The sequence below is a fragment of the Tauraco erythrolophus genome, chromosome 1, assembly GCF_009769465.1.
Source record: "Tauraco erythrolophus isolate bTauEry1 chromosome 1, bTauEry1.pri, whole genome shotgun sequence".
Classification (NCBI taxonomy): Eukaryota; Metazoa; Chordata; class Aves; order Musophagiformes; family Musophagidae; genus Tauraco; species Tauraco erythrolophus.
Window position 1 is genome coordinate 7,672,429 of NC_141465.1, and position 126,240 is coordinate 7,798,668.

General features: G+C 41.2%; 4 protein-coding genes across 5 annotated transcripts; 3 read left to right on the forward strand and 1 right to left on the reverse strand.

Annotated features, from left to right (window-relative positions):
* The first annotated feature begins 16,001 nt into the window (after nt 1-16,001).
* CCDC80 (coiled-coil domain containing 80) lies at nt 16,002-34,533 on the forward strand. The gene is given in 8 exon segments (XM_086621564.1): nt 16,002-17,427; nt 17,430-17,896; nt 21,882-22,038; nt 25,571-25,707; nt 26,322-26,470; nt 29,677-29,780; nt 31,385-31,465; nt 34,187-34,533. Coding segments are annotated over 8 exon segments (2,868 nt in total).
* A 5,139-nt stretch (nt 34,534-39,672) lies between these two features.
* Nucleotides 39,673-52,071, reverse strand: SLC35A5 (solute carrier family 35 member A5). The gene is made up of 7 exons (XM_086621670.1): nt 52,032-52,071; nt 50,510-50,662; nt 49,599-49,697; nt 47,771-47,904; nt 44,051-44,118; nt 41,904-42,699; nt 39,673-40,736 (listed from the first exon to the last, which is right to left on the reverse strand). The coding sequence occupies exons 2-7, from the start codon at nt 50,637-50,639 to the stop codon at nt 40,668-40,670; spliced, it is 1,296 nt and encodes a 431-aa protein (XP_086477796.1). The 5' UTR covers nt 50,640-50,662; nt 52,032-52,071; the 3' UTR covers nt 39,673-40,667.
* A 224-nt stretch (nt 52,072-52,295) lies between these two features.
* Nucleotides 52,296-76,518, forward strand: ATG3 (autophagy related 3). Of its 2 annotated transcripts, XM_086616952.1 has the most exons (12): nt 52,296-52,396; nt 55,500-55,541; nt 58,497-58,546; nt 59,765-59,835; nt 61,628-61,735; nt 63,703-63,752; nt 65,780-65,861; nt 66,374-66,408; nt 67,181-67,336; nt 68,008-68,135; nt 74,466-74,534; nt 76,203-76,517. In XM_086616952.1, the coding sequence occupies exons 1-12, from the start codon at nt 52,325-52,327 to the stop codon at nt 76,282-76,284; spliced, it is 945 nt and encodes a 314-aa protein (XP_086473078.1). In that variant the 5' UTR covers nt 52,296-52,324; the 3' UTR covers nt 76,285-76,517. The 2 variants fall into 2 exon arrangements, with proteins under 2 accessions (XP_086473078.1, XP_086473087.1); XM_086616961.1 differs by lacking the exons at nt 65,780-65,861; nt 66,374-66,408 and having other exon boundaries at nt 76,203-76,518.
* A 7,601-nt stretch (nt 76,519-84,119) lies between these two features.
* F5 (coagulation factor V) lies at nt 84,120-120,282 on the forward strand. The gene is made up of 25 exons (XM_009981112.2): nt 84,120-84,280; nt 87,358-87,449; nt 88,818-88,940; nt 90,178-90,390; nt 93,432-93,575; nt 94,536-94,757; nt 95,496-95,661; nt 97,073-97,250; nt 98,297-98,399; nt 98,785-98,996; nt 99,728-99,878; nt 100,283-100,495; nt 102,617-104,555; nt 106,471-106,636; nt 107,836-108,072; nt 108,567-108,774; nt 109,826-110,005; nt 111,666-111,782; nt 112,226-112,297; nt 113,386-113,480; nt 116,885-117,040; nt 117,875-118,019; nt 118,177-118,325; nt 119,099-119,281; nt 120,073-120,282. Exons 1-25 carry the CDS (start codon nt 84,120-84,122, stop codon nt 120,259-120,261), a joined length of 5,814 nt encoding a protein of 1,937 aa, XP_009979414.2. The 3' UTR covers nt 120,262-120,282.
* Nucleotides 120,283-126,240: the final 5,958 nt, after the last annotated feature.

The window sequence follows — 126,240 nt, forward strand, 5'->3', positions numbered from 1 at the left end:
AGTACCTGCTTCCTTCAGCTTGAATCTGTGCAGTGGCTGCTCACAAGTAGCTACTACATTTTGCTCCCTCCCCTGAACAGTTCTGCTCATGTTGATATTTTGGGGCATTTTTTTTATGGTTAGCTTTGTTCTCTCTCTGTCTTTGAAATAAGCTGGAATCACACAGTCCTCAAACCACCCTGCCTTTAATTAGAGAATCACTATGTCTGAATAGCTATCTGTGGCCACCAAGGCTGCATGTTGTAACATACTATACCTACAAATTCCTTCTTCCTTTGTCATTTTGGGGGACTACAGAAAATTCCTCTCTCATATCATCTGTGATCTCAGAGCTCCATAGACATTGCCAGCACCCGTCCCAGTATCTTATATATATCACAGCATTCTCTGGGGAAAGTGTTCCCTCAAACATCTGTCTGCACAAGGTTCAGAAACCAAGGAAAACATAACAAGCTGTTGCTGTCCAGAGGACACCAGCCATGCAGCATGCCATGCCTGCTCTGTAGGATGACACCTGGATGTTTTTGCTCCAGAGGAAGGCTGTGGGTGCAGGGTCTCCATTTACATCTAGAATCATACACTGCAGTACACAGCCCTTGTCCTCACCCCTGACTCTCATCTTTCTCTCGATCTGTATAATCTCCATAAGCATCAATGCAGACTCCAAGCTGTGGCTCAGTATAGGCATTTTTATGCCTAATATGATCCTGCGTCCCCAGTATGATCTTTGAGAGTCTGCATTTGACTGAAAAAGCAGGACTGAGTTTTACATAAGAAAAATATAATGAATTATTAGCAACTTGGACACCTGTTTAGAGATGCATCACAGGGCCTGGCTTTCCAAAAGTACTAGATTCCCAGTTTTACCAGTCAAACATCTTTGATAATGTTTCCTGTACAGTAAAGGAATGAGGAAAACACACCTAAGGCTTTTCTGCAGTTTGCAGACTCGGTCCAAACAAATGTGAGCTCTTTCTGAAGTCAATTGCTTAGGTCAGCTCTCCAACATGCTCTTTCTCCTCTTTATTATAAGAACTTCTAATCTGCTAACAGCTGGGACTCAAAGTCTGGACTTGGAGGGCCAGGGCTTCTCACATCTGGACTGTCATTGCCATCTCAGACACGTCATGCTGACAGTGGGTGCTGCAGGCAGCAATTTAAGATGTGGCCACTGCAGATGTGGAACTGAAATGGGCAAGAAAAGCAATTTACTGACTGGTCATGTACAAACACCCTCAAAGGCGGCTGTTTACATTCATATCTTCTCAAATAAAGAAGCTGCTTACTTTTCTGATTTAAAATCAAGACAATGGAGACTTTATTATCACAAAAGTAGAAGCAGCAATGCAGTCATTCATAAGCAAGTTTAACTCTCAATCTCCCAGCCAGGGAAGGGGAGAGAGAAAGGGAGAACATGGTCATATACCACAGAAGAAAGGGACAGCTGCCAACACATTCAGAAACAACGGCACATGTGGAGAGTTAGAACAGTAGCGCACATAGAGCTGCTTTTAAAAACAGAGGGAAAACCTTCCCAGCCATGGCCAAGGTGGAAGGGAAGTGCTGAGAAGGGAAGGTTTAGTGATGAGCTGCAATTTATATCCTCCCATCCTGCCATCAACTGCCAGTCCATCAGCCAGTGTGCTTATGCTGTGGTAGGCAAGGCCTTGCTTTGCCTGGGTGAGGCTAGAAGTTGCCACCTAGCTTCAAAGCCTGCCCTCTGCTCTCCCGCTGCTTGTGATCTTGGATCTTCATTCTTTTTTGTTTTCTTTTCTATGCACAGCTGCCTGCCAGGCTTGCTAAATTCTAAAACCTTCCCTGACATCAGGGCTCCAGAGTCATTGCTCTCCATGCAATATGCTCAGTAAGTGGGAGCAGGACATTTTGGGGTTTTTCAACAGACAAACCCACAGCTAACGCTGTAGCATTCTATGGGACGGAAAAAACTGCATGAATGGGAATCCTATCTTTTGTGGCTAAGGACAGGAAAGGCAGAAATACACAGATGAGGTGATGAGAGGCCCGCTAGTAGCAGCAACAGAAAAAATACATTTTATGAAATGAATCATACATTCCAGGGTTCAAAATACGCAGTGTCCTAAGGCTGGCTGCTTTTAACAAGACATTGTGGGCATTTAAAGGCCGTACATTTTAGAATTAAAATGATAGAACTTGTGTCGTACCCGTAGGAAGCTTTTTGAGGTAATACACAAGAATGCAGGATCATCCAAATGTTTGTTCATGCACTTTTTACCCCTTCTGCATAGCCCATTGTTTCATTGACTAGAAGAGCTGGTAAGAGATAAAGCCACCTTCAGGACAGCAGGTCTGAGTCCATGCCCTGTGCAGACATAAAGGGAAGGGAACTGACGTTGTGGAAGTCTATTCCAATAGGAGTGACAGATCAAGCCATTGAAATTCCCCTACCTTTGTTTCTGTATTTGCAAATTGTGACTAACATAAGGCTGTCGTGAGGCATAGGCTGTATTTCAAAAGTGCCTTGCAGAGGCCTGGATGCTGCTAAATGTCAGCCTCCAGTTCTAGGATCTCAAACAGGAAATAATAGATATAGACAACATTATCCTCTAATGTTGAAATGTTTGAAACAGGAAAAAAAAGGGCATTGCCATAACAGCTCCTTTGTGAATGGCGCGACAGGGACTGAAGCCTGTATTTATCTGAGTCTGTGCGGATCCACATATGAACACTGGCCTGAGATGGCTCAGTGAATGTACTAAGTGAAGGCACCATGGTATTGTTCTGCATTGTCCCACTTGATTCTAATAAAAACACTTAGCAATGCCCAGCCACATGTATTTTCTGACCGGCTAGATAGTGTGTTATTGCACTTGCTTCCTGGAATAACAGAAAGGGAACTTACCTCCTATGGAAATCTGTGGCCACAGATTTTATGACTAAAAGAAATCCGTGGCCAGAGATTTTATGACTGAAATAGGCTTATTGAACAAATAGGGCTTCTAGTTATTGCTGCATTGTACCCTCATAGCTTCTGTTCAAACTATAGGCTGCCTTCTAGAGGGCACCCAGTATTTAGCACTGGGTGATGGACAATTCCTCTGGTTTGCATTCGTTTTTTTTTCCCACAAACACACGGAGCAAAAAGTTTTTAAGTACCGTTTTTCCCCCTATGAGCGAGTTTGGCCAGTGCTGGGTGCTGCTGAGAGAAGAGCATATCCCTTAATCACACAGTCCTCCAGCTGTAGAGCCAGCTAGAGAGCGGGATGAGGGAAGAGACGTCTGTTTCAGATTAAGGGATTGTTCCAAAACTTTCCGTTCGATGCAAAAAACACACTACCAAATCTTTGCCACTGTGAAACAGCCAGAACCCCTCAGAAGGGATGGGATGGGAAGAATACAGTAGATGCAAAGTAACTACTTGTTATGACCCGTCCAAGCACAGCGAAGGGAGAACCAGAGTAAGAATGGTCATTAGAAAGGGTGAGAATTAAGTTATAAGCTTGCTGCACGATAATAAGGGCTTCACCGTTCCTCAGAATTATTACATTTTTCAAACATAAGGTTTTCATTAATACTTTTTTTTTTAAGTAGAGGAAAAAAGTATCAGTTTCAACAATAATTCAATACTTTCCAAAATATTAAAGTTTTGAAAAAGCAGGGGAAAAAATTATTTGTAACTTTCTAGACAGCTAAATATGTAGAAGAGGTGTTATTGGCTTTTCTGTGACTCTGTTATCACTCTTTTCCCCTGTCCTCACAGATTTCTAAATCTTGGAAGCTTACTATGTAGCAGGTTCATCAAATGGGGAAACTCATCAGGAACTTCTGAGCAAGGCTTCCATTTTAATAGGCCTCTGGTTGAGGGAAGGATATTAAATTCACTCTAAAAGAAGAGCACCGGTATAATTTACACGCTATGTTTATTTGGGGGTTATTTGTCCATGAAACATAAATGGAAGTCTTTTTTATTTATATGAAAAGCAGAGGGAAATTTGAATACATGAGGCCTCACACCTGAAGCCAAGGTAGGTCTCTGAGTGACAACTCAACTTCAATACTTCTGGGGAACAGTTTATTGCTTCATTTTTTCTTTAGAGTACACGAATATCTCAGATCCTATGGATCAAATGCTCCTTTTAGAGCTGTTGGCCCAACTGTCACTGCTGTTGAATGTAAACATTTCTTTTCCTTGCAAAACCACTGGCTATTCCATTCAGTGCAACGAAATCCGACAAAAGCAAGTTCGTACGGGTTGGAGGCATCCGTATGTGTCACTAGATGGCGGTGCAAAACAGTGATGGTATAGTTTAGTGACAAATCACAAGGTCGTGTACCAGGCTGCTGTGTTATCACGGAATGCCCTGGAGAACTTGTTTACGTGTACATGGACACTAAAACAGGCTTGGGTACCGGTTTTGTCTCTTCTAAGCTTGTTTAAACTCAGATGTGAATTGACTGAAAGAATCAACACATAGAAATCATCAGTTTTCTTTCTCTACAACAGTCCCTACATGTAGTGACACACTCATTCGTACCAAGCTAATCCAGTGAAACCAGGGACAGAGGCAAAGTTAGGGCTGTTTCCATACTGGATAAGGCCCTGACTTGGAAAATCTGCCAAGCACATCTCTAATGTCAGGAAGATGACTTGTTCACTGCCTTCCCTTAAAGCCCGTGGCATAGCTGATTTTCTAAAAATGATACGAGGAGGTGCTATGTCTAGTATTATTAAGTGCAGCTTATCGAACCTTAACAGTTTAAACAGTAAAAGCTAGAAGTTAGCTTGTCACACTGCTGGGAGCTCTGGGAGTCAAGCTGGTATCCCACCTCCCACTTTACCTGGACCTGGGCTGTCAGCCAAGTTTAGCTCTGATTACAACTGCACTGCCACTTGCCTTCCAGGTCTGCCTTCCGTTGTGGCTGCGTAGCTGCCCTGGCGGTGTTAGAACTGGCAGACACAAGAGGGGAGGACAATTCAGCCATGCCTTCACAGATTACCAAACGAGTTTGCTGATGATGTGTGAGTCCAGCAGAGCCTAGCTCCTCACTGAGAGCTGTGCCTGTCCTGCAGGGCCAGGAGGCTCATGTTTACACAGGGTCAAGTCACACTTGAAGCTCAGGTAGGCACTTCCTATTTTCCTTCTTTCTGCACAGGACACGTGTATGTATACAATTCTGTCTCAAACTGGAATCCCAGAATGAGATGGAGCAGATGCAAAAGGCCAATACAGTCATCCAAGAGCTATTCCCCTGCCAACAAGATATCCTCTAGTGCTCTGCCCAGTCCAGATTTAAGTGATTTGAGCACCATGAGCTCTTGCCATCTCCCTTGGGATGTTACTTGCTAAGTTTTAATATATCTCCTCCTTAGCCTCAAAAGTCTCACCCTAGACTCGCCTTTGTCCAATGATCCCATTGCCTCAACTTTCCCAGTAAAAAATCTCCTGCTCTCTGATTCTCATGTCACAGCCTGGTGGCTTGTTGCTTGCCCAAGCTTCATGTGTCTACTTCTTTCACTGTCTCCTCATAAGTCAGTCTCTCAGTCTCTCAATCACTTGTGGTGTCTTCCTAGAGAATTAAATCTCTCGCTCTATAAATAGCTCTGGTTGCTGTTCCAGTCTGTTGCTGATCTTTCCATTACCAAAGCTTCTTGACATTTTATAGCCCACCGTCTGCTGTGCATGATGGCATGCAGATGTTAGTCATACAGATGTCAGACATTTTGGCTACCAGTACAGCAATAAAGAAATATTATCTAACACAAAAACTTGAGAACTTGTCTTAAATGAACTAAGTAATGAAAGGTTAGTTCTGTACTGTGTTCTCTTTGCTTCTTGCTGTTGATGAATAAAATCTCATTTTGCCACTCGTATTTGGGAAAAAAAAAACATTCATTCTTCTTCTTCATACTGTTCCTCAAAAAATCCTTAAAACCTCTACTTTGCTAAGATGCCCCCACACCACTGCCAACGAGTTAATTGACATAAATTTGACCACTGGTGGGCTACCACAATGGCCTGGCACTCCTGCCTCCATTCTCTCATTGTCTCTTGAGCTCGCACACCACCTATTCATCTATTGTCTTCAACAGAGACTATCATCTCCCTGAAGAAGAGATTTGCTTGATGTTCCAGATTTTTGATTGCAGGTACAATAGCATCCTGGCCATAGCCAGGCTACTAATAGCCACCATGGATGAAAGCATAAAACTCTACTGATTGGGTTGCTTCTCTGTTGTTTGTCTTTTTTTTTTTTTCCTCTGGGATGGGTAGCAACTAGTAACATAAATGAAAAATCAGAGAATAGAGTGTGTGGAAAAGGAACAAAATAGATTTGGTATCTGTCATCCGCTTTCTATCCTGCGGAGATGTGATAGATCTCAAATGGTTTCGCAGAGCACAGATATGCAGCCTCATGCTTCTGCAGATTTGAAAATCTCCAGATTTTCACTATGGGAGGTGAAGCGAGTTGGCTACTTTACAAGCATCTGCATCATGTGGCCACTTAACGTTAGCCACTTCTGCAAGAAAGGACACTAGAGAACTAGAGGGTCCAAACACGGTGGCATTTCCAACAGCAGTAGATGTGTATCAGTGTAAACTAGACTGCCTTACTCCAACAATGTGACTTTCTAAGATATCTGCAAGAAGTAAGATCTAAATTGTGTTTTATCCATGCCTACATCACTGTACATTACTTGATACTTAAGACAATATCTTCTTGGTAGATAGTGGTTTTCTGTTCCTTGCTCTCCATTTTGAACGCATGGACACACATATACACTCACAAAGTTTTGTGTTTGACTGAACGGTGTCTGCTATATGTTGATTCTCCCAGTGCTGACATACATGTGTAAAGCAGCTTTAACAGTTCTGGTCATCTGTGTGTTAAATTTCCATTGCTACTGGAAAAATCCCAGGTCACCTCCCCTCAGTGGAAGCAGGAGCTTGCTATAGTAATTATGGAAAGAATAACAACATCCAGACATGAAAACTTGGACCAATTATTTCACCTGGGATCTCTTTCACAACATATTGCTTTCTTATTTTTTTCTCTCTCCTCTTTAATTTTTGGAAGGCTGTGATCTCCCTTAAGTTTTCAGCTTAACTGTAACCTATAAAATATGAGCAAAATCCAGGAGTCTTCACTGGAGACAAGAACTTGCCATTGATTTTCAAGGCAGCTGGGTTCATATATCAGGAACACATGTGGGTTTACATACAAGGCTGCCATTAACATGAAGATAAGAAAGCAAAACCGGCAATGGAAATATCAGTCCTCACTGTAGAAATCTGTTATACAGATTTCCCTCTTTTGTTTTATTCTTTTTGGAGATCATGAATTGTCAGGGGAGATTTAATCATTAATATACTCTCTAAGATGAGGTGATGGGAATAAATGCACTCCTTTTGGTCTTCCAGGTCTCTCAGCACAGGCCTCCTGCCACTGTTTCTCCTGTGACTCCAGCCATTCTTTGGAAAGAAACGTTGACAACATTGGACTGCTCTATCCCATGTATTTAGATGGAAGCTGCCTGGACTGGGAAGTCATTCTCTAGTCACACAGTATGTACAGAGGTTACAAACTCAATGGTAAGAACTTATTGCCCTATAGGAAATGCCCTATATACCTATAAGCCCTATAGTACTTCTAGTACACCCACACTGAAGTGCTCCACAAGCAGCCCCCAACAATGATCTGTTGAAGAAGGGCAGTGACAGTGACAGTGACCAGTTTGTCTCTGGATGTTTAAAATAGTAATGCAATACACATGGTGCCTGTATATCGTAAGGGGATCGGATCCAAAAAATAAACCTTGAAATACTATCTAACGTATAGCCTATCAGATGTGTCATTTCAGATGTGAGCCTCCACAGGGGTATAATCCAAGAACAGCAGCAATATATTAATAAAACATGCTTCAACCCCATTTTTTTCTGGCAGATAGTACTTTTGCACTGTAGCCCAATATATATAATGAAATCCAGATCTCACTAGTTGCTGGAATGTCCTTTGTCAGTAACTGTGAAAAATGTTTCTCACCCTGCAGTGAAAAATTGAGCTGTGGAATTTATATGCATAAGTTCTTCCACCCTTAAAAAGTATTTTTTATCCTGAATGAAAATACCGACACTGATTGTGCGTGGCAGAGACCAATCCCTACCTCTGTATATCCTAATCCCTTCTGCACCAAATTTGTTTAAGTGAATTTATTGCCTGTGAAGTAGGCTGCCTCAGCAACTTCAAACCCCCAGATTTTCTATTCTTGTTTGATTAAAAAACCAATTCCAGTACTACCAAAGAGGAGAGAGATGCATATGTACATCTCCTCAATGTGAGACAATGTATCAGAGACAACGATCCTTTTATTATTCTTTGCTTTTTCTGCTTGGGAAACTGTTAGAATTCAACTGCATTGCTAGTTTTTCGGCCTGGTAGAAACTTACCCACACGGCACCAGTTCAGGTTTGATTGTGACCTGAGCTGAGGCTGGGTTACAGACCTTAAAAAAACAAACAACAAAACCCCTAGTATCAAGCCCTTTGGACCAATGTCATGGCTCAAGACTTCTCACATCATTTTGCACCCTCCTCTTGTGTTTTTTTAGTTGAAAACACCAGAGTAGTCAACTGTTCTATTGCCAGCTGCTGACCATTCACCATCATCTCATGAATTACTGTTTGAGAACTAGCTGCCTACATCATTTTGCCCCCTATTCTGCTTCCAGAAGCACAGCAGGAAGGTCACTGGATTCTCCTCCCCCATGGCCTGGTGGAATGATAAGACTAACCAAATTAGCCATTCGCCCCCTCCTCTCCCAGGTGAGTAGGTTCTGCCTACAGAAGGGAAAAGAAATTCTGCAAGGAAACATGAAGAACTGTATTCGCCAGCCAAACAGCATGTTCAGGAGGCTGGCACAGGCCTTCCCAAAGCAAATGGAACCCCATAAAGGAAGTTGTGGGATCTTCATCCTACTCTAAATGATTCCACAGATTTTGACTCTTGTTTCTAAATACTTGAGTTTAAGCAGATATTGCCATTTATTCTGTCTCCCTAGTGTGCCTCTGCAAGGCTGGTAGTAGACACTTGGTGCTGAAAACTAGTTCAAGGGAAGAACTTAAGAGCCCTGGGCTTCCACTACTTCTACTTCCTTTTCCCCATTTTTATGACCTCACCTACAGTTCCCCCGGCCTGTGAGCACCAGACAGTCAGAGCACCCACCACAATGTGTGCCCCCTCCTCTGCCACTCACCAAGGGAAAGATTCCACAAGCATCTGGCAGAGAAGATCTACTTCAGCCCAAAGGAATGAGGGATAGCCACAGGCTACCACAGAGCAAGACACAGGAGCGCCTGTTCACATGGAGGAAAGAGAAAAAGAGTGACTCCACTGAAGATTAATACTGTAACGTGCCTGATATAGCATATAAATAAAGACAAGGGCCATGAAAGCCTGCAAGTGAGCATGAACAACCTGACAAGAAGCATAGTACATTGATCTGCACTTTACAATATTTCCAGCTGTCACTTTCAGGCTTGAACTGTCTTCAGTCCGACCTGAAGCAGAGGGACATAATCATTAAATTCTCATTCTACTTCAGTCTTTTGCCTTGCCTTCCCTCCATAGAGCCATATGAGCACCAAAGTGAGGTGAAACTTCAGCGTGTGCTTAAGTGCTTTTCTGACTCAGAACCATCAGAGGATTTGAATCCTCTCCATTGACTAGTAATGAATGTCAGGGCAAGAACGTGTGCAGCCGTGTAAACTCGTAATTTTTTGTATTCATCCCCAAAGCATTCTGACACGTAATCACTGAGAGTAATCACTGAGCACAGCCCTGTTTTGGAAGGCTCTTTTATTGCTGAACCGTAGCACAGTCTGGTTTTAAACATGATCCTCCTCCACTCCTACCCCTTCAATTTTATAATCAAAACAAGTCTTAAAAAAAACCCCAACAACCAAACCAAAAACAACAACAAAAAAAAAAAACAAGAAGAAAAAAAAACAAACAGTATTTTTATTCAAATTACAGAGTGCAAGAAAAAGATTTGTAAGCCAGAATATTTTGGGACAGATAATAAGGCCCACAAGTATGTAAGGAACGACCCCCTCTGAATCGTTGGGTTCTGTTTTCCAGCAGAATCTCATCGAAGTTCCTCTACTAGTGCACAGGAGAGCTGAGTCTTCCCTGTTAAGTGAGCTGGTTATATTGCAGGACAATTTCTACTTGCTCTCCTTGCAAGTGTGCAAAGCCATAAGTGATTGCATTTGGACAAAAACAGTTGTCAAAGAGATCAGACTTGGGAGTTCTGCGTTAAGAATCCAAGTCTTAGTACCTGTGCAAAGAGAGAAGTTGCATAAGCACCACCTCCCACCTGCTTAAACCTGCTTTGTACTACAAAGGGAGTCTGCGAGAGCCAGGAGGGAATTCCCTCTCTGTTCAGAAGGGCTCGCATCAACTGGCTGTTCCCAGACAAAGGAAGGGAGAAGGACAAAGAAAGCATGCCAGAGAAAGCAGGTGGCATGGATCAGTGTTCAGACCTCTGCCAGCATAAAGTCCTCTTGTGCAGAGGTGCAAAGAGTGAGGTGAGAATTCAGGCCCCAGCAACTGGTGAGTTCTTTGCCTTGGCCAAATTAATTTAGCCCTGTAGGCATGTGATTTGGGAGAGGTAATTAATGGCACTTCATGGGACAATCTTGAACATCAGCATCACGAGATGCCAGTAGTGGAGCTTCTCTATGGGGTTATATTGCTGTAAGAGGGGATGTTGGCCCCACTCATTGATGATTTAGCTAATGAAGTCTTCTTTGCCTAATAATTTCAAGAACTATTCCTGCGACTGACTGTCTGTAACTATTCTGAGACAATTTCTGTGGTTTTCTGAACGCTACACCTCAGCAGCTGTACCATGGAGAAACGGCAATGGCTTTATCACTCCCACCAGCTTGTGAGTAGGCAACACTGTTCGCAAGGCCGGCAGATGGGCAATCTTTGTATTCATTTGCTCTCATGTGGAGCACTTTCATCTTAGCTACATAACACCAGTTGCATCAGTCAGTTTGGGGCAGAACTTGTGTCAGTCCTGGCCAGATGTTTTGTTCTCTCTGGCCGATGTTTCCATCTCAGATGTCAACCAGATGTAGAAAAAAGAAATGAATCTATGTGAGAGCCTTCCTCTCACCAGGAAGCTCTGTAAACCGGACAAGGAGAGATGCTAAACTCAAGGTCAGCTCGACCACAGGCCAACAGTAACATCCAGGCATCAGAACTTCACTGCATCTCAGATATAGCCTGAATCCTGTCAGTATCTAGGAAGCTTAGCCTCAGTTTAAAACCTTTAAAGTTCGTAACAGTTATTTTAAAGCTTGAAGTGTCACACTGCATCACCAGTTTCTAAGCAACATTCCTGAGGACTCCACAGAAAAATGTATTTTTAAAAAGCATAGACTCAAATGGCGCCAACCTATTTATCAAAAGCGCCTTTCTATTAAGGAGGTTGATCTGACTAACTGGGCACTGCTCTTTTTATTATGGGTCACTGCTTTTGCAAGCCTCCCTGTACCGGCTCCTTTTCCTGCTCACGTACAGGGGGCTGCAGCACAGTGCCCCTTGTTTACACTATTAGTTGTTATTTCCCCAGCTGCTGGCTGGGTTATGACCCCAGTCAGATCACTAATAATAGCATCCTCCCCTCTCGGGAAAGCGAGGAGCCAGCGAGGTTCAAGAAACCTGTCCCTTCTTAGAGCATCAACAATGTCTGGCTTCACAGGATTCAGGCTCTGGTGCTCTCTGCTCTAATAAACCCCCACCGGCATCGGCAGGGGAACCTACACCTGCCTATCTGGCTCCCAGCTCCCCAGCACTGTACAAAGCAGCTGATGCCAGTTTTCCCAGCCCCTTGCCTCCTTTCACCTTCCTTGTCATCAGTTTCTTCCCCACTCTCTGAAGGACTGCCTGGAAGCCAAAAAGAAAAGTCTTCCCACTTGCACCTCTGGCTGTCTCCTTCGTGCTGCTACCTTATTTCTGCAGGTTTTGTAGGACCGAAATAGGAAGTAGCTGACTTTCCATTTAATTCCTCAGCAGCTGAAATACTGTAGTTGTGCACACACCCCTTGACACGCTTGATATCTATGTTTTTAAGTCTGATAACTAAAGCAGAATATAGAAAGACTCATAGTACTATCATCCTTAAACAGAATCATATTTGCCCTTTGTGGACATAGCATTATGTTTCAGTTCCTTATTCAAACTACTCTGAGGGCTACAGGGCTTGTACGTTGCATTTCATCTTTCTCAGATTGCTTATGTCAGTCCAGTGGGCTGGAGAATTCACTTCCACAAGCCTCCAAAGAGCTGCACTCTTCAGGGGTGGGTGTCGTTTTGATCTCAAATTTCCCATACAGATGTTTCCGTAGGGATCTCATTCCACCCTTTTGCCATGACTTCCAGCCCAGTTAAAAAGGTCTCTTAAAAGCTTAATTTGAAGACTAAGCAGCAGAAAACCACCACATTCTTGGCAAAATTATCCCAGGGGTTAACTGAGATTATTATTTAAAAATTGCAAGTAATCGCAATTACTTCAAGTCTGCATTTGTGAGGATCTAATTCCTAATAACTGGATATCCTTCTGCCTTACTCTGCTGGATTAAAAAGTGTTTAACTTTCAGAAGTCTCTTTCCTGTGTATGCATGAGAAGATCATGACCAAGGTGTGGCTGTGCCTTCCACATAGCTATTTTCCCACCACCATTTCAATGGGATCATATCCAAACGTCAGGTCACTTTTTGAACCCTTTACGATCCTTTGAAAAGCTTGATGCACATGGCAATAACTACCTTATTGATGCTACATATGGCTTCCTAACTTCTCATTGACATGCTGGCAGGCTTTCCTCCTTGCCGCAATAACAACCAAAAGCTTATTTCCAGTGGCTTCTGTACTGCGACTTCTGAGTCCCTTAAAGATAGCTGCTTTTAGGACAATGTTCTTTATCTTATGCATGTTTTGTGCCTTTTTCTTGTTGTATGACCTTGCATTTTCTCTTTAAAATATATATTCACTTTACCCAGAAGTCCCAGTTGGCCTGTATAAACTACTTATTTCCTAAGAAGTTCTGATGTCATATATTTCCAGCAGTCATTGCAAGTTTATTCTTCACCTCAGATAAAGATACTCAGAAGCATCAGCCTCGGAAATAATCCCTGTGGCTCCATGTCTTCTTGTGTGCTAGTCTCTCCCTACAGCTGCCTTACAATCCATCATCTTCATTGATCTGCCACCCTTTGACACATTTAAGACAGATTCTGTAGCATGCTTCTTTTTTAATCAGTTGAGAGAGCATACAAAGTCCTCACAGAAATTCTTTAGTGTATCTATAATTGGATAGAATAGACAGCAGAGATAACAAGGAAATCTGTTTCTTTCCTTTGTTCTCATGTACTGAGTGTGTTTTTCTTGGCTTCATTAGATCTATGCAGATAAATGATGTTTTGCTTCTGTGAGGTTTCAAACTATCACCAACAATAAGAAAATTGAGGTAATTTAGTATTTTTTAAAAAATGAATGTACCCCAAGTTAAATGCTTGGCTTCAGCTTTGTAGGGTCGCTTCTTTTTTAAAAACTTCGTAATAAAACTGAAGGAAACATTTAAATGAGAATATAAATTTGAATTATATTTTCTTTAAAAGGTCCCATTGCACAGTGCAAAGTTTAGAGACTTTTGTTTTTCTCATCAAGATTAATAAACCAGCAGACCTGCCACTAATTTAAGTGGAAAATGTTATCTACCCTTGCTCCGCAGGGCTCCAGTTTTGTGGTCCTTGTGAACGGTATAATCCCCCTTACTTCCCAGCTGATTTGGATATGATATTCTAGGAGGAGCTGTGCATTTTTGCACTCACGTTCATGTGAGCGCAGGCATTGAGCATCTTCCCCTACCTCCAGGGCAAACCACTGGCCACAGAATGCAAACTGTGGACACATATCAGCAACATCACTACTAATGTTTATCAGTGCACTGGAGAACTTGAAGCAAAAATGAAGCAAATAAGGAAAGAGAGAAAGAAAATAAAGTTTTTTATCCTTGACACACTAATTTCCCCCACTCCCCGAGATAACTGAGGTCAAATCCAGTATGTTACCATGGAAATGCAACAGCATTTCTGTAAATAAGTGAAATCTTGGAAAACACTAAAGGTAGTATTAAGGTTTTAGATGTTTTTAGGTGTTACCCACCAACTACAATTAAGTGGTGTTTACACTGAAGGTGCATGACACACTGAAGCCAGTGTGAATCGGCTAAAGACCAGGTGCTGGCAGCGTAGCTGTGTCAGTTTACGTCAGCTCAATAGAATGGTGTCATTACACCATGAAGGGAGAGCAAAGGACATGACCCTGTCTTTACCATGTCTCTCTAGGTATTTTTGCACCTTTTCTCCTTTTTTTTTTTTTTTTTACTGCTAATGCACATTCATGGGACACACATGCAGCTCTAATTTTAATATAATAATAAAGTAAACATCTTGATCTCTTTAAAAACTACAAATTAACAAACAGCCATGCCCATATGATGTTTGCAGAAGAGACTATACCAACATACATGAGGGTCTGAAAGAGAAATTGGTTGGAAAGCAAAGAGAAATTGGATTTCTCTGGAGAACTCTCGGAAAGCAAACAAACAAGGAAAAGGGCAACAGGAGGCAGAAATAATGGGGTTAAAAACCAGAAACTCTCAAACACCAGAGCTGTTATTGACACCGACAGGAAAATGCACTTCTCACAGGACTATTTTTTACCCAGACAGTGTCTGTTTAATGGGAGGAAAGAGAAAGCCGAGGTCGGGGAGTGCCAGGGACGCGTAAAGGAAAGAGTTAAGGCTGGAGTCACTCTCTCTGAAGTGCTCCGTGATGCTGTGCAGTGTTTCAGCCCCCAGAGCCTTCCTCCTCCTCCTCCCTCCCTGTGTCGGAGTGGGGAGGAGGCGGGTTCTGCTGAGCTGTTAAATCCTGAGTGAAGTTTCCCCATTTCCAGTGGCCACCGTTGTCTGAGGCTGGGTCGGAGCTGGAATGGGGTTACCCCGACGTTCCTGGACCGCGGCCAGCCAAGAAGGGAGAGAGAAGAAAAGCTGAGTTCTTTCACAGTTTGCTTTTGGTGAAGTGTGGAGAAAGGGGAAAGGGAAGTGTCCTTTTTGATTTTTTTTTTTCAGCATCACATCGCCGTGTTTTCTTCAGCCTGGAAAATATATTACTGCTGGTGCTTTCGTCTCCGGGAACAAAGGACCTAAACGGGACTGAGGAAGCAAGAAGTGGGAAGGAGGCTCGGGAAGTTTAAAAGAGAGAGACTCGGAGCAGCTGGGATTTCCCTATTCTCAAATGAAATCCCTGCCTGTGCAGGTAACTGGTAGAGCAAAAAGCCAGACCTGCAGGTAAATGGAGAAGCAGAGATTCCAAAGGAAATTTCCACTAATCTCATCCCGCTTGTCAAGAAGGTGAAGAAGTAAGTTAAAAGACACACAGTGAGACGGACAGGCTCTGGGACCTGTTGGGCTGCCTAAAGATAAATCACTGGGCAGCAGCAAAGCTGTATGGCACTGGTCTCCTTTTAAAGGAAAAAGACGCGAAACCTCGTCGCTGGAAGGGGAACTTCCCTGCAAGTGTAAGTCTCAAGTCAAATTCTTGGCTTTCTGCTCTGCATACCGGACCCTTTCTCTGTGAATGTTTGCATGTGTGTATGTGAGAGAGAGAAGGGAGAGAAGGATGCAGACCACAGTGTCCTTTTGGATAGACAGAGTCATGTTACAGACGGATGATCTCATTTTTGCATAAAACGATCCATTTTGTGCTTTTCCAAAAATAACTGTAAACTGTACAAAGCCACCAGGGCAGAACTGAGGTGTAATCAGCGCTTTGAAATCACAAAAACTAGCCAGCCTGTGCTCTGCTTTTTTCATCACCATGTAAAATATCATCATACTGTTAACATCTAACTTTTTCTCTTTCTCCTCCTCCCTGCAAGCAGATTGCACAATGAATTGGAGGCTAGCTCTCAGCTTGGCCCTGCTGTGGGCAGCGTGGCTAGTGTGCGGCTCTGAGAAGACAGGGAGGCTACCAGAGAGAGGGAGCCAGGGGGTTAGGAAAGTGCCCCTGGCTTACAGGGCTCCAAGCAGCCTCCTGAGAAGGTCTGGAGCATCCCTGAGGAATTCGAGCCCGAATCCCCAACACCCCATCGCCAAGAGGGATCCTTCAGCACCTCCAAAGGCACCTGCCAATCTCCTGCAAGGGGAAGCGCGTTCCCAGGCCAGGGGCATGGGGACCAGAATGAGGCGGATACAGAGACTCACAGCTGCAGCCAAATACTCCAAGTCCGAGATGATTAAGGACGAAGGGATACCCTCTGCCTCACAGTCACGAGCAGTACGTTTCCCTTCGGGATCAAGTTCTCCCAATGTCCTGGCCAGCTTTGCTGGGAAAAATCGAGTGTGGGTTATTTCTGCCCCCCATGCTTCTGAGGGCTATTACCGGCTCATGATGAGCCTGCTGAAAAACGATGTTTACTGTGAACTGGCTGAGAGGCACATCCAGCAGATTGTGTTGTTCCATGAAGAAGGAGAAGAAGGGGGAAAAGTCAGAAGGATAACCAATGAAGGAAAAATCCTGGAGCAGCCACTCGATCCTGCCCTCATACCTAAGCTCATGAGCTTTCTGAAACTGGAGAAAGGGAAATTTGGCATGGTGCTGTTGAAGAAAACTCTGCAAGTGGAGGAAAGGTATCCTTATCCAGTCAGGCTAGAGGCCATGTACGAAGTTATTGATCAGAGCCCCATCAGAAAAATTGAGAAGATGAGGCAGAAGGGCTTCATCCAGACTTGCAAAGCAGCTGGGGTGGAGGGACAAGTGGTTGAGGAAGGCAATAACGGGGGCAGCACCCAGCCTACCCCTGGTGGTGGACATGTCCAGGTATCAGCAAGGAAGGAGGAGCCAAGGAAGAGCAATAATCAGCCAACAAGGACCAAAACAGTGAGGAAACCAATGACAACTACAGTGGCCACTCCTCTGCCTACAGTAAGGACCACTACCCTCCCTCCCACCACCACAACCACCCGTGCCACCACCCGCGCAGTGACAACAGCAAGCCGTTCTACGACAACAACTACACCCCTTCCTACCACGCAGAGGACCTGGACTACAAAGTCGCATTCCACCACAGAGTACCACAGGCTGCCAGTAGCCCCAGATGCCACCACGCCACGAGTCACAGCCTCTGAGGATTTCTACTCTCCTGTGTGGAAGGCAAACCGCAGAGAACGGCAGCGCAGCCACCCGGAGAAACACTCAGCGGCCACCCGGAAACCAAGCAAATCTGCCCGCTATGACAGTTTCACAGAAGCCCCAACAGCTCCCTCAGTGCACTTTACAAAGGCAAATGTGGGTAGATTTAAAGATAACCGAACAGACAGAAAGACTATAACCACAGGGACCTGAATGTCACACCAGGGCAACACAAACCAACTAAGACTAAACCACCAAAAAAGAAGGCCCAAGAAAAGATACTGAGCAATGAATATGAAGACAAATATGACCAGAGCAAGCCTGCTAGTTCCCATTTAGAGGAAGAGATTGCAGCAGGAAATATTTCCCCAAAGAAAGGAAAAGAATCAAAGAAGCATGAGCGAATGGATAAACCTGAGAAGAAAAAGAAGAAGGACAGATCTGACAAGCTGCAGAAGAGTGAAAAGCAGTCCAAGAAGGACAAAGCTGAGAAAAAGAGCAAGCAGGACAAAGACCGTAGCAAGAAGAACAAGAAGGGGAGCAGGACTGAGAATGAGGATTTCCCCAAGCCTAACAAGAAGCCTTTCCTACAGCCTCCCAGGAAATTGGTGACCGAGCTCCTGGAATATTTTGAAGGCAAAAGGCGGCTCATTGTAAGTAACTCTTTCATCTGCATCTTATTACATAAATGAAGTCATGTCTCCCTCCTAGTAGGAATATGCAGAACAGAAAGTTTACGGTGGTTTTGTGTTATTCTTTTTTGGTGCAAAGTAAAATTTCTAGACCCAAACAATCATTTCCAACAGGGAAGGTTTCACAGCCTCATGCTGGAACTCTTACATGCAGTATGAACATCAGCCAGCCAGGAATTAGGCTAAAACCTCTTCCCAGTCACTTCCATGAGCCACCATATAGCCACCAGATTATTCTGTTTCCAGTGGATATGTAGATGTCAGGATCTGTATAGTTATGATTGATAATATGAAGTTCCAGCGTGGATTACATCCTTTCATTGCTTTGGGGTACTTGCCAATGTTACCACATTTCGATGCTCAGCATGTCCTGCCAGCTGGCACACCTATTGCATATTGGTGCTGGTGTCCTAAAACTGGAAGCAAGCCAGGTGTCTTGGCAGTACTAGCACATGTCTGGCTGAGGATACGCACAAAGGCGTATGATCAGATGCCCTGAGGTAGGACTGTTACATTTGCTATTCTTTCTGATGGGAATTTGGCATTCAAATCTCCTGGACGTCTTCAGAGATCCCGTGCAAACCTTACTTTGTTTTGTTTTTTTCCCCTGCTGTTTTTATGAAACTATAACACTATGGTAAGTTTTCAAGTCTGAGAAACTCAGCATGGTCTGGACTTACTTGTCCCAGGGTTTAATAGTGTTGTATGTTTTTCCAACTACTTATCTAAAAAAACACTTCACCTGGGACAGGAAACAGTTCTAGTTGTAGTACAAATGTTTTTTCTGGCAGATGGCACATATCCTGAAAGGCACACTTTGAAAATCAGTTCTTTAAAAAATATTATTGTGGGAGCTGGTTTCTTGCAATTATTCCACTGCAAGCTGGCCTGTTTCACAGTTATTGTCCAACTGTCAGTGTCACAAACATAGCTTTGACTTTCATGCCCCGTATTCCAGTACAAATAGCTAAGATGCCAAACTAAGATTTCAACCATTGGAATTTAATTAATCGTTCTGCTGATGATTCACAGACCTGAGCATAAGCCAACTTTCTTCTCCCCCTCCCCGTTCTTCCAGCTGTAGGGGCTGTGCAGAGCTAGCAGACTTGCATTCCCTAGCATGATGGAAATGGAGAAGAGCCACATAGTTGAGAATTTTGAACTTGATTGAATTTAGCAAATAACGTCTAATAGTTACTTGTTAAGTAATAGTTAGCCAAATCAAATGCTCAGAGAAAGAAACTGCACAGAAGTTTGGGATCTTTGAAACTTGGTCATATATCTCAGTGTCGTGGCTTCCAAAATATATGCAGCATCAGAACAAATACATTTGAAAAAAGAGCCAAAAGCAGAGCTCACAGATGCCAGGCTGCTAATTCACTACACCAACACAGTCCTGGCAATTTAAAGGCTGGTCTGAAGTTGGAACCTTCTGATACTAGGCCACCTCTCAGCTGCATCTCCAAGAAGAAAGTTGCGCAATCTCAGGTTGTCAGGCCAAAAGTCACTGAAGACAAATGATTATGACACGCTGCACTTCACTTTTCCAGTATCTAATACCACTCAGCCGGCTTGCTCTGAAGTTTCTTGGAGAATAGGCTTAATCTGGTCAGTAGTAAAAGCAGTGCCTGGTCTCTACTATCTCTTTGCCACGCATGGCACATGGAACACAAAGAACTTCTCAAGCTTCTCTGAATCCACACACATGCCTATTTGGACCCCTTCCTGTCAAACTCTTCAGCTCCCTTAGGGTCTGTCCTTCCAGATGAACTCTGCCATTCATGAGCCTTCAAACTCCCTCTCTAGAGAATTTGCCCACACTGCTGGAGAAGTGGCTCCACCTGAGTTATTCCCCAGTGCTTTGCTATACTTTCGTCTTTCAGCCGCTTTAATAGACTGGCTCCCCAAGAACATTGTTCCAGTTCTCTCCCAAAAGTTTTTTGAGAAAGATGTGGGTTTTAAAGTCCCAGACATCATTAAGGATTTCAGATTTCAGTGTGAATTTCAAACATCCAGAATTATGAAGGCTATTCTGAATTAAGTTCCATTAATGACAAATATAGGACCCAGCTGCAGAGACCAAAACAATGTACAGGTTTCGAGGCCCACAGCCCCACCTCTCTCTAGTGGGGCTCTTACTGCAGTCTTACTAACGTTGAGAAGTCTTAGCTCAGTGAGTTTGGGTTGTTTATTCTTCTGCGGTGATGAAACGCAGACTGACGGTTATGTATAACACTCCATTTATACTCACATGCACATACACGCACACGCAAATGCAGATAGATACGGTGCATACACTGCCTGGCTTAAAACAGCCCGAGCACAAAGCTTTGATTCAAAGTTTGCTTTGCCTCTTCAATGTTTCCTGCTTTGTTCTGTAAGGCTTGATGAAGTAGATCAAATTCAGACTTGACTGTGCGTTCCTGCTTACGGCCTCCGAAACTAGGAGGACAATACAAACCAATGGTCTGGTTTGGATCTCGCTCCTCAAATCCTTGTCATGATTCTTTTTCATTTGAAGCATTTCTCTGCAAGTTAAAAGCATGTTACATGTTACGGCCCAGAAATCAAATTCTCTTTGAGTCTCATTCACCTTCATGTCCCAGTGCTGTAGTCGTGCCAGGGGGCGTTTGCATAAATGAGACTCAGATCTTATAAGCACAGAAATGCCTCTTAGATTTCAGTACATGGATGAACTGCATTTATAAGGAGCATATCATAAAAATTAGCCTCCAGGCCCTACAAACTTAAGAAGGCAGCTAGAAGATGATTGCACCTGTTATAGACTAAAGCCTAAGTTTGCAACTGAAGGATTCTGTCCATGGCAGGGGGGCTGGAACTAGATGATCTTTAAGGTCCCTTCCAACCCAAACCACTCTATGATTTTATGATTACTGACGACCTTAAACCATAAAATTTGGATCCAGATTTCAACTCCTTTTGTGTTTGGGGGACTGGTGGCAGGTGCTTGACTGCAGTTCACTGCTGCCAGTTAGAACAATTACATTGCTAGAGTTGCGGCATTCCTCTCCACCTTCTGCTGGAAACTGCTGCACAGGGGCACTGCACGTTGTCACACACACACACACATTCCCTGGGATACTTGCATCTCAGTCACTGATGAAAGATCTAAGTTGTGTGCTTTAAACTTTTAAAGAGTTAAATCTCTGCAATTGCTAGGAGGCTTTGAAATAAGTACTATAAACTGTAGAGCTTTTTGTACTTTCGTTGTAATTGTTCCTCCTTTTGCTCTTCCCCCCATAGACCTACCTTTTCAAAAAAAAAAACCAACCACAAAACAGGACCTTCAGTCCCGTAAGACATCAAAGTGGCTTAGAATGAATAAAAGCTAAATTAGCAATTTTCAGATGAGGTCACAGTGGCCTTAGCAAGTCTTCAAGGTCTTCTTATACGGCTATCGGTTTCATAAGCATTCATGTAGCCCTAGTTGTAGTCACCCCTGGACAGCCAAAATAGCCACCGGGACCCCTGCCTAGACCACAGGACGAGGCCAGAGCAGCTGCCATGTTCCCAGGGCTCCCACTGTGAGTGAGTAGAGGGAATCCTAGATTTGGCACCACTGAAGGTTGTGAGGGAGATCTGGTGCGATTGGCAGGGCAAGGGATAATAGAAGAGTACATGGTTTTCTCTAAAATTCAGTCCCATTTCTTCTACCAGCACTATGGAGAGGCAATGGAGGAGCTGGTGCCATCAGCTGGCCATGCTTCCTAAGGTTTTCCTGTGGCTGGTTGAACACCTTTGGGTCAGGCCTGGGCCTAAAGGTACACTCCAAACACAAATAAATAAAATAAAGCTACGAAGCTGTCAACAGCTCTATGGAAAAGAAAGCCCAGTTTGCAGACAGTGACTAGTTCTCCTTCAGTAAAACATTCATCTGCTTCATTCCTTATACTAAACAAGTTCTTTTGTCTCTGCCATCAACCAGCTGATCACGACACCCAAGGCGGACAACGCCATGTATGTACAGCAGCGAGACGAATATCTGGAAAGCTTCTGCAAGATGGCAACGAGGAAGATTTCAGTCATTACAATTTTTGGCACCATGAACAACAGCAGCATGAAAATTGACCACTTTCAGCTAGGTTCTTTTTTTTTAATAATTTCTTTCCATCTCGTGGGCACAATACTGACAGGAAAGGGAGAAATCTCCCCAGTTTGGGTCAAGATCTAAGGAAGATCGTTTGTTGTAGTCCAGTTGCACTTTTGAACCCATTCCTCCTCCTTCCATGCCAACTACACCCATTTGTATTTACTTAAGTGTCTCTGGAATTTTCCATGTTTAGGCTTTCAGTATTGTAACTTGAGCACCTTCAGCTTTCTTTGTGGGAATTCTTAAAGCCAGTAAAATGGTGAAAAGTCAGAAAAATGTGATAAAGGCATAAGACAGAAAGAGGAAATGAGGCTCGGCTCTATTGATACCTTGAATACCAGCCTCGCTGTCTAACCAAACAGCTGCCCTAATACAATTCCCCCCACCCTTGTTTTTTGCAGGCCATCAGCCATGGGTGGCTAGGTACTGGCTAACACGATTTAAACTCTGCTTGAAGAAACTGGATGTTGTCATGAAGGAGAGGACATTGGGGGAAAGAAATATTGAAGAGAACTGTTTGAGATTGTATTCAAAACTTGGCCCAAGTTAATCCTATTTTGCAGTTCAACATCATTATCTCCCCACTCTGCCATATAACATTTTCTGATGCCTTTGCACTCCTCACGGTCATGGAAAAAGCCTCATTTTTCAGGGGCACGAGTGGCTAAATCCAGGACAAAGAGAAGCATGCTAGCTAGACTCCTTGCTGCAAGTTCCCCTCCTTCCCAGGATCAGCTATTCTAGGCTTAAGAGCTGATTTTGATATGTTCAAGAAGTGAGTATTCTCCTGCACAGTAAGGGGAGGTCCAGGCACGTTTTCCCCTCTGTACTGGTAGACAGATATTAATTTAGAAGATTTCAACCATGGCCTTTAGGTATGGACAACCTTAGAAATTTCCATCAGCATACCTGATATTAAAAGGTTTACCATTCGAAATCCTATTGCCTCTCTTTACCTGTAAAGCAAGATACCCATCAGTGTGACTGTTTATTGCTGGCTATTGTAAAGAGGTTCATCCCTCTGAAGCCAGAGATTTTGGAGGCACTATGAATCAGACTATGGAGGACTTGAAAAGTAGCTCATTCAGCCATATTTAGTAGCCCTTTCTTTACATACAGAGTTCCCATATAGACAGGTGACACTGGGCATTCACCTCGCGTAGGCAGCTTTGAAAGAACTGGTGTCAGTGTTCAGGTCCTGGGGAAGCACCCACCAAAGCCAGTGAGAACCTTTCCTTTCATAACAGTAGGGTTTGGACAAAGACTTCAGGTCCCAGTCCAGCAAAGCACTTAAGCTTAGGTGTCTCTTGAATCATGTAAACAATCTCATTGCTGCCTGCATCTAAACGTTAACACCACCATGAATGCTTCACTGGACGAAGGCAAAGAAGTAGTATAAAAGCTAGTTTTGCTTAAAGGTCCACCGCATCTTTCCTCTGGAAGTTCATCTGGTTTTACCAGACCTCGGGAAGAGATGTGTGTTGGAACAGAAAGCTCAGGACCACACCAGCTACAGGGTATTTCAGGTCTGGCATACAACTGGCCAGATGATCACAGATTTATGTTTGGCTTCCAGCCGTGCCTCTACTACTCTCAGAGGGAGAGGACTTAGTAGGGGACCAGGAGCCTTGTGTCCCTGAATGACACAAATCCTGCCAGACTGTCCATTTGTGCACCTCCTTGTCAAATCTGGAGTGGTACAGGATTTTCCACATCAGGCCAAGGTTACACAAGGTCACTTTTCATGTACCCAGACCCATCTGCCTGTCAGTGGACTGTTTAGGATTATATTTAGCTCGAGTCTGGCTAATAAACAGACATTCACTCCGACACAGACCATACTCTTTCAGACTGTTCCAGACTTAACCTACACCCAAACTTACCCCAAACCACATAAGTGTATATAACAGCTGAATTCTCACAGGAGGAATTAACTTGTTGAAGAAAAGCAGGAGACTTAGAAGGGTGTAAGTTAAACATGAAGTTCACCTTACATTTTTGCCCAAAACACCAAATCCTGAGCTTTTAAAAAGTTTAAATAATACAAAAGTCTTTCTGTTCTACCCCCTACCCCCTTCTCCTCTACCTTTCCTGCTTGCATGGCCTCTTCATGGCTGTCAGCACCAGAGGCAGCAAAAGCTCCTAAGAAACATTTTGTTCATTCTATTTATGCTGCAGTGAGAAGCCTTAGCATCCAGCATGATGAGGTCTACTTGTAGTGCTGCATCTTGAGACCGAGATACAAATGACAACAACAGAAAAGTCCACAGAAAAGACTTTTCACTTGAAATTTCAAACGCATTTAGAAGTAATGAATGAAAGAGAACTCATTAACACTGTTTGGCCAAGATCAGCTCATACTGAAACCAAAGAGCATCTCCCAGTTTCCCACTGTTTGACTTCAGGCAGGTCACTCAAGCCATGACTGGGATCTCTAAGTGAGGATATGACTATTTATATTCATAGTGGTGTCATAGGGCATAAGCAAGTAACATTTGCAGAGAGCTTGTTAGCGCTTAGGTGGCGTTTCACTCTGTGTGTGATGTACCCTGTCTTCAGCTTTCCAGGCCCACAGTTGCATACGGAGGCCTGTCCAGCATTGCTTCAGGTGTATAGTGCTGTGCTGGATGCTACAGCTGAGGCTGAGCTGATGACACGGAGGCTTTCAGGACTTAGCCCTTATACACCTTGGCTCCAAGGGAAGTAAGGAACCTCAGTACCTCCACAGGCTTGTCTCCTACATGCTTCAAATCTCTGTCTGCAGAGGTCTTTTTCTCCTCAAGTGTTTCTGAATGTTTCCTTAGGGTAGAGCAGTGAGGAGGTACAAATCATTCTCAAAACTAAGTTTTTCCTGTCAGGGTACTAGAATGGGAAATGAACATCAGCAAGAAGATGGAGCAGGAGTGCCACAGCAGGGTATATAGAAAGAGCTGATATGCTGGGACTGCAGTATTGAAGACACCTTAAACTGTTTCTGGCTTCTTATAGTCACTAAACCTCCCCTGTAATATTTTAAGACTGGAAAGGTTAACTCTAGTGTCCTGGCCAATCTCAAGCTGTTCTAGCTGTATTTTACTGGCCCAAATTCCCTTTTCTTTCATTTGGAAACAGTGCTTTCCAGCTCTTGTCCTAAATTGTTGAACAGTTTCTATTTTCTGTTCCAGAAGTGGCTGCATTTCAAGAGCTGGTAAAATGATTAGTACATGCATATACATGTATAAGCATACTAAAAAAATCTAAAAGATCTTTCCAGGAAAGAGTGGGCAACCAAGATTTTTCAAAAGCAAGGAGAAGTGTTGAATAGTGCATGAGCTCTAGGACAGACTGATTTTCAAAACTACTGGGATTGAAAACTGGACAGTTAAAAGCCACAGTGCCATACTGACGTTTTTTAACATCTTGCCTATGCAGCGGGAAGAGGGCTTCTGGGAAATGAATTCCTCCCTTTCTTTCAAGGTGAAATTAAAGGCAGAGTACTGTGTGATTCCATGACTATTTTTATTTCTCCTTTATCTCACATTAAGATAATGAAAAGCCCATGAAAGTGATAGAAGATGAAGATCTTGTGGACCAGCAGCTCATCAGTGAGTTGAGGAAAGAGTATGGGATGACCTACAATGACTTCTTCATGGTGCTGACGGACACTGACATGAAGGTCAAGGTGAGGGTTTCGACTCTTTGAAAGAAAAGGCATTGGAAAACTATGAAAAAAATCAAAAATTTTAGGAAATTACACAACAGGCATGCATGTGAGGCACATAAGAGACTGATGCAGGACTGGGCCATTGCTGGAGGACAAGAAAACGGACAGTAGGACAAACTTTCAGGAATTACATAGCTATCTTCATTTTCTGCTGTTTGGAGATTTCGAGAATTGTGAGTTCCTGCTGGGATGCTCAGCTGACACCATAGGAACAGGACACCCCACTGGCAGGGGTTTTAATGTAGTACCTGGCATTCTAAAACACACAGTTTGACCACTCAACGGGATGACAGCACATTGCATATGGGCAATGCTCTAGTTAAATGACCTTACAAAAGAATATAATGACAATTTGTTGCCTGCAATGGCCTGGCCTTCCCACATTGGGCAAATACTGAAAACATGCCACTTCCAAAGAGCAGTCTGACTGCAAAAGCAGTAATATTCTCCATGGTTTCTAATCTGGTAAATAGGAACGCTTGAATCTCTGTATGTCCTAGAGTGCTGTGATACCTGCAGAAAGACTGCTAATATGTGCATCCTTTTATCCATCTGTTCTTTTTTCTTAACAGCAATACTATGAAGTACCCATAGCAATGAAGTCTGTGTTTGATTTGATCGACACCTTCCAGTCACGAATTAAAGACATGGAAAGACAGAAAAAAGAGGGCATTGTGTGCAAAGAAGATAAGAAGCAATCCCTTGAGAGCTTCTTATCCAGGTACTACCTTCTGCTCTTATCTACTGCTAGTTCTAATAATTATTGTCTTACTGGAAAAACACCCATCCAACTATTTCTGTGATTTTTTTAATATAGATTTCTCAGTATTTACAGTGTTAAGCAAGTACAGAGTTGTAGCCATAGCTGCATGCCGTCTTGTACAGAGCACTGGAAGTCAGGATGCATGTTGTGTTTCCTGACTGCACATGCTTTGGACACTACGTTTCTGTACTGCAGTACTCCCATCATAACATGGACATAATAACCCTGATTTGCATTAGAAGAGCAAATAAGGATTAATTCACAGATGTTAGCTCAGTGTTTTGAATATATGAAGCACAGTGTTTATGTGTTTCAGCCATCAACCATCACAATCTCATTAATCCCACTCTAATCCCTTCTATGTAGCTCGAATCAGTAATTAATTCTCTGTAACTTCCTTCTTATCCTGCCTGAGATAACAGTTGGTCTTTACCAGTATTAGTCATGCATATTACTAAAGGTCTTGCAGATGTCTCTTGCAAAATATTTGAGAGACCTTCTGCAGACAGACAGTTTCGGTTTTGCAATCTCTATAGAGATTATAGAGACTGCCATGTTACGGCTCTACCTGCGAGACCTACATTCCAGGCAATAAACATGTCTGGACTGTGGGAATTCAGATCCACAGAAGAGCTGTGCAGCTATAGCCCTCTCTGTTACAGAACAATTTACATGAATTTAAGGCTACCCCATCACTCTAGGCTTTACCTGTTACTACTGCACTCTCCTCACCTACTATCAGAATCCATGGAAATACACTGTTAAATGCCAGATGGCTATAAAAATAACTGGAGCAGCATGAGGGATTATGACTGGAGAGGGAAAGGAGCAACAGGTAAATGAGTAGGTTGTTGATTTGTAAACATTTTAAAATTCGATGGCCACTTCAACAGAAAGAGAACCTTTAACAAGATCCACCCCACCCACCTCACCACCTCCTGTTTAGGTCTCAGTAATTCATCCTCAAGACCACCAAGAAGAACCACAGTTTGGAAACGGCTGACCAACACAAGAAAGAGCTTGTATGCTGGAAAGTGACAGGTCTCAAGTCCTTCTTTGCTTGCAAACAGCCCTAGTGATAAACATACCTTAGAAAAACAGTCAGGAAAAGTGCAGAATGTTGCATCTATAAAGAGAACCACCGCTGCGCAGAATGCATTTGTTGTCTGTGAAACAAGCATCAGGCTTTAAATATCGGGTGGACATCACTAGCCATGTTAACTGGTCAGATTCCCAGTAAGATTTATTCCAGCTTTGTCCAGGATTATCTTCCCAGCTGAACAAGAGTCCTGGCATCATCTCCCTGGTGGGTGTTGCTCATTGGGGAGGTCGGTTATAATAATGCAAATATTGTTCTTAACAAGCCTGGCTGGCATGAAAGGAGACCATGAGAGCCATGGCTGGCTTGAGTACTGCTTAAAAGGCACATATATCAGGAGAAGATCCTTCAGTTTGGTGGGGTGGTCCCCCTGGAACACCAGGACACTGGCTGTGCTGCTCTCTGGGTTCACGAAGAAGAATAGGGTGCAAAATAGGTAGAAGAGGAAGAAAGGATGCACACAGCGAAGGGTCTGGCAGATTTGTCAGGACAGGAGTACTGGCCTGTGGCTTCTGATGTCAGAAATAAGGCATAAACCTGTACATTAGCGATGGTGAACAAGCAGCTGTGACAAGCCCACCAGGTACAGGGACTGCCAGAAGCAGGGGGATAAATAGCTTGAGTGGCTTCCAACACTCCAGCTCTGCGCATCTCCAAAGGAGGTACTCAAAACAGAAAGGAATTAGAGTATCTTAAAGCAGCTCAGATAAGATTCGATCCTGATTTATGCCCTAGACAAAATATGACCAATGTTTACATTCTCAGTCATTATTCATAGGTAGCCAGGTGCTTTTACTATATAAAGTATCACAAAGATTATTTTTTCGCCATTTTCCAAACAACAATATGAAATTTCTCCCCTTTCCTTCACATCACATATGAGATTCTTAATGCTTCTCATTCCTATTCACATACCTGTATAGACACACCCATGTCTCTGCTGTTTCTCCTGGGGAAGACGAAAATTAGAGAGCTTTGCTTTTCAAGGATTTACTTTTTTAATTCTAAAAATACATGCAGTATCAGTCAGTCAACGAGACAAATGCATCACCATCCCTTGTTCCTTCAGCAACTTCTCTGTGGCTTTGAGCAAGTCCCACCATATTTTTTCTGCCTTTCTCAAGTGGAACAGAACTGACCCATTAGATTAGCCTTTGAGATCTTCACATGGTGCTGCAGAAAGGCAGGCGACTATTACAACAGAGTAACATCTGCATCCATTTAAAAGATCATTTCCTGCTATAAAAATATTCCTGCAGCTTTGTAAACTCCTTTAAATCTGATTTATTTAGGTTTAATGGAGAAGTATCTTTATTCAAAAAAGGGCTTGTTTGGAGAGTATTAGAAACCCCTAAGAATTTTTAAAGGTTTCAAGTGTCCTTATGGCATTGCCTTTCTTTGGGAGGACAACGGAAGATGCTCCTTGTGCTAGCATTTGGTTAGATGGGGCATCCTCTATGAAAGAAAAATCAAGGATTTATCTTATTGCCCCATGCATGCCTCTTATAACAACAGGCTCACACAGCCACACACATACGAACAAGCTCAGATCTAAAGCCATGCTAAAAGGTATTTTGAGCAAGTGTGGTACAGAAGAAAAAGAGGTCAGTGAGTATTTATACAGCAGTGTAAGTATGTCTGAAATGAAGATACACCCTAATTCTCAGACAGCCCTTGGACTGCAAAATAACTGTGCAGTTCCAGCAGTGGTGAATGACGTAAAAGCTAAATGTCTAGTGAGGAATTCTACAGGAATCTTTCTTTCCCTTGAATATATGCTTCTCAGCATTGTTGTAACTACTGAAGGGGCTTTGAGCAAAGATTGTAAGCTTTGCAGTGTTTCTTTGGTGAAGCAGCAAAACTCCAGATGTTTCTTTGAGAGTTTTTGAGTTATAAAATTCAAAACTCTTCCAGTGATAGACAGAACTGGGAAGATCTCACATCCAGCTGTTACTTAGAAGTTGAGAGAGGTATGACATATCTCAGCCTGCAGAAAACAAAAATGCTGAGAGGACTCGAGCCACATGTCAAGACCATGCCATGTCACACTCTCTTCTCTTTCCAGGTTCCGATGGAGAAGGCGGCTTGTGGTGATCTCTGCTCCCAGTGACGAGGACTGGGCTTATTCCCAGCAGCTTGCTGCTCTCAGTGGACAAGCCTGCAATTTTGGTGAGTCAAAAGAAATTATACTCTTGCTCCCCAAAACCACATCCTTCCTGGTGATGTGATGGATTCCTTTGCTCAAGTCTGAACCTAGACAGCCTGAGGAACCTGACAACTGAAAAGTTTGCTGTAGCTACTCTAAATACAAATGGAAAATACTGTGCTAATCAGGTAGCACAGCACGTCCTTACAGCTAAGACAGCTAAACAAAGTGTTCCCTGGAATCATGCGTGTGAGGCATAAAAAGTTAGCTCTCCAAAGCTTCCCTTCAGGCTTGTACTTCAGGAGATCAATAGCATTTTCTTTTTCTTACTGCACAAATTAATGACGTAACTGCAATGCTTTGGGAAGGGCAGATCCTCTAACACCCAGCTCAGAACCGGGACAGATATCAAGGAGAGAGATGGACACGCATAGTTGTTTTTTTTTTCTTTTTCTTCCTGCTTCATTGCCAAAACCTGTAAAAATATTAACGGAAGCCACTTTAACCCGGTAAGGACCTTCCCAGCCTCCTAACTAGGTACTTAAGATCCAGCTACATAGTCAGTGGAGAGAGATGGGCTCCTCCAGGAGGCAATTAAGAGTAAGACCCAGAAACACTCCTCTGTCTTTCCATTATGAAAGACTTACTCTTAAACTTAGGTTCCTAGGAATGCAAGTACCAAACAGAGCCTAGGCTTGACTCCTACAACGGAATGAAACAGGTCCTGTTCAAAAGCCACTATTTCAATACATCTCAGTCATGCCTGCAGAGCTGCACAGTATCACTGCTACACCGTCTGTTTATTCAGTAATCACCTGGCTTTCATTCAGAGCATCAGCATCATCTCATTTGGGAACTACCAAAGTAAACCGTGACATGGACAACTGTAAAATGCTTTCTGAAAAACAGGATGCAACCAAAACAGTTAATTCTCTCCAGCCTTTGTTAGGGACAGCTTGAAGGAGATCCAGGGAGTTCCTAAAGCACTTGTCCTCAATGGGTGTTTTAACTAAGTGATACGTTTCCAAGCATCTTACCTCCAAGTTGTAAAAACTGTTACATCAGAGATTTTGCAGATTGTACAGACTAATGCGACATGAACAGTTTCTACAGCCCGTAAGGTCTTTTCTCATAGCAGAAGCAACAGTTCAAGCCTCTGCCCAGAACAAATGAGACGAGTGAATGCCCACTTAGGACAGGAGTTTAACTACAAATTGCCTCAAAAAAATTCACTGCTGTGTGTATGACAAGCAAAGCTTTACTGGTGAACTAAACAGTGCAGAGACATTCTGAATTTTGGGAAGGGCCTCTGTAATTTACTGGTGTGCTTGATGCTTGTATCCCTATGCTACAGAACCACACCAAATGCCACTGTCCTTGGGACACTGGCAACAGCTTTTATGCAACTGATAAAATGTTTATTCAACACACTAGTTTATCCCCATGCTTGGGACAGGTGATATGACGGGCAGAGACTCCAAGGAAATCAGTAACTCTTCTTCCTACAGGGCTGCTGAGATTGGCCCCTAATGTAGCATACACAGACCTGGCTGATTAAACTGAAATTGGCCTGAGAACGAGCACAACGAACTGGTCTGACCCAAAACCTGCTTAATTCCCTCCACAGGTCTGCGCCATATAACTATCCTCAAATTGCTAGGACTTGGAGAAGATATTGGTGGTGTCTTAGAGTTGTATCCAATTAATGGTAAGTGACTGTTTCCAGTTTCTTCAGTACTACCCATGAAGGGCATTACGCAGTGCTGAGTGTTTCTTTGCTGTAATTTCTTTAAAGGGAAGGGTATGACTGTGTTTTCTCTTTTGTTTTGTTTCTTTTAAGAAACAAGAAGACACAAAAGCAAGCCATAAGTTTTCTTGGTGTTCCTGTGCTAAATATTAATATAGTTTCTTCAGGACAGAAAAGCCCAAATATCATCTGGAAGTTATCTCACATCTTTATTTCCCACATAACATACAGTCTCAAGTACACTCCTCTGCCTGCCTTGCTGTCAAAGAGAGAGAGATGTCTGTGCTCAAGAATTTGCAGGGCAAAACACAGACCCAGCAGCTTCTCTTATATGGGTCTCTCATTCGTCTTCATAGAATGGTTCGGGCTGGAAAGGACCTTTTACAGATCATTTAGTCAAATCCCCTACCATGGGCAGAGACATCTTTTGCTAGATCAGGTTGCTCAAAGCTCCATCCAACCTGACCTTGAACACTTCCATTGATGAGGCATCCACAATTTCTCTGTGCAACCTGTTCCAGTGTCTCACCACACGCATCCTAAAAACGCTCTTCCTTATACCCAATCTAAATCTACCCTCTTCTGGTTTAAAACCATCACCCTTTGTCCTGTCTCTCTGGGCCCTGGTAAAAAGGCTTTATGTTTCTTATAAGCCTCCTTTAAGTATTCCATTTGCATCCCAGCAGGCTACTTCAGGTAGCTATTCCTAGGAGATCTCACTGCCAGGGTACATTTCAAATGCTACAGATTCCTCTACTACCTAATCCCAACTACTGTCTCCATCAGTGGAGGGACAAAAACAGGAAGGAGTTTATTTATCCCATTGCCATTCCATCAGATCTGTACATGAAAGCATCTTAGTCCTTCTACCACATACGGACATAAGTTCATGCCTAAGAAAGAACATGAACAGAGGAAGCAGATGCCATACTTCTGTCAACACTCTTGCAGCCTCCACTCACTTTTCATTGTCTTGGGTATAGTTCCTATCATACCTCTTTTCAATTTACTTGTCTAATCTCCCTTTGAATTCGCATTAACTTCTGGCAAGTGTCCTCCTGTAAGAACCTCTACAGATCTGCAAGGTACCTTTTATTTGTCCTGAACATGGCCCCTAGAGCTCTGTTTGATACCCTGTATCTTTTGTGAAGGGAAAAAAGGTAAACATTTAACCCCATCCATCCCTACAGTGCCACTGACGATCCTGTAGACCTCCCTCAACTCATTTTACAGACTGCAGTCTTGGCCGTTTCTCATACAGAGTTTATTCCAAACCTATGATTAACTTTAGTGCCTTTCCAACTTTTTTTTCCCCAGTTTTACCATATTTTTTTGAGGTAAGAAAACCAGAATAGCATGCAGGGTTCAAGATGCACACAAATAATACGTTTCCATAGTGGCATAATAATACTGTTTCGGTTTTTATTATTTTCCTCATGGTTTATAACATCTGCTTTTGCTTTTGACCATCAGTGAGCATTGAACTAGCCTTTCATGAAACTCTCCTTCATAGTCCTAAGATCTCATTGCCAAGTGGTAATGGTCAGACTTCATCATTTCTTATGTGGAGTTAGAAAAATTTTCACCCTATGCATCATTTTACTTCAATCTGAATAGAGTTTCTTCCATTATTTTATTAACCAGTCACACAGCCTTACAAGTGTCTTCTGCAATGCTTCACCATCATCCTCTGCCCTTACTACTCTGAGTATCTCCACACCTTCAGTACACTTCCTCACCTCCGTTCTCATAACTGATGTGCATTATTTACAAACACATTGAACAGCACCAGTCCCAGCACAACCAACCATTGAACTTCACTGGTGACCTCCCTCCACACTAGGAACTGATCATTCACTCCCATCTTGTTTCTGCCTTTCAACCGAGCTATCAAAGATCCTTTTGAAGCCTTCTGGAAATTCACATAGCCTGTATCAGCCAGACCACCCTTAGCCACTTGCTACATCCTTTAGAGAACCTCAACAAATTTGCAAAGCATGATGCCACTTTGTAGGACTTCTGTTGCCAAGCCAACAATGTATATGCTAGGGAGAGGCAGGTGTGTGTGTGTGGTGTGTCCACTGATCCTAGTTGTCTTATACTTTCTACTCATTTATCCAGCACAGACTTCACACTTACAAGCCTGAAGTTCACCAGAGTTGCGCTGGAACATACATTTAAAAGTGGACATGACATCTACCACATCCCATATATCCCATTCTGACAGTTCAAGAGTGAGGCTCTATGCTGCCTTTAGTGACCCAGCAAATTCGTCCTGCAATTCTTCACGCTGTCACACTTCAATTACAGTGATTTCTTTCACTGTGACTGTTTTTCACATATGCCTTCTGCATTATATCAACCAGTGGACCCACGCTGCATAGAAGCCAAAGATGTGCGTGTGCATTGGGTGACAGAAAGGTGTGCCACACTCTGGTAGCTTCAGCCTAGAGAACAAAGACAAGTTTACTAAACCAAACAAAACTGCTAAAAATACCTCTTTCATTCACAGTGGAGTAGTTCCATTTTGGAACAAGGAAATCCTGAGCTTGTAAATTACAAGAATCTCACTGTGCCAACTGCTGGGCAGCATCCTATCTCATGTTGCTAACTCGCTTACTTACAAACCACCATTGTTGCCTAACCAGAATATCAATGCTGTTTTATATGATCACTTTCTAGGAAGCTCTACTGTAGACAGAGAAGATATCCCAGCTAATTTGGTGAAAGACATTCGAAATTATTTCCAAATCAGCCCAGAATATTTCTCCATGCTCCTAGTTGGAAAAGATGGAAACGTCAAATCCTGGTATCCTTCTCCAATGTGGTCTATGGCGATTGTGTATGATCTGATCGATTCTATGCAGCTCCGGCGACAGGAAATGACAATTCAGCAATCGCTTGGCATGCAATGCCCAGATGATGAGTATGGTGGGTACGGTTACCATAGCTATCACCAGGGATACCAGGAAGGTTACCAAGATGACTACCGTCACCACGGAAGTTACCACCATGGATATCCGTACTGAAAAGAGCAACTTAACCTCCAACTGCCCTGTGTCTGTCTTCTAATAGCTATCCAGGCAATAGGTGGCCAGTTGCAGAAAGTCTTCCCATGTGACCTAGATATCCATGCCTCCTCCTTCCACTGTTCAATCAAGGGACTTTGGTCATTTGCCTTCTCAAAAACACAGAAGCCTTTACAGTGAAGCAATTCAAACCAGTAGTATTGAAGCTTTAAACAATAAAGACTCCTTTATATTTTTCAACCTTTATAAACAAAGGCCATCAGCAGGTGCTGTTTGTATTAAAACCAAACAAAACAATCCCACAGCCCCAGTCCATGGACACTACTGTAGGGCAGGACACAAACTGTCTGACAAATATTGCAATGCTCTTTTTAGTATTTTTTTCTAAGGAGAAAAAAATAAGTATATTTATTGGAAAGTGGGAATTTTGCACTGTGCTCATGAAGACAAGCAAAGAATCACACTCCAGGACTTTCCCAGAAAACGAAAATTTAAGAAAGAAGTATGGGGCAGGCTCTTTAACAATAATAGCAATAATAATAATAAAGTCTTTTGAAGTACCTTGTCTAAAAAGACAGCATCCCTTCTACAGTGCATTAACATGTAATTAGCTAACTTCATCAATGAAAATAAGAATGTACAGCTATGGCAAGATTTGTTCCAATATAATACAATGTAAAGTTATTAACTACAAAGCTTACTGCATAGCCATTTATTCTTTTAATTGAGGTCCCTGTTCTCTTAAGTCCTGATAGTTAAATCCAAGTTAATGAGAGCTAAGTGGAAACATCAACCATAGTTAGCATTTTTCTGAAATACTGAAAACTGAAAAGCATTATTTTCATCAGAAAAAAAGGAAAAAATTCTCACATATATTTTAAATGAGTTGTAACTAGCTCTCTATAATAATGTTTTTAATTAAACTATTGCTCTAAATTTTAAATTTCCTTCTACCTCTTCTTCTCATAATCTCTCCCATAAAAAAAAAATCTAGACTAAACATTCATAAAACTATTTGGAAATAATTTGATCTGCTACTAAACCAGATCTATTTCTGCCATGCTTTCTGAAATCGTTTTCTTATCCCTTCTCACTGGTGTCTTTGGGCATTGGATCTGTTGCACCACCTTGCTCCTACTGAAATCAGTGGCAGGAACTTCATGCATAGCTATTCTTTTAACAACATTTGAGTTACATTTCTAAAGATTAAAGACCCAGTAGAAAGATTCAGGAATATCCTGAAGTGAAGGTATCATGCAAGCCTTCATAGTGGCACAGTGGTCACTTCTAATGTTGAAAACGTGCCTGACCAGTTACATTTCTTTTTATAATCTGTGACATGGGTACACGTGCCATGTACAGGTGTATGCAATAGGGCACTCTTAGGTTTTGCCAAAACTTACTAGGTTTTGCCATGACAGCAGTAGCACAGGAATAGGAACTGGGTAAAGGAACCAGTTCACCCCAAACCAAATGCTTCCTTTAGAAACTTCTTCACAAAAGGTCAGACGTTGTTTGCCCTTCTGAGTGTCGGAAAGGCAGACAGCTGTGGAGAGGTCACAGGGCCCGGCCAGCTCTTCCTTAGCTTTACAAACCTGCTCACCCTCCGGGGCAGGCCACCCTTGACACCATAAGGTCTAGTCAACACAGCGTACAGCTCCTGACTTCGATCTCTCAAGTGACCAGAACTAAGTGGGGAGAGGTAGGAATTTGACAGAACCATTTTGAGAGGACTGCTGCCTGCAAAAAGCTTCCAAGCTCTCCCTTATCTATAGCACTTCCACAGCTGAAAGCAGTGCACAGAGAAATTCAAAAAAACCAAAGAGGAGCTATAAAAAAAGTATCGCAGAACTGAAAAGTTTCTAGAAGAAAACGAGAGGTCCCATAGCGCAGTTTTAGAAAACAAGTGCTTATTGCATCAGTGTATTAAGGTCAGTTGCCTAATGTTCTTTGTCTAAAGCAAAAGCAAAGGAAAGTATGGCAGATGTCTAACAGCCACATGTGCTCATTTCAACTTTTCTACAATCTTGTTTTTCATGTAAAGTCTTTAAATGAAAGCCCTTTTAACTCACATTACAAATCACGGTAACTAAACGTCCTGTGCTGAGCAGGAGACAGTTAACTTACAAAAGAGAGTGCAACACCTGATCACCTGATCCAAATTCCTTTTTTTTTTTTCCTCCTTCCCCCTCCTCCCCCCCTCTGCCCCCCCCCCTCCTCCAAAGTTAAGTTGTGCAAGTACCAAACTCAGCCTAGGCATTCTGTGGGAGTTGTATTAAAAAGACAACTCCAAACAAGTTGTCCACTTATAAGGGGGGTTGGGATGGGCTCTTAACCAAAACTACACATTCAAATATTCATTGAATTTGAGGAAGACTCAGTATTATTTTACATTCTGGTGCTAACTCCTGCCTTCATTACAAACTGGCTCCAAGTTACCAGAAACTTTTAGCAATTATTTAAAATCCTGATTTTGCAACCTACCTCTCCCTATGGAAAACTAAAAGCAAAGCCTGAAGGAACACCAAGCCAAAAAATCCTTTCAACAACAACATATAGCTACCTTGAAGACTTTAAGCATTCAGGAGCTACCATACTCTGAATTAGGATTTCATTTTGCAAAACACAAATCAAATCTGGATCTGTCTCTGCAGCATCACTCTGACCACACACTTACTGAGATTAAGGTCCTATTTCTACAGCCCTTAGTGGGAAGATTCCACAAGAGAAAAAAAAAACCTTTTTTCTTATACATATTCATGGATTTGATTCAGCTCCAAGATGGCTGTTTTCATCCACAGTCTGTCTTTTGAGCACCAGGCTCAGATGCTACATCCACAATGTAGCTGAAATTAACCAAAATACTGCTTTAATTGGCTTTTTACAAACAAGAGAAATATGAACACATCTCCTCCTGTGAAGTTTTCTGAAGTACTTCTTCAAACCTGGAAGGAGGAACATAACATACTCAGCAGCACTTAAGTTCAAACGTCTGTGAATCTGGGCTTTAAATCACAGCTTAGAAAGAGCTCTTTGCCCAATGCATTCAGTGAAGACTCTGTGTCAAACCAACGCTGCTCTCTAAAAATCTCCTCGTAAATTTCCCTATTGTCATTTGAGGAGGAAAACAGTAAGCTTTCCAATGTATAGTAGGTCAACAAGAATACAGTGAAAATACTGAATCAAATGGGATTCATATGATCTATTTGAAATGTGTCACTCCATAGAATAGCTCCCCCTTGCTAACCAGGGCTGCTTTCCAGCTGACCATCACTTACAGTCACCTCCTCTAAAAAACCTCACGTACACACTAAATTTGACTGTTGCCATGGATAGTACAGCTGTGCAGAATTGCACAGTTATGCTTTTGGGTTACTGTGCACACTTTTTATTGCTAAGTTGATGCAAATCCTTACCCATTTTTAGACAGCAGTTAACATTCCTGTTGCTGCAAAGAGGATACACAGTTCTCCTCCGTTATTAAAAGAAATCTGCCTGTCCAATCCAACAGAATCTCTCCGAGACCTCCAACCTGAAGACAACAGAAAGATTTCTACATGTTAGACAGGACCAACTCTACAACGCAAGTAAATGATTGGATCAACAGCTATATACCCGACATCTCTCTGCAATCTAAGACTTTGGCAAATAAGTCAAGCATGATAGTGTTGCTGAAATTTCATTAAGCAGGACAAGAGTTGAAAAAAGATCTGAGTGCACTTTATAAAAATCTGCAGATCAGTCATTTCCATATCTTATTTCTCATAAGGCAGATACTGCAGGCAGGAAGGTCAAACCCATGGTTTTTAAGGCATTCGTCTTTGGTTTGATGCTCTGTCATTAGAGGTATGAGGCTGATTTCTGTGTTCTGTCTTCATGCAAGGCAAAGCTCTCTAGAAAAGTTCATGTAAAAAGCTATCACTCATGTAAATGCAAAGCAATCTAAAGCTAACAGTACTCTCACTCTTCTTGGAAATACCTGCTTAAGTTGGTAGCTGTGACTGAAAAAGACAATTAACTCGGGCAGGTATGTATTGCAAAGCTGTATGTAATGGAAAAAAAAATATGAAAATGTCTTACCGCATCCAAGTCTTTTAACAGTTTGAGCTTTTTTTTTTGCGTTGAAGTTTCACTTCCCAAAACAGGACATCACAAACCAATGAAAACCATGTTTCTGGAAGTTACACTGAAATATGTTTTCTTATTCATTCTGCACGGACACAAACAACTAGGATTCCTTTTGTTGAAATGGCCTACTGTACACTACACAAGCACAATGAGATCAGCTGTAAAATTTCAACCACAACGGTAATTACACTTTGTACAGTTATTCTTAATATATGTTAGAAAAAGTTAATACTCCTGGGGAAAAAGAAATGAGAATAATAATTTTAGATTCATAGTTTATAACTTGACAGTCATTGGCCACATGTGGAAACAGGCTGCCTCTCTTGATGGATCAGTGACAGGAGGTATGTTAATTAATATAGCAATGAGCCATTAATACGGTATGCATAAGTAAGCTGTTACACACAGAGCCTGGAAACAGGATGGCAGAAGGGAACAAAGGCAGGTCTGTCTTCAGTCCAGAGAAATGCATCACTAACTGATTACTATACACTGTGGTATGAGGCTTTGACACTGAACTCATTGCTTATCTTCTCCAGAATTCTTTTGACAGTATCTTTCAACTATGAAAGATGCATTTTTGAAGGGAGGAAATTATAAACCAATATTTTTTCCACTATTTTGAGAAAAGAGGCTTGAGTAATACACCAAGAATCTCTTATCTGCATCCTTATTCCATTCACCCTTTTAAAATTCTCTGAATTATTTGGAATCAATTTTTCATCTCACTTAAAATACAATCCAGCAGATGCCTCGACAGTGATTTTGAGATCACTATGCCTGGCACTCTGAAGAGTGATTTCTCTCTCTAGAAAAGGAATGTCTTATCAGTCTGACAGGGTGGTGCAACACTGCACCAGCAACACTACCACCTGCACCACTCAGCGCTCCAGATGTTGAAGGGCATCAGTGTAGCTGCATAATGTTTGTTTTCAGATAGTGCCCTGAGCACAAACTAAGTCTCTACACACAACCTTTCTAAACACAAAAAAAACCCTGTGATTCATTCGTACTGTAGAACACATTTCTGTTTTATTCAAGCTCTTCCAAAATTAGGCCACATAAGTCACACATAAAATTCACTATCTGCTACAAAGGCATTCCAGATTTCCATTTCCCCAGACACTGGGAGACAGGCACACAACAGTCTCATACAGAAAATGTGATGAGAACTAGTGGCTGAAGTCAGTGGAATTCTGCTCTCAGTCACATCAGAGAAAATAAGAAAGGACTCCATAGGAGTCAGTACAGTTACACTGATGTAAAAACAGGAATGAAGACAGAATTAAGACCATTCAAACTCAAATCAGACTCTAGAGATCTGCCTGTTTGAAGGATCAACATATCCTTAACCCAAATTATTTGATTTATTACACATTCTCAAGTGAGAGTTTGATGAGGTTGCTTCAGAGGGACTCTTTTACTCAGTTAGGGATATGTTGAACTGAATTGCCAAAACACAATAAAACAGTCAATATGCCTCATTATTTATGAGGTTATTAGTAACATCTTAAGTCCTGAAAAGAAAACTTAGTGGAGCATTTGTACATTGGAAGATGCAGCAAAATCATTAGTCAATGCTCATATCACTTCTGCAAGGTGGAGAATAGTTTTATCTCTGCTTTGCTAACCAAGGAATTCTTACAGGAAGTTGCAGTGACTCAAGACTATCAACCAAAGCTGAGAAAGACACATGGTTAAGAGTCCAGGATTGCCTTCCATAATGCAGCACGTCACCCAGACCACCAAGTCCACGGTCCAAGCCTCTTCTTGTTTGCATCGGTTACAAATTTTGTTTGTTTCAGCAGATTTTGAACTCCTGATTTACACTGATAGGAAGAGGGAATACAACTCTCCATACATATGGCTTGGATGTTTTCCCTACCCACCTCTGACATCAAGCCCCAAAATAATCTTACTTGCTTTGCAAGTGGGGAAAAGTGACCCTTCTCTCCATAAACATTCTCTCACTATGACTAATAGCACTCCTCTGAGCTAGCCTCATGCTAGAGGGAATCTTCATCTGTATCAATGTCGCTGCTTGGTTTGTTCAGTCTCTCAAATTCTTCTCCATCCTACAGGAATCAGAAGAGAACAATGTGAGCAAAATTCATCTTGCTATTAATACTAGGGGAAAAAAAAAAAAAGGAAAACCAAGAAGAGCAGAGTTTACTTTGAAGGCATCACTTACACAAAATCAAGACCCTGTAATTTAAATATCTTACCAGTGTGTTATAATCTTGCTCTAGGATATACATGCTCATAAAAAACATCCCCCGTATCTTTAACACTTTTTAGTGATCCAGTTGGTAGCCCATTCCTTCATCAGGAAGCCTGCTCACACAGTGCTATTTGTTTTTACCATAGCTGCTCAATTGTAAGTGCTAAAATAGGTAACACCTGGTATACCAAAAATACATGACTTCATGTTATTTACCACTGTTAAACTACAGCCTAAAAAGGCATCATGTGGAATTTCTGGAAAACATCTTTTCCAAGTTTAATGTTTCTTAGCATTAAACGGAGACAGCACTCTGCTGGTTGCAACCTGTATTACAGAACCCATCTGTGCACACAGACAGAAAGTGCACAGACATGAACCTCTCCCGCTCAGACTGACGGCTCAGCTCAACTGAATGGCATATCTAAGAGCACGCCCTCCCTGCCATGTTCTAGTTAACGAGATTACTATTCAAATTAGGACAAAAACACACTCACAGGCCTGGAGGAAATGTTTCGTAAGAAAAAAACATGTTAAAACTCTGTATTTAAACATTACCTTTTTGTCTTCAGGTATCTCTGACTATTAAGATGGAAAGGATCGTAACATCAAATATATCAACTTCTTCATGATGTGGGCTCAGCTACACAGATTTATCAGTTCTCCTTAAGTACAATTATTTCCCAGGCATCAATTCCAATTTCTGGATGCCCAGGGCCAGTAAAATATTTTGGTTATAAAGGTTTCAAGAGAGGACTCGTACAAAGCTAAAGTTGCTCACAGGATTGTTTATAGTCACAGCAGGAAAGCTGCTTACCTAGGCTTCAAGAATCAAAAAAGGGGAATATGCAAAGCAACACCCAATCAATTTAAAAGATTTTAAGAAACATTGAGGAGTTTTGGTGTTTGAGTTGAGAGATGAGTCCAGTCACATCCAAAATGAATCTTCCAAAAGTTCCATAGTACAAATGGAGGTGAAACAAGAGAGAAATCACAGGAGACAAGTACAGAAAAGCCTTACCCCACTTGACCTCTCCCATGCATCTCCTTTGACAAGTTTGCCCCTTTCCCGCAGAGTGGCATATTCCAGGCCTCTTGGTTTACTGGCATTATAGATGAATATGGAGAGAAGCACTACAGGAGCTTCCAAAAAGAACTCTAGAGAAGGCCTGAAGTCAAAGATGACGAATGAGACGGAGGTGATGATGACAGTGGTGATCTGAGCAGTCATAACATGGAACATATTGTCTCGGAACTTCAAGATGAAGGCTACAGACAGCCCCAGGAAAGCTGTGACAAATATAAGAGCCACTGAGAAGATGTTGTGCCCATAAAAGAAGCCACAGTTCCCTATCTGCCTCCGGTCCTTGGCCCGCAGCCCCAGCATAAGCCCATTGAACAGCACCCCAAAGGCATAGAGTTTGCTGTTCTGCATGAAGATGCTTTCAGCAAGCTGATCCCCATCTTTCAAGATCTTTTCGTTGTAGATGTTAGCCAGGGCAGAAATGAAACACTGCACTAAAATAAGCAGATGGCCCAGGCTGAGGCGGAGAGGTTTCAATGCTCCTGCCATGGTACTGGTGACATTCCACTGGAAGCTGGGAAGGAAACTTGGTGCCTCGCAGTTGCCCTTTTCCAGGCATGCTTCCTCAGGGCCGGCATAGAGAAGGCAGTGGTTAGCTGGACTAAAAAACATACTGTGATGGAATCCGTGCACAGCCAAGCTTTGCTGATGGCCTCCGGTTCCTAGAGTCAGGGCAACGATGGACAGGAATAAAATCACCAGGGATGCCCATTGTACCCAAGAGAGTTTTCGCCTAGGAGTAGACAAAAAAAGCCACCGACTTTAGAAACACAGTGGCACAAATTAAGTGACAGGAGAACAATCTCTACAAAACACATAAAAGACATTATGTCGCAGATAAGGAGACAGAGACAGTGCAAACAAACATCTTGGCTTTTTGGAATTGACAGTAAAATGCCAAAATGCAACATGCTTTTCTATGGCAAGGGGAGCCCAGCCTGGCAATCAAAGAAACACAAAATGGAATATTCTGTAGAGATAATTTAAGGAAAGTCTTTCGACATCATGTTGGTTCTAGATATTGACTGCCTGACAACTTAAAAGCACCTGTTGTCTCCATGGGAACACAGGTATGATGGATAAAAAGAAACCACAGACATTCAAATAATTACCTTCTTTCTTTGGTAAACTTTCACTGCATTTCACTTTTCCCCCATGATTTTGTGTCCTTTTCTAGTATTTTATGATAGTAAATCATATAAATCTATGGATGTAATTTGTAAGACTGTTAGAATTATTTATACCATTTTTTCACTCCAGCAAAGCCTGTTTATCTCAGCGAAAATCAGAAATTTGGAAGATTAAGTCAACTGTGACATCACAAGAGACAAAACTAAACAATTGAGAAAAAGCATTTCAAGTCAGACCATCAGACACTCTCGGTATATTAACACCTATAGAAAAGGTGTGTTTGCTCCATGTTCAACACAAGTGACTTCTTGAGTAGAGTGTGAAGTTGATATCCATCTCCCTGTCAGTCTCTTCTGAATCTAAATCTCACCATAAACAGCACAAATCAGACAGAGCGGAACACACAGGACAGAGAGGCTGGCTTTTGTCCCACGAATAATGAAGAAAGGACATACAACTACTTTTCAAAACGTACCATGCAGTTGACCAGAAACACATCAGGATGGCACAATACTGGCACAATACTGGCACAATACTACCAAAGACACCGCTATCTTTCACTCTTACCTATGTCATCCCCTCTTGTTAGATGACATTTACATTCAGTTAAGAATTACAACAGACCGGAAAGAAGTACTGCTAATCAAGAAATACGATATTTAATGTACAAATGAAAGTACCCAAACCTTAATTCTGACCATCCAACAACTATATAATCATTATTTCAGTTGTCTTCCATTACAGTTGACCAAATGTGTAGAGATATGTAGGGACTCCTAATAAGCTATTACTTCCTATACCTTCAGATGTAGAAAAAACACATCTCTCCACGTTGGTATAGCCGCAAGAAAACAGAATTACTGTTCCCATCAGACAAAGAGAAAGAATGTAGCTTAACTTCATCAAAGCTAGGAAGACACAAAATCTCATTTACTTTAGTAAATACTACTTACTTTAGCACTATCCTGAAGAGAAGAGCTGTTGTTATAATGACAAAATTTGAGAATAGTACAGCCATTGCCTAGAAAGAGAAGAAGCGGAACAAAGTTATACTCCAGACAGAGCATTGACATCAAAAGCCCACCGACTTCAAGCATTCAGCTTTCTGCAAGGTACCAGAATGAAACGCACCATCCTGGTACTGAACTTCTTTCCTCACCCAAGTGGTAGAACAACACGCCCCTACAATGACATTCATGTCCCATTTCAAAATCTCAAGCAAAGAACAGAGCCTAAGTTCCACTGTAGTGGGGAAAGCTGTACTGAAACAAAGATGTGGGGAAAACAATCCAGCGGAAAACTTGCTTAGCAAAAAAAAACGGTTTAGGTTTCTGTCAGACCAGCTCCCCAGTCAGAATGACCAGTCAACTGTGTCAGCACAAAACAAGTTGATCCAAACGAAAATAAGGAAAGAATAAGGGAAGGCGAAGCTGCTTCTGGCTGCAGAGCCAGCTTGCGGCATATGTGAAATCCCAGACATGGACACAGCACTTGCAGAAAATAAACTTCTTGCACGTTGTGCTGGGTTGGTGTGGCAGGATTTTGGTAGTGCGGGAGAAGCTACCGGGGTGGCCCCTGTGAGAAGCTACTAGAAGCTTCCTCAGCTCCAAGCTGAACCCACCACTGGCCAGGGCTGAGTCAATTAGTGGCTCTGTGAATAACATATTTAAGAAGAGAAAAAAAACAAACTGCACCATGTGGAACCTGCAGTAGAGAGAGGGAGAAGACACGGGCACTGTCTGCGCTGGGCCGCCAGCCTTTGCCTAGTGGGGGTGATGGCAGCTGCGGTGGCGCAGCTTGGAGCGCTCTGAAGCTCCTGGATCCGTGAATGCCCACTGGGCAGAGCCTGTGCCGTCGGGGCCGCCAGGGTTCATCAGGCCTGGTGGGCCCGGTGTGGCTGCAGCAGAGAGAGGAGTGGGACATAAGAGAAACAACTATGCAAACACCAAGGCCAGTGAAGATGGAGGGAGAGGAGGTGCGTCAGAGCTGACATTCCCCTGCAGCCCATGGTGAAGAGTAAGAAGAGGCAGGTGTCCTCCTGCAGCACATGGATGTTACTGGTGGAGCAGAGATCCATCTGCAGCCTGTGGAAGACCCCACACCAGAGCATGTGGCTGTGCCCAAAGATTGTGACTCTGTGGGAAGCCCGTGCTGGAGCAGTCTGTTCCTGAAGGACTGCACCCCATGGGAGAGACCCACGCCCAAGCAGTTTGTGAAGAACTGGAGCCCAGGGGAAGGACTCACATCGGAGAAATTCATGGAGAACTGTCTCCCATGGGAAGGGATCCCATGCTGGAGCAAAGGAAGAGTGTGAGGAGTCCTACCCCAAAGGAGGAAGATGCAGCAGAAACAACGCATGACAAACTGACCACAACTCCCATTCCCTGTCCCCCTGCACCCCTCAGTGGGAGGAGATAGAGAAACAGGAAGCAAAGCTGAGCCTGGGAAGAATGGAAGGGCAAGGGGAAAGTGGGTTTTATTAAGATTTGGTTTTGTTCCTCATTATCCTCTCTGATGTGATGGGTAACAAATTCAAATGACTTTTTCCCCCAAATCGAGTCTGTTTTGCCCATGACCATAATTGGTGAATGATCCTTGTCTTGACCCACAAGCCTTTTGTTGTATTTTCTCCTCTCCATTCCACTGCAGGGGAGGGAAGTGAGCGAGCAGCCACGTGGCACTTAGTTGCTGGCTGGGCCTAAACCACATGTCAAATGCATTTGCTGTACCGTTTATCAAAGGTTAAGGAGGTTCTTGACTTGAGTTTTCAAGACTACAAGTGTACTAAAAAATTCATCTGTTTCAAAGTACAACTGGAGACAACTCTAAAGCTCCTGTCTAATTTGGGAATCACTGTATAATAATGACAGTGCCCAAATCCATGGCCATAATCTCAAGCTGCAAACTCCTTGTAGCAAGGATTGTCTTTTCATTCTATTAGACACTCTATACTGGGACACTGGACCAAGAAGAGGCTCTTTTAGGCACTGCAGTTACCACTAAAGATCAGAATTTACCAGCACCAGTGGGGAAAAAAACATTCTTTTATGGGGTAAGGGTGTTTCCCAAAGTGTGTTCTATTCAGGACTGCCCTGTGTAGTCAGTACACATACAAAAATCCAGGCATCTGAACTATTTCCTCCAAGTTAGCCTTAGAGTGAGATCACTTTTTTAGACAATTATACCCCAAAACATAAATGGATTCAGAAGTGCAAACACAGACTTTATCTTCAACTTTCTTATCTGCATATCCGCGTTCCCAATTCTGCAATAGCAGAGCTTTTCTCATTTACCAGAGGAAAAGCACAAGCCCTTTTCCCATTACCTTAGTTCCACTCTATTCCAACATACATCTGCTAAATAATAAACCCCATGAAACAGCACAACACAGGATCTCAAGTAAGCTGAAGACTGACACGAGACATCTGCCCAAGAAACCACTGCTTAATTTTCCACTTTGCAAGATTACAACTCAATAAATATTGATGTTAGGTGAACACTGTGGAAGGAGAAAAAGTGAACCTGGAACTAGCAGAAACCACTCTTGAAAAGGGAAGCTTGACACAAAAGGTACAGGTGTTCCATGATACTATGGTTTTGCTACGCTGTCAAAGTCCCCCAGGCAACATCTCTGGTAACACAATATGATCAAAATTTATAGCGATAGTTACAAGGTATTAATTTTGAGTTGCTTTGTTCTCTGAGGCCTCAAGGGACCTCTGCCCTAGATGAGAAGGAGTAAGAAAATAATTTACCAAAGATCACCATGCCACTAACTTACATGTCACAAACAAAGTTCCTAAAAAATAGGTCTTATCACTAGGAAACGTTAACCACTAAAGAGTACCCAAAGTTCTAGCTGAAGCTCCAAGCAAAAAAAAAATGCCACCAAAGCAACTCTATACTTCAAGCAACTGATCACCCAAGTACTACTTAGTTCCAAACCTGCTTAGTTTTTAAAGAAGTTTTAAAATGAAACCAAGTCCAGTCAGGTATGGCTGCCACCTTCTGAACCAAAAGGTATCCTAGCATGAAAATAAAAGAAAGCACAAAAACTGTACTATTTCCTGAGCATATGTAGATTCATCCAAAAGACTGAATGTAGCTAGAACAAAGTGTCAGTTAAATTTTGTGCTTAAACATAACTAAAAAACAAATGCAAAAATTAAGAGTCAAACAGCTTTCTTCCTCCTCTCCTCAGTTCCTACTACACTTACCCCCTTTGTGGGATTACACTTATCTCACTTTTCTTTGGAGTCAGTGAGGAAAGAAACCAAGTCATCACGTGAAGTCACATACCTAAAGTGGTAGGAGCTGCACAGAAAAGTGCAACGCAAATACTAGCAAGATGAGGAAATGCATTGAAAGAGAAATACAGAGTTGAAGAAACCAAAGGAGGGAAAGCACCAAAAACCTGCCTAATACTTGGGCAATTCAGCCTATTTCTAAACCACTTTGGATGGAGAAAATACGCAAGAGGCTCTCCTCTACTGAGAGCTGTACAACACTGACAAGCGAGCGAGAGAATGGGAAGGTCTGCCTGGTCAGGTAACAGATCATTCTTTTACCTGCAAGTCTTGCCTGGCCAGTGTTACAGCTGTAGATAGTCCGAGGGCAACAACACCTACCACTAAGTCACTGGAAGATACTTTATTCAGTACATGTATACTTACTGGCTGGAGGTAGGACAGGACGTAGAAGACAATCAAGTTATCCAAAAAGTAAAGAAAAGCAGGAATTGACCATTTCATGGAATTACAAAAATTCTTCCAGGAAAAACATTCAAAAGGGCGATCCAAGCAACCCTCTGAAAGGAAAAGAATTAGTAAGAAAGGCATCTTCCTTATTGTTGAAAGCCCATTCCCTTATAACAGAATAGGTACCACTGCTCTGTTTTCAGGAGCACTGTTGGTCCAAAACAAGCTGAAATACCACAGACCTCTGGCCACACAGGGGCCAGAACTGGGGCAGAATACACAGCTAAAGCAGCAATCCTGTGCATACGGGCATTCACCTCCTTGCTTCAGCAGAGACACCATCAAGAAGTCTTTCGCCCCCATCAGAATATTTGTCAACTGGGAGCAACTTCAATTATCAACCCTTCTTTGAGGGCCACAAAGCACCCTAAAGTCCCCACACAATAGCGACATGACTGGGTATGATTTTCTGATGATAATCAACCAAATCTAGAACTGAAACAGTGGCACAGACAGTGGATCTGTTCATATAGCACCTAAAGGGCAGTCAGCAATGTTAGAAATACAAAATAAACCAGAACTCAGTACCTATAGCACACAGCACATCAGCTGCGTAAAAAGAGAACATCTAGGAAGAAGGAGGAAATAAAGGACAAAGAACAAAGAATGACATTTACTTAGGTATTCAGGACACATACTTCAGGAGGAAGACTGTGATAAACCTTAGACTACCCTAGGGTTGATGACAGAAGTACTTTGTTAGCACAGATTTAAGACTACACAATGTTATCTAAATCCTCTTCTGAACCACCAACACATTAGTTCACCAAAACTCAGATATCTGGAAGCAGGGGGAAAAAAAAAAAAAAAGAAAAAAAGAAAAAAAAAAAGGAGGGAGAAGAAAAAAAAAAGGAAGAAAACCAGAAAACACGTAGTCAGCAGTAGCAAATGATGGCAAACACTGCCTGAATATATTTACTATCTTATCTGTATCTGTGTTATATGGTGGAAGTAAAACTTTTATCAGCTTGCCAGAGCCATGACTGCTCCAAGGAAAAGTGGACAAAACTAGCACTTAAATTTAACATGAGTCTCCAGTGCCTGACACCCTCTTCCAATTTTAACATCTGTCCTCTACCATTCTGAAATTCTATGAAGTTAACCTCTCATCTTTTTTACATCAGGGCAGAAAACCTAGGATGGAAAAACAGCCTGCAACACAAAACTAGTAGCTCGAGAAGCCTGACACTGCTTTTCCTGAAGCGCAGCCCCAAGATTTAACTTCACAAAGCTATCGTGAATTATAACATTGATATGTTGCTTCTGACTCAACCACCACTACACACACACAAAGCCCCTTCAACGGAAGGTGGTGGTACTTTTAAATACAAGTGGTCAGAAACCAGGACATAAAGGCCAATCCCCGAGTTAGTGCAACTTATAAGCTTCTGTTCAGTCGTGACTTCAGTGAGGTGGCTCCTATTACGCTAGCGCGTTACTCTGTGTTAGAATTCTGAAAATGTCAGACTGTGTCTTCATTACACTTTCTATTTCAACTGTCCCCATTTCAACTACCATACACACAACTCAAGAACACCTGAATTTACAGCATGAAGCAGAGTTGCAAAAGTAAAGTTTAGTTATAATTCTGCATGGAAGACAAAATTTCAGTGAACCTTACTAGCACAACCTACTCCATACTACTCCACGTGAACTTATCATTAAAAAAAAGAAAAAAGAATTTGAAATACAGCAAATCTTAGAAAGACAACACATCTCAGTTATTTTAAAAATAGGTACTTACCTTTTTTCTTAACCCACAGTGCCAATACAACACACAGGATCAGTTTTACTACTTCAGAACATATGTTCACTGTTGTAGGAAGGTAATCATATTTGTTATCTGTGGGATTCAGCAAACCATAGAGAGTACACAATCAGATTCTGTCTCCTGCATTCATAATTAAAGCAAGAAACTATTTTAACCCCCCCAGGCAGAATTTTAGCCACTTTCCATAAATGCAAAAGGCTATGTCAGCATTTTCATTATAAATATTCCAAATTTTATGATATACAACTTCCTGAACAGCCTCCCTTCTGGGTTGAAATCTTTCCTCATTTGGTCCCAGTTTACAGCAGAACTTTTTGGAAGAACTCAAGAGTATCACGGTTTTAAAAAAAATTTAAACCAGGAATGTTTGCCTCAAACAGCAATATGCTATTTTTTCCCCTCACAAAAAACAGCTTCCAAGACGACACAACATTTTTCTAGGACTGTATCTTGTCTTTGTTAGCATATTTTGCTAACACTTGGCAACAGGAGAAGCTGTAACACTAGCCAGTTATAGCACGCCCACTATGACAACACTTTTCTCCTAAGCCTGTTGTGAGATGAATATTTTAGTTAAGACGCATATCATCAATAGTGCTTACGCAACAATTTAAGTCTTTGAAAATCAGCTACGAAATAATCCACTGCCTCATCTTTTAAGGATGAATCTCCACATGGATCATACACCTTGCAACCCAAGTTGCAACTTTATCTTAGACCTATACAGAAATTTTCTAGTACGCAAACACGTATCACTATTGATATAACAGAATGTTTACGCCAAGAACTCTGCAGGTAGAAAATTAGGCTTTTGGGTATCTGTTTTACCCTAAATGTCAACTCTTTCTTATTTGAGGTACATTATGTTTATTGCCCAATAGCACCTTCATTGGCAGAATACTTCATCAAGAGGATCCGACTTGAGCCCAGCGCAATAAACACTCCTCCAAGCAGAAAGGTATAGGTGGTTGTCTTGGAGCAAACCAGAAATCGACTGCAGCACTTGCCCTCCATTCTTCTGTCTTGTTGTCAATGCCCTTTGGACGACAAAATGAAAATACGCTATAAATAGCACTTCCAGGAATCAGTTAAACACGTGTATTTTACTGCTTTGTGTTATCTTATACAAAGATGCTTGCATCACAAGCCATGATTTCGTTCTACAGTTATCTTTTTCTTTCTTAATTAAAAAAAAAAAAAGAAGACAGGAGAATATGCTACGAGGACCAGCAAAAGGAGATAAACAATGTATACACAGTGACTCAGAAGGTGGCACAAAGAGGCCAGTTCGTCAGAAAAGTACATTTACGGAATACTGATTAGCTGAAAGAATTGAATAAATTACGTGCTTATTTTTCTTTAATATTTTTAGACAGCGTTCTCGTTCCTAATTCCAGTAAGGAAAAGTTCTAGCGCTGTGGAGCGAGAGCAACACCGCAGAGATGACATGGGGCTCGCTCAGCACCGGCTTGTGCCTCGGAAGGGGATGAGGAAGCCAGACTACTGGAGGAATCCGGATTGCTGGAGGCAGAGCCTGAGCTGTACCCAAGTCCTGCCTCCAGCGCTGCCGTCACTCGACCGACCCATTAACGGGCCCCCAGGTCCGACAAACCGGCTGGCAGGCGGCCGGCCCCGGCCCCCGTGCCTGGGGAGGAGGGGGAGCCGCTTCGGGCCGCTACCGGCCGCGACACCCGCGCTGCCGCGGCTCGGGCCGCCGCACCCCGAGCGGGCCCGGGGCGCCGGGGAGAGAGGCTTCAAAGCAAGCCCCGAGCGAGCGCTGGCTCCGCGGTCCCCGAGGGGACACGGGGCGAACATTCACCCGGCAGCGGCGGCGAGAGCGCGGCCAGCGAGCGGCGCTGGGCGCTGCGCCGCCCCGAAGGAACACTCGCCTGCCTCTGCCGACCGCCGTCTGCCACGTCGCTGCCTCAGCCGGGAGCGGGGCCGCGCGGGACACGCCGGGCTCCGAGGCGGCAGAGGCCGGCGCTCAGACGCCGCGGCCGAGCACACGGGCGGCCGCGCCGCCGCACTACCCCTCACGGCCGTTGCACGCCCCCGGCGCCCATCGCCAGGGCCCCCGGCCGGCACCTCAGCACCCCGCACAGGGCTCCCCGCGCCACCTCTCCAGCCCCACCTGGCGGGGCGGGGCCGTCCCGCCCGGCAGCGCGCCCCCGACTGCCCCGCCCTGCGCGGGAGCGCGCACCCCTGTCCTCTTTGACAACCGGCCCCGCCCCTCCCGGCCGCTCCGGCCACGTGACCCCGGGGAACCGGGCTCCGCTCCAGCTCTCGCCCGCGCTCGTCCCCTCGGTCACGTGAGCCGCCCCTCCCCACGGACTGCGGGGCGCACACGCACGCCAAAAGCCGTTGCCCTTCCGCCCCCGCCCCTCTCCCTCCTCCGCGCCGTCCCACCTTGCGCGCCCACACGCAGAGGGGCGGAGCGGCTGCGGCGCCGGCGGGCGCTGAGGCCGCCGTTAGCCCGGGCCCGCCCCGCGCCGGCGCATCACGGCTGGCTGGGCGTGGGGCGGTGGCGTGTCGTCACGTGTGCGCGACATGGAGTGGGCGTGGGCGGGAAGCGCCGGGGGAAGGGCGGCGAAATCACGTGACCGGCCGGGGGGGGGCGGTGCTGGCGGGGCGGCCGCCGCCGCGGAGCTCGTTGGGTGAGGGAGGCGGTTGTGCTCCTCGCGGGGCCCGCCGGCGGCAGCATGCAGAACGTCATCAACACGGTGAAGGGGAAGGCCCTGGAGGTGGCCGAGTACCTCACCCCCGTGCTCAAGGTGCTGGTCCGCGGGGGAGCCTGGCGGGGGGCGCGGGATGGAGCGAGGAGGCGCGCGCTCCGTGAGGCGCCGGTGCCGTTAAGGGAAGGGGGAGGGGGGACGGCCACGGAGCCGTGAGCCGCTGGGGTCGCGGGGGGCGGCCCCGGCCTCCCTGCCGGAGTGACACCCGCAGTGCGGCCGCTGCCGCCGGCGCGGGCCTTTCTCTGGCGCCCCGGCGGGGCGTGAGGGGCGCCCGCCCCGGGGGTCGCTCCTTCCGCCTTCCCGGAGGGCGGCTGCGGCTTCGCTCGTCGTGTGAGCCCCAGGAACCGTGTCGTTGCGGCGGCTTTACGCAACCGGCGGAGAGTCTCCGGAAGGTGCGGTGCTCCCTCACGCCTCCCCGGAGCCGGTGCGCTGCGCCGGGGCAGCCTTGTGGCGGCAGAGCCTTTGGCCCTCGTCCCGCTCGGGGCGGACGGGATGCAGGGAAGCAGAGGGGGAGCATTCGCCTGGGAGGTGCTGAGTGCTACCGGTCCTGCAGCTCAGGGAATAACTTATCTGTTGGCGTTTTCTATGAAGTGGCTAAACTTCAATGAATTGGGTCACTGGGAATGGAAATCCAAAGGTGCTCACGTTCTGATAGGCTTAAGCCTGGTGTCAGGAATGCGCTGCAATGATTGTTTTGGGTGAGTGCAACTTCTTCGGCTGGCATAAGGAAAAGCAGTCATATCCCCATTGTGTGAGCAGGTACAAAGTTACACAGCACAGCTTATTTCTGTGTCAGCGTTGCTATATTAGCGCAAGCCTCTGTGCACTGAAGTAACTCTGAGTAGTAGAAATGGGCTGTTTGGTTCTCGAGAGTGAATTGTACCAGTCTGCTTGTAAGGGTGGGCAGCGCACCTGTTACAATGCCTTTATTGCGTATTTAGGCCAAACAAACTGTGTTTTTCTGCATTTGTTAAACTACATCCCGTGTTCTCCCTCCTGCTTACAAATACTTGTCTATGTAAAACCCAACTTTGTACATGAACGCTTAACTGGTCAGCAGTTCTTTCAACACGGATTTTCACACTTTTCCATGCTTTTGGAAAAATACTTCTACTGTAATTGTTTATGACAGCAACCTCTCTGCCTGTGATTTTATGGTGTGAGATTTTATGGTGTGACTTTCTCTATATATATGCCTTGTACTCTACAGCTTAGATCTTTGGGCAGAAGACAGTGATGCTCAATTATTAACTGAACTTGTCCCTCTGTGTTGTATAGTATGCTCGTGCCTGGATAGCAAAACTTTCTAGAGTTGCTCACTGATATGGCATAGATGGGCTGCAGTGAAGTTGCGAAGTGGAAAGGTGAAGTAACTTGTTTACCATACTACAGTTGGTGTTGCACAGCAGGTGTAATAGTGGAGGAATTCTTGTGCCCAGGTGTTCTGGTGGGAGGAGGCAGGAGTAGAACCTCCCACAAATGAGAAGTGATAATATTGTGTGTATATGTTCCTTTTGCAAGGGGTTGAAATAAATACTTCGACTTGGTAACTTCATAAACAAGCTAGGCCTGTGTCTCTCACTAGCTTACATACCACAGAGCGTACAGAGATGAAAAAGTGAACTGTTTACCCTCAGGGAACAGAGGATGGATGTTTTTACGTATTTTCCTTATGTGATTCCAGAAACACAAGTTTGTGCACGTTGCCTACTGCTTATAGTTCATTTTGAGGTTAAGTAGTAAGTTGCCTCCACTGTGGTGTTGCATAATGTGTGTTACCAAGAATTCTCAGTTTTACAGCAATCCACATTACTAAATTAAGGTTGAGTTTCTTTGATTTCTGTTAACTAGCATAAAGTGATGTTATGGTGTTTGTACAACTGCTGTTTTGCCTGTTTTAATCTTGTTCTTAAATGTCTCTTCTTTAAAAATGGGGGAGAAAGAAAGTAATTGGTGTTGTATGAAACAAATGTACTTGTTTCATTTTACGTAGCATAGGTGATAGCGTGCACCAGGGTGAAGCATCTTGATGCAAAGTTAACTAAGTTAATAACGAAGTTATTTCTTCATTATTAACTTAGTTAACTTCGTTATTAAGTTAATAACTAAGTTAAGCAGTAGCTGTTTTTCTGTAAGGCTTTCTTAACGATTGAATAGGGTGAAGTTGTAGCCAAAAGTGAGGTACTTTTCAGTTACTGCTTTTAGTGTTGATAGAAAAAAAATCATGAGTTCTTTAGGGCAGGAAGTTATTCAGTAATTGATAATGCAAAACCTTGAAAAGTGAGCTATGCCGTGGTTGAAATTGTATTCTTTTTCAAAAGCCGTTGTTAGGCAGCTCTAATGCTGAGGCACGGTAGGTTTCCTTGATGCTTGAGGCTTTTCTGAAGAAATAATCAGAAAAGAAAGTCTGAAACAAAATACCCTTACTCTAGATTTGAGTATGCTAAAATGTTTTATCCTAAAACTTCAGAGATATTGTCTTTAATGCAAAAATACTTCGCCCTGCAGAACTAAATCATGTTGGTGCTTGTCATCTATTCTCTTCTCCATAAAAAACATGACATTATGAAAAAAATCAAAACTGTTTCCGTAGGGTACATAATGAAGGCACAGAAACGGGCATCAAAAAAGTTAATAACTGAGCCTTTCTACACTACTTTTCCTACCACAGAGAAAAGTCGGTTTGGTCATTCGTTTCATCACCTTTCTTAACTGCAGAGCCTCCTATTGATGCATTGCAGTGCTGTTCAGTGCCGAGAACAGTCCCAGAGTCCTGACTGTGAGAATCATTGGTTCCAGCTGGTTTTCTGTCTCTTACTGGCAAATGTAATACTGAGTGCCGGGGATGTTTTCTTCTTTATTGATATAATTGGCTGTAGCAAAAAAATTACTTTGTGTATGTGATCTTTTTTCACAATACCTCACATTCTGCAACAAGTAATTCCGTTGGGCCTTACGTTATAGGATGTGGCAGTAAGCTGCCTTTCAGCCCTCACAGAGGTTGCCTCCAAGGTGGTTCACAGATCTCTGTGGACAGAGCTAGTTCCAAGGCAAAAGTAGAATATATGTTTGGCTTACCAGTAAAGTGGGATACTTTGATTTGTCAGCAGTTCTCAAAATTTCTAAACTTTCTTTATTGTAGGAGTCCAAGTTTAAAGAAACTGGAGTAATTACACCTGAAGAAGTAAGTATTTAGAAACTTTTAAATATATTTTGAAAATACTAACACATTTGCTCTAAATGACCGTGTTAATCTCAAACAGTTCATATCTTTGCCAACTAATTATTGCTTTTTGAAACAATTTTCACAAAGTGGAGGTTCTAAGTGGCATTTTTATTATACAGATGAGGTAGATGAACAGAATTCCTCTTGAGATGATGCTTGGCATCTGAATGCGGGATGCTTTTTTCCTGCGTTATATTGTGAAAAGCTTGTAAGCTCATGCTGCATCAACAGCTCCATTTGTCATAGGAGTTCAAGACTAAAACAGTTTTTGAAGGGTCTTTCCCGTAAGCAACTCAAAGGGGAGCTTGTATCTTGGAAACAGTCTTTGCTTACTTCACTTTTGGTTCCTTCCAAGGCTCTGGCTCAATCATAATATATGCTTGTCCACACCAAGTATCTAATGATTTTTATTTTTTCCCTCCTCTTCTCTATAGGCTAGTTCAGACTGGTTGTATTTTAGATTGCTGCCAAACAGTTGTTTTTTAAGGAATCTGCTGCAAAGAGAAACAAACAGGGTTTTTTCCTAGAATAGTAAAAACATTGTGCAGTGCTATTTTGACTTCCCCATTCTGTTTTTTCTCATATCAAAGAGTTACTGTTCTGAAAATACATTGTCTTTACAGAGGTATAAGAAAACAGTGTTAAGCCTGTTAGGTAGGATAAAAAAAAAATGAGACAAGGGCACAAACGTGAAGATGAGATGGAAAAAGACGAAACAAGTGGTGAGGGATGCAGGTAGAAAATGTGGACAAAAGTATTTTTCCTAAGGTTAGTACCTAGTGGTTTTTTTGCCACATTGCATGGCAAGTGAGCACTCCTGCTTTCTATGATCCAGAAGAGTACCACTGAGAAAAACAGGCTTACAGTATGGTGTTCTGCTGTTCTGACAACCGTGCACATATGTGTTTGTGTATTATATATTACATATTTATAATCTATACCATACATATAACAAATATAACAGAGAAAATCCAGACAAATGTTCTACTACTGCTTAATCCCTTTTTGATCTATGGGAGAAAACTTTGCAGTAGTACTGAAAAAAAAAAGATCCTTTCTGTAGAACATAGCAAGAGCCATACTATGTTACGTTAAACAGTTTGCAGCATTTAAACACCAGTAGAGGAAGGCAAATGGTGTGTATCCTCTATATAAGGTTAGATGCTGATAGGATGAATAAATTGGATCTTTCAAAGCAGTGGTCAAAGGAAACGGTTATACAGTAAGATTAATTTTTTGGTAAATTTAGTGATAAAGCCTAAAGATGACTCATTAATCAGACTCAGCACCTACTCCCTCTTTCCATATATCTGTGTACTTCATTTACTTTCAACAAATTCCTGCCTGTCATGAGTTCTTACTAGTTCGTACCTCAGAAAGATAACACCTGTTTTAATTTTGTATGTAATTACGGACAAATCTTAAAAATCATCTTTCCAGGAGTAGAAATAAGATGTCCTAAAATTGATCTCTTGGCACTTTTACAATCTTGATTCAGGCATGAGATTTCATTAGTGCCTGAGGAATAGAAAGTGAAACCAACTAGATTAATTTTGCTGCCTAAGTAGTATTTTGGGTTTCTGCATCTCTTAGATGCATAAAGAACCCTTGACATTTTTTTCATCTGTAATAAAATATTACATTTGTGCCACAAACACTGTTCCAGTTCCTTGAACAGAGAATTTTAAATAATTCTAGAGTTTCATGTATTATTTATTATTCTATAAAGGCTAGTGAGTTTTAAGATTTCCACATGTATTGGGAGGGATTGCTGTTTTCTTTAAAGTCAAGATTTCACTTTTGCTAGAGACTTTTATTGGAAAACGGGTGAAAGAAGGCAGTCTTGCAGAGATTAAATCTGTTAATCCATATGCAATGCATGTTGTGGTGTTTTCCGCTACGCTGATACGCCTGGCTTTGGAGGCCACGAGGAGAAAATGGCTCACACTCTGCAAGCCCGTTGTGTCACGCTACAACAGCTTCTGGTCAGCTAGGAGTTATGTTGTTATAAACTGGCATCTTAAGACAAGAAAGCAACTGGAGCAATAGGCATGCACCTCGTTTTCAACAGTAACTGGTGCAAAGGCCACACAAGTTGCTGTTCTTAGGTGCAGGCTTACCTGCCTCAATTTGTGTGTACAAAAATAAGCCCAGCGGGTCAGACTTTACTGGGTGGATTTTGAGTTCATATACCAGTCTAGCATGAGATTTCAAATCATATAGTGATCATATAGCTTTGATATAAAAACCTGTGTCTCTGATATTAAGAACAAGTAGAGTGAAGATTTTTGAAAGCTACTTCTTCAGGACGAGGTTATACATAAGTTTTTCAGTGTACTAAGTACTTGGTTATCTGTATTTAGTTAACGTCAGTGGTGAACTGTCATAGTGATGGTCATTACTTAAAATTTATGCTGTTTATTCCTCCTTTGCAGTGTTCTCACTGATTCAATGATGTCAGTTTCACTTTACTTATTGCTGCAAAATTGTTTCAAACACTGAGAGAATTATTTTTTTTTTTCATTAAGCTCTTCATTGTCTTTGTAAAACTTCAAAGAGTGACAAATAAAAAGTTTCTTCATCACAAAGTAAACAATGTTATTGGGTCTGGAAACGTTTTTGCGTGTTACAAGACTGGTACCTAATACCACAGCTTTTTAAACTTCATCTGAATTTGCTGTTGCACTTAGTATACGTTTCCTTCAAAAGGCTAAATCCACTTCACCTGATTTTTCATGGTTAGCTGAGAAATGGAGTTAAAAGAAAGCACCAAACTGATATAAACAGTTATTAGTTACCTAGTTAATCTATCAAAGGAATGTGCAACTGAAATACTAAAATTGAGAAAAACTGGAGATTGTTTCCTCATGCCCTGTTTAATACTGCTTCGTTTTTTTTGTCTTGCCTTAACAGTTTGTCGCAGCTGGAGATCACTTAGTTCACCACTGTCCTACTTGGCAATGGTGAGTAAAACAGAAGAGTCACAGAAAGCTAGCATCCCTACTTGTGCTTTAATCTGTTTCCATTGGATACAACTGTACAGTTGTCTCACTTCAGAATAGTACATGGACTCTTGTAGTGGAGCTTCTGCTAGTTTTATGATGAAGCTATCTTTAAGTCAGGCAAGATTTATTTATTTATTGTTCTGTGTAGCAGTAGTCGAGATGAGGATTTGTTCGGAGATTTTTTTCTTTGTTTTCCTAAGGCTTCAGAGGCAATAAGCTGGTACATACTGTGAATGCTTCCAGTGCTTAGCTGCAGTAAAAGCATGTCTCCCTGCGCTTGTCTTGATGATTCAAAAAGCAAAGGCTATGTGCAACTGGAACTGCTAGGAAGTAGTATAAGTGGGTATATTTTAGACAAGCATTTGTTAATTAAATTTGTTCAAGCTGACACATATCAGATCACTGTGAGCAGAGCTTGCTCTTGGAAATCCCTTCTCTTTCATGTACAATAAGGGTGCAAATAAGGTGCTTCCTCACGTTTTACTGGTGTTTTGCATTATAAAACTAATCAGTTTGTGCCTAGATGGGCATTGTCTTTGCAGTTGGTATCATCATGGTTCTGACTCTTTACTGGGCCATGAAGAGCTGAAGGAAGAATTATTATGCTTGAATCATTGTTTCTTGCCTTTTGACTGTCTCCTTCAGAGAACACATGATGTTGAGTCTGGTCTGTGTGCTAGCAGTTTGGAGCAGGCTATTTGAAACATTACTCCTATTTCAAACCAAAAACCACAGAAGGTGAAAGCAATTGCTTGAGTAATGTGAGCTTGGTAAAGATTAATTGACCTCTGGTGACAATATTTCTGGAGGTCTATTTCTTGCTTTTTTCTGAAGTTACTTTCTTCAAAAGTTTGGGACTGTGTTACTGATCCTAGAAAATTTCATATAGACTAGATTATTCTGACACCCTGTCTTTGCTTGGCCATCTCAAAGTGAATTTTGAAGCAGAAAACAGTTTTGATCCAAGACACTATAGTTTAGAGGTGGCCAACCTTTTTGACTCCATACCTATATCAAAGTCTTTGTATAGGGAAGAGTAAAGTCAGAGCAAACAGATTCTGAGAATAGGTCAAGAGGAGTGTATAAAATGTTCCTGATATACCTTGAAAATAGAGTGGTTCTTTTGTTTGCAGATGGTCAAATTCTCAACCTTTTATGATGCACTTCATTTTACAGGGCTTCAGGAGAAGAACTAAAAGTCAAGGCTTATCTGCCAACAGACAAACAGTTTTTGGTAACTAAAAATGGTAAGGCTGAAGTTCAAATATAAATGCTCTTAGGACTGATAGCATGGTTGACTGCGCCGTCAGCTCTACTGATTGCCTGTATTGACAGGAGAACCAAATATCTTGCACTTTGGATGCTTTGGCTTTGTGATATTAAAGAAGTTTTACCTGTACATCTACAATCTTTTCCTTAGACAAGTTGTTAGCAGGGCTTTATACTAGTATACAGCTTCCCTCGATGAAGTGGAAATGAAGTTTAAACATTATAAACCTCCTTGTCTATCTTGTCTTTCTACTGTCCTTCAACTCAGGTGCAGTGTCTAAAAGGAAATACGTTTATTTTCCTCTTTCTTTTGGAGAACTCAGGCTATTGAATACTTCCCGAAATGTCTTTCCTGGTAACACTGATACTTCTAGTTCAGATATGTAATTAATGTCACTATCCTTGTCAATAACAATAATATAAAATACAATTTTAAATAAGATTTTTATCAGCTTCGCAGTTATGTATATGTATTACTTGTGGTGACTATGTTTTTAATGGATAAAGTGGCTAACATCTTGGCACAACCATGGGGAAATCATTTTCTCAAAAGATATGGTATCAAAATGTGTCAAAGATAATGCCAGTAGATGAGCCTTCAGTACTAAGAACAGCCTGAGGAGATTCTTTACCTGCAATGGGTTGTATTTTATACGTGGATTTCACTTGCTGGTTTTTGGAGTCTTGCAGTGTGCTATCCTGTGAAGATGCTTACAGTAGTGTTGGACAGGCTTTTCTGAGATGATCCTGATGGCTGCATGACCAAGTGGTCTACTTTGTTCCTCTTTCCCCGCCTACTTCCAGGATCCCTCATTGCTCTCATCCTTCTAGATCACATTTCAAAATAGCGTTTCCTGCTGACGGTGACACATTTGCCTACCACCTGAGAAAAATTTGTGGGCTATGGATGAGGCTGGGAGTCATCCTACAGACCTCATTTTGGAAGTCTCTGGAGGAAGTCTTCTCTTCACTGTGGCTTTCATGCCTCCCTTCTCCCTTTCTGAAAGGTCTAGAAGCAATTTGCAAATTCTACATTTCATGCAACAGGATTTTTTTCTTCTCCACGTTAATAGAAAAGGAGCATTTTTTACATATTCCTTGTATATGATGTTGGAAAATGTCATCTTGCCTTAATCACATCTATGTTCTTTCTTTGACTGTTTTCTGAGAACTTCGTATAAGTCTGTACTTGAATGGCTCTGTAATGCAGATGACTGAATTTGTTCGAAATAGCACAAATTCTAACCTCTCCTAAACTTTTAGATGTTAATTTATAATTAAACATAACTAATATATCCCATAAATAACTGATGCAAACTTTTAGCAGAATTGTAAAGACACATCAGTTCAGTAAACTGATGCTAATCCAGGCAAGGTTGTACATAGGCTAAGAGTTGTTTAGCAATGTGAAGAAAACTAATAGCTTGTTTCCAGTTTTTAGCAAATGGGTCGGCAGTCCAAGGAGACATGAGAAGGTAATTCTTTTCTAATCCTTAAGAGTTTGGATGAAAGTGCTCTAATGGGTAACAGAAGAATGAACTTTCAAGGCCACTGCAAGTGTTGTACTGTACATGAAATACAATATCTGGTACAGCACATCAACATATTTTAAGTTCATGGTTTTGCATTTGAAATATAGCTTTAGGATTCCTTAAGTAAAGGTATATGAGAGACCTCTACATTTCAGAATGCTTTGTAGGATAATTTCTTGCTCTAGTCTGGTTTTGTATAGGAATGGCTGCATCCATCTTGTTTTGCAATTTTTTACAGTGCCGTGCTACAAAAGGTGTAAGCAGATGGAGTACTCGGATGAGCAGGAAGCAATTATAGAAGAAGATGATGGTGATGGGGGATGGGTAGACACCTTTCACAATGCAGGTATTCAAAGTCTTGCTTCAGATTTTGTGTTTAGTAATCTGAAAGATTTTCAGTTTCAACTCTTAGAAAGTATAATAGATGACTGTGTACTGGAATCTAATCTGGAAGAAATAGGTTACGTTGCCAGCTACCCTGTTTGATTGGTATATGACTGCTCAGGTGTTTAACTGTATGCCTGAAACAGGCTACTTTTTTAAACTGTTTCAATATTCTCTAATAATTATTGAAGTTCTAGGAAGTTATTTTTAAAAATGAGCTGTGTAGTGGCTCATTCCTTAGTTAGGAGATCCTGTGAAGAGAAGAGCCGGTTCGAATTATTTGTTTGAAGCATATGCAAATTTCTCTTTTTTAGTAAGATTGCGTGTGAAGCTCGTTGAGAGCTTCATCTTAATTATGAAATCAGCTGACTAAATTATTTCAGTGTTTGCCATTCTGTGGAGTTGTTGGATTGAGCTAAGAGGGGGAATCATTAGAAAATAGCTATTATCTTAGTATCTGAGGTCATTGGGGGAAGGGGGCAGCACTAAAAGAAAGAAAATACTGTTGAATACAGGTGAGTGTGAGATGATCGTTTTTTGCACCAAGTCCTTAGATGAGCTTGTGTTCATGTAGAAGTCTAAAAATTACTGCTTACATGAATCTGTCTCATTAGCTTTTCTAGCACAGCCTCTTATAAATCCTTTCTCTCTTTTCTGAGAATTGGCAATTTTATTCATTTTAGTGTGTTTCTTCATGTTCTGTCATGAGTCAATAAAACTCTTTCAGTCATGTTTTCTCCGCCATTTCCAAACCTAGAAAGTACTTCGCTGAGTTTTTACTTTCTTTGGTGTAAATTTTGCTGTAATGTGGAAGAAGTTCTCTAAATAGTTCAAGCAGACTGGGGAGGAAAAGAGTAGGAGAAAATGCCTTTTATTTCTGTAGAGATACATTTTTTCATCACTGGCAATTCTTAAACGTATCTCAGTTCATAATTGAACACCCCACACCAAAGAAATCGTTTGACATAGCTTTGTCATATCCTTGAATTAAGGATGCATTCTCCATCCCTGCTGTAGATAGACTCCTCTGCCAAATTTTTCTTTTTAGGGTTGACTGGTTTGGGCACCATGCTGTGGTAGCACTAAGACTCTGACTAGACCTGGCGAGGTCTCCAAACACTGTCAAAGGAGATAAAAGAAATCTGTTTCCACCCATCTGTATAGATGTCCTTTATAACACCATTTTTTCTGATAGGAAAAAATGTGAGTGATCACACAGCCACTTTGTTTCCGAGTAGCATTCAACTGGCATTCCTTTTCTTCAAACAGTTCTTTCTCATGCCCAGTTACTTGATTCCAGGTTCATTCTCTTTTATGATGTAACTTATTTTCAGCTGAAGAGTTAATTAGATAAATGTACTGTGTCAAAGCAGATTCTTGTCATGTATCCCGAAGAGTACTGGGTGAGAGCTGCAGTAAAACTAGAAAACTAATGGAGAGGACCTCAAGAGTTGATACTGCTGTGATTTGAGATGTTTTTTACCGCCACTTTGTCTCAGCGAAAAGCATTGGGCGTTCTGCTACATTATGCACCTTGCTTTCAAGATGCTCAGAAATACTCATACATGCATGCCTTGCTCATGAAGTTGAGTTCAACCATTGTAACGTGAATGCCTATCCTGAACTCGCTTTTTTGCAAAGACCCCTTAAAAAAAAAAAAATCCAGATTACTTTGCAGTGTTCCACCAACAAAATTTGCATGATGTGCAAGAGCTGTGCTGTTTTACTCCATGTTACTGGGGTGGTTTGTTTATGGATGTCCAGCACCAAGCATGCTGCCAATACCATATAAACAGCCCTTCAAATATCAAAATAGTTGAGATGTAACTTGGAAATATCATATGCTGTTTTCTTTGCGACCTGTTTCTGTGCTGTTCTGTAATGAAGAAACAAGCTTTTTTTAACGCAAACTTCTTGTTCAATTAACAGGTATAGTGGGTGTAACAGAAGCAGTTAAGGAGATCACGCTAGACTGTAAGGTATTTGTTTCTAAATTTTCCTCTTGCTTTGTTACAGGACCTAAAGGTAATAGAAGTCTTACCTGCAGCAATCTAGTGCTGCCTGTGAAAGATGAAAATATGCTTTGTCACTAGGTGTGTTGCAGATATACATTGACCTTCAGAGCTGATAATTTTAGCCTAAGCATGTGCATCTCCTTATTTTATGTGTTTACTGAGGCAGTGTTCTTTTTGGAATATCTTTAGCCAGTGTGCTCTTGTGCCAGGCTTCTACAAACTGAAGATGAAATTCTGTTTACAGTGATACTGCACCTTTGTGTCTGAAGAAACTAATGTTTGGAGATCCAGTGTAAAGAAACTTTTCTATAGAAAAATAATCTAGAGATGTAAAGTATTTCTTTGTAATCCTCAACTACTGCAAGTAGAGTTTTGACACATTTGGTCCTGTTTGGTGGGCTTTCACTCTCAAGTTTAGAAGTACTAAAACTGTTTAAATCTATACATCTTATAAAGTCATTAGTTTCTGCATGTTTCCAAAAAGTCGCTCTGCAGCAGGAGCCAAATTGTTGTTAGTTAAGTTAAGCCAACTAAACTTAGCCTTAAGTTGTCAGGAAACTGAGAACAGTTAGAAGTACTTGAAATGTAAATGTGTCAGCTAACATGTTTTAAGAAATGTGGATAAAGTCGTGGAGACGCAAAGATCAGTTGATTGTTAAAGTGGAGTTCTGTCTGTGTGCTCTGAGAGTTTAAGTCATCCAAGCACAAAGCTTTGAATTCTAAAAATTGAGACGAAAGAGAATGGGCTGCCACATGCTACTGCACAATTGTAAACAGCTCAAAATGCCGTTGATATGATGGACTGTGAAATACATGCGTTTCACATGAGACTGTGCTGAACATAGTAAAAATACTGCTTTTTCACAAGTCATTAGCATAAGGGTGGAAGAAACACTCTAAGGAATAACTAAAGGTGATCACTATTTCTGTGAAACACAATAATTGTAGAATATTTTTGTGATTCATAACTGCTACTGTGTGTTATGAATTGGATTTCACTTCCAATATAATGTATGTGGAAAAACTTGCTTGTTGTACAGTACTTCATTTCTTGGACCACAAGCCCAATCCAGAAGGACAACTCTCTTTCTGCTAATGTTCTGTTTGCCAAAGCACTTCACAACTTAGTTTCTTACTGGTTTTGGTGTTTGTTTTTTGGTTTTGTTTTTCTTTTATTAATGAGTAAGCCAGCAAACTGATGCTTACAATTAGAGCAGTTTCTAATTGTAATCATTATTTGGAGTATTCTCTTAAAATCTTCTCAAAACCTGTATAAATCAAGACATCCTCCTTCGGAATTTTACTGGAGTTGTCTGTTGGGTTCAAATGCTGCGCATAGGACCACAATGCCCAAAAGAAAAAGTTGGCTGAGGGCTTGTGCGGTATTCTTTTCTATTGGACTGTGCTTCTTCAGACAATATCAAAATGTGTTGCCTTTTGGGACTCTTGTGTTTTAAAAACAGTTATGGAACTGGACAACGCTCTTAGTCATATGATTTAGTTTTAGGTAGTCCTGCAAGGAGCAGGGAGTTGGACTCGATCATCCTCATGGGTCCCTTCTAACTTGAGATATTCTATGGTAACTACTGCACAGTTGGCTGTGGGTTAGGACATACAAAATCTTAACCTACGTGTTTAGTCATAGCTGTTTAGTCATTGCCTTTCTTTGAGATATGTGGATTTTTGAAAAGAAATTATGGGTGGTTTCACACCATGTTTATTCTTCTTTGTTTAGGAATTAAATCATTCCAGATTACAAAGTCAATGGAGAAGCTTTTAGCAGATTTTTAATGTCATACTAGGATTTCGAAACTAAGATTGATTAATAAGCAAATATTTGAGTTCAGTATAGTCCTCCTTAATATTGCAGAAATTATTTTTCTGGTTTACTGTGTGTATTAACTGGACTTAGACCTTAAAATTTGCTGGGACTGTTAGGCTGTGTGGATGCAGCAGCCTTTAAAGCAGTGTTTTCAATTTAACTTCTAAAGGATAATATAAAAATACCAGAATGTTCAGCATCTTGTGAAGATGATGAGGAGGAAGATGAAGGAGAAGCTGCAGACATGGAAGGTATTTCCTTAAATTGGGTGGGACATGCTTTATTTCAGGCCTTTAACTAAAGCAGTACACTGTAAGAAAACAGTGCCCATTCTTTTCATGGAATGCATGCTGAAAAATTCAGCAGGCATATGCTCTTTATCATCTTTGTATGGTCTTACTGATGCATGTTTACTGTAACTCGTGTGCCGAGACCTGTGTGAATTTTAGTGCCTGGGAAATTAATTAAACAGATCCAAGCACGTGTAAATTAGGGATTTAGCACAGCTTCCTTCCTGCTTCATACCTATGCTTAAACTCAGTCTGCCTACTCAAAACCACTTAAGGATTGCTCATCATGTATTTACTGTAGTCTTGGTCAAATTTGTATTAAAAAAGGTATATCCTGGTTTAGGGATTGGGAAGTCTACCTGAATAAAACATCTTTAGATACATGTAGATTGTTTTAAAGGAGTTGTTAATGAATGAGAAATATGATGACTAGCTACAAGCTGAACACAGAATTTTATGGGTCTTCTTTTCAGAGTATGAAGAAAGTGGGCTATTGGAGACAGATGATGTGAGTGAACAGTTCTCTATCTTGTCTGTTACAATGCTTATCACCAATATGAGCACAAGCAAAGTAAAAATAATGATAAGAAATGACTGACATAACAAGTTTGTTGAGAGCAGCGGGATTACTGAGCCTGGTTTCCTATGGATTTGTCTCCTCTCAACCTGCTGCAGTAACCTTATCTTTTAGGTCCTCACAGGTTTTGATCACAGTAATTTTGCTTTTTTTTTTGCTGATCCTTTTCACTCTGCTTACAGTGCTGTAATCACAAGAGGTAAAAAAATGCAGTGGTTGTTCTTCATGCTTACATGTGGAGGATGAGTAGCTTATAAGTTCAATACGTTACACTGATGCACCAAACTGTCATGAGAGAAAACAGGAGGCATCGTTATTTGTGGTACTCTGCTAAGGTCTTCATGAGCCTGCATCAACTGAGCACTCTGCCTTCTGAATTTCATTGGAATTGTCTCTTGAGTTCAAAAGTTATTAGTGAAAGCAGGGAGAGGGATGTCACAATGTAGTTGCATGTTTCCTTAAGAAATTGGACCTTTTTCAAAGAATAAAAAACCCACCAAAAATAAAACTAAATACCATTTGGTGGGAGAGAAACTGATACTCCTAATTTAAAGATAAAAACTAACTCCCAAAGTTTATGGGTTTTTTAATGCTAACTTAAGAACATTAGTTCAGTTTTACACCTTTACGTAACTGCTTAGGATGAGAAAGGAGGGAACCCAAACAAGACTATACTAATGTTGTCATTTTTACTTTGAACCAGGCAACGCTTGACACAAGACAGATTGTAGAAGCTAACAAAGCTAAAGTTGATGTTGGAGGGGAAGATGCTATTCTACAGACTAGAACTTACGACCTCTACATCACATATGACAAATACTACCAGACTCCAAGGCTCTGGTTATTTGGATATGATGAGGTATAACTATGTTGGATTTTTTCCCACTTCTGTGAAATTAGACTCACTGTGTCAAATAGCAAGGCTATTTTGTTGCTTATTCACAGTAGAAATTTAGAGGAAAAAATGGTGAGAAAACCATTATGCAGTCAGAGTTGCAGACAGGACTTAAAGTACTTGCAGGAAGTAGGAACAATTTCACTGAAAATTGTGCTTGATAGCCGAGCACATTTGGAAGGAAGGAAATCATGTTCTTTCATTTGAGTGTCTGTTAGCTCTGTCGAGCTAGTAATAACCCCAGTAAACTTAGTCAAGTAAGCAAGTATGTGTTTTCAGGATCTTCAGAGGGAGAGGATTAGATAAATCACTCTTCCCTTTAATGACTAAGTTTTTGGAGTTAAAGTTGGTTAGGGATTACAGCTCAAATGTCTAGATGGGGACCTAGATGGTACTCAAATACATTGACTTTACAGTTCACCTGGTATATTAAAAAAACCAAAAATTTGTGCAATACTATTTCTACACCATATGGATTTTAAGACACTGTTCTTTCAGTGCGCCTTCAGAACTGTTGTATATTAGATGCTTTTAATTTATGATGCTTCATCTGTTAATGATGTTAGAATCTTTTGCTCGTTCTCAGCAATTTTTTTTAGTAATGCTTTTGTCCTCACATCCTTTTTCCTATTTAGCAACGACAGCCTTTAACAGTAGAGCACATGTATGAAGATATTAGTCAAGATCATGTCAAGAAAACGGTGACCATTGAAAACCATCCTCATCTCCCTCCACCTCCCATGTGCTCAGTTCATCCCTGCAGGTAAGTCTTTCTGGTCGGATTCAGCATGCAGACACAAGGCCTTTCAGTGGTCTTGTTAAGTATTTGGTTCAGGTTTTCTGCACGTATTTCCACATTTGGCTTCCACAGTGGTTTGTTAGCTTCAGAGAAGATATTGGTGATTCTCTGAAGCCATTCTAGTGCTTACTGCCACAAGTGTAACTGTCTGCAGTCAGAGCTGTCTTGTCTCTGCTCCTTGCTTTTCCTCCCCTTCCCTGCTGACCCCAGAAGATGGCAGACTACTAGAACTCTATGAGGGAAAGTTCTCCTATACTTTCATTTGCTGCTTTTTTGGGAGGGTAAAAGTATAATATATACTTTGGGAGCAGAAAAAACTATTTGAACATGAAATAACTATTTCTTATTTTGTAATAACTACCTTCTGCTCCCCTAGAAGTCCTTGAAATTTTACACTGATAAATAGAGGTCCTGTAATTGCTACACTGAAATATTTGAACACCAGTGCAAAACACACTTGTGTGTTTAGGGTTTTCCTGTTGCATTTTCTGCGTTTCTCACCCAAGGCTAGGGAGTCTGTAGTTCAACTAGCTGCACAGATATTTTTTTTTCTGGGTCTTCGAAATGTGCCTTTTGTCTTAGATACAGGCTCTAACATCCTTTTAGGTGTCTTACTGAGACAGAGCCAATATCTTAACCAGTGTAACTGCTCAGCTTCTTGATAGTAGGAAGTTCTTAGAGATATGAGTTTGGGTTTTTATCTCATTTTAAAAAAAGAGACACCCTTTGTAGTCTTGCATGTATTTTTTTTTTTTTTAAAGTCCAGATTGCCCTTTTAAGTCTTGTAATTTCTTTTGATTTAAACACTTCTGGGATCTATAACACTAGCTGAGGTGTCAAATAATCAGCTGCTTGTTGACAAGCTTGTGGTAGTTTTTGCAGACTCAAGACATTTTCTGGTTTAGGAATTATTTGATCATAAGATTAGTCTTGGTAAGCGTATACCGTTCTTTAGAGAGATAGCAAGGGAGCTTTACAACAAGTAGTTTATGGCTACTTTTGATCTTATTATGAGGATGTATATTCACATGCTTTGTAAATCTGTATCTCATATTTCTTCTAGTTCATACTTCTTTAACTACTGCTTTACAACAGTCTTTGCTTTCACCAAGCAGTCAGGCTTATAGCGGACAATATTGAGCAGAGAAGCCATTGTACAACTGGGAAGTAGTTTTTTCCCCAGTTTACCTGTCTTGTAGAAAATTTTCAAGTGGTAAGTTTACTGTTGGTCTTTAAATCCTCAGGTTTAAGTCTACACTAACAGACCTGTGAAAATGTCAGTCTAGGTGCTCAAGAGTAGTACAGGAAGCAGAACTTAGAAAACTGCTAGGAGAAGAATAAAGAATAGAACAAGAAACAGCACAAGGCCTCTATAATCTCTGCGACCACCCACATGTCAAATACTGGTAGTACAGCTCTGGTCATCTGTTCTGTGAAATGAAGGAAGACTAAAACTGGAAAAGATACGGAGGGGTTGTCCGGGATAACTGAGGTTATGAAGCTCTTTCCCATGAGAAATGGTTGAATAACTTGGGACCCTTGAGCTTTGGAAAAGGCAGCTGAGGAGGGAGTTATGATTTCGGGGACCTTCATCATGAATGGCACAGAAGGCGAAATAATAGGTTTTCAGTTTGTTTTTTTTTTCTAATGGTAAAACTGGTAGCATTGAATGTTCTTGACCGCTGGCATGTTCAAAGCCACAAAAAGGATTGAACTCTGCACACAGCACCTAATTAAACCAAATATTTATTTAAGCAATATTATGTTAATGACAGAAAAATTTGTCAAGAGTTGATAAAAGTGAAGTTATCAGAATGCTCCAGAATTAGAAAGTTCCTAAGTTGCATACTGCTGGAAACTAGTAGTATTTTGGGGGAAGCATTACTAGCTGCTTGCTCTGGCTTCTTTGTTGAGCATGTGCTATAAGATAATGAGCAGGATGATGTAGACCTTTGGTTTGATCCAGTAAGGTATTGTTGTACCTTATATGAACATACTGGTCTCAGTATGTAAACCTGTCAGTGACTTTGACCGTCTTATTGTTTGCTGTCTGCAGGGCTTTGGATGAAAAAATGGGTGCAGCTTCTTGTGCAACTAATGTTTTTGAAGGATTGTGCGGTGGGATGAATGTGGGAAGGCTTAACAGATTGACTAGGAAGATGATTAATAAAAGAAAAGGAGGAAAAAAAGCCTGAAGCCAAGGCTTCATTTAATAGTTGCTGGAAACCTTGCTACTCAGTTGGTTGGGAAGAAGCTCCTGTTGATGCAGGCTGGGAGGACGCTCTCAGAAGAAACAAAGATGACCAGATACTTCGGCATGACAGCCCTCACTGACTAGGTAGACCTGTGGGTTTTGTACTGGGCTGTGGCTGCAATGTAATCTGCCTGATTCTGCGGAGTAAGAACCAGTTTAATGCTAGTCTGTGACTTTGGATTGAGAGTCTTCATAGATGAGCTCTGTGTGCATGTTTCACTTCTTCCTGTGAAGCCAGTGAAGTCCCAGTGCCTTTGTTATGTAACCCACATCTACGCTCGAAGAAATGGTTTGCGTCATGGCACTTGTTCCAATCGGTCTTTTAAGTGTGAAAGCGATGATTGATGTCACAGGGAGACAGACTTGCTGGTAGTCTCAAATGTGGAAGAAGCTGTCTAGTCCTTCTCAAAAAGCCATCTAGTTGACCGGCAACTGCTTAACATGGGAAAGGTCATCTTGAGACTGAATAAAGAGGCTAACAGCATATCTAAAATGGAGGGTTTAAGTATGGTATCTTACTCTTTGAAGTGAGGTGTTCTGTTTTTGAAACTGGTGTGGCTAACAGCTAACAAGGTCTGGGCCTCTGAGATGAAAAATAATAGCCAAAAATACTATTTTGTTCTTAATGTAGCTGGGAAGTACCAGTGTTTAGCTAGCTCTGCTGCTGCGGGTTCCCTGCACGTTACAAGAATTGTGTAACGTAGGGTATTCGGGTGGTCCGAAACTTGCGTGGCGGTTTCTCGTGACGTGTATATCCCTGTGCCATGCGTCAGAGAAAGGAAAGAAACGGCAGTCTGGTGCTGCTGTCAGCTGCTTGAGAGCGCTTCTATTTTGAGTAGTTGGTTCAAACTGTTCATCTTGCAGCTCTGCTCCAAGTTGTATTTCTTGTCAGCATTTTTATGGGACTGAGAGGAACATAGTCAACTTCCTCATTAATTGCTGCCAACTGCTTTAATCGCAATTCTCAACTTTTTTATGTGGGTGTTAACGAAGGGGCTACCAAACTAGTTAACTACTGAATACATTTACAGTTAGATCTGAATTATTTGCACTAATTCCAAGGGCTTTTTTTTTCTCTATTTCAGAATAAATGGTGATGGGCTTCTGTACTCTTTCCTTCTTATGTACTCTATAAATATCTGCAAGGAGTTGACTAGAGGCACCTGCAAGGATCAGTGAATTTGTAGATCTTGAGGTTAACTGACTATTGCAGATTCGGAATGTTTCTCCTAATGATGACATTTGTGGGTTTTCCACACCTATCTTATCATGTGTGAGCAGTTACAGATACTGAATCAAATTAATAGGTAATTTTTTTCTTGAGAGTACACTGTCATAAAAAGTCTTGCATTTTGCCCTCTGTTGTGGAAGTTTATATTTTCCCATATGCTGAAAGCCCGGTGGAAGGCCTGCAAGGGAGGTGGGGGGGATTTAATAATTTCTGGTTTGTTTGGGTTTTTTTTTTTTCCACCATAGGTCAGGAAGGCTTTTATTTTTCACTTTTACTTTCTGATAGTATATATTTTCCTTACAGCAGATACTCATACAATGTCAGTATGTCAGCTGTGCTGAATTCCAATGTGAAGTTAATAACAAATATTTTGACTGACATTTTTGCTCAATTGCAAAGCCGGAAAGGAGTTCTCCAGCTGGAAAACAAACGTTCCTGATGAGACCATAAAGGGTCATGTAATCAGTCTAAGAAATCACCTTCTTTCAACTTATTTTTAACCCCTTAATGTATGCTCTTAACTCTGTATATCTCTATTTTCCATAGGAATAGGAGTATTTGTGACTTGAAATATGAATAGTAACTCATTTATATTACTTGAACCACCTCAAGAGTTGGTTGATACACTGGAAAGTAAATTAGGTGATTTTTAGTAGATGTTTTAAATGCCTGATCTGTTTGATAGCTCAGGTGATCTACAAACAGGCCCTGGAACAAGCACTGGTGAGCATGTAGTGTATTTAGTCATCTTGAGTTAAGAGTTACTTCTGGGAGACTTTTATTCAGAAGTGGGAAAAAAAAAAAAAGGTGTTTCCAGATAGCATGATATTTTGGATTACGTTTCTCCCAAAGTTATCTTACTGCTTTCCATTGGGGGGTATACATACTTCATACTAATTCCTCAAAATTTTGTTATAGAAGGAAATTGAAAACAGGAACCAAACTTTTAAAAGTTTATAAAGCACCTGCAAAGCTTTTCATAAGTAACTGTATGACAGTAAGAATGACCAGTACTGTGGCCACTGTGGAACTGCAGATATCTAACTAGTCCTTATAAAACAGAAAAGAGCAAATGTCATTAAGGTGCATGAAGTTAGGCGGTTATTCTGTTAAAGACTTCTAATTGCTGTATACTGACCTATGTTCTGTGCCAGTACAAAAAATAGTCCACTGTTACGGAGGAGGTCAGAGCATTAGTTTTGACAGTGGCCAGGTTCCTGTATAGAAGCAACTGGCCTTGGCACCTGATATGGCATGTGCTCTGCAGGGGCATCATGAGGATCCAGAATTGGAATCAACCGTGAGGGTTAGCTGATTTGCAAAGACCAACAGCACAGCAAATGACAAATGCTGACCTTTGGTATTTCCCCAGACTTGCATGTTCCTGTTTACAGTGTGTCTTGGTAACTTTGCAACAGCTTCCTTCCTTGTGTGTGCAGTCTCTGGCAGCATGATTAACTTTGGAGATAACTACTAAATGCCAGTTACTGGCCAGCTATTTAGATTTGCATAAAGGTATCAAAGCGTGGTCAGAAGGTTATGCAAACTCGGCTTACCACTACTCCTTGTCCTCAGTAAGCACACAGATTGTTTCAGGATGGGCATTTTAAACTGCTGCTGGTAATTAGCTTGCGGTGTTGTATAGGTGGATGTCCATAGCCCTATGTGACCTCACTGATAAAGATTGCGTACACAATCATGAATTTAAAACGAAGCTGAAGTATAAATGTGAGATGAGGTATACAACCTGGGAGTTTGTGTTAAAAATACATAAATAAGACATAAATTAACCATACAGTAGTTCTCGCCTCTGATTTCATATGTTCTTTGTCCCCTGGTTTATAGAGTATAAGAACTATCCCCAACATAAGACCGTCACTTCTGAATTGTAACTGGTCATGAAAAGATTTGAAGTCTTCATTGTTGAAGATAATCAAAACCAGACCCGACAAGGTTCTGAACAATCTGTTCTGGTTTACTGCTCATTGACCAAGGAGGGTTGGACTAGATGGTGACCTTAGCTATTCTGTGACTGTTATATTCCCAGGATCAGCTTTGTACAGAGTAGGTCTGATATGTCACTGATGACCTAATGTCAAAATACAGTGACCCAAGGAAATTTTGTCCTCCCCTGTAGTGCTGTACAGTAACAGAGTCACAAGAGAGAAGCAGCCAGCTTAGCAACTGTTGATCTGTCACAGAACGCAGGTTACCAGTGTAGCTAGAGAAAGTTTCTATACCCTAACTTGGTCCGAGAGCAACAGTTCTGAATTTCTGCAGGGTCAGTTTAGCCTGCCTTTCCTAGGAAACTATGAATTGTATAAGTGTTCAGTGTCTTGTAAGTTCTAGAAATTTAAGAGTGCAGCAGAGGCAGCTAAAAAAGTTGCAGCAATTTCTAGGCATCTTTTTCAGGCACCATCTAGGAACTTCTGGTGGCTTGCTGCTGGTGAGGATTACCTTCTGGGGACTTACCTGGTGGCTTCTGTGGCATTTAGCAATAACAATTACACTAGTAACAAGCAATATGTATTGACTGTCATTGACTCAGTCTATGCTGTAGCATAGAATGTCATTCTTTCCTTGGTGAATGTAAGGAGCTGGCAAATAATGTTACATTCATCACTTTAATATTAAACTTTCCATTATTGTTGTGATTTTTTTTTCCTTAGTAAACTGAAAGCTTCCCCTTGTTGTTTCTGAAGCTAACAGTCCAAAACTATTTAATTTGCATAAAACCTAATATTTTTCAGATTAAGAGGGAGTTACTTTTTCCTTAAAATATTTTCACGGTTTCTGATCTGTTTTTCAGGCACGCAGAAGTGATGAAGAAAATAATTGAGACTGTTGCAGAAGGTGGAGGAGAACTTGGAGTTCACATGTATCCTTTTTTTGTTACTACACAATATTCTTAGAAGGTTTTTTTTCAGCGTAAGGAGCTGTTACCTCAAAGTTCCTGAACTGGAATGCAACTGTGTGTGACAGGAGTAAACAACTGTTTGTGGTAGCGCTTACTGGAGTTCTGGGATGAACTCCTTTGTGCATACAAACTCTGCTAATCAGTTGTTGGGGGTGGGGGGAAGGGTGGCAGGAGCCGCGAGGAACGTAGGTAGGATTGAAGGGACAGGATTGAGCCCTTGTTTGTAGGGGTGTGAAGGAGGTAGCTGTGAGTATGAAACTGAGAGCCCAGTGGAGGAGGAGGAGGCTGGAGGTTCATAAACTCTGGCCAGAGCGTAATCACTCCTCTTGGTATAGCAACTTCTGTATTAGATTTAAATCTGAGATTCATCTCTGAAAGATGTAGAGGTCCCGTTACTGTGCATGTGAGGAATATCTTGGTAAAACATTCAGCTGACAAAAAAGCAGTGAAAACTACTGAAACAGTTCTGCCATCAGTATCAAATGCCTCACAATTAGGATTTTCTTTTAGCAAGGTGACTGGTCTTAGTTATGCTCTGTAGTAATTCATACTGAAGTAACCTTGATGTTAGAAGCAAATGTGTCCTTTCAAAATAGAGGTTTGTTCTAACTGCTTTTGCTGCTGTGAGGCAAGCAAGGGAGGTTACTGAGCAGCTGTAGGCCCTGGATCAGTAAAATTCTCATTCACTGTGTGAGTTCAGACTTGCTCAATTTGTAGAGCAAGCAACTGAAACTGAACTGGAAAGTAACTCTTCTGGCAAGGCAGTTCAAGTCTTCTACTCCTCAATAGTTAGAAAGAGCTTATTGGCAAGAATTTGACTATGTTTTTTCCTATTGCTAAACAAATTGAGGGTTTTTTAACAGACAATTTCTTCCCTCATCATATAGTTTTTGTTTGTCAAGAAATGGTCCGTGAGACTGACATGCCAAAATAGTAGGTTTTACTTATATCCAGTATCAATGTAACTTAATTATCAGTTGAAAGTAGTGATTTATTTTGATTTTTCAGTTCACTATCTACCTCAGTCCCAGGTGAACACTTTACTTTATAATTATCCAGTATACCCCAGACTGCAGATTCAGGCCCAACATGCATTTGAAGGCGATATACACAAGGGAGACAAAGAAGGTCTCAGCTACAAAGGCAGACTTCTCAGTTTAGCAAAGCTAATCTCTCTACTTTCACTCATCAACAGGAAGGAGCTCTTTCAAAGGATAGTTCAGAACAGGAACCTATTTCTTTTCCTGAGCCACTGCAGCACTCAGGGAGGAGCCTGCTTTCGTAGCTAGGGATTAGCCTTGCTAGGTACAATTCGCTTTGGCATTTGTTAATAACAAATATTAAATATGTAAATCGGATTGTAAAGGTTTGTGTGGTGTTTGTAAGACTTATTGAAAATAACTCCTAGTTCCCTGCTTTAACTTGCACCAGGAAGGGCTGTACGTTTGGGCAAGGATCAGATGTCATTACCAGAGTTCTGCTGTATTAGTTTCCCAGTCTCAAACTGTAAAATTGCTATGTTATTTTCCTACTAGTGAGAAATACTGCTGAGCAGACCATTGAATGTGACTTCTGCTTTGTTTTACAGGATTTCTAGCTATTGCACGTTTTCCTTAATGAGAAACTCAGGTACCTTCTTATTTTCTTGAAATTTGTACAGGCAGTCATTCCAACGATAGAATATGACTACACGAGGCACTTTACGATGTAACTAAAATAAGAGATGTCCTCCTTTAATTATCAAATCTTTTTTTAAATAACCCATCCATATGACTTATGCAACATTATACACAATTTCTGTAACTAACCTTTTATCGAGTTGATGCATTAAAATAAAATGTTCCATTACCAGCCTTTTTAATAAAAATCTTTGTGTGTAATATAAATAAATCACTTTCATTCCTATACAGACACTGCATAAGAGGTGGGATTTTTTTTCTTTGTAATTCCTTCAATTTCCTTTCAACAGAAGACTATTTTTGTCTATATTGGAAGCTAAAATCTACTTTCCTAGTAGAAGCCTAATGCTTTTGGCATTATTGCTGATTCCTGAAGATGTGATTTTTTAAAAAATTTTTTTTTTCCTCCTATTTAAATTTACTTGAGAGCTATGTGTTTTTTTCCTAATTATGAATGATTTTTGAAAGCTGAAAGAAAATTAGTGATCATCTTGTTAGGAAAGCTTGACTACATCTTAAATTAAAATAGCTGTAACTGACCAATATTTCAAAGGTGATCTAGATTTACACTTGAGCAAGACTAGTGTTTTGAGATGGATGGGGTTTTTTTGAGGCAAAGGAGGAATATTAGTATGTAGTCTCTTCATCTTGTAATAAAGACAAGAACAGTCTTATTGGCAGAATTACAGCTTGAGGGTAAAGGGAGAAGATTGTTACGGTAGAGGAAGGTTCGATCTTGATTACTTGTCTGCCTCAACTGCACGAACTGGTGGCCTTATAAAATGGTTTCCTTTTTGGGGTAAAAATGTATGGGATTGTTTAGAACATCCAACTTGCATTCTGCAAGGTAATCTGAAATGGGGCATCTGCAACTGACTGAATTTACTGTTGGGTAGGAAGATTGGTCCCTGTCGTGGCACAACTGGTCCCTGTCCTGGCTGTCCTCTGTGCCATGCCATTACCTACACGAGAGCCTGTAATCCAGTTATGTATACTATGCTTAAATTGGCTTTCCTCTCTTGATATCTATCTTCACTTCCTCTTTCTTGGACGGTATCTTAAGCAATGTCTGCATAAGTGAAGAGTAATGCTGGCTGAAACCTGTTAAAATTTAACCCCACCCACCGAGTCACGCCATAGGATTTTCCCTATCAGACTAATTTCAAAGATGTTTTGGGTTTTTTGGTAACAAAGGAAGTAGCTGTCCTCCACCCAGCAAATAGAGGGTTTTGAAGGGGAGCAAAGAGGGAATATGACTTAAAATAACCAGCAGTGACTTATATGTTTGTTTTTTCTTTGCTGTCAAAATCTTTTGAAACATCCTTCTACCTAGAAGATATCTGTTCTCCTCCTTTATGAAGGTGAATTAGTCTTTCACTGCTTTCCAGTATGTTGAGTTAAAAAATACCACCTTCTTTGTCAGGCTGTTGACAGAAGTAAATGGCATGACTTTTTTTTTTTGAAAAAAAAGTAAAGATTGATGAAGGCCTCTTTCTCTGATGGTAGTAGAAAAACAGGAGCAGCAGCATTGAAGAGAACTTGCCAATGGCTTCCATTAGCACCATGATATTAAATATCTTATGGCATTTGTAGCAGAGAAATATCTAATATCGCAAAGCCTGGTGCTTGATGACTAATATGTGATGCTCTGCTTGGCTGGATATTGAAGTGGCTGTACCTGAGCAAACAAATTTGACCTGGATACACCTGCAGAAGTTGTACTGTGCATTAATCCTTTTCTTCTCTTTGGGATTAGTATTAAAATTTTCTGCTAGAAGTGAAGATTGCTGCTATAGAAACTGCTATAAATGTACGCAAACGTAGTAATCTCAGTTATAGCTTCTGGCAAATCCCATATGGTCACTAGTTGTCTGAATCTTCCCTCTACATCAGCAAAGCTCCTGAGAAGTTCTGCTCTGCTGGAGTCCCTTTCCTACTGTACATCTTGCAGCTCTTGTGGCTCTTTACTTGCCTCTAGATCTCTATCTCGTGGTCTTTGACTTTGAGTACATTGTAGTTTACAGGTTCTGCATGCAGTGAAGATGTAGAAGAAATTTTTATTCCACAGAGTCTGAATCAAAGTTATGATTTTACCCTACAGAGAGTGGATTATGATGCAAAGGGAATAACCTTACAGAGACTTAAAATAATGACCATCATAAGCTCTGTTGTCAAACTTAAGATACCTAGCTCTCAATTTACATGAAATACCTTGAAAATACGAAAGAGACTTACTTCCAACAAAAAATAAACATAGAAGAAAAAAAATCAAAGCAGTAACTTCCAAGCAATACATGGAAAGTACATTTCTGTATTTAATCTTTTAAAAGTGTAATCAAAGTCTAAACTATAAATAATGAAGGCTGGAAATAGCATTAAAGAATGAGGGGAATTTCAACTTTGTCCTTCTGTGGCTGCATTTTTAGGTGTGGGGAAAGTGGAGCTTGTTTAACCAGCTTGCTAACAAACAGCCTGATCCATTGCTAGAGAACTGGAATGCCTTGAATTTCTCTGAATATTGGAAAGTCCATAGGGACAGATGTAACTTAGTGTCTGCTAAAAACTTAATGATTTCACGTTTCTTCCTGAAACATACTTACCTGCTTTTCTGTTGGAGAAAGACTTTATCTGCTAGTAACTATAAGAATTGTTCTACATCTACTTTTTTTTTAAAAAAAAGACACCTAGATGTGTTCATATGCACCTATATGCATACGTCCTATATGCAACCACATCAAAGAAGAAATAGTTAATTCATTCAAAGTATCGTACCTATTTTTGGAAGTAAGTATGTTTACAATTATTTCCTAAGAGCCTCACTTCGTTGATAATCCACTTTCAGTTCCCACAAGGGTTTCTGATAGAGAGATCTAAATCTTCCTAGTTGCGACCTCTTGCAATCCTTTACCGCTTAGTTAACATCGTGTTGTGGACACTGGTATTCTTACTACTTTTATTCTTTATAGAAAGGAAATCAAGTTGAATTTGCTGCTAGACTGATTTAGCATGAGGGCACTTGGTCCTGTTTAGCATATCAGTTGTAAGCCTGGGCAAATAAAGAAATCTCTTAGTACAGAAGACAAACTGGAACACAGAGAACACAAACATAGTTTAGAGTAGGAGGAAAATTCTAGGTAAATTTCTAAACTGAAAACTTTCTGGCAGAAGTTAAGCACGCAGGGGGGAAAAAAAAAAAAGACTTCTTTGGGTCAGTCCAAAGTTTTGAGTCAGACATTATTAGTGTAGTTTTTGAAGAGAGGAAGCTAGGGTATCCTCCTGTCTTTGTTCCTTAATATGAAATTTTTTCAGATCAAAAGCCGGTGGTCTTAGATTTGTTAAAGCACTGAAATTAGATTTGACAATATTTAGAAAATTCACAAATTTCTTTTTCTCTGAAATGGTTTATTGTATTCAGCATTTCTGTGCAAATAGTTTTGGGTACTGTTAAGTCATCGGTTCTGGCAAACACATTGGCTGGAGAAACACCCGGTTCTAATCAAGGGCACTTGCTTTTCTCCTAAGGAAGAACACAGGTTTAGAACACGTGAATGTATTTACCTTTAAATCAACGTGATTATGTATCTTCTGAAGCCTGTAGCACCAGACCAGTCTGAAATGCTGTTCTGCGTTCTTACTGACCACACGTACACAGCCTGCTTTCCTTCAACAGTTATGCAGAACATGTTCTTACAAGCTGCCGTCAAATACAAACCGAATATACGTATTCCTTCTGAATAAGCTGCCTGAAAGCCTGAGTTTCTCTTCCGTCTTTTCTTTTGACCTGCTCCTGTGGTTTTTGACATGGTGCATCTACTTTAACTTTCTAAAATGAGCCACTTCACAGATTAGCCTTTCTTGGCTTCAGCACCTTCTTCCGGAAGTGAAGATATTTGTCTGATGGCTTCTATTCTAAGTTGTGCCTGGCAGATTTGGTAAGTGCCCCATCTCTCTTTTACCTACATTCAGAACTATGTGTTCACTGCTGATCAATAATTAACTCCTTGTTTGTCCATGAAACCCTTTCACCCTGCACTAAACAAAGTACACTTGTTGGACCATTGTGCATCGATTTGTGTTTGAATGAGAGAGAGAGAAATCCATGTTGGAGCATTATTAGCAACCAATTCAACAATTGTTTTAGAACTTTTTCTTGTCTATATTAGCTCCCTCAGTCACTGTAATACAATTGGTAAAACTGATGGCAGCCATCAGGAGATAGCTTCCTGCTAGTTTGGGATAATGTTGTGATGAAGTACAACCAAGTTTGTTGTGGGCCCTGTGTGTAATTCACAGAAAGCTGCAAATCACCACTTCACAGCTCTTCTAAAGAGTTATTTGATTGCTCAGACTCAGCCTAGGCTATTCTGGGTAAAAAGCTGGCAATGTCAGTTAGTTTTAAAGGTCAGCCTTAGAGCAGTACTGTGAGTATTCCCTTTTTCTGTGTGTGGACATGTAGCATAACAAGAATCGGGACTATAATTATTGGATGTCACAACAGACAGTAATCTTAGTTATAAAATGCAGACCTGCTCTTAGAGTTATAAAGTCTTGCTTATGCTTCTCTTTCCATGCTTTGTTTTCATTTGACATTTCAATATCAGTACATCCCAAAGATGCAGCTTTGTTTTGGGAATAACGTTCATTCTGCTGCGGAGATTGTTTTGCTGGAATGGACTAGACCCATGCTCTTCCATGCATGGCTTTTGTCCACAAGATCATTTGATGTTGCTGGTGACTAAATGTAAATTGTATTTGAACGTGTAGGGTAAGCAATGAGGATAAAATACAAAGTTTGCAGCATGTGCAGCGTGGTGAAGTAGAAGAAGCTAAGATCATAGCTAAATATATGAATAGACAATAAAGTTGTGTTGTCTTGGAAGACTTCAGCCTGAAGAGTGTGTCTTGTCGTCATTTGTTGTGTGACTGATAGTCATAACTTGCAGGCAACCAATGCTAACTGAAAGAAATTATGTGTATGTATTAGACTTTCCCTGTGTCAGACAGAGGATATAATTGCAGGTATTAGAAATTAATGGTTAGGTGGACAGGAACAAGGTCTTTGGATTATTAATAATGATTTTCAGAACACTCTGAAACTTCTCAAAGCCTAGATGAGGTAATGTGATGCAATACCTTAAAGAAAAGAAAAAAAAAAACACAAACAGGCTGACTCAGATAATTTCAGGTGGCTCAGTCTTACATTGATCCTAAGAGGTACAGGAAGAAGAGTGGCCAGTATTGGACTTTTTGTTCTTAAAGGGTTAAAGAAGGGTAATACATGCTAATCAGTGTAGCTTAATGGAAAGTGTATCTGGTCTCATTTGATACTCTTCTTTAAAACTATAAATATTATCAGCCACCCTTTTAAAAGTAATTTCACTGGTGTAATGCATTTTGAGTCCTTCTACCTTTTGATTGGTAGCGCATGATTCCTTGGCTAAGAAATTTAAAAAATACAACCCTCAAATTCATCAAAATAGATAAAAGAGAAGTAATTAATTGATGTCGGCTTTGGTGATTCCCAGCTCACAGTCACAGGGTTTTAAGCAGGTATTCTGGGTATTAATTTTTAGCCTGCAATATTTTAGCTTTTTATTGCAGGGAAGAAGTAAGTATTAGAAACCTACCTATATTGGAAAATTCAAATTCAAACACTTAGTTCATTAAACAGAATCACAGAAAGACTTGTTAAAAGTGTATTTTAGTTTCATCTCCTCAGCCAGTCACATAAGAATACAAGAAGGTCTTCAAATCCCCTGAAGGGGATTTGAAGAAGCTTTAGGAACAGCGTTGTAAAGCCCAATGGATAGAGGCTGGACTCAAACATGAATCACTGTCTGTTCTGATAGAGATGCAGGATGTTTTCTGTGCTCCTGTATGAATGTTGAAGACCTGGAGATGAGACAAGCTAACTTAAAAGTGAAGATGGTTTAGGTTTAACAGAGTGCACCAGGCACTTCAGCACCAGCTGCTTTCGGTCAGTTCTGGATTGAAGGAAGGAGTTGTCCATCTGCCCAGAGATTTCTTTCATAAAGACTAAATTATAGGTGTTTTCAAACCAACTATCAAACTCTTAAGTACCAACATTGAAATAGATTCTGAGCCAGACATGGAGAGTAGGACCAGAGTAGAAATGAGCCAAATATTATAACTTTTAAAGTAAAAAGTATTGAAGTACTTTACTAAGGTGATGGTGAATTCTTTAATCAAAACGATAATTAGTAGTGGAATACTATTAGACTGTGTTTACCTAAGATTGTATCTTCAGTATCAGTACAGGCATTCTGATCCAACTTAATTATTGCTGGATTCTTGCTTTTGAATCCATTTCACACATAATGTATGTGTCAAGGCGGCTCATGGAAACAAGAGATTAACTCCATACAGATGCAGTAGGAGGTAATTTAACTTAAGTTAATTATAATTAATAATTATAATTAACTATTAGTTATATGTTATATAGTTAATTATAATTATTATACTAAGTTCATTATGCTGCCTCGAAACTGTTCCATGATGTCTGTAGTCTTATGCTGCCCAAGTGATCGTGATTGTTTTCAGGTTTGGGCACCAAACTATCCGGGAGTTTGGTAGGGAGCATTTAGTTATTGGTCATCAATGTTTTTCCAACCATCTTCCCCATCTCTTCTAAGGCCGTATGGTACCATATAGTTTGGATGGAACTACCCAAGCTGCCAGTTAGACCATTGTGCTGTTGAACCATATATCTAACCTAGAATTGATCAGGTTTTCTTTTGAAGTAGTCTGAGGAAATGTTATCCTTATTTTGTTGTGTATCTGGAGCGGAATTCTTTTGGTTTGGAGTTTTAGGTAACTTTTTCATGTAAACATTAGTAAAACATTATTGATAAAGTTGTTGTGATCTTCTATCAATGAAAAATATAGATAGGGATTTTTTTTCTCCTTCCAGTAATCCCAGTGTATGGGAAACACGCTCAACAATTTTCTTATTGTTTTGACAAACTTCTCAGCACTGGCAAAAGCAGGGAAACGTTTTTGGTTATATGGTTGACATTGGTAATTAGCTTATTGAAAGATATTTTCCTAATCATTTCTCTTTAGATAAGTGTCAGCAGATCCTAATCAAGACTAGATTAGAAGGATTCTGACTACGGGCAAGTCTTCAGCCTGACCTGTTAGCTGCACTGGGAAGCCCGTTCGTTATCCATTACCTGAAGTGCTTGAGAGTGTAGTGGGAACCAGACTGAAGCTGACAACATGTTTGGAAAAGTTACTGACTTACCATGATGAGCATGCGGTACGTGGAGATCTGAACTAGATTTGAACTAGGTTTAGCTCTGCATCCACTTCTAGTTCCCACATCTAATCCCTCAGCATTTTGCTTTCTAACCGGGAATGATTTCTTAGGAGATGTAGCATCTAACTGGGAAATTTCCATCAGTGCCAGCCGTATGCTGGGTTTCTGTTTTCTGGGAAGGTAGAAAGTATGTCCCCCTTCTTCCTAACCATGCAAGTCGAACATCCTGTAATTGTAAGTAATCTAAATAATTGTTTTCTGCCTCTGATGTCCTGCTGCTTCAGTAGACAATGACCCAATCAGTCTGTAGTGGGGCTGAAGCTGCTGCTTCTTGGTGCTTGTCTCTCACTGAAGATGAGAGGTGTGGAGGAGGGGAAGGAAGGTAGTTTAAACAGTTTTTTATCTCTGTTGGATCCCTGTCAGTAAGGGGAGGAGGAGGTGAAGAGCAGTGACCTGAGCGTAGCAAATGCTGTTACCCTCTTGCATCACAATTATTTCATTTCTGAGGGGAAGTTAGAAGCAGCAACAGCAATAAAAGCAGCAGTTTCTGCCTTGTCTTCCAGAGCAGCGTCAACAGGCATCTGTACCATGACGCTCTTCTGCACGCATCTTTTTCTCTTGCTTCTGCTTGGTTCATGGTGGCCAGACTCAAAGCAGCACGTGGTGGGAGCTGTGAAGGTCAGGGAGCACTATATAGCTGCTCAGATCACTAGCTGGACCTACAAACTGGAATCTGAGGAAAAGTCCAGGTAACAAAATACAGGACAAGAAGAATTAAACTAGTCCTCTCTCGTGAAAGTGTTATGTTTCCTGTCTCCTAGGGAATTTTAGAGCCTGATCTGTTGACTTCAGAGGAACTTGAGTGACTTTAAAAAGCATGATCTGAACTGGAGCCAGTGAAGTATTAAAAACTCCTTTTTATTTCCTTCGTTAGTAGATAGAATTATTATGTTTTCAGAGCACTTTTGTTAAATATGTTCCAAGGCTTGCTTTTATCATCTTCTGTGTGGGCTGATGTTTGTTTGGTGGTTTTTTTAAATGTAATTATTTTAGGTATATGCATTTTGAGCAATGTTAAGTTGAGCCATGGTTTGGTAAGCTTTCAAAAGCTTTCAGACTTTAGAATTTGCTGAAGGAATAAATATGTCCCAATTTGGATTACTATCACTTTCACTTAAATCAGAGCCTGATGAACTTTGGAACTAGCTGTGTTGTTTCTGAGTTGTTCAGTAGTTTTTGTGAAATGTCCATCCTGAGTTCTGTCAAGTAAAGTTTGTAGGATAGAGCGTTGCTATACTTTAATAAGTGAAAATACTAATTATTTTTTTTAGATAGCGTTGCAGAATGGCCATCCTACATGCATATGCCAATCAAGCATATAAAATATCTTATTTGTATTACCACTATTATCCTTAGGATTATAAACACTGCAAGGGCAATGCTACAGATGACAGAACTTGGATGTAATTTAGAATTTTGTTTAAATTAGGCTTCATTCTTACACTGTGCTCTTTATAGCCACTGTGTGCAGTTTGTATTTGTTCATGAAGTGGCATGAAATGGTACAAATTACTTGTTCTCCTACATTGAAGTGTGTATTTGGATACTACTGCATTTTCTTATATTGGTAGATGGCTTGTTTATTTTTGTTTAGTTTGTGATTTTTTTTTTTAAATATGTATTGCATTTCTGGGTGTTACAGAAAGGATACTTCTAGTTCAGATTTAGACTTTCTAACTATTCTTTTTTCAAGACTTAATTAAAACAAAGTTTCTATGATTTCTGAAATTGCCCTTGGAAGTTTACTACAACTGGTATAAGCATAATGTCAAATGGGCAAGACAGAAGAAAACAGGATTTAAGTGTAGGAATATGAAGCCGAGTGCCATTTAAGTATTGACCTGGACATGTGATTTTACTAGTTAGAACTTCATTCTCATCTGCACTGGATGCATCAATATAAATATCAACTGCTGCTTCGTCAAATGACTGTTTTCATGCAGCAGAGACTCACAAGACTGCCTCAAACCTTGGTTGAAATGCTGTGTAATTAGCTAGGAGCTCTCCATACACAGTGCCTATTGAGATATCTCACGTAAGTATTTAGAGCAAGTCATGTCCCAAATGAGTCCGATGAACTTTGTAGAGCTTACAGAAATTTAACTCAAAAAAAAAAAAACAAACAACCAAAACCAACCCACAAAGATAGTCACTAAGGAAGAGCTAATGGCTCGGATCCCAAAGGTATTTGGGGATGTAACTTGCTCTGATTTCAGTAGAAGCTGAACGTCTAACTTCAGTTAGACGTTGTAAGAATGTCTCAGTGTAGGAATCTGATACTTTTCTATTTTTGGTTCTAAATAACTGAAGAGAGGCTGAAAAGAAAATAGGTTCTTCCTGAACTGTTTCCTTAATTTTCCAGACACACAGGCTAGAAAAGGACACTTGACTTCTCTGAGTGTCAGTCGTCCTATTGTTGTAGAGATTTATTTGTTGCCATGTACAAGTGATATTTATAAGACGCTTCAGGGCAAAGCGAAGATGTATTGTTGGTGCATGCAGAGTTGGTGCTGCCATGCCTGAAGGTTACGTAACTAGATCTGCTCGCATAGTCTGAAATTTCTGAAGTGTTGGGAAGATAATGTCTTTTGTTCCTTGTATCTATACAATTGACATTGATAAATTTCCTCTTCCACCTCATAGTCTTCACGTGTGTATTCCATTGACCATTGCCGCATTAGGGCAGCACTTGTCAATGAAGGTTATGCACTGGGTCCTTCTCCTTAAAGAGTGAAACAAAATTTTATCAGTGACTTTAAAGTGAGGGGAATGAATTGAAACGTGAACAGCTTCTGCCTGACTCTTCTGTTGCGAGAAAGTGCTGCGGAGGGATTTACGAAATCTCTGCGAAAAGAGATCTCCCCCTTATGGGCCCAGGATGTCACTGAAGGGAGCTGGCTGGGTTATCTCTGCCCAGCCTCTCTGTGCTTGAGCAGCCTGTCAGCACCCCGCAATCAAATGTGCCTGAAAGGGCATTACAAAAAAAGCAAGTGGAATTACTGTCAGATCCAGTCATCATACGTACTATAAGAAATCAGCCAGTAAGTGTGAAACTAAATACAGCCTGTTACCCCTCCAGCACTCTTCTCATTATTATTTCCATTCTAGAAGTGCTGTGTGCTGTTTTCCTTCTGCTTGCTTAATATTTTCTAAGAAAACATTGTGCGGTCTACTGGGTGCCTGATTCATTTACATAACAAGAATAAGGACACTTGCAATGTTTCTCGGAAAGCAATTTTCTGACTTGCTGTGAGATCCTTAGTTGTTGTCGGGGAACAGTTTTGTGCTTGCCTCTAAATTCATTGCTGCTGCAGGAGCTGGCGGTTAACGCTCTTGTAGAATCCTTGTGATGAGTCTTAAATTTCAAGCATGGGGCTGAGTAAAAAGAAATTCAGGTTTCTTTCACTCTGTTTTGTCAGATGTCTTGACCATGCTTAAACTAGAAAGCATCTTCCTCTGTGTCTTAAAACAAAGACATCTTCATCGCAGAATCAAAAGGACCAGCAAAATCAGGGGTAAACTGTGCTAGGTGCTGTAATTGCATGTCTTTTATGAAATGACCTAGCTCAGGAACATCATAGATTCAGTAGAGTAAAGGGAGAGGGGAAGACACTACAAAGAGTTGGATTGTGTGCCTTGCCTTCAACAAAACGTGCAGGCGATTAAACATAATTCCAGGATTCATTTTCTGAGGTATCTGTTGAGCAGCAATGGCACCTCTGGGAATCTTCGTCCTTTTAATGTTTTTTGTAACTCTTCGTTTCAGATTGGAACATTCACATCCTGTGTTTAAGAAAATTTCTTACAGAGAATATGAAGTGGATTTTAAAAAAGAAAAACCAGCAAATATATTTGCAGGTAAACAGGAAAGAAATGTTCTGAGTATTTTTGTTTGTTGCTTGTTATAAAGCCAGTAACAAGCTAAGCAAGCTTGTAATTTGCGTCCATTGTTTTGCACGTAAACCACATAGGCACAGAGGATGAGGTCTCTTCAGTGCACTTGGCTTTCAAAGGCCGTAGAGAGGTTGGATTTTCAGAGGCTGGGGCTCAGTGCTATCTGTAAATTAATTGCCTGGTACAAAGTTGCTCCCTTTGTTTTCAGCATCCGATGAGACCTCCCATACACGTTTCAGCTTGTACTGCAGTCTCAGTGGTGACGCTATAAATTCACATGGAAGTAGCTTAAGGCCTGAGACCAAATATGTTTCTGATGGATCAGTGGAAAGGAAAGAGAAACTATATGTTGGGTGTGAAAGATGTCCCCTTGCCTTTGCATCAGTTACTGCTTGAGGACGCTTTAAAAGGAAGGAGGCAAGTTCTCATACTTCTGCCGTACATAAGTATGGTACTTGTGTTCTGATACTTATGCAGAGTACTTATATAGCGTGTCTGCACTTCGTATTAATAGATAAAATAACTATAGATGTTAAGATTTAGATTTCCAAGTAAATGTGTGTGAGGTTGGTAACAACAAAATTGTTACACGTTGCATCAAAAGGTCTAGTTTATGATCTAATTCTTTCCAGTTTTGTTGGTTCTCCTGTGTTTTCTGAAACTGCTTCTTTCTTTTCAGAGAAAGACATTTACAAAATAGTTTACAAGGAATGAGATGAACAAACTAAAGGTTGTCTTAGCAGGTTTCTTCCATTGCTTGTTTTTGCAACATAGGGAGTAGGGATACAAGCAGGCTATGCCTCAAGAAATCGCAGCATGGAGCTGATTGTTTCTTTAGATAACATTGTGAGATTGAAAGAACTTTTTGTTCCGTGACTTCTGGCATTGAGACTGATACTTACAGAAGTGTGCTTGAATGCCTTTCTGTAAATTCTTAAACTATAAAACGTCTGCCTTCCTAAAACTGTTTAATTAAATTGTATGTGAAGGATTCCTAGAAATTCCCAGTGAACTTCTACGTGAACCTTTTGATAAACTTTCTGTATCCGGAAATAACTTTTTTCCCCCAAAATCTGCCATTTTTCTGTGATTTTTAAATGCTAGTTGCCAGATACACAATTTATAACATTTCTGACTATGAGCTGCAGGTTTTAAATCCCCGTGTGTCTTTTTGTGGGTAAATCGTCGTTGCACATGTGTTACGTTCTCTGCCTGTATTAATTGTGCAACTTGTACTTTGAGAACTCATATTCCTTAAAGGAAGGAGAGAACTCTTCGTTTCACTGAACGTATTGTTTTGCTCACGGTTTCCTCTCTGTCTTGTAACTACAGGACTTCTGGGACCAACTCTGCGTGCTGAAGTGGGAGATACTCTAGTAGTTCACCTTAAGAATATGGCTGACAAGCCGGTCAGTATTCATCCTCAAGGCATAGTTTACAACAAAAATACAGAAGGTAAATACTAAAAAAAAAATTCCATGTTTTGTTCATTTACTTGTAGACTACTGCATGAAATATTGAGAGGGGCCCAGACCAATGTTTGAGGATATGTGTAACACAAATATCTGTTGATCCTGGATTAAAACTTCACACCCATTGTTAGCTCCTTTCTTGTCCATCAGTGTAACACTAGGAATATGAGTGTCATCAGACGTGCATGGTCTCCTGACCAGCTGCATGTGTGCTAATGCTGTTTCGCAGCATCACAGGGTGGTTGAGGCTGGAAGGCACCTCTGGAGGTTGTCTGGTCCAACCCTCATGTAATTGCAGAATATTCTGTTTCAGGACATGTAAACTCTTAAATAGAGGTCTTAAAAAAACCTTTTTCAAATCCCTTGCAATAGTGTACATCAAAGCCTTGTTGACAGTGTTGATTGTGTTCCAATACTCAGCATTTCTTGCTCAACTTTGTGGTGTTCTGCTCCTGGAATGCTCATGAAACTAGTAAAAACAGATAAACTGTGACCAAATTGACAGTTAAATGTCTGCACTAGCACAGAGTGAATTTGATTGCCCTGCCTGGAGTGCTGAGCCAGAGCTCTGACCTGCAGTTTACGAATTTATTCAAGGCTTTGTTTGTTGTGTTGTTACAAAAATAGTTTTGCAACCCCATCTCATGGAGTTAAACAGAACATGTTATTGGAAGTGATAGGCAGTTCAGTTTGACTATCTTATTAATGTGCTTTTGCACTGAGGATTTTGATTTTCTGACTCCCCTTTGTCAGACTGCAGGTTTGTGGGGTATGGTAGGCATAGATACGAGCTGTTGGTGCCATCTGCTATGCAGTGCACAAAAGGCTAAGGCAGCAAAGCGATGCTACCCTGTGCCATCACTTTATGAGAGGCAAGTAAAAGTTGACAAAGTGGGCAGTGTTCCTCCACAGAGTATCAATGAGCAGAGGCTGAAGTTTTATTCCAACCCAACCCATCAGACTGATGAAGAGCTCCACCTTTTGGCACCCATGACAGTTCTAGAAAATCTTTAGTCTGTAAGAAACAGGATGGTGAAATAGCTGCTCTCCTCTGTGCTACTCTTTACAATGTGAGCAGAACCATGACTTACCTCTTTGAAGCTAAAATACTATACAGGCAAGAAACAAACCAAGCTTTTGGAATGGATTCTAGGAGGACATTCCAGGAGCTTTAATTGCTCTTTGTCTTCATGCCATCCTACTGACTCTTTTCTTGGCAGGCTCCCTGTATGATGACAGAACATCACCTGCAGAAAAACGAGATGATGCTGTACTTCCAGGCCAGGTCTACACATATGTGTGGGATATAACAGAAGAAGTTGGTCCAAGAGAAGCTGACCTTCCTTGTCTTACTTATGCATATTATTCTCATGAGAACATGGCAATGGATTTTAACTCTGGTCTGATTGGAGCATTGCTTATCTGTAAGAAAGGTAATGAAATGCTATAAGGCTACTATAAGGTAATGTAATTTCATTTCTTCATAAAGATAAGGTTCTATAGTAATGAGGGAAGATGTATTTTTCTTTCCACGTCCTTACATGCAGTGTAAAAATAAATGATTTCAACATCTTTCCTGTCAATGTTAAAGTTTTTAAATGCCAACTTTCATGCAGATCCATCCTGTAATTACAGGAGGGACAGAGAGCGTTATCGATAGATACATTTACTTGTACTGGTTGCGTTTTCAGTTGCTTAACTGCTAAATTTGAGTCATAACCTCAAATTTCGTGTCTTAGAATAAACATTTTTTAAAGCTTCATTCAAAATTGTTCAGCCATTCCACAGAATAAGACAGGAAATAATTGTGTTATCTGTTGTTTTAAAGGCTGTCTGACCGAGAGGCTGTAACAAGGGTTTGAAATTGCAGAGCAGTGTGCCTTTTGCTAGTCATTTGAAAACATGGCTAAATTTGAACGGATCGTGTCTTCAAAAATTGCTTTGCATGCAGTCAGGGACTTGAGATTTTAGCAGTTCGAGTAATTAAATTCCGTCTCCACTAATACGAACTGGTGTCTTGCAGGACTTGTAAACACTAGGTACATGCCACTGATTTGAGGCAAGTTTGAAACAGCATACCGCTGTGCAAGCTACTTAAACTACTTATAGTCCCTTAAATCCTCAATTTTTCCGAGTTATATATGTTTCTTTTAGTGAAAGCTCTGAGTTATTTAGCTTGATCCTCTTCCCCTGCAGTTTGAGGCAAACGTTTTATATGGACTGCAGACTGCGTGGACTTGGACCTTGAAGCTTTCCTGAAAGTAAACATAAAACTGGTTCAGTGCGGGTTGTACAAGGGCACTCTTCTCACTGATATTCATCTAAGTGCAGAGCACACCTACTCATATCACCTCAAAGGAGTTACATTAATATTAATTATGTTCCTCATGAAGCTTTTTGAGAATTAGTGGATGTAGTATTATCTAGGACTTGTTATTTTCCTAATTTTCTTGGGTTTTCTTTCTCTGTGTTTGTATGTTTGTCTACATTTTATGGCATACTGGTGGAGTTAATCTGTACAAATGCTTTGCTTTCCTTCCTTCTCAGACTTCTCAAATTCATGCATATATTGTGGGCTTGAGTTGGATATGAGTTTGAGTTGGGATTGGTTTGACCACTATCTTCAAGACAATGTGAGCGTATGTTTCTAGCTAGAGCAAAGGCAAACAGCTAAGTACTGAAATTTTTAAGATTTCTGAACAGGTTGCCCGGAGAAATTGTGGATACCCCATCCCTGGAAGTGTTCAGGGCCAGGTGCGATGAGGTTTTGAGCAACCTGATCTAGGGGAAGGTATCCCTGCTTATGGCAGAGAGGTTGGAACTAGATAATCTTTATGGTTCCTTCCAACCCAAACCATTCTATGATTCTATGAACAGGGTTTCTTTGACTGGGCACTGTGCGTGGTAGGTGTGCAACATGCCTGTGCGTGTGGTCTGGCTGGTATGGAGTTAAGTTTCTCTGCAGCAGCTCATACGGTGCTATGTTTTGGATTTGTGGCTAAAGAGTGTTGACAACCCACCCATGTTTTTGCTGTTGCTGAACAGTGCTTGCACAGTGTCAAGGCTTTCTCTTTTTGCAGCTCGGAGGTCTCCAGCTAGTAGGCTGGGAGGGGGCGAGAGGTTGGGAAGGGGGCACAGCTGTACAGATGTACCAAGCTGGCCAAAGGGATATTTCCTACCATGTAACATCATTCCCAGCAATAAAAACTGGAGGCAGAGGAAGTAGCAGCAGCGTGGGGGGCAATGAGGGGTGTTGACTTCCAGGGTGGCTGTTCCTGAGAGACTGGCTGGGCATCAGTCTGCTTGTGGGAGATGATGAGTGATTTCCTTTGTGTTGCTTGGGTTTTTTCCCCCCCTCTTTCCTTCACCTGTTAAACCATCTTTATCAACCTACAGTTTTTCTCACTTTCATTCTTCCTGTTCTCTCCGCTGTCCTACTGGGGACGGGGAAGCACTGATGTGGCTGTGTGAGTGCTTGGCTGCTGGCTGGGGTCAACCCACCACAGACTGACTCGTTAAGAGCAGCATAGGTGATATAACCTGGGAAGGTTATGAAAGTAGACTTTTGAGTTAAAGCACAGACTGAATGTTCTTTGCATGACAAGTAGATAAATTCCTCTATTGATCTGAGTCGTCTTTTGTGCAGGAAAACAGGACTTTGTAGCCTCTCATAAATAAAAAGGATTACATTAAAGATAACTGCTTCCACTGCCAGTGTCTCTTCCGAAGTAGAATAATCAGCAAGCTCCCAAATTTTTAGTTCTTGCAGTCCAGAGAGACATCTATTTTATTCCTGGATTATGTATCGAAAGTAGCAAATGGAAGTTTCTGATTTGAGCAATCTACAGAAGGAATCAGTAAAATCACACTGGTTTTGCGTGGCATGTCCAGAATGAATTCTGCTTGCTGATAAAAATCACATCTGCATCACAAACTCAACCAGATTGTTTCCTATAACCAATCCAATTCAGCAGTATTTGTCGAAGTCTTTTGTATGTAAAGGTTGTTTGCTGAGTGGTCAGTTTTATGCTTTTTAAAGGAGCTGATGGCCTCAGTGTAGTGCTTGAAAAGACAGCATTCATACTGCTGGTGACTCTGCCATCATTCTTCTCCTTGCCTCAGTCTCAGAAGAGAGGCCAGCATCCGATTGTGGACAGAAGGGTGTCTGGTGCTTCCGTTCATTAAGGTGATCCCTACAACACGTTGCCAAATTTGTCTGAAACAATTCATTCCATGTTGTTTAATCCCCTCTGGGATATTACAGACTATTTTATTTCGTGGTTACCCAACCCAAAAGTACTTTCAGAAATAAAATCACTTTATGAGCATTCTTAAGGTCTTGTTTTGGTCAGGCTCAGCCAGTACATGCCAACAGGTGAAGCAAGCTCATTAAATACGCATTAATGCCACTACATTGGTGTGAAAACTGCTTTACTTCTACTTCAAATTAAGACCTCTTGCTTCTTCTTCATAGGAAGCCTAAATGAGGATGGGTCACAGAAACTTTTCAACAAGGAGTTTGTGCTGATGTTTGGTGTGTTTGATGAAAACAAGAGTTGGCAAAGATCAGCATCACTCAAGTACACAATTAATGGCTATACTGATGGAACATTACCAGGTACTGTTCAGGCTTATGTGAAATGAAATTAACATTGATGAAGACTGATTATTACCTTTGTTTTTTATGCAAGAGAACAGGAATGTGGAGGAATGGGATACAGCCTTTTTAGATCATGTCTGTGAGCATCTAAATTCTAGAAGAGAAACGACTGCTGGAAGGAAGTCATGCCATATTGCTGATAAGAACAAGGAAATTACTTCCAAGAAGAGTTCTGCTCTAAGAACAGGACTACTAACTTTAAAAAATAATAAATCCCTCTTTCTTTCTTTTTTTTTTTTTTTTTTCCTTCACTCAGCTGAAGGGGAGAGTGATGTGGTTAAGTGAACTGCTGGTTTTACAGCATGTAGAACATACTGGGTGAAGAACTTCCTGGAAGTGGAAAGTCAGTTACGATTAAATTAGACAATTAAGTGGAAAGACTAGGAAGGTGGTAATGGGGTGATCCTGTTGCTAGTGGTTTCCCCTTGTTCTCCTAAAGAACTACTTTCATATCTCTGCCCAGTCCATTGAGCAAATACAAAAGACTGTCTTAGGTGGGAGTTTTTAAACAAATACTGGATAGAGTAGTTACGGTTACTGTCACAAGATACAATCCCATTCTTTTGTTTGGATCCTTGCCTTTTTCTGTTCTTTTTTTTTTTTTCTCCTTCCTCCAAACAAGGACGGATCACCTTTCCAAAAGAGGCTGCTGGTTTTCTTCCTTCTTCCCCAGCTTACTATGTCAGGTTGTTACTTGCATGTAAGATCTATACACCTATCTTCCACTGAGGTACAGGATTTTGGTATCTGTTCCATTTACAAGCTTCTGAAACTTCCTGTTATTACAAACACCCATCACAGGAGCCAGAGATTTTCTTTTTTTAATGTTTTGAGCAAAGATTCATTTCAGACCTAGTCTGCATCGGGAACTTGCATGATTTGCCTATATTCTGAACCCTACTCTCACTTCTCTTTCAGATTTAGAGGCTTGTGTGTATGACAACATTAGCTGGCATTTGATAGGAATGAGTTCCAAGCCAGAAATTTTCTCCATTCATATCAATGGCCAGTCCATGGAGCAAAGACATCACCGAGTTTCTACTGTTAACCTCGTTGGAGGGGCATCAACCACAGTAAACATGACAGTGAGCGAGGAAGGAAGGTGGCTGATATCTTCTCTTGTCCAAAAGCATCTGCAAGGCAAGGAAACATCTATTTGCTAGGCAATTGTAGAGTTATCCTTCTCTTCTTTATGTCCCAAAGGGCTTCTACTGTTTTGCAATGGTACAGTTACTGTGTTTCAGATGGTTGTCATTTCATTAAGTAACCACTGGAGAACAGGGCATTCTGTTGGAGTGAGAAGCACACAGTGAACTACAAGGTGTTCTTATCTGCAGCTTTACTGCTGCATGCAGATCACAGAGCTACAGTGAGTCAGAACTCCAGCTTCTAAGTTTCTGTGAGCTGTTCAGATAAGCACTGCTATAAGCTAAGGAACAAATCTGTTCCCTGAGAAACTGAGCACTTTCAGCGAAGAGTCACTCAATCTGAAAATATTTGCTGTTCATTGTTTGAAAGCGAGTATCTGTCTCAGCAGTGATCAGAATTCTGTTTCAAGAATGAGAGAAATGTCTCTTGCAAAAGCTGGAAAACATGTTTTGGAGGAAAAAAAAAAGAAGCTTTCTATCTATTCAGCTGGTATTTTCAAAGAGGGCTAGTTGAGAGAGCTGCTGTGTTGCATTTGATTAATACTAGCTCTTTGGAAAGCTCCCAGCTTTTATATTGTCTACACGGATGCAGCATTTTCAAGCCTGAACAGATGTCAATCAGATGAACAAACACTTGCGGGCAGCCTTAGCTAAAGAAATGAGAAATGCAGTTGACGTGGTAAGAGTTCATAAAATGGAAAATCACTATGGTATTGTTTCTTCAAATTAGCTGGAATGCATGGTTACCTTACTGTAAGAGACTGTGGGGACAAAGAGGTGAAGAAGAGTCGTCTCTCCTATAAAGAACGTCTTATGGTTAAAAACTGGGAATATTTCATTGCTGCAGAAGAAGTTACTTGGGATTACGCTCCAAGTATTCCAGACAGCCTTGACAGGTAAAATAATACTTTTTCAACATAATATGGAACGTTAACATGAAACCACAGAATAATTTGGATTGGAGAGGATCTCTGGTGATTCTCATCCAAACTCCTACTCAATTCCTTACCCTGTAATGAGGTTATACTTTCATATACCTCCTTAGAATATAGTGTTCACAGAACTCCTCTTTCTTTGGTATGGTTTGCTTCCCTTCTTGTTTGCTCTTGGACTACACAGAGCAATTTTTTTTTATCTTTTCCTGCTAGTTACATGGCATCACTTAACCACCTCAGTGTTCTTGTTTTTTCCTCCGTTGTTCAGAATTACAGAGTTTATTCCTGTTTAGTAATCTTTTGTGAAGACAAGTGACCAGGACAAACGTGTTACTCTGTGTTACTTCCCAGTATTTATCCTAGTTCTGCTCTCAGCATTGACAGTTCTAATGTTTTCAAACCTGAGTGTAACACTACTTATTGTATGGTGCTTGGCTGGGATTAAGATTATCTGTTCCTGTGTGTCCTAGAGTCTTTGCTACTGTAAGCAAGTTATTTATTTTTTCTATGCTCAACTATGCCTTTGTAAAAGAACAGTGATTTATGCTATCTTACCTTGAAAATGTAGCTGCTGCTTCAGTTTGTTTTTCTTGCATATATACCATGTTGAATTCAATGTAAACTCTGATACTAATGATCAGACGTGTTACTGTCATGGTTTAACCCCAGCCGAAACTAAGCACCACGCAGTTGCTCGCTCACCTCCTCGTGCCCGCCCCCACTGCAGTGGCATGGGGAGAGAATAAAAAAGTCATCATAGGTTGAGATAAAGACAGTTTAATAGGACAGGAAGAAGTAATAACAGTAATAACAATGATGATAAAAGAATATGCAAAATAAGTGATGCACAATGCAATTCCTCACCACCTGCTGCTTACCGATGCCCAGCCCGTTCCCAAGCAGTGATCACACCGCTCCTGGCCAACTTCTCCAGTTTATATACTTAGCATGATGTCCTATGCTGTGGAATATTCCATCGGTCAGATTGAGTCAGCTGTCCTGGCTGTGCTCCCTCCCGTCTTCTTGTGCATCTGGTAGAGCACAGCAAACTGAAAGTCCTTGACTACTTAGTAACAGCTAAACACATCAGTGTATTGTTCTGATACAAAATACAAAAAGATAGCCCTATACCAACTACTAAGAAGAAAATTAACACTATCCAGCCAAAATCAGGACAGATGCTAAAACACAAATAATGTTTCAAGCTGCTTCTTAACTAATTTAGATTAGAATTTGAGATGAAGACCATTAAAGTCTGGATTTGCTTTCAAGCAGTGAGGTTTCTACCAGTTGCTTGAGTACTAATTCTGTATTCTAATAGATGTCACCATTCAAGTTTTGTTGATCATTTGTCTTTTCCTTTATTTTTAAGACACTATAAAGCACAACACTTGGACAACTTGTCAAATCTCATAGGTAAAAAATATAAAAAAGCTATTTTTAGGCAGTATACTGATGCCAGCTTCACCAAACGTCTGGAAAACCCTCGTCCCAAGGAAACTGGAATCTTGGGCCCTATTATCAGAGCTCAACTCAATGACAAAGTCAAAGTAAGTAACATAAATTCAGAGATTATACTGTAGCATAATTTTCTGTTGGGCAGAGACACAAAAGAACTAGTTTGATTTGGTTTGGGTTTTTTTGTCAAAAAATACAGCTAATGCTGTATGTATTGGTCCTACTAAAAGGTATGATCACAAGAGAAGTGTTTAGCTTAAATATTTTGGCATTCTGCCTATAGTTTCCATAATTGTGCTTTATTTCATAACATAAACACACTTCCTTCACACTCTTTGTAAAATATATTTATATGTTGGCACTGGTCCAAAATAAGAAAACGCTAGACCCAGGTGGACTTTTGGGGGATTTAGATGTGAGGCCAAACTTCATGAGCCTCTCATTCCTTAAGTTGTTATTTTTTTCTGGCTGTTTTAAACAGTGGTACTCAGTTTTCATAGTTAAGTGTTCTTTCATGGAGTTATCATATATGGAGTTACCATATATGTATCTACTGCTGTCACATCCACTTGCCTTTCTGTTGTCACTTAATGATCCATCACAAAGTTTCATGACTCTTGGTTGCCACCAGGACTCTGTGACTCTGAATTTGAGTTTAGCATGTTTCTTCTGTTTTTTTTGGTTTCATCAGGAACAGGCAGGACGTTTTGCTTTTTCCTCCCATATCCCCTTTGGGTCCTGGAATCTGGGACAAGATTTGTTTTTAAATCTCTTTAAATTTGTTTTCTACCATGTTGAAGGTTCTTAAGAACTTCAGTCAGTGACTTCATATTCCCTGAGGTAGTGTGTGCCTAGGAGCTGGAAGAGCAAGTGTTCTTTTTAGATTTTCCAGTGACCAGATGTAAGAAGCTGAACTTCACTAATGCACTCTACAAAGCACAGCAGCAGGATACCAACACCATTTCGACTGTTGAGTTTATATTATCAGACAATATTTAAGACAGTCCTCTGCCTTTCCAGCACTTACTGGGCTGAAGCTAGGCAAATTCTACTGTAGCTGAAACTTTGTTATGTTTTCAGGCAAAGAGTTGCTGAATACTAAATTCTTTTTTTTTTTTCCATCTGCGTATCAATATAGATTGTATTCAAAAATAAGGCCAGTCGACCCTACAGCATTTACTTCCACGGAGTGACACTCTCAAAGAATGCAGAAGGAGCTGATTATCCTCTGGGTCCCACTAGTAAGAAATTGTGAATTACATTTTGCATACCACTGACTGTTGAGGAGGGTTTTGTTGCTTTGAAGGAGTTGCTGCGGATGGGAATGTGCATGACTGGGACACCTCAATTCTATGCTCTGCCTCTGCTGACCTGTTGTGTTGCCTTGTAGAGAAACCAAGGTATCATCTGCAAAGCATAGACAAACACTCTTTTTTTGGTGTCTTAGTTTTCTGTTCTTGTTTGTGGTTTCAGAGAGAGACAAAGGTTCATGCTGAACTTCAGTTATCTCAGAGATAGCTTGAAATGGCATAACTGCACCAATCTCATTATATAACATCAGGCTGCACCTTTTAAAGATCTGGCTCTAAGTTTGTGTCGTTACTGTTCTCCTTTATTTTTCCTTAGGCAATGGCACCCAGAGTAGAGGAATTGAACCAGGGAAGACATACACTTACGAATGGAAAATTGCTAAAACGGACCAACCCACTGCACAGGATGCACAATGTATTACAAGGCTATATCATAGTGCTGTAGATAGTGAAAGAGATATAGCCTCTGGACTGATTGGCCCACTTCTGATTTGTAAAAGTGAAGCATTGACACAGAAGGGTGTGCAGGTAACATGTTTGGCAACCTCTTAGAGAGATTTTTCTCAAATAATGCTATTTGATCTATAGTGAATTTGGTTTTGCTCCCTTTAGAGAAGTGACATTTAGAAAGCAATTAAATCAATAGGGTCCTGAAGAAATTATTTGAGGAAACAGTCCTCTAACTGTCCACAGCGGAGGAGGAATTATATTCCGATTTTCTTAGCAAGAGCAGTGTTTCAACAAAAGGTCAGCCTAACTTGAAAGTCTACTTCTAGACTTGATAATAAACTTCCCTGCTGCTGTTAAACCTTCACATTCTAAAAGATACTCAGATCTGAGCTCGTCCCTTTCTGTAACAGATATAACTCAGCAGTCTGACAATCTCAGGCATCACTGAATCCAGAGCAACCCAAACAGCAGGAGAGAGTTCTGGGCGAGTGATTCGCTTTGAATTCGCCATTGAAATCTTGCTGGTCCAGGAGACTGGTCCTTTTACAGAGAACCCAGTCATACACCATCTGCGTATCAGCAGTGCTAGTGGCTTCCTCAATGTGCTGCCACAGGTTGGTTGCAGTAGTAGGATTGTCACCCCCAAGTCTTGACTCTCTCCTCCCTTTTGCTTAGCCCTTGGATCATGCTTACTACAGCTCTGGTGAAGCTTGTATTGCTAACAAAGTTAATAAAAAAGATGGTAAGATCGAGTCCTTAAAACGTATCCCTGCTCATGAAATGTAACTGCTGTGCTGATTGTCTTTCAGAAAAAGGCAGATGGGGAGCAGCAGGCGATGTTTGCTGTGTTCGATGAAAATAAGAGCTGGTACATAGAGGATAACATCAGGGACTACTGCAGCAACCCTGCTGGTGTTAAAAGGGATGATCCGAAGTTCTATAACTCCAATGTAATGCACAGTGAGTGGCATATCAAGCTGAATGTTTTGAAAGCTTATATGGCCTAGGCATTCAGTGATTGCTTGTTCTCAGATGAGTGCAATCAGGGAATTCTCTAGAGAGTCAGTGAACTACTAACCATGTCAGTAGCACTGTACAGAAACATGCAATATTTTAGGAACCAGGCTGGCTCTGGACCCTGAAGCAAAGGCAAGAGTTACTTAATTTTGACACAGCATCCTGCTGCCTTAGAAATACCATTTCCAGAGCTGGAATCTACAGGCTACTGTGGTTTCAGCCCTGTGCCCGTCTCTTTCCAGGTGCAAATGTGAGTCCAGTTCAGTGAACTGACATCAAAGAGCAGGAGGTTTGAAACGTCTTGCTCTGAAAATACTGAGACCGCTTTTATTTTGCTTTCCTTTTAGCAATAAATGGCTATGTGTCTGACAGCAGTGAAATCCTTGGATTTTGCCAAGATAATGTGATTCAGTGGCACTTCTCCAGTGTTGGCACTCATGATGAGATTGTCTCTGTTCGCCTTTCTGGGCACTCTTTTCTGAACAAAGGGAAATATGAAGATGCGTTGAACCTTTTCCCAATGAGTGGAGAATCAGTCACAGTGGAAATGGACAATGTTGGTAAGTGGTAAAACTATAGCATTTGACAGCTCTTGTCAGACACTTTTAAATCTCGAGTCTATAAGGACTTACCTAAATAGGAAAGAAAGCTTTTCAGGTAAACACAGTGCTGGAAAACATTGAATCATTCCCCAGTGCAGCTGATGTGTATGGAGTTTTGTAGGCTACACAGGCTTAGCACATAGCATAACTGTATGCTATACTGAGGCTCTTATTGGTTTTGGGTTTGTTTTTTTCACCTCACAATTAGTATTGGGGTTAGCAATGATCACTTTAAGGCAATTTTAAGTTTGTCCTTGGAAACAATCCAGCATTAGCTCCTCTGTATGATTCCCAGTTTTGCTACATACTTGTCCATCCTGAGTTAGCTAAAACAGGCTGTCAAATTAACGCTAGCCATTATTGGAAAAAGTGACTACAGCTCCCCTTAGGCTTGTGGTCGTTTAGCAGCAGTGAAGTTTGCCTGACTGAATCGGTCACTGGTCCGTTGGTATACATCTTGATGTCTAACTAGGCTTAGTACCATATCTTGAAAAATTGATACCAGAACCTATGTAGTCCACACTTACGGAATTACCTGCAAAAGAACAGAGATTCTTCCTCATTGGAGGCTAAGAGTGTTTAGTGATCGTCCTAAAATCTCACAAGGTTTAGGTGTCCTTATCCTATTTAAAGTACCAATATTTTTTTATATCTTTTATCTATTTAAATAACAAATTATTTATGTCCTCAAAGCATGTTTTCAGCGATCACACAGCATCAAGACCTTCTAAGTTAAAAATGTATTCCTTGTTAAGTGTTTTTTATTGTTGAAGACTAGGGAATCATTAAAACTCCATCAGACTTCATGGAAACTTCCCCAGTAATGAAGTTGTCCTTTTTCTTCATTTTTTGGTATGTGATTGCTTCTTTCCATCTAAGGCAGGTTTCCTTTTGTAAATCTGCTGTTGTTAGAAAGAAGGAAAGCCACGCAGGTCACTTCAAACTCTAATAAATACAGAAAAATTGCATGTGATTTTTTTTAATAACAGTGCTTGGGAAAACCAGCCTTTTTAATTCTGTATATTCTGTCATTTATACTAGTTCCAAAAGCAAGCTGTAACAAGCAAAGGACTTGATGCTGTTTAGGGAAATAGATTGTATTTTGCTCTTTGCGGATCCTAGTTTCAAATGGAAAACTGATCTTCTGACTAGGTTTTGGATGAGTTATTAAAACTTTGATTAAAACCTTTAAGTTAATCTAAAATGCCTTAGACTGGCATCTTAGTGTTTTGTGTCCAGACTGGAAATTCAAATTACTTTGTTCTTTTAAAGATCATCCTTTATGCATTCAGAAGTTTTTAAAATATTATGGTTTGTCAGATGTTTGTCAACATTGCCTCAGAACATATTTGTTCTGTTCAGAATGCTCTATCTGTGTGGCAATGCATACAACACTAAGGACAGGACAAAATTAAAAATTTCTCTCTAAAGATAGGCTCATAGAATAGAATCATAGAATGGTTTGGGTTGGAAGAGACCTTAAAGATCATCTAGTTCCAACCCCCCTGCCATGGGCAGGGACACCTTCCACTACACCAGGTTGCCCAAAGCCTCATCCAACCTGGCCTTGAACACTTCCAGGGATGGGGAATCCACAGCTTCTCTGGGCAACCTGTTCCAGTGCCTCACCACCCTCATTGTGAAAAAAAAAAATTCTTCCTTAGATCTAATCAACATCTCCCCTCTTTCAGTTTAAAGCCATTGCCCCTTGTTCTATCACTACACGCCCTTCCCAATCCTAGATCCGGATTTAAATACAGCATCCTTTATATTGTTTTTTTCTTTTTCATATCCTTCTCTTTCATGGGTTATGTTTGGACTCGGGTCCTAGGTACAGCTTAATCAGTGAAGAAGAGCTCTAGCTCTTAAGTGTATTTATTTATTTATTTACATTTATTAATTATTTTTCATTGTAATGAGAGCTAATGGAAATCCCAGATGAGGATTAGCACCCTGCTATAGCAAGTACTTAGAAAAAAAAAAAAAATCCCAGCAGCTTGCCCTGACCACTTCCATGATGGGCAGTGTCTGCTCTTGTAACTACTGCATATTAGAAAAACACTTTTATTTCAATTGCAGGTACTTGGCTTTTAGCATCCTGGGGTACCCCAGAGATGAGTTATGGCATGAGGCTGAGATTCAGAGATGCCAGATGTGACAATGAGGAAGATGACACGTTAGTTGTAGATGTCACTTACCCCAAGATGGATAAAAAGGCTGTTTCCACCTCAGTTGAAGAAGTGCAAGAAGAAGGAGATAAGGAGGATTTGGATTATCAGGATTACCTGGCTTCTTTTTACTCCATCCGAAGCTTAAGGAACACAACAGGCAATGAAGAAAAACAAAACCTCACGGCACTGGCTTGGGAACAGTATGAAGGCACTGATGCTGCAGGTTCTGAGGTGGTGGCTGACTCAGTTCTGACAGCTATAAATGATAGTGAATCCACAAACACCTATAAGTTCCTAGAAACTCGTATCACTCCTCTTCCTCCAGTTGAGACTGAAACATTGCAGTCAATTGACACCTCAGCCACGACAGAAGAGGATGTATTTTTAGCTAGCATAAGTGATGGAAAGGCTGACTTGGTGTTTGAGAACAGAAGCCAAAGCAATTATGAAATAGATCACAGTAACATGTCTGCAAGTGAACACTTGCTGAGCAATGGAGAAGGCCAAATGAATGTTGCAGAAGAGCTTCCGACCAATGTAAAAGACAGTAAATTTTTTTCAGAAAAGCATCAAGAGGAAAGCACAGGAAGAGGAGATTATAACGTTAACAGGAAAAGGAAAAGGAGAAACTCGCTGGCCATTAAGTTTTACTCCATCCAAAAAATGAATGCCCTTCTAAATCATGTACGAAATAAAAATACCTCATTTTTTGATGAGGCAAGTGCACCTTATTCTGTGCATCATGTAGAGAACACATCCGATATTGCCATGATGGGAACTAGCCAGCTTCCAAATGATTATGATGATGATGATGAACTAGAAGAGGAGGAAACCAAGATGGAAAATGCCAAGGGTGCAGTTAACTTGACGTTTGCTTTGGACTTTATTATAGGAGATGGATCTAATGCATCCAGCCTCTCTGAACCTGAACTACCTGAAGATAAACAAGCAGATACTTTTTCTTTAGATCATACGTTAGGCAATATAAGCCCTAATTCCAGCCCTGCACTAGTGAAGAACTTTCTAGAAGCATCATTGCCTAGGTCTGGGAAATACTCATCTAAAATGACAAATGAGGAATGGAATTTGGTGTCTGCAAAGGAGAGTCTGGGATTAGAGGCAAATTTAGATAAATCTGTTAGTGGTAAGTTAAATCATCATGGCAGAAATGGTACAACATTCGTAAATAAGAAGCATATGAAGAAGTATCAAGGCTTCTCACATCTAATGGGAGAAACACAGAAAGGGAGCCATGTGCACCCAGCTCTGAAAGGAAAGAAGGGGAACAAGAATGATACTTTGAGTACATCTGGAAGCTTCATCAAGGTCCGAAGGAAAAAAAAGGAACATCCAAAAATGACCCACACGCTGAGCCCAAGGAGTAAAAAGCCCCTGAAACTCACTGATTCTATGGCAGGGTTTGGCCGTACACTGACTCCGGGTGAGACCAACCACATGGCACTGCCATGTTGCACTAACACCACGGGGCCGCCCAGCAAGGCCAACCGCACAGTGGATCTGAGTAGTGCCAGGCACGGAGAGTCACTAAATTACACATTCACCCCACGGCAGCTTAAGCCATCAATCACAATTGGGCTTCCCCAAGAAAATGGAGACTACGAATATGTTACGGAAGGATTTTACAGTGAGGAAACATCAGGTGGTGAATACGAATACCATTACGTGACCTTTGATGACCCATACACGACAGACCCAAAACTGAACATCAACGAGCAACGTAACCCAGACAACATTGCTGAACATTACCTGCGTAGCAAAGGGAACGAGAGGAGATACTACATTGCAGCTAAAGAGGTCTGCTGGAACTATGCAGGATATAAACAAAGGTTTGGCTAAATCATTTGCTTTCATTTTGCACACCATCCTGACTCATACTAGCAGAATGTCGATAAATCTAAGAGCATCTGATATGCAATGTGATATCCGATGTTGCAGCTGCAGAACCCTAAGAATTTTCCATAGGAGGCTGAGACTCCCCTAGAATGTCATAGAGAGAGATTGCTATAATCAAGAGCAATACAACTAAGAACTCTTCTGGTTGGTCTTTTTTTGTGGGTTTTTTTTCGTCCTTTTTTTGGTCTTAACCTCCTTTTGTAGACTCACTAGAAACACTCTTTAAAACAAAAGTTGGAAAACCCACTGTAAGGAGTCAAGAGGGAAACTTCCAGTTAGTTTTGTTATACTTGAATGACCTGTTTTACTTTCTCCTTGAATTCTTGGATTCCATAGTAGAGATAGGATAGATATCTCCTCCTACAAAGTCTTTCCAGGAATTTAATGGACTAAGTGATCTAATACAGACAGGATGTGCATATGGGCAGGATGAAATCGCAATTTCTAGCGCTAGCAAGAAGGGATGGTGTCTCAGTTCTCTATTGTAAAATGAAGTAATAGCACTTTCCAACTTCACAAGGCTGCAGTACTGAAAAATGTATGAAAGATGCAACGTGATTAACCACACTGATGACTGCCTTATACTTAAAGTAAAAATAAAGCTGCATGAACTATTGCATTGTTGTTCCTACTGTTTAGAGAAATCAGGTGACTGGATTGCAAACCCTAATGTTGAAGGGTTTCCTTATGTTTTGATAGAGAAGGCTGGCCACTATGCCACAGCAAAGAGTATGTATGACTTGAAAGAAACTCTATACTAAAAATTATCTTAGTTCCTACAAATTAAGATCAGTGCTCACTCTACCATGTGTGGAATTCCTAGTCACTTTTCATCAAAAACCTGAACTTTGTGGCCCTTGGAATTAACAAGACCGAAACTGCCACGATTTCAGATTTTTGTCAAAAGCAGCAAAAACAGGAGCAGGAAGATTTTCATTACACAAAATTCAGCTCCAAACATATATTATTTCTCAAATTGAATTTCCATTTTCTTTGAGTCCATCCCTTCCTTTTTAAGTGTTCTCAAGGTTTACCCCTGCCTCATCTCAGTCTGTATAAACAGCACTTGCAAAAATGGCAGAAACCACAGGCAGTTTCTTTGTGCACGTGTGAAATAAAAAAATCCTTATGCTCAGAGCTCTATATAGGTCTCCTCAGTGAGGTTCATCTTCAGCTGATGTGAGGCGCGTAGTTTCAGTGAAATTAGCAGAACCCATGGCATATACCATCTCAGTGTGCTGAAGGGCTGAAAACCAGCCTTTCTTCCTACTAGACGACTTCAGTTAAGTTTCTGGGGTTTTGCAGAATTGATAATGAGGCAAGGTTTATAGGGAAGGGTAATAAGTTTTATCAGAATAATAGTATTTTAGTGCTTCTGTTTAAGATCTGAAGAATGGTTTGAATACCTAAAAGCTTATTTTTTTCTTACCAGCTCTATGTTGCAAAATGCAGATATAATCAAATGTAAAATGTGTTTCTGTTAGCTTTCCAGAGAAGGTCCATCTGTGAGACAGCAGAGTATAGGTGGCAGGCTCACTACGCTCTGAACTAAGCTCTGATTCACATCAGTAAGGCTAATGGTAAAAAAGGAAAGTAGAGCTCAGTTGGGTGTTCGGAGACTGGCTGGAGTTTTTCAGTGATAGCTGACCAAATCTTCGAAGGATCTCTTATACAACTGTAGAACTAGAACTGCTTAAACATTGCATGTCATGATTTTCAGATTCATCTGACATTTATTTGTGTATTTTTTATATTCTAAAATGTTGCTGCTATATGAGTTCTCAGATTTTATCAAAGCTATTATTTCTGATTCACTGTGTGTTTTTTTAACTGGGGATTTCCTTTCAGTACAATGATGAATGACAAAACCTGTAAAGATGGCACCACATACAAGGTGATTTTCCAAAGCTATACAGACAGTACTTTTACAACTCTTCAGGATGAAGATGAATATAAAGAACACCTTGGCATCCTGGGGCCAGTTATCCGGGCTGAAGTGGACGATGTTATCCTAGTAGGTCAATGTTTTGAATATGTGTGCAGAATAAGATTCTTATGGCGATCTTAGTGTGGCACAGAATGGGTCTAAAAATACCACAAATTTTTAAAAGATCATGATGAGGAATCAGCTTTCAAAGCCAGAAATCACAGTGTAGACACACAAGCAGTGATGCGTTCCTTTGAAACGGATCATCCTTTTCCTCTCCTATCCATGGCAAATTCACTTCTGTTTTTCTTATGTTTCCCAACATTAAATACTGGCTTATCAGTCTAATGTAAAATGAGATTTAAGTTTAACATTGAAAAACCCTAAGTTTTTTAAACCCAAGTTGCACTGAAAATACTGTTTTTTTTATATGTTAAAGGAGCTTCTTTATTTTTAAAAAATAAATTAGTAAGTTTGTATTCAAGATTAATATATATATTTGTCAAAAAAGTGTATTTTCCTCTGAAAACTTTTGCACTAAATGGGTTGGTTAATACAAACAACAAGGATGGAGAGGAACTGTATCCCTGGTGATACAGTGGTATATCTGCATTAGGAAGCACACTGCTGTAGAGTTTCTCTCTCTCATCTTCCTTATCTGGTCCTTCAGCACACAGGGATGGACTAGATGAGGAGATCTCAACTGCTTTTCGCTTATGTCAGTAGGAGTAGTGCGCAATAGGAACGCATTGAGCTACATTTAAAAACACGAGTAAGAGAAGAAAGAGGTTATTTTAGCTTGAGAGCATCATTCTCTAGAGAGAGATAAATATGTAATCTCCCTATCCTCATGCTTCTCTGGGACAAGTGAGGAGTGCTGATTTCAGCGATAGTGATACATACAGAGGTCTACTGTTACTATTTTGTGCCCTTCAGTGTGACTGTGCAGCAAAGTTTAAGGGGTAGAAACTCCCCATCTCCCTGCTTGCTGTAACTAAGCGTATCCAGCTGTGAAGGGCAGTGGTAGAAGTCCTAGGAACCTAGACTCAGTGCAAGCCAGGGAGTTAGACTCATGCTTTCCACTTTTTATTTAACTGCCTGCATCAAGGAGAGTGACTGCACAGAGATGTCAAAAGCAATCACTGCCAGCTTTGCCATGCACAACATAGCCTGCAGTCATCATACAAACCTTGACCCTGGTTTGAGGTCATGGGAATGTATTACCTAGGGACCTCAGATTAGGTCTAAATTTGCTGAACAGAATCTTTCTTCTTTTTTTTTTTTAGGTTCATTTTAAGAATCTGGCATCTCGACCATATTCCCTCCATGCTCATGGACTCCTCTATGAAAAGTCCTCTGAGGGAAGCATTTATGATGATGAATCTACTGCTTGGTTTAAGGAAGATGACGAAGTTCAGCCAAATAACAGTTATATATATGTATGGTATGCAAACAGGCGATCAGGGCCTGTGCAGTCAGGAGCAGCTTGTCGGTCCTGGATCTACTACTCCGATTTAAATCTGGTAAGGAAATCAAAATAGAAGTGGTAGTGTTGCTGGGGTTGATCACAGAATCAAAGAAACATTTATGTTGGAAGAGATCACTAGAAATCATATAGTCCACTCCCCCCAGTTCAAGCAGGGTCAGCTAGAGTAGGTTGACCAGGACTGTGTCCAGTTGAGTTTTGAATATCCTCAAATGATGTTACTGTATGGCTGTAGAAACATAAGCTGCAGAACACGTTTTGGATAGCTGTCCTTTCTTTTAGGCCAGGTGGTCCTATCTGTCATTTGATCTCTTACACTCTGTTAAAAGAGGATATAAGCTGTTGAAGAATTCAAGTTGGGGAACTCTTTCGTAGATTGAGCAGGGAAAAGTAAAGATACAAGGCAACGACAATTCTGGCCTCGGCTTATAAATTTTTGGGGGCCTGATGCATTTCTATAGAATGCTATGATTTTTTGACATCTTTTGGGAAATCCACTTTTAAATCTAATATGAGTTTACTACCTTCTAGGAGAAAGATATTCACTCTGGTTTGATTGGGCCAATACTGATCTGTCAAAAAGGAACCTTCAATAAATCGAACACCAAAACGTCGACCCGAGACTTTTTCTTGCTTTTTATGGTCTTTGATGAAGAGAAAAGCTGGTACTTTGACAAACGTTCTAGAAGGCCTTGTACTGAGAAGACCCAAGAAACGCAGCAATGCCACAAATTCTATGGTACTTAATTCATTTTGCCAAGTATTCAGTTTATTAGTGTAAAGGGAAAGGTGTCGGGGAAGGTATCTCTGCTCACAGTGCCTTTGAACCTGCATAAATTCTACATGTTAATTATGTGAATTTTTTTTGTTGTTCTCCTTTGTACCCATAATAGTCATAGTTTTGTATGTAAAAATTAGCATGGACTGGAAATTTATTATTAAAATGAAGAAAGGACATTAGACTGAAACTTAGAACGGAAAACTTCTCCCAGACTCACATACATCTACCCTCCAAATTGAGGGGGGGAGGGGGAAAAACAAACCACAACCAACCAGCCAAACAAAAAAAACCCACAATTTTCAGTAAGAAGCTAATACCCTGAAAACTTTTTCCAAGAAATTTAAAAATATTGTAATAATTTGACAAATCAACTAGTTCTACTGAGGAATTTGAAGCAGCTGTAGGACAGCCCTTCATATACCTCTCTGTGGCTACAGGGATTTTAGTCATGTAGAGTTAACGAAGTGGCGGACTGTTCAAAGGTAACCCTTTTTTTCTCTCTGAAATAATGGTCAGTAATGAAACTCTCTGTTTCTGTCCTTGAAAATCCGATGCTTGTGTGCTGTAAGTGACATGTTTGAAAAAGGCATGTTGAGAAGTGGAATCTGTCTTTTGAAAATGTGGTTTATAAAATCAGTTATTAATCGAAGGTGTCAGTTGTGGCTGTGCAGCTGTGGAAATGTAAGCTGCAGAACAGGTTTTGGATAGCTGTCCTTTCTTTTGAGCCTGATGTTCCCATCTGGCATTTAATTTCTTGCGCCTCTTTGTTCTCTTGACAGCCATGTGTTGCAAGCAAACTGTGCTCAAATCCTCTGGTGACATCCCTGAATTTTCTGAATTGATGTACATAGACCATAAAGTACATAGCACTTTGAACTGGAAAAAGTGGTGTTATTCCCAAATGCATTACTTCATTAAATATTTCACTCATTTTAATAACTACATTCTAGGACTTTGAGACCTGTTTTGTGAGTGATTTTTCCTTACAATATTTATTACTGTTTTTCAGCTATTAATGGGATTACCTACAACTTGCAAGGCTTGAGGATGTATGAAGGTGAACTGGTCCGATGGCATTTGCTGAATATGGGTGGGCCAAAAGACATTCATGTGGTTCATTTTCATGGACAGACCTTCATAGAACAAGGACAGCCAAAGTATCAGCTTGGTACATACCCACTCCTTCCAGGTGAGTATCAGAACAAGTTCTGAGGGGTGACTGTGTGAGTCTGGTTTTGTCATACCCACATAAAGGTGAACAGAAGTTGGCTTTGAGCACACTTAAGAGTTTGAGAGCAATGACAGTTCGTTTGCCTATGATGGTCAGAAGGAAAATCATCACTTTTCACCTCACTTAACACTGTGGGAGTGGAGAAAATAAAGATAACATTGCTGTCCTCTAAAACTGGAAATCTGAGTGAAGTTACAGACAAAACTTAAGTGCTTGGACAAATATCTTCCTCTCAGACGAAAAGGGATATGTATGGAAAATGAATAGCAGTATGGTCTGCAGCACTGCCTTCTCTTCTGCACTTTCCTTGCCACTCACCAGATAGGAGAGAAACCCGCTCACGCTCACATTTTATTGCATCTCCCTCTTCCTGTCTGTGAAGTAGGTCATGCTGCTGGGCTTGGCTTTGGAAGTGCTCAACAGTAAAAGGTCAGTATTGGAAAAAGGAAGTCAGTAGGATAGTGTCAGCCACCAATTCCTCATGAGATGACATGTACAATAGCATAGCAATCCTTTTCATGAACCCCCAGGCTTCAGTACTGCTGAAGTCTCACTGGTGTTTGCTGGGAAGGACTATTGGTTCTGTGGTGAGGGTTTATTTTTATAATGTCAAGATGAGTGTGAGACAGAAGAGAAAGAACAAATGTGAGCCCTAGGAGAATTCTTATGTCCAGAGAGAAAGGAAACAGGCTAAAAGCATTCATTAGGTCAGAGGATATACTCCTTTGCCCGTAACTTTACATGTTACGAGCGTGCAATAACAGTCCATAAGAAGCCTGTATTTGTAGCTACAAGCTTGTTTAAAAAAAAAAAAATAAAAAATTGACCTAAACAGGAAACAAGGAGATCAAAATAATGGCATTGGCTTGGAATAGTGGGAGTTTATTTTAGTGAACATTAGGTGGTTTATTCACTATTTAAGCTTTTTGAGGTGATGGTTTTCACTGTGAAATCTCCATATGTTTTCGTTTAAACAGGAACCAGAATTATGATGTCTGCACTAACTAGGGATATAAGAAAAGCAATGAAGCATGTACTGTGCTTTCTAAGAAGTGCAGCAAACAGCCTAAACCATATCTGCTTCCTGCTCAGTCCTTGGCTCTCCTGGGGCATGCAGCAAGTTGCGGAGGGGGGGAGGGGGGGGCCATACATCTGATTCTCCTGCATCTACTTTCGGCTTCTTTACATCCATCCTTTACATTACTTGAACAACACACTGGGGCAGCAGGAGTAAGAACTACGATCGGCACCACAGAATTAACATCCCTATGTTACATAATAAAATTTAATAGCACTGTTCTTTACACAGCTTGGCACTGTATTTAATGTGCAGATAGCTGTTGTTACATATAAGCATCCAAGGTTTTACACTTTGCACCAGCAGCAACTGTTAGGTTTTGATCTGGTCAGTTAATTCCAGTCTCAGTCTCCAGATGGAACTTGCTTGCTAAGAAAAAAAATTATGGTGGCAGTTATTGCGCTCTCTGCAGTGTGTAGCAGGTTATTTAATTTTTCTGGGTTAAGTCACAGGATAATCTTTGGTTTAACATCCAGCTTCACTAACATCAACCTTATAATGCTAATGTTTCTGAGATGTTTCTTTTCCATTTTTTTCAAGGCTTGTTTCGAACAATTGAAATGATACCACAGAGACCTGGCTGGTGGCTTTTAGACACTGAAGTGGGAGAATATCAGCAAGCAGGAATGCAGGCATCCTATTTGGTTATAGAGAAAGGTACTGAACTAAGATGCTTTTTGGCTGGAGGAGTCAAGCTATAAAGTCATCTCTACCATTTTAGGATCACTAAAAATAAATGTGGGAGATTGTTCTGCAAAAACCCAAAGCAGCTTCAGGGAGGGGATGGAGTGGTTACTGTAAATTTATTCTAGAAGAAAAAGTGTTTAGCCTCTAGCATACTAGCTTCAAATTATTTAGCATACTACCTTTATTCCTTTAGCATACTAGCTTTGAATCTGAGGTTTCCTCACAGTGACCAGTGGATTAATCTGCTGAGAGAAATTGCAGAGATTAACTTGGCCTTCTTTGGGAAGACAGTGGTGATGTTACAGTATTACTAAGAATCATTCTAAATTATGTTGCCTTAGAAGATTTCACCAGAATATATATTGGAATAGCCCTCTTTTTCTTTAACAACAAACTTGCTGTGCTCTCTTTAGAGTGCAGGATTCCAATGGGTCTGGCAAGTGGGGTTATACTTGATTCGCAAATCGACGCTTCACATCATACAGGTGAGTTAATACTTGAAAAGGTCCAAGCATGCTCCTGAATATCCTCAGCAAAGTGTTGCAGCTCCACATTCTTTTCGCATCTCGTGATACGTCTCACAAGATCCATTCAGCAGGGAATCAACTGTCAGGTTAAAACACTCTCCAGTGCTACAAGCAGAGATGTGAGCTGTGCTAGATAGCCCTCATTATTGTATTTTAACAGTGTCCGGGGTCTACTGTCAGCATCACAAGCCTGAAAGTCAGGGATTCCTCTGTCCGTGGCCTGCTGGATGACCTGGAACAAATCCAGATTTTGTCCTTTGTGTTCCCTGCTTGAAAATCAACAGCAAGTGTTCAAAAAGGTTTTGAGATTTGTATGTGTTATGAGATGTGAAAGGACAAACTGTATCTGTTATGAAAGATTTGAGAACCTGGCATCCACAGCAATGACAGTCTTTAATTTAGCAAGTTTATTCATGGTATAAAAGTGGGATCATTTGATAGAGCAATTGATTGAATTTTACATGGACAGTGGGAAATCAAGGTATACAGGTTACACACACATGCAGGAACACACATCCTTTCCCTTAAAATAACAAATAAATTATATATTTTGGAAAACTTATTTTTGTAGGGATTTAATTTTCCTTCTTCATTTCCCACCACAGTGTTACGAAGGCTTGAAAGCTGTGTTGTCCTATGTACTTCATATCAGTTGTTAACATGGAAACCTCCTTATGCAGAGGGAAGCTCTCTGCTGTGAACGTAGAGCGCGTTTTGTTTCTGATCCCGCTGGTGGTCAAAACTTGTTTAGCAAACTCTGGACCCTGGTTCCAAATCAGCACACGGTACATGACATAGAAGGCTGTTATTTTTGAAGTCATTCTGCCAACTATAAAACTTGGTAGGGTAACAGCTAACTTTCAGTTGCTAACCATGTCCAAATTATCCTAGATTATAGTTTTAGAGTCTATTGGTTGGTTGTTTTTTTTTTCCCCGAGGCAGATTGGAAAAGAACTTAAGCTCTCAACATCCATACCTAGTTACAGCCTCCATTTTTTTTCAGCATCTCTTTTTAAATTCTTGCTATATTCATGTTTTCTGTCTAGACTACTGGGAACCTAAGTTAGCCCGATTAAACAATTCTGGAACATACAATGCTTGGAGCACTACAACGAAAACAGAAGAACTCCCTTGGATCCAGGTATGGTTGGTACACCATGTGCTTCACTGTCACTGAGCCTGGGTGTGGCCATACCATCCTGTGTTGTGATTTTCCTGCAACTTGTTGTTTTAAAACAAGTCAAGCTTGTTGCTTGCTGAGAAGGCTGCTGGGGAAAACTGAAAAGATGCAGCAAGCTTAATTGGTGATGCTACAAACTGTTCACCTTCCCTGGTGTAACCCAGTCTCTACTGCTATTGAGGCCCATTGACTGGACAGTTACCCTCACAATTTCAAAGAATCATAGAATGGTTTGGGTTGGAAGGGACCTCAGAGATCATCTAGTTCCAACCCCCCTGCCCTGGGCAGGGACACCCTCCACTACACCAGGTTGCTCAAAGCCTCATCCAGCCTGGCCTTGAACACTTCCAGGGATGGGGCAGCCACAACCTTCTCTAGGCAACCTGTTCCAGTGCCTCACCACCCTCAATGTAAAAAATTTCTTCCTCATATCTAATCTAAATCTCCCTCTTTCAGTTTAAACCCATTGCCCCTTGTCCTATCACTACGTGCCCTTGTAGAAAGTCCCTCTCCAGCTTTCCTGTAGGCCCCCTTTAGGTACTGGAAAGCTGCTATAAGATCACCCCGGAGCCTTCTCTTCTCCAGGCTGAACAGCCCCAACTCTCTCAGCCTGTCTTCATAGCAGAGGTGCTCCAGCCCTTAGATCATCTTTGTGGCCCTCCTCTGGACTCGCTCTAACAGCTCCATGTCCTTCTTGTGTTGGGGACTCCAGAGCTGAATGCAGCATTCCAGGTGGGGTCTCATGAGAGCTGAGTAGAGGTGCAGAATCACCTCTCTCGACCTGCTGGCCACACTTCTTTGGATGCAGCCCAGGATACAGTTGGCTTTCTGGGCTGCCAGTGCACATTGCCAGCTCATGTTGAGCTTCTCATCCACCAGCACTCCCAAGTCCTTTTCCTCAGGGCTGCTCTCAATCCATTCTCTGCCCAGCCTGTACTTGTGCTTGGGATTGCCCTGACCCACGTGCAGGACCTTGCACTTGGCCTTGTTGAACTTCATGAGGTTCTCACAAGCCCATCTCTCCAGCCTGTCAAGGTCCCTCTGGATGGCATCCCTTCCCTCCAGCGTGTCAACAACACCACACAGCTTGGTGTCGTCAGCAAACTTCCTGAGGGTGCATTCAAACCCACTGTCCATGTTGCCAACAAAGATGCTAAATAGCACTGGTCCCAGTACTGACCCCTGAGGAACACCACTCATCACCGGCCTCAACTTGGACAGTGAACCGTTGACCACAACTCTTTGAGTGCGACCCTCCAGCCAATTCCTTATACACCGAGTGGTCCATTCGTCAAATCCGTGTCTCTCCAGTTTAGAGACAAGGATGTTGTGTGGTGTGGCGGCTGAATGCACGGACTCCATAGATGTGATACCAGAGACCTTTATTGCAATTTACAAGCAGCTTTTATAGATCATTTTTCCAGCCACGATGTGTCCACGCACCCTTTGCTTAGTTATGATTTGTTACAACCAGTAGTGCACGCGCCTGTTTTAGCTTTGCTATTGGCTATGCCTAAAAAAGCATTATTTTCTGTCTTCTAAGCTAAATGTCAGCTTCTCACACTCCTCATGTCAGCTGCTCACACTCCCTTTTCCTTTTTATCAGCATTCTTCCTCTTTATCGGTGTTTCCCAACTTCATCAAGAACACAGGCTTAAATCATCAAGGTCAAATCCCAACTGTAACTGTGTATATGATTCCACAGTGTGGGACAGTATCAAATGCTTTGGACAAGTCCAGGTAGACGATGTCAGTTGCTCTTCCCCTATCCATCAATGCTGTAACCTCATCATAGAAGGCCACCAAATTAGTCGGGCAGGATTTGCCCTTACTGAAGCCATGTTGGCTGTCACCAATCACCTCCTTATTTTCCATGTGCCTTAGCATAGTTGCTAGGAGGATCTGCTCCATGATCTTGCCGGGCACAGAGGTGAGACTGACTGGCCTGTAGTTCCCTGGATCTTCTTTTTTCCCATCTTTCTTTAAAGATGGGGGCTGTGTTTCCCCTTTTCCAGTCACTGGGAACTTCACCAGACTGCCACAACCTGAAATATGATAGATAGTGGCTTAGCAACTTCATCTGCCAGCTCCCTCAGGACCTGCGGATGCACCTCATCAGGTCCCATGGACTTGTCCACCTTCAGGTTCTTAAGATGGTCTCGAACCTGATCTTCTCTTACAGTGGGTGGTTCTTCGTTCTCCCAGTCCCTGCCTTTGCCTTCTGTAGGCAAAATTAGACTGTAAAATTATTAGACTGTAACTGTTCTGTAGGCAAATGAAGTCATTCTTTCTGTTTGTTTTTTTTTCCTCTATCTACCTAAGAGTATATATTTATATTTATGTATGTACGTTTGAGTGATCATTTGAAGTGTAGTACTCTCAAACATTGCTTCAGATAATTTTGTGTGTGTGTGTTTTGCATGCATCTGTGTGGAGCATGACATAGCACAGTGTGGCTGCACAGGGAAATTAAGCTTATAATTATGGCTTCAAGCACTATACCATCCACTCACCTCACTTCTCTCATCTTTTTCTTCTGTCCCAATCACTAGTGCACCAGATAGCAAATTTGCACCCAAATTTAGGTAAGATAGTTGATTTCTTACAAATCTCATTAAAATTTGCAGTTGTGAGAAAAGAAAGACCCAAACTAGTGTTGCAGTATAAGTTCAACAGGTGGCTGTTATGTTTGGTTTGCTAACAGTTGACATGTTAGCAAGTTAGTGGATGTGAAGCAGGGGGATAAGGTTGGGGGATCTGATGTGGAACTAGAAATACTGTTGGGAAGAGAAAGAATTTGATAGGCGACATGGTAGTGAGAAGCTGAGGCTACTGCAGTGAAGCATGGAGAGATGTGGAGGGCGTATCCCGAAGAATGAGTTTCACTGCTGAAAGTAACATCTTGCTGATTTGATTTTATTTGCTAAGTTTCTAGATCTGATACCAGCAGGTATGGTGGCTTCTCAGCACCTTCACAATATGCCTGTTCTCAACCTGGATATCCAAAACTAGTGGCAGCTTATGAAAATGTGAGCCTTGAATTTCTCTATACTCCTTCTGCCTATCTGTAAAATGAGGATAATAGAGTTCTGCCTAGCATGGAGACACAGATATTTTTGAGGTGTCTGTGGTGCTATGCTGAAAACCGTAAAATCTCTTCTGAAATTAAGCGCACATACAAATAAATACATAAGCGAAATGAGAGACAGAATTAATTTGGACTCTGGCATCTGCTTGTATTCCTCCTGAGACCGTTAGTGTTGTGGGTTTTAAAATGCAGGGCTCAAAGCTATTGTGTAGATGCCAAAGAATGAAACATTTCATGGTGTGTTACTGGTTTTATAAACACTGTTTGCTGTTCCTAGGTGGACTTTCAAAGACAAGTTCTGTTAACTGGGATACAGACGCAGGGAGCCAAGCAGTTTTTAAAGTCCTTGTACATCCAGAAGTTCTTTATTGTTTACAGCAAAGACAAACGGAAGTGGAGCACCTTCAGAGGAGACAGCTCTTCAGCACAAAAGGTCTGTACGTGCCATAGGGGTTGCGACAACTTAGGTAGCAACATTGGATGATGCAGCGGAGTGACATTTATGTTAAGAGATTGTGAAAGAAGTGATGGTCTTCAGAGATTTAATAATACAGCTTGAGGCCTCAAAGGACGTTTACCAATCTAATCAAATTCAGATCAGAAGACAAATCATAAAGTGAGGAACCTCCTAGACTGGGGTTTAGATTGGCTCTGTGACCTTGACTGTATAAAGCCTTGGTTTCTCACAGGCATGTCTCCCTACTTTTATTTCCTAAGCTCATGTTAGCTTCTTCAAGCAAGCAGGAAGCTGAACTAAAAATCAGACCCTACCTCATTTGGGACTCAGTCCTCATTCCTTCATGTTTTTACAACAGTTGAAAGTTAAACTGTCTGAATTGCCTGCAGAGGGCCTGTGTAAGAAGTGTGGCTGTACCCTGCAAGAGGTTCATTTAATGCCCAACCACTCCTGCCCTACCAATTACAGCTCCCTTCAGTTTACCCTGAGGTTTCTATGGTACAACTCCTGGATTGAAAACCTGTTGTATCTTATCTCTCCTTCTGCCTCCTTACTAATGTCTTCTTACAGACTTATGTAGTGCATAGAAATGAGTTGCTTATTTGAACTGAGGCCTTCAGGCGCTTCCAAATATGCTGAGATGGGACCATTAATTTCAAGTTGCCCTGCAGCACAGGGCGCTCCATCACAGAGGATGGGGGCTGATGGTGTAAAAAAGACTACTTTCATAAAAGAGTGGGTTTTCAAGCATCCAAGCTTGTATTTGCATTAAATTAACTCCATGTGTATGTTTTTTTTCTTTTTTAATAGATTTTTGAAGGTAATTCCGATGCCTATGGAATAAAAGAGAACATCATTGATCCCCCTATTATTGCTAGGTACATCAGAGTCTACCCAACCAAGGCTTATAACAGGCCTACTCTTCGCATGGAGCTCCTGGGCTGTGAAGTAGATGGTAAGAATGAGTTGTGTGCTGGTGCTTCCTTTCTAGCAAATTTTTTACTAATACATTAAATGAAACTAGAATTGTGGATGTTCTCAATTCCAACATTGTTGCTTTAGGCTATGGCTACTTGGATGAGCTGGAGATAACATGGTGCTTCTCTTAACAGGTTGCTCTTTGCCACTTGGAATGGAAAATGGAGAGATCAAGAATACCCAGATAACAGCCTCATCTGTTAAGACATCCTGGTTTAACACATGGGACCCTTCACTTGCTCGTCTCAATCAGAAAGGAAAGATCAATGCCTGGCGCGCCAAGGTAACAAGTGAAAAACAGGGACAACAGAAAGACAGCTACCATTAATAAATTTGTGCTGCCTGTGTGCTCCTGTGCCTCCTGCATGCTGTGTCCAGTGCCAAGTGTGATAGGGTTACTTCATGGCTCTTTAGCCATTCTTGGGAAAAAGCCCATTCAACTCTTCTGGTAGAAAACTTGTTGAACTGGCAACAGCAATGAAATCGTATTTTGAGAGATGAATTGTGTCCTTTGGGCCAGAGTTTGCAGCACTTCCTTGCAGAATAGCCCTTTTAATTTCAGGAGATGGATACAAGTTGAATATTTGACTCCATGGGATTAAAGAAACCCTTCGTGGGTTGGTTTGTAGGCAGTGCAGCTTAATGGATAACGGAGCTGGGTGACCTTCAGTAAGGCATGTGAGCTTCTAGGTCTTCAAAATGAAGTTGCGTTTCTTTACAGAGCACCTTGAGATTTGCTGGAAGCTACTGTTTTGTATTAGCATTTGGTATTGCATTTTAATACTGGAGATAAATCTGTGTTATTTTTCATTATGCATTGGAAATTGATGTGGAAATCTTAAGACACCAAATACACCGTCTGCAGTGAAGAAGTTAATTGTATGGGCCACCAAGAACACTTGTGACTTTTGCCTCGACTTTACTCTTCTGCACTCCTTTGATACAGTTTTGATGCATTTTGGTGACGTTTTAACTGTCTTGAAACAGGATTTTTCACTTAAGCATATACAGACATAGACAATTTTGCTAATAGACGACCTTTTTTATCAATTGTAGTTGAACGACAACCAACAGTGGCTGCAAATTGATCTCCTCACAATTAAGAAGATAACTGCTATTGCTACCCAAGGAGTCAAGTCTGTATCTACTGAAAGCTTTGTGAAAACCTATGTTATCCTATACAGCGACCAAGGCTCAGAGTGGAAATCCTATACAGATGGTTCAAGCTCAGTGGCAAAGGTATCATCTTCAGCTCAGACAGTTGTATCGTTGCTCAGTTTTAGATGCTGAGCACAGTCAAGGCCTAAAGGCAGAATATCTGGTCAAAGAGATGCTCTCACAGGGCTTTAAAATGATAGGGAGCTGGGATTACCACAGATAATGTCATAATATCCACCTGATTTTGATAACAGTAATTAATGGTCATAAAAGGAAAGAACACCAAATCTGTAGAGAATGCAGTCAACATTGTGATAAAAGGAGCTGACACTATTTGTGAAGGAGGACATTTAATTTGAATGCACAAGGACATTTAATTTGAATGAACAATGGATTTCCCAGGCTGTCTCTTCAGCTTTTTTACTTCTGCCTTGATTTTATAAGTGAAATTAATATTAGTGAGCCGTTTTGCTGTGAGGGAGCTACAGAGCTCCAGCTATCCACAGAGCAGACACAATACTTTATGTTGTTGCCCATATCACTTTACACCAACCTAACCCACAAGGACCTTTAGCAGAGGTAAAATAAAGGATGTTTGTTTTTTCACTCCATCCAAATTAGAATGGCAAATTTCATGGTGTGGATGGAAAGAGAGGCTGTTTAATTCACTCAGAATCAGATATTGCTGGCCTGAACTAGCTTTGACCCAGTGTTTTAGGAAACGGCTGGATGTGATCTTACGTAAAATCAGAAATGAGCCAGTCCATTTACCCTGGATGGCTACTGCAACAGCTTGGAATCATCTAAAAAAGAAAAAGCTGCATTTTTTAAAGTGCTGCCTTTTAACTATTTGTGTGTTTGTGTATTTGCAGGTTTTCTTGGGTAATGAAAACTGCAATGGGCATGTCAAGCATTTCTTTAATCCACCCATCCTGTCCAGGTTTATCCGCATTGTTCCAAGAACATGGTATCGTGGTATTGCCCTTCGGGTGGAACTCTACGGCTGTGATTTTGGTGGGGGTCTGGCTGTGAAGAGGACTGACAAGTCTGGGAGCTCTTGACCTTTCAGCAGTCATCATGCAGAACAACTTTTTTCAAAATGCTTAAAACAATCATACATAGTACTTAGGATCTGCGCTTCCTCAAAGGACCTTAATGTTTTGCCAGGAAGAAGTGAGAGGATTTCTCTGGCAGGTGTTTCATTCCTACAAATACACATTTTAGGAAACAGCTATGATTCTTTTCTCTGGGAAGAAATAGCAGTCCCTTATGATTTGTATATTGCTTCTTCATTCTAACAAGTACTCTGTCTTACTTTTTACTTAATTGTAAGTTCTAAATCCTTGGGAATGGAGCCTCTGGCCCTATCCTGAGCCCTGATAATCTCCATTTGCTAATGCTTCTGCAGCACAGAGGATCATAGAATCATAGAATGGTTTGGGTTGGAAGGGACCTCAAAGATCATCTAGTTCCAACCCCCCTGCCATGGGCAGGGACACCCTTCACTACACCAGGAATAGAAAGCCACAGATGGATGTTCTCCGTACCATACATAGGACTGAGAGGGAAAACCAATGCAGCTGCAGTGCTGCATTCCAGCAATGCCTCGGTAAGAAATGATTGTAGGGGTGGCCTGTCTTTCATCTGCTCTGTGACAAAGGTAGAATGCATTGAGGCATATGCAACCTCTTCTCGGAGAAGGCGGGTTCACATTACTGATTTGATTCTGACATACCCAGCACGCCTGAAATGCTGTGGGTTTCACATAACAATTCATCTTCAGTGCCCTGGAAAGGGGATGGGGATCAGCAATGCCTTTCTCAGAAATGAGGAGGGAAGTGACTTTAACCTGGATTATGTTGGGTGATGAAATGGCAACAGTAGAACCAAAGAGAGAATCCAGAACTCCTGGCATTCAGTCCCATAGAAACTTTTAGACTGTGGGGAGGAGGAGCTCCCTCAAATAGGAAGGCATTGAGTACCATAGCTGTTCAGTGAGAATACAACCTGGTTGTGGCAGAGGTGTAGAAACATCTGTGTTTTCTTTACCATTTAGCTCTGACAGAGTTTTCACTAATGTGCATAGAACATACGTGGATTTTTCCCAGGATCACTACCTGTAGTGAAAATATATGCACAGTCCATGAGTTCATTATTCCAGCAATTTAGTTAAGCTTTCAGTTTTTGGCTTCTAGCCTGTAAATTGCTTAATTGCAGAACTTCCACTTGTCACAGTAGGTGCCCTTCAGCAGGGTGGATTTTTCAAAGTAGTTTGGCTTTGAACCTTATATGGTGTTAACCAAGTTATTTCAGTAGTTTTTCAATTCTTGTATCTTACGGACCTTGTATTTCAAAATGAAGATACAGAACGGGAGTGAAAAAAGTATAAAAACTAAACAAATATTTTCTTTTGTGTTTTGGTTTTTTTTTTACTATGTCACAAACTGTTGTCATTTTTCACTGAAAAATAAAGATAATATTGTAGCATTAAAAACATCAACATCTATGATTCTACTATTTTATTTTGTATATTTTCCTTGACAGTAGTACCTCTTTGGCAAAAATTAGTGAAATTTTGCATCACAAAAGCAGAATTTTCAGCTTAATGGGAATCTTCTAATTAGAATTAATTTCAAGTGGTGAAGCTGTATGAATAACTGCTTCATCTTAAAAGATCAGCTTCTTAATATTTTTGTAATGGTGTTTAATTTATTTTTGTTTGATACAGCCATAAAATTGGATACGAGCCATATTCACTAAAAAAAAAAAGAAAAAATGTAAACTTTGGAGTCAGGTCTTACCCTAGAAAACATAATAAATGCTCACTAACTTCAGTAGAACCACAATTTTGTGCGATAAGTGCTAAACAATTTATGTTTAAGAAGGCATGATCTTAAGGTTCTACATACGTAATTCATTTATTATATAAATAAGTTTGCTGATGATACCAAGCAGTGTGGTGTGGTCATCACGCTGGAGGGAAGGGATGCCATCCAGAGGGACCTTGACAGGCTTGAGAGGTGGGCCCATGTGAATGTCATGAAGTTCAACAAGGCCAAGTGCAAGGGGAAACGGCTTTAATCTGAAAGAGGGTAGATTTCAGTTAGATATAAGGAAGATATTCTTCCCTCAAAGGCTAGTGAGGCACTGGAACAGGTTGCCCAGAGAAGTTGTGGATGCCCCATCCCTGCAATTGTTCAAGTCCAGGTTGGATGAGGCTTTGGGCAACCTGGTGTAGTGGAGGGTGTCCCTGCCTATGGCAGGGGGGTTGGAACTAGATGATCTTTAAGGTCTTTTCCAACCCAAATCATTCTGTGATTTTATATATATAGCTAGGTACATATAAGATATGATGTAAAGTTAGACAACTGCAAAATTGATTACAGGAGCATGACTCGATACATATGCATCAATTTTACAAGTTAGAGATTCTGCTTGTACTTGCTAATGGATAGGGCTGGGGTCAGCTGTCCTGGTTGTGTCCTCTCCCAGCCTCTTGTCCACCTCCCCTCCCACTGGCAGGGCAGAGTGGGAAAAAGAAAAGACCTTGATGCTGTGCAAACACTGTTCAGTAACAGCTAGAAGGTTAGTGTATTGTCAACACCGTTTTAGTCACAAATCCAAACCACAACACCTTATGGGCTGCTACGATGAAAATTAACTGTGTAACACGAGTGTTCCAGTATGTCCAGTAGAGCAGCACAGGAACAGCAGCAGTGCCTGAGCCCTGTGCCAGCTCAGGCATGTGGCCATTGATGATAACGAAATGTTCCCTGGCACAGCAGAGTAAGGTGATAAGTGCTACAACAAACAGCAAAGTAAGGAATTTATTCACCCCTTCCCATCGGCAGGCAGGTGTTCAGCCCCTTCCTGGCAAACTGAGCCTCAGCACGTGTAGAAGTTACTCAGGAAGATGAACTCCATAACTCTGAACATTCCCCCCGTCCGCCTCCTCCTTTCCTCCAGCTTTTAGGATGAGCACAATGTCGTATGGTCTGGGATATCTCTTTGGCCAGCTGTCCCAGCTGTGTCCCATCCCAGACTCTGCTCGCTGGCAGGGCAGAGAGGGAAAAGGTAAGGCCTTGGTGCTGTGCAAACGCTGTTCAGCAACAGCTAGAACATCGGTGTCTTACCAAGGCTGTTCTGCTCACAGATCTCAAGCACGGCACTATACAGGCTGCTACGAAGGACATGAACTTCATCCCGGCCAGGCCAAGAACACAAAGTACTTCCAAATGCAGATGGGGGGTCAAATTCCTGGTTCATGTTTACAGCAAAGATGTGAAAACCTACCTGTACCAGATCTGCCAAATGGAACGTACGCTGCGTTTAGCAAGCCTGTAGATGACTGGAAAATCAAGAACTTCCATCGATTTCAGGAAACAAGCACCTTAGATTGAACCTATCAAGGCGTTTGGAAATGTGTAGTTAAAACAGTCTTGCACCAACCACCTTTTACACACTATGGAATGAAATCCTGTGTATGCCAAAATTATTTGCACAGTGCAAAAGGGAGCAAGAGTTCCTGCAGTTCTCTCAAACTAAAGAATAAAGATGCGTACCACAGCATGAAGGTTAGCAAACGCAAGCTCGTTTGGACTCAGGGAGAAACGTGGTGCCAGCCTTCAGAGTATTCACATCTGGCCCACAATTTCTTCACTCACAAATCTGAGTGAACGCCTTTGCTGGCCTTTTGCTCCAAAGGTACAAAGTTAACGGCTTTTAGCCTCCAAGAGCATTATAATGGAGCTGCTGCCCTCCAACGCTCGTTCCAGCTTCCAGGAGGCCTCAGGGTGCCCAAAGCTGACCATCTGCAGATGACAATAGCATAGGGATGGCTGGGAGCGAAGTCTCACGCTTTTGTCATGAGGTGCCACTAAGCGCTTCCTTTCGCTTTCCAGAGGTGGTGGCTGCACTCCTTCGAGCGCAAGTTGTGAAACTGGTTGTGCCTGCACTTGGATTGAAAGTGAGGTGGAGGTACGTGTGAAGACAGTTGAGCAGCTCTGAAGTAGCTGCTGACTGCAGCACCGCAGGAGCTTCTGCAGACCCAGACGTGTGAGCCCACTACTCAGACAGGTTTGTACGGACTGCCCCGTAAAGTCCGAAGCTGACTCAGGCAGGCTTACAGGAATCAGTAAGCACATCTCTGGCTTTTAGAGTAGATGTAACCTCCGTTTTTGCCATTTTTTTTTCTGCTGGCAGTTGTGAGCACAATGCCTGTACTGCAGAGGTAGCTGCACTGAAGCTGAGCCAGCTCAGCTTCACCAAGGTTTCCAGGAGTTTGCAAACGGGCTGGTTTCCTCCACACCACTGGCGTAGCAAAGAGCAATGGAGGCACAAAGCTGTAGATTACCCATGGATTAAAGTCAATGCAGATCATGTTTCTGTGCTCACTCTCTCAGAAAGCTCCTGAGCTGTGCATCAAAATAGATGCAAAGGTGAATCTGGGCTTTGGGGCACTTTACATATTACAGACATCAGCGAGCGTGCATGGCAAAAGTATACCCATGTGAAATGCCAGGAGAACTCTATGGAAAAAGCAACAAGTAGGAATCTGGTCAGGACTTCAGTCAGACAAATGTCCAAACTTCTGAGCACTCAGCACCCCCAGAAATGGCCATGAAAGCTGGTGGATTGATCACAATTTTAGGACTGTGCTAAGGGGCAAAAAGAGGGCTTGCCACTTCACAAGGAGTGATACTCAGGAGGTGTCTTTCATGACAGGAAAAGATCTTTTGGACACATACCTGAAGAAGGAAGGTAGAGGCTGTGCCCCCGGCCACATATGTGCAAGGGAAGACTGTTTATTAATACGTTACTATCTAGCACCATAGAAATGAGATGCTACACTGTCCTGGGGTGACCAACTGCTGTTTCGTATGAGTCAGTCATTCCACTTAATCGGCATGGAATATTCCTCTTCTTGCTCTCACTCCTGTATTTTGTTTTGTTATGTTTATTCACATTAGCTGTACATCATAACCCGTTTATCCACCTACACTTTCCTATCATTACTGGGCCCCGTTCTCCATTTGTTTGTTACACCCAGTACTTGCATCACGCATTAATTACAACGATCTCCTCCAGGTAGGGTCTCCATCGTCTTGAATGTTCGTACAACACTCTCCAAAACAGGCCGTGGGATCATTCTCAGGGCGCCTGGGCACATCTGTAACGCCGTTCATAATGGGAGCAATACTATGTTAAGCCCACTGTGACCTCGCTGCGTTGGAAAGCACCGACTAATTCAGACCAACCTATGGGCTTCTACATTTTTAATAAAAGTATGGGGTTTCTTCTAAGTCTACTCGATCCGCTGCTTGCTTTTCTTTGTAACACCTGCTACTGTACTCTTTTTTAGCACTTCCCATGAAAACTCGTCCACCAGTGTGCCTGTTTGTAGCAGACTTAAGTAACTTTTCCATTTTTTTCCCATGTAGCTGGCTGCAAAATATTTTTTAAATGTTACATGCATAATGGAAAGGTTTAGTGCTGTACAACACGATCCATCTTAGAGCAGGAGTTAATCTGATATCCTGTAGCAAGTGTTTCCACAAACTCAGCCATAAATGCTTTGTTTCCAACAGCTGTGTGCTTCAGCCTGCCTCGTGTCAAATGCAGAGCATGCTCTGGTGTGGGAAGGATAAGGGAAGTTCTCTGCTAGAGGCTTCCGATAGCAACCTGCCTCCTAACGACTCCTGTACCTTGGAGAGATGGCTGCTGTTTGTCCTAAGGCTTCCACGGGTCTTGATAGCTTGGATTTTATACCAGCTCATCTATCAGCTGTGTTCCAGTAAACTACAGTGCTGCGTTCTTCCTCCCACGCACAGCTTTCAGAACATACTCTGGTTTGCCAGTCTTGTTGAACACAAGATATGACATGTATGGAATTAGAGGTGATGAAGGCAGTGCTGCAGGAGATACCTGGTGGAATGTGTGGACATCACGGCATGAAATACAGGTAAAAAGCAGTGAAGTTTCAGAAAAATTAAGAAGAAGATGAATTCGTGTTGAACTAGAGTACCAAAATATCTTGGACT

Coding starts and splice junctions, on each gene's coding strand:
- SLC35A5 (XM_086621670.1), bottom strand. CDS start 50,639: ATGGAGGGCAAGTGCTGCAGTCGATTTCTGGTTTGCTCCAAGACAACC. Junction 44,119..47,770: donor TCCTGTCCTACCTCCAGCCA/GTAAGTATACAT, acceptor TTCTCTTTCTAG/GCAATGGCTGTACTATTCTC. Junction 40,737..41,903: donor CATGGGAGAGGTCAAGTGGG/GTAAGGCTTTTC, acceptor TGATTCCTGTAG/GATGGAGAAGAATTTGAGAG.
- ATG3 (XM_086616952.1), top strand. CDS start 52,325: ATGCAGAACGTCATCAACACGGTGAAGGGGAAGGCCCTGGAGGTGGCC. Junction 61,736..63,702: donor AGACACCTTTCACAATGCAG/GTATTCAAAGTC, acceptor TTCAATTAACAG/GTATAGTGGGTGTAACAGAA. Junction 67,337..68,007: donor GGTTATTTGGATATGATGAG/GTATAACTATGT, acceptor TTTCCTATTTAG/CAACGACAGCCTTTAACAGT.
- F5 (XM_009981112.2), top strand. CDS start 84,120: ATGACGCTCTTCTGCACGCATCTTTTTCTCTTGCTTCTGCTTGGTTCA. Junction 94,758..95,495: donor TGTCCAAAAGCATCTGCAAG/GCAAGGAAACAT, acceptor TCTTCAAATTAG/CTGGAATGCATGGTTACCTT. Junction 112,298..113,385: donor CGACGCTTCACATCATACAG/GTGAGTTAATAC, acceptor TTTTCTGTCTAG/ACTACTGGGAACCTAAGTTA.